This window comes from Pinus tabuliformis, chromosome 1_1 (assembly GCF_031772625.1).
Source record: "Pinus tabuliformis cultivar Carrire ecotype Pingquan chromosome 1_1, CPIR1, whole genome shotgun sequence".
Lineage (NCBI taxonomy): Eukaryota > Viridiplantae > Streptophyta > Pinopsida > Pinales > Pinaceae > Pinus > Pinus tabuliformis.
Genome location: NC_142297.1, coordinates 480,434,249 through 480,578,427, shown reverse-complemented (window position 1 = coordinate 480,578,427; position 144,179 = coordinate 480,434,249). Strand labels below are relative to the sequence as shown.

The window sequence follows — 144,179 nt, the reverse complement described above, 5'->3', positions numbered from 1 at the left end:
TTGGATAGGTACTTGTGGTACCAGATGTTTAGCCTCCTTTCCAATTTGAAGATAAGCCATGTCCAATCTAATATTTTATATCCCAAGGTGTTAGGTAGCGGATCCCCCGCGTAACGGTTTTGGGGCTTAAAGCCCACAAATTTGGGTATTGGTATTGCAAAAGGCTCAACGAAGTGCATGGAGCGTGAGTTTTAATGACTCAAGTCAAAGGGTAGTCCGCCCTAAAATATTGTAATTTAATCTAGAATGTGTCGACCTACCCATGGTCCGCTGACCATGGGAATGTATAAATAGAGGAAGGCTCTAAGTGTAGAAGGTAGCTTTGGTCAAGAACGAAAGTGTATAGGTTTCCGAAAGTAATATTTGATCTAAGTCTATAAGTTTGAGTCATGAGTTGTAGTAGTAGAAGAGGCTCTGCAACTCTGTGCGTAGAGGCCTAGTAAAGTCCGCAGCTGTGTGCGCAGACCCCTACAACTGTGTGCGCAGGGTAGGAAGTGGATTGTAAATGAAGAAAGCATTAATAAAGATAAGTTGGTTTTGGAATATTGCATATCTATTTCTATATTCTAGTCTATGCATCTGTTTATGGTTTATGATTGTGTGCATGTCTGTTTATGTTAAATGATAACTGAAATTATTCGGCCTATTTAAGTTAATTCTAGATCTATAATAATACTAAGTGCAGAAAGGGTAAAGAAAATTCGCTCTCATTATCTTAGTCGTGCAAAGGCAGTTTCACTAGATAGACGACTGTGCGGAAGTAGCGTAGTGAGTAGGATCATTTCGCGAGCTTTCCAAACCTCATTAAGACATCCCTAGGGTGTGTAAACCTAATCCAGCACCCTCCTATACTACCTCGGGTGAGACCTCAGTCCGTGCTTCGCGGACTATTGTCGAAAGGGTCAGTAGTTTCGGGATTTGTTTGGCTAAAACACTTTGAACATGGGTCAAGCCCCATCAAGCCAACAAATGGTTCCATTGCCGGGACCGAGATTTGCCTAGGGGATGTTTGATGTCGGAACGCTGGAACTCTATGAAGAAGGAAATTAAAGATTGGTTGGATCAAAAGCTTCATGAGTTTGTGGTATAGGAAAACAAAACCCTAAGAGAAGAGTTGGCAGGATCGCTATGTATATAAGGAAATCCACGAGATCTTCTTTGCATCTTTCTCTTCGGAGCTGTATGATTGGAATGTGAGGCTAGCAGAAAGCCACGGAAGGTGCAAGCTTGATCAACCCATAGTGTGTACTCCGGAGTTGGTGCACAGGCTAGAGGCATTTGAAGATAAGATCGCACGGGCTCTAGACCATTGGCTGGATCGAATAATAGGAGGGTTTATCACTGAATTTGTGTTAGACACTACTATCAGCTACAGCGAAGTAGAAAGACATTTTCTCAAGGGACTGCGAGGTAAGTACATAAAATATTTGAATACCTTGATTAAGATGTTGTTATGTGAAAAATGGGTGATGTGAACCCATTAATGAGTGGAACAAAGTGGAGCGGAAAAGTCTACAAAGGCATCGAAGGGTTAGGAAACAATCCTTTAATTTCACCTCTGCTAGTGAGTGAGGAAGAGCGTGCGTGGGTTTCTCCGAGGAGTGCAGTTAGTTTGATAAAGCAACACATTTCGTAGTTACCATCCCCACGTACGCTGCCAACCACGTCACCGCATTCGCCTCTATCTTCGCCCACACCACCTCCACCAGACCAACAGTTCAACATGGCGAGCGCAATCAAGCTGCCTATATTCAGAGGAGTAGGGAATGAAGATCCAGATCAATTTTGGTTTGTAGTAAGAGTAGTATGGGAAGCACACGGGGTTACAAATGATAACATTAAGAAAGCCACATTGGTAAGCGCGATGCAGGACCGCGCGTTGACTTGGTATATCAAGCACTCGAATGATCACCCAAATGTAGGAATAGCGGAGATCCAGATCATGTTGAATAGAGAGTTTAGTCGGCCGAAATCTGAAACGCATTCAATCATTAGATTTAAGGAGATCGTGATGCTTCCAGGTGAAACCCCTTGTGATCTAGATTAGAGGCTGAAGAGTATGATCCGCGAGGCTAATATGACACTGACAGATGTGCATCACTGCGCGTGGTTTGTGGTGTCTTTGACATGACACTTGAGGATGACGTTGTCACAACAGAAGCTCTCAACCTAGGTAGAAGCATTAGAAATGGCGATGAGGTTGCATGAGACACCGATACAGGATCTAGGGTTGGGAGTCCAACAAATCCACGCGTAGCTACAAAACCTATGTCTGGAGATGCAAAGTTTGAAGCAGGATAGGGCACCCTGGCTAGAAGCACGCGAAGAAGTGTGGTGCATAAAATGTAAAGGCCAGGGTCATGATAAGGATCATTGTCTAATATTTGCAAACTATTTGGTGGGAGGAGGACTGATGCCATTGAGGCCAGAGGCACAGGTAGGCCCAAGCGCGACACCCGCGCTCTGGTGTGCAATCTATCAGGTGGGAGGAAAGCACACTATGGACAATTGTCACCTATTGCCGAAGTATACGTAGACTCTGCAACAACTAATTGTAATTTTTGTAGATAGGTAGGCCAAGATGAGCGAAACTATCAAAGCTATGAATTATTGATGGATCGAACGTCTGCCTACAAGATGCCAGTCGAGGCGTGAGGTCAGGATCCAATCGCAGCCATAGTGCGCGGTGGATTCCAAGGGCACAGACAAGGACGAGGAGGAATGGGACCCAGACGAGGGCACAGATAGTTAATCTACTACAATTGTGGAGGCCCTGGGCACTACGCGCGTGATTGTACAAATCCAACTAGAACATGTTGTCCGTATTGCTATCAGTTTGACCATGAAGTAGTAGATTTCCCAACGTTGATCACACAGATGCATGAGAAAGGGGTACTATAGCCTCCTTTGACACAGAATATCCAAATGATGAGGTCAGAACCGCGTGAAGAAGACCCTAATGTGAACATGGTACTCAAAAGCAGCACGACTATAGGGGACGATAAGGGAAAGCAACCCGAGGGCGATACATGGGTTCGCAAGGCTCCTACGAAAGAACCTGAGTTTGACATGGAGCGCGCAAGGGACACATTTATGGAAGCTAAGAAGAGCTTCACGGAGGCCTCTACTTCAGGTAGTAAGGATCAACCAGAGCTGGGAATGGATCCTTCTATGCTTACTACCTTTTTAGAGACATGCATGAAGCTGCTACGTGACAATAAGGCAGTTAAAGGACTACAAGAGTTGATCACTAGGTGCACAGGGTCAGGGGAATTGCACGTAGTTTGAAAGTTGGGGAAGCATGCCTTGCGCACTAGAAGGGAAATGCGATTGACGGTGCAAATTGGTGAATATGAGATGGATTAGGTCATTCTAGACCTGGGCTCAGATGTGAATGTGTTACCAAAGTAGACATGGCAACGCATGGGTAGGCCCGCGCTACAGTGGTCTCCTATTCAATTACGAATGGCGAACCAACAAAAGATCGTGCCCATGGGAAGATTTCAAGGGGTAACAATGGATATTGAAGGTGCAAGCACATAGACTGATTTTAAAGTAATAGAGATTATGGATGATAGTAACCCTTACCCCATGCTGTTAGGGATAGATTGGGCCACGAATATGAATGGGGTCATCAACCTGAAGAAGCGAAAAAAGATTTTCGAGAAAAATTCCCTACACATAATAGTTCCACTTGATCCGGCCGAAGGGGCACACTACATAGAACCTTTGCGTGAGGATGATAGCGACGATGAGCTAGATTGCATTTATCAGATAACGACGCAATACCAGGATCGGGTGAACCCGACGGAAGATGGAAGAATCTCATGGGAGCGCGATAGTTCATGTACTTCGGATTCAGATGAGGAAATAGAACACTGGCAAAACCAGTTGCACGAAGTAACAACGCTAAGTTGCAACATGATGATTCCTAGACAGGCATGGATGAATTCCTAGACAAATTCGAATGGTCAGTACCAAAACAACAGAGGTACGGTGCGATGGAATGGGCGTTGAGCGCGACACTAGCATGATGGTGGCAGACACACTAGAGAAATATTGGGAACTGGCATGAATGCAGAAGATGGATGCACTTATGATTTGGAAGTCCCTAACATCGAAAGCAAGCTGGGTAGCCAGGGAAAAGCAGTTTGCACGGCCACCTATGTCGATGGGTACAGATGAATGTTGGGCAAGCACATCAGGCTAAGGATTAACCTGATGCAGCAACAATAAAAGTGATGCACCCCACAAATGCCCCGTGAAGAAGCAGTCACAAGGCTACGCGAAATAATGGATAAAGTTTACCAGGCGGGACAAACGGGTTGGGACCTGCGTGTACCAGCAGTTCGATGGGCCTATAGGACCATAAGCAAAAATCGGAGTGCAACAATATCAAGAAGAAAGGAAACCAGGAAGATAGAGAAGAGGCCTCAGACCACAGTAGGGACAAGACGTGAGGACCTGGGTAAAGGAATTAGGCAGTTGCAAGAATACCTTTAGAGAAGGGTCATGAGACTTCGTGAACCCGATGACGAGTGGGCATGGATAAGGAAGGGAAGTGTGACAATGGATGAAGAAATCGACGAACTGAACACCAAAGTCATGCAAGCAGGCCGCGAGAAACTAAGCATGCTAGGATCGAGGCTAGCCAACCCTACTACTGCATTAGAAAGAATAGCGACCTTACTATCATGGCTGCAACCGCACCTTACTGAACTAGGGAGCATACCACATAAAGACGAGCGCGACACACCACTAGACGTAAGAGTATCTGAAGGGTGCCCGTAGCCCGGGCTAGTAGGAAATCGAAGCCTCGCACCAGGGGTGCGACCACCTGACTATCTATAGGAAGCACAATCTCAATTCCCCACGTAGTTGAAAGAAGGCACGGGACTATAAACAAGTCTATATAAGAGATGTGTGAAAAGGAGGTTCCGCGCAGGGTCAGTCTATCATAAGGATCACGGTCGTGCCTAAGAATCTGCGCTGTTGCATGGGTAGGCTGGGCAGTGACTGTTGATGACACTGTTCATGAAAAGAGGTCTAATTTAAGGCAAAAAGGAGAAGGCGGCGAGCAATTAAGAAAGAAACTAAGAGCTAGATTCGGGAGGATCTGCTGCCAAATAGGTACTGCTGACTCAGATATGGAGGGAACGACCGAGTTCAAATTCAAAAGTTACTATAAAAGTTCGTGGGTTAGCTATGAAACAACTCTTGGTGGGTTGAGATTTAACCCAGTACAGAACGGCGAGCACCAAGCTACCTCGCCGCCTGTAAGGATGCGGCTGAACGAACTCACTATAGACAAAATATTCAGAACCAGAGTGCGATTCGCAGAAGTTAACTCAGAATCTCGGGTGACCCAGGGAGAGCCTGGAGAGGCAGAAAGTGCACAAGAGATACTGCAGTCCCCATGCACGCCACGACCACAGAAAAACAAACAGCCAATGGGGGCAGTCCGGGTATCACCACACAACCCAAGAGTTAGTAAAATGTCATTGACAGAGAAGGGGAAAGTTGTCACCACTAAAACATAGGAATAGGAAGAATATTTGAAAGCCCTAATAACCCAAATTGAGGCACAAGACGATGAGCCAAAGAATGTCTCCCAACTACTATCAGTGATAGAGTTACCCCCCTACATTTCCCCGTGGAAAGGGACAACCAAAATACCGAAGGACCTGGAAGCCACGAAGAGTGCGCTCTAGACCCCGCTTCTTTCGGATGAGATAAGATTTAACGGTCTGCCATTGGGACATGTACCGAACATCAAATATGAAGATTGGGACCTTGTGGATAATGAGAAGTTCCCACAATTGGCTGTGGAGAAATTACTGCAGCAGAAATGGTTGCGTGGTGTGGAGATGGTTGGGTTACTCCATCTACGATGGATACCCCACTACCACCGTGCGCCCATCACAATTTTTATCATCCGACAGCTATTGTGTCTAGTAAATGATGGGTATTTGTGGCTAGAAGCACCAATTCCCATAATGGCTAACTTAATTCACCGAATAACACGACTGCCTATTAAAGGAAGTAATCTCGCAGACATCATAGGAAAGAGCAGTGCTTGGGCCTCGCAGAAGCTATGAAGGCCAAATATAAGCTAGAGAAGAGGAAGCGGGGGTATGTAATAGCAAGCATCAAGGACCGAGGGGTGTGCGTTGCCACCCAGCTGTTGGTTGGAAAGGTCATGAGGAAATTTCATGCAGATGAAGTGCCAACATCTGTAATTGCGTTGGCGAAGCAGTGTGCAGAAGGGGTCCAGTTCAACTGGGCATAGTTTCTCTACGAGGAATTTTTGACTAATTGTAGGGAAGCCGAGGACCAAGGCAAGACCTTTCACTACGCGTGGTTGCTATTATCCATCTTGCTGGTTACCAGTGAGCTACCAGCAGCTAGCCAGTTTCCCACCATTGATAGGAACCAGGTACACCTCGCTCTGGGAAACAAAAGACGCGGCGCGGATTTGAGAGATAAAAGTGTTTTGGGCATTCATATAGGCGAGTTTATGAACATGGATCCACTGCAGGCCACACTTGTCCCCGACAGTATATAACAGTTTACAAAGTGTAGCAGAATTCAAGACGGATATGCATAACTTGTATATATGGGCCTGCAAGGATCCAGCCTGAGAATGGGTAAAACTGTCGTTCATTGCCACAGATGATGCTATCTTCAAAGTCATGGCCTCATGTTCCCTAGAGTGGTGCACCCTAGACTTGGCAGAAATGGAAAAGATTGCAGCACAACAGAGGAAGAGGGAGACCAAACTACACATCATGAAGCTAGTGGAGACAAAGAGTCAGGAACAAGATGTGTCCACACAGAAGAAGATGGCTGAGGCAGCAACAATTGAGCATATGGTACGAACGATAGCCGCACCACTGAGGAAACTGAGGAAGGTTTGGAAATGTCCATGGAACATGACATACAGCGGGAGGAGGAGACACCGGAATGCACGGATCTTACAACAAAATTGACCCAAACCAAGAGGTCGTGCATCCAGGAGTAGCCACCTATGCACAAAAATACAAAGACAACAAAGACTGCAGAGGGAAACCTCATTAACAGTAGCGAACCAGTTCGTGAAGTCACTAAGGATGCTCTGAAGGAGTTGATGACGGAGCATACCACTGTGTTGGGGGTGCTCAGAGTGCAGTTGCAGGCATTATAGGTGCGACCCCCAGGAGAGATGACACCGCACCTTGCGGAAGGTATAGCTGAAGCTAAGAAGATGGTGTGTAACTGCAAAATGAACACTTTGGTGTTACCAGAAGGCACCGTCTTCACAAAAGCTGAAGGAGACATGAGGGGCTGGGGATTGAATTTGGCCACCCTTCCCAGAGAAACCCTATACCAGCTGCACGATGGGGTAACTACAGAGCTTCGCGCTAGGGAGGGCCACGCTCTCCAAATCTTAAGTGAGTAGAAGGACAAGTTAGAACAGCTCAGCCTGCAGTGCGATCGCATGGTCACCCAAAACCAGGGATTAGAACAGGTAGTGGAAGAGGCCTGTAGCAGCATCCCAGTGCTGGCCATGCCAGCGACACTCCCCACCATGGAAAAAATTCATCAACTGGCAGTAGGAGTCTGTAGGACCCAAGAGGAGGCCGTGAAGGTTCAGTTGGAGCTGAACTTGTAGATCGCGGAGCTGCGAATGAAGGTGTTGTCCTCTATGCCCTCAGAAGTCAGAGAGTAGTGCTACCCTACCATTTAATTGGGGTTGGAAGAAATAGAGCATGTTGTCCAGGACTGCACAGGGTTGTTGGACCAGTCACTCATCACCCTCACTTCATTACAAGAGGACCCAACGCTACAACAGTTAGAAACAAAAGCGCAGGAATTATAGCAGGCCTATGACAATGTTTGGGGGACCACGCAGATGGTCGTCCTTACCTAGCGACTAGCCAATATGAGGGAGGCCTAGGCTCTAAAAGAATAGGTGAACGCCGCACAACAGAAAGCAGCAAGGCTTAAAGAACGCATCCAGCCTTGGTTCGAATAAGCGTTCACGGTCACCGCCACGATCGAGGAGAAGCTGTCCCAGACTCAAGACACATATGCGAAAAGGAAAGAGGGGGCCTCTGACAACGATGCATCGAAGAGTCGCGCACACTTGATATAGCAGACATTAAAGGAATGTGTGGCAGACATAAGTGAAGTGTAGATATCGCTGGATGAACTTCGCGCAAAGATCACTGCACCAGCCAAGTGACTCGAGATGAGTCATGATGTTTGTGTTGGGGGCCTGTTGGGTAGTGGATCCCCCACGTAACGATTTTGGGGCTTAAAGCCCACAAATTTGGATACTGGTATTGTGAAGGCTCCGCGAAGTGCATGGAGCGTGAGTTTTAATGAGTCAAGTCAAAGGGTAGTCCGCGCTAAAATATTGTAATTTAATCTAGAATGTGTCGGCCTACCCATGGTCTGTGGACCATGGGAATGTATAAATAGAGTGAGGCTCTAAGTGTAGAAGGTAGCTTTGGTGATGAACGGAAGTGTATGTGTTTCTGAAAGTAATATCTGATCTAAGTCTGTAAGTCTGAGTCGTGAGTCGTAGTAGTAGAAGAGGCTCTACAACTCTGTGTGCAGAGGCCTAGTAGAGTCTGCAGCTGTGTGCGCGGACCCCCGCAGCTGAGTGCGCAAGGTAGGAAGTGGCTTGTAACTGAAGAAAGCATTAATAAAGATAAGTTGGTTTTGGAATATTGCATATCTATTTCTATATTCTGGTCTATGCATCTGTTTATGGTTTATGATTGCACGCATGTCTGTTTATGTTAAATGATAACTAAAAGTATTGGGCCTACTTAAGTTAATTCTAGATCTATAATAATACTAAGTGCAGAAAGGGTAAAGAACATTCGCTCTCATTTTCTTAAACATGGAAAGGCAGTTGCACTGGGCAGACGATTGCGCGGAAGTAGCGCAGCGCGTAGGATCAGTTGGTGAGCTTTCGAGACCTCATCAAGACATCCCTAGGGTGCAGAAACCTGGTTCCAACACCCTCCCATACTACCTCGGGTGAGACCTTAGTCCATGATCCGTAGACTATTTCCGAAAGGGCCAGTAGTTTCGGGATTTGTTCGGCTAAAACACTCTGAATCTGGGTCAGGCCCCATCAAGCCAACATAGGGGTTTTAGCTTGTATCCCAGATATCTAAGACCATCCTCCATTCATAGAAGGGTAAAGGGGAATCTTTGGAGAGAAAATTATATCTCATGGGGAGAGCATCTAGGAGCTATCATGGTGGACTTGTTGTCGTTGACTACCATGCAAGTGGTAGTTTGAAATAAAGAGAAGGTGTTCTTATTATAGTCAAGTCCCCTATGCCTCCATTGAGGAATATCAGCACATCATCCATAAATAATAAGTGAGTAGGGATGCATCTGCTAGTGATTTTGATTCCTTGGAGCCTTCCCCTGTTATGTTCTTCTTTAATAAGTCTTCTAAGCCCTTCCATGATGAGTAGGAATAGCAGGGGAGATAGAGGGCATCCCTATCTGAGGCCTTTTTCTGAGTGAAAGAAAGGCGATGCTGCTCCATTTACAAGAACAATGGAGGATATATTTGTTACACAACACATGATCCATTTAATAAACTCATATGGGAAGCCAAGGTGTGTTAGGAGCATTCTTATATACATCCAACTTACTCTATCAAAATATTTTGAAAGATCTACCTTTTATTTTCTTTTACTGTAGAGAGTGCAGCTCCAACCGCCTCATGGATCTGACGATCTTGCAAGAAAGCAAATTGCTCAGGAGAGATATGGGTGGATAGGATGGGGTAGAGGCGATTAGCTATGATTTTGGCAATCATTTTATTAATGCAATTGCACATGGATATGGGCCGGAAATCATCATAAGAGGTTGGGTTATCGGATTTGGGAATGAGGGCTATGAAAGTGGTATTGAAAGCCTCATACATCTTTCCATTGATCCTACAATCTTCAACGATTTTGAGGAGATCTGCTCCACAAGTCTCAAAAAAACCCAAATAGAACTCCATTGACCATCCATCCAACCTTGGGCTTTTGTCTCGCTTGAACCATTTTAGTGTGGCTTCAAGTTCCCCTAGAGTGACTTCCTTGTTCAATTCCATGGCAGTCTCCTGATCCACAAATCGGGGAAATACTTATGCCACTTGAATGATTTCAGCAAGGGTGGCAGTTAGAGTAGCCCTGTATATCTGCTTAAAATGAGATGTGGCCAAGGTTTCTAGGTGCGGAAAGGTGTTGACAATATTCTCTTACTCATTTGTGAGTTGCCATATGGAATTGATAATTTTTCGGTCTTTTTGCAAATTTGTGATAAAATTTCATATTGTCGTCTCCCTCAAGCAGCCAGATTGACCTACTTCACAATCTCCAGGACCCTTCTCGATATTTTATGGTTTTTCATCTCTTAGATAACAAGGATGTGATATTTTCCTTTTGTTCATTCGGGGTGAAGACCCTTCCCTGATTGTTTTCGAAATCAACAATCTCTGCTTCGGTATCCCTTAGGGTTTAATCATCCTGCACTCTCTTTTTGTGAGCGCAGATTTTAGAGAGTATCTTCAACTCTTTTAGGTTATGTGCAAAGCCTTCTGCTATATGCCCTCCAGCATCAGGGGGTGGGACTTCCAGAAATCAGTAACCATGCAAGCATAAGATGCATCCTTTAACTAGGAAGAGTTGAATTTGAACGAGCCTTTAGGCTTATTAAACCCCCCTCTTATTTATAGGTACACTGGTAGATGATCTGAGACACCTCCCTATCCCACCCATTGTCGATAATTAAAACTCATGTTTAGTAGGTGCTCCTTAATAAGAAAACAGACAAGTCTTCTGGCAAGGTTGTCTTCACTAACTCTGTTGTTCCTCCAGGTGGCTTGCAATTTTCTTGATGGGATGTCCATAAGAATGTGGATTTCCAGGATGTTTTCAAAGTATGATGTTAGGGGATCAATTTGGGCATGATGTCCCCAATATTCAGAGAGACCTATGGAAAAATTTAGATCCCCTCGAAGGATTAAGTAATCCCTTTGCAAGATATCAGAGCTCAGTAAATGGTCCCAAAAATCTGGATGGTGATGGCATGGCCCGTACACATTAATTAGCCTAATCTCAATGCCCAGGTCAGATGAGAAAATATCCACCCCAATATGCCCACTGCCTCCCTAGTTGTTGCAAAGATTGATGGATCAAGTGTTATACCGCAGTTCTATGACACCCAAGTGTCCATTTGCATCAAGAGCTAGAAAGGACTAGCCCAGGAGCATAGATTCAAGCAAGTGGGTGATGGTTTCAGCTGAGCCCAAGGTTTCTTCAAGGAAGATGACATCAACTGATTCAGAGGTGATCAGTCTGCGAAGAACTAGTTTTTTATCAGGCCTAGATAACCCTCGGCAATTGAATGAGAATAACTTCATGGAGGGGGTTCGGCCAGGGTGTTCATAGTTGTAAGTACCCTGTCAATGGTGTTTTACTTCCCAAATGCAATCTCCTCTTCAACTTGCAGCTTTTCTTTGGTAAGGGAGGAAGGACGTCCTCAAGGAGGCTTCGAGGGGATGGGGGTAGTATCTAAGTTAATGCCAATACAATCAGGGGCCTGTGATTTCACCCGGGATCGAAGTGGGTATTTGAGGGATGGGGGCCCATGATCAGAGGCATAGGTTATGAGAGGGGATTCCTTCGGGAAGGATGGTGGAGTGCAAGAGAATGTGGGAGAGGGGTTGTGAAGGGGGCATGGTAGAGAAATGGGGGGCTAAGAGATGAAGGTCGAGGCTTGATTAATTATAGAAGACTATGTTATGCTTTCAGAAGGAGAAAAATTATGAACAGAGTAGGGTATAGAAATGCTCATACCTGAATATAACACAGCCCCAGTAGCCGCCCTTGCCCTGGTGAGAGGAGGAGAGGGAGGCCGATGTGGTGCCTTGTCGCGCTTCTTCGGAGCCTCCTTAGCTAGTGCTTCCTTTGCTGCTTTAGGGTCGATATGTGTCTCTGCATCATTAGAGGGGGGATGCTCCCCATGTGCTTGTGGATCTTTGGTAGGTATAGCCTTGCCGAATTCCCCTTCTCTTGCTTTTTTGTTGAGGGGACAGTCCTGAAAGAGATGACCCACCTTATGGCACCTCCTACATCGAAAAGGCACCCCTTCATAGTCAAGAATCTGCTGCCGAGAGAAATTCCTCCATTGGAGGGTAATGTGTTCCTGTAAGCCCTCCCTGGTATCTAAGTGAACCAGTATCCTTGCATATGCCATTATGCCAGTGGAGAGGAATGATTTGTCATGTTCCAGGTATGTGCCTAAGGAGTTCCCGATGTGCCGAAAGATGTCTTCGGACTAGAATTGCAGGGGAAGTCTTGGTAGATAGACCCATAGAGGGCCAGCCCCAAGTTGCTCTCTTTCTGGATCAAAAAGGGGGTTCCACCAATGCAGGAGGACGGGGGCCTGTTCAATGTGCCAAATTGATGATTGGACCCAATTTGTATGCTCGACTCTGGTGAACCTCAACATAAACCAGCCCTTGACGAAGGTTTGGACGAAAGGAAGCTCTACCAGATGTTGTCCCTAAACTTTAGCCGTCCACTGTTTCAACAGAGCCGTAGTGTAATTTCGTCCTCGAACCCTTCCAACCAGTACTCTGTCCACTATGTCCATGGTGTCTCCCCACTGAATATCTTCTCCCAAGTTGATGATGACATCCAGTGCCTTGGATTTTACACACCTCTATTTCTTGCTTGGTCAGTGCCCTGCATCAAAGGGATTTTGCTGAGTGTCGCTCAAAGGAGGGTTTGTAGAGTTTAAAATCATCCCAGAGGGGAAGGTGCCAGAGATGGGAGGGATGTCAGTGAAGCTGCCAGATGGGGGGTCCGAAATATTCACCGCAGGAGGATACCCAAGTGAAGAGGCCAAGGGCTCATTGGAGGGAGAAATTGAGGGATTGTAAGAACTGATAGATGGAGGGAAAGATGGGTAGCTCATGGAGCAAACGGCTAGGCTAGGGCCTGTGGAACGGGCCACAAACTTTTGGGTGGATAGTGACAGGGGCAGAGTTGCAAAAGCTGGCCAGGAGGGGGTAGCCTCTAGGAGGGTAACGACTGAGCACGAGGGCCCTGAGATCGAGGGCAATGTCGCAATGGTGTCAGTCAGTTCACTGTTGAAAGGGAACAGGCCTACTAGATTTTCATGGGGGGATGTCCAGATGGAGGCTCCCTCCAGTGGGTGTTCTGAATAGTTCACAAGGTCCTCCATAATTGCGCCCAAAGACTCGCACCAACTACCGTTGTGAAAAATGTGAAAGCTCGTCATTGTTGAGATCAAGAGAAGGTAGGCGAGGTCGCAGTGAAAATGATAAAGTTACAGAGAGGTAAAAACCAAAACCACAATGGAGAGACAGTGGAGGTGAACAACGTCAGGCAGGTATGGTTCAGAGAGGGCCAGAATGGATCAGGTGCAAGGGGGTAACCACTTCAGTCTGCAGCACACGAGACCTAACCCTAACCCTTGTTGAGTTAGGAAAACCGTGAGCGTCATTTTTTTCACTTATTTTATCATAGTCCAATTAATAATTACAATTATAATTGACAATTAAATCAATCTAGATTCATCTTAACTCTAGATATAGCAAGCGCCTAGAGGTAGGAATGAAATATCTTGAGGTATAAACCTCTTTTAAAGTGAAAAAAAATAAATTGATCCCTCTGAGAATTTGGTAAATTTGAATTTAAGATGGATCTAGATTACTCATATACAATGAAAAAAAAATGAAAAAACAAATGAGAAGAAAAATGGCTTGCAAACTCAACATGTTTCTACATTTCTTTTGAAAATATTAAAATATTTATAATATTGGAATAAATTTAAAATAAATTAAAGTATTTATTATATGCCAATAATTTTTTTTACATTATGATAAAATTTTGGACGCTTCCCATTAAAATGCTTTGACTTATGAATATCATTTTCCCACTCCATTTAAATTTCAAGAATGTATTGTCCATGGAGGATTGGCGCTAAAAACAAACATAGATTGCATTCAGTTACCAACACAGTAAGGCAGAGCCTTATTGTAGAGTGATTGTCAAAGCTAGCAGTGGCCCTAGATATGTTGTTGATTGCTGGAATAAGGTGGATAAAGAGAAACTCACTGCGGAGAAGTATCATGGGCTACAGGATACAGTTCTGTGAGAGTCACAAGCACGATACCTACTTCATGAAAAAATGGGAGCAACACACGAACAAAGACAAGCATAGCTTGTGTGGATTATCCAAATCCATCACAAACAAACTTTATTTAGCAGACAATCATAAATTACCTAGAATGATTCCTCTATGAAGGGTTAGATTTTCTTTAAATTTTACTTATAGTGTTATGATGTCGATCCGGCAACTACAATGCGTTTTGTTTCTCTATAATTTCGTGTAAACTTCCAATAAAAAGGTGCCATGGTTAGTGATTTGCTATCTTGGTAACTGAATTAAAAAGTTTGAACAAAAACAGCTGACCATCAGCTTGATAGGAGGGAGGTCAGGGAATCTGGTAGATAGTAGAAGCCCAGGGTAGGGCCGTTGAGCATGAGAGGATGCAGTAAGAAGACCCAAAGATTGATTTCTCCTTGAGCGACAAAGCCTGTTTTGGTGGTTTGCTACAAGGCCATGGTGACATCCAGGGAGTTTTACAGACCAAATATCATGATGTGAGCCAAGGAAACCATTGGAATATGCTTGATTTTCACAGTTCCCTCCTAGTATTGCACTAAAATCTTTATGTCTTTAAATAGTCAGAGGGTTATAATCCAGGTATGCCCCGCAAAGTAGAAGGTACTACATGACTATGGACTTTGAATCCAGTACAAATGAATGCTTGGAGATCACAAGAAAACGAGCTATCGGGATGCTCCCATTATGCTTGACAAATATTTGGTTTTAATGCAGAAAATAAAACACTGGATGTGGTAGCGATAGTAGGGTGAACATTACATTGCTTTAATATTTTAGTTTTAAGTAAAGTTTGCTCTTGGTCTAGAGCAAGGATTGTTAATGGAGAGTTCCTTATATGTAAGTTGATATGTGTGGAGGTTAATAAAAGATGGAGCATGGTTTCTGGGATGTTCTGCAAAGTAGAGGACACTACACTACTAGGGACTCATTAGAAGACACTACACTACTATGGACTCAGAAACATTTTTGGTGTTTTCATTCCCCATTAGCTTTCGTTGTGCTTGAGTAGCTCCTTAATGTATCTAATTTGTGTGTGCACTCCTTTTTAAGATGTTTCTTCTCCTATGATGTGAGGTAATCACCTCTGCACATGTTCAATGTGTGCATTATAGCTAGCTCCTACTATTTTGAACTCCTCCATGGTGAAAATAATGTGCAATCATGGGAAACTATTTGAGGTTCTAGATTGCATGCCAGAGAGGGGGGCTTGGGTTAGCAAGGAAAAAGTATAAAAATTTCTTGGAGGTCACAACTTTGGGATATGACATCATGAGCACTGGGAGTGATATACTAATTTCACCATTTTCTCAAATACAACTAAAATATGTAAAAGTGCAAATAAAATATTATATCTATTTTCTGAACATTGGAAAATTTAACACTTTTAAAAATTTAAACATTAATTTTGTTTTACAATACCCCTCCCAACCACAAACTTTTCACAGTGCAGGAAAATGACATCCCAACAAACTTTTCATAATGCCTGCGGGAAAATGACATCCCAACAAACTTTTCATAATGCCCAAAAATGACATCTGAGAGAATTGTGAATTATGGTTTTACTACTAGTAGACCCAATATGGAAAGCCACCATTGAATCTTCAGTGCATTGATGGCGGCAGACCCAATATCGAATGCTACAATCAAATCTTCAGTCCATTGGGGCAGATGCAATATCGAATACCACCATCAAATCTTCATGGACAAGAAGTGATTCTGGTGGAGGATATTGAGGGGATTTGTTCATACTGTACTTTAGCATCTGGACCTAGCTAGCCAGATATCTCTGTCTACTAGCTTCAGGTATCTCTCTTCTCCGCATCATGGTTGCAGGTAAACATTGTTCACCTTTTTTCTAAACTACCATCTGAGTCAAACTACCATCGGAACAAGCAATTACAATGAACCCTGTGTAGAGGAGCACGATTTTTGGCCTCGGAAATTGGTGATGGAGTTCGGTCCAAGAATGATATGGGTGTGTTTTTTGTATGCAGATTGATCCAAAGTTCATTTCACGTGATCGACTTTGAGAGAGTCTCAGTTCTATTGGCCAACTTACAGAGACCGTGTTTAGTTCCAAATAACTAAACTTCCAGAGCTCTGTAGAAAAATAAGGTAGCTCTACAGGATTTTCCAGAGCTAGGAACTGTTATCATTCAAAAAATCGGAGACATATTCTTGTTGTCATGGCAATATCAATCTTCCTGAAGCAGCTTTCCCCTTTTCGATATATTCATCTTTAAAAGCATGAGAGTACCATTCTAGTACATATTAGAGTTTGATTTATACTATAAAAACTATCCCATTCTCACTTCGAGACATGAAGCCGCAGATAAATACCAAAGATCACTTTTGTGCATTCCATTTTGAGCCCAATCTAACACTCCAAACTATTTTTCTATAGAAACCAAATCCAAAAAACTGAAATTGTCATCACATTGTGATCCCATATGGGTTGAATCCTCCTCTCTCCGATAAAATCCTCAAGCTTGTTGAATCCATTGCCAGCCTCTTCCTAGAAGAGTGAAAGTAGATTGGTCCCTTCCCGCAGGATAAGTTGAGGGTGCTTTGCATTCAGATGTTGCCAGTGGAGGTTGTTGTAGTGATCCCTTAGGCGAGTCTAGCCTTTGGTGCAGTGAAAGCTAAGGAAACACATGTGAGGATTTCCCTTTTGGTTGGGCTCCATTCCTCTTCATTTGGAAGGTCCTTCATGCCATTCCCAATCTTTCCAAAGATGATATGGAAGATTTTCTATCGATGCTAAGTGCATGTTGATTGGACAAACATACATATATATATAGTGCTCCATTACAGGTGTGATTTGATAATGTTCTCTCATGCAGTAAAAATATTTATTGCCTTCATCAACTAAATTTACATGGCTTCATGCAGATAAAACACTAAGGTCACATGATTCAGGTTCATCCCATAATGATTCATTTTTTCAAAGAGTTTTAGTGCCTCCTTTCCCTAGTCATGCATTGTGTATCCTACAATCATTGCATTCCATGAGAATATAATTCGTTGAGGCATTTTCTCAAATAATTCAACTTACTTATGAATGTACCCACATTTTGAATACATTTCTATCAAGGAATGCACCCCCGTGACATCAAACATGAATCAATTTCTACTTATTTTATCATGGATCTCCGTACCCTATTCTAAAGCTTATAAATTGACACATACTGGAAGAATAATGGAAAATATCTTTAAGTCTGGCTTCATACCTACCAATTGCATTTGTTGAAAAAGCTCCAAGGCTTCTGCACCATGCCCATTCTATGGAAATCCTATTATCAATGCATTCCATGAGACTACATTCAAATCAGGCAGTTCCTTAAAGAGTTCCAGGGCTCCCTGAACAAGTCCATTTTGTGTATAATCTATAATCATTGCATTTCATGACATGAGGTCTCTATGATGCATTTTTCAAAATAATTACCATGACTTGCCTATCATACATATCAATAAGTGCAATCATCACCACAACATCGAAATTTAAATCCAATTTGAATTATTTATTAATGGATTTCCATACCCTGCTCCAAGCTAGCACAAGCTCGAAGAAGACTAACAAATGTTTTTGAATTAGCTCTTATGCCCATCAATTTCACTTCAAAAAATAGCTTTAGGGCTTCCTTACATTGCCCATTCTGTGTAAATCTTGCAATCATGGCATTCCATGAGACCACATTCCGTTGAGGCATTTCCTTAAAGAACTTTAGGGCTTCATCAATGAGTCGATTCTATGCATATCCTACAAGCATGGTTGTTTGTGAGACAACATTTTGTTGATACATTTTGTTAAACAAATCACGTGCCTTCCATATACTTCCACATTTTTCATACATGTCTTTGAGGGAATTTTCTATAACCACATCATATAGAAACCCATTTATAATTATTTCTTCATGGATCTCCACACCTAGTTCTAGGGCTGCCATGTTACTGCAAGATGGAAGAATGCTGGCAAAGGAAATGGTCTCTCGCAATTGTCAATGCCATTGAGGTTGTCTTGGCCCCTAATGGGTTGAAACCAATGAGGGATCTGTCTATTCAGCCTCTTGTGGATGGCTATGCACTCTATGGCATAGCTTTGGAGACAGTCTATACGATTAATCTGGGAGGAACTAAGATTGATTCTAGGAATGATACTTTGTGAATAGTTTGGGAGATTGTTCAGAAGTATTTGAAGATAAAAACTACTGCTAAGAGTGCTTCTATTAATCTCGGGTTTATCAAATACAATTCTCTTGTCAATGATGTTATTTCTCCTAACATGGTCTATGCAACAGCACAGTAAATGGTTATGATTGCATTCAGTACTGTAAACCCAAAATTTCAACATTTCTTGGACTTTTAGTGTGGACTCTATTCTCACATATTTTGTTCGGATGCATTTCTGTGATATTGGTAGCTGAGCTATATATTTTTTGATTTGTAGTGCCTATATCAATGGCCAATCTGCATTAGTGGACTTTGATATGTCTAGCAAGGCAAGGGGGTTGGATGTGTCTTTCTATCGAGACTTTGTTGCCAACACTTTAGTTGGGGCGAAGCTAGTCCAAATCCAAGTTGGGTTGACAAGTCCTCTATATGATAATACCAGTGTTAATGCTATACTAAATGGGTTGGAAATAATGAAGATAAGCAGTCTTGCTAGAATTCTGGATGAGCCCTATCCTGTTCATGGCAATAGTCCTATGAACTCCAAAAGGAAAAATGGGAAGATGGGACCTATTATTGGATCAATTGTTGGAGCTTTTGCTACACTAAGACTACTAGCAATAGGGTATTGCATATATATCCACCCAAAATCGAAGTAAAAGAACTCCCCTCCAACCGGTTGTCTCTTTCTTTGCATGGTGGGAATTCAGAAACTATGACCAGCAAAGTTTCCCCAAGTTCCCACAAGAGTGGTACTGGTAGCTATGTTTCGTCTGCATCTTCAAGTATGGGCCATTTATTTATATTTGCAGAGATACAATAATCCACCAACAACTTTGATGAAAATTTTATACTTGAAATGAGAAGTTTTTGTGAAGTTTATAAAGGTGAACTAGAGGATGGGACAATGTTTTGCTAAGGGATTTTGTCAAACATATCACTTGCAATTGTTGGGTTGTGTTATATTCTTTCCACGTAGTTAATAGGGGGTTTGAAGGGCACTCGTAACCCCACTTTATGGGGTCCGGGGCAGCGCCCCGGAAAATTTTGGTTTTGGACCATATGTTAGGTTGGGCGGACCCATCTATGGTTTTGTGCATGGTTTTCGCACATGTTTTTTGGACGCGATGGTTTTCGGTCCATGGTATTGGATGCGATGGTTTTCGGTCCATGGTATTGGATGCTTCGGCATGTATAAATATCTATTGTAACATTGAAAGGAACATAATGAAAAATCAAGCTGGTAGTCCCGGTTTTGGGATCCAGGGAAAAATCTCTGTGCATATGTGTTTTATGGGTTATGCTCTCGCATTGTTTATTTTCTTTGTTTAAGAATTCGTATGCAGGTAATTTCTGTACAGGGTTAAAACCTACATTTGGTATCAAAGCTGTTTTGGCTTCAAGGGGACGCCTTTGTTGCTGAGGGGTTTCGCTCGGGCCTGTGGTAGACCCTGTTCAGTGGGAGATCTGTGAGATCGATTCTGGTGGTGAAAGAAGATGGCGAGCAGTGGAAAGATAGAGATTGAGAAGTTCAATGGTCAGAATTTTGAGTTGTGGAAACTCAAGATGGAGGATCTGTTGGTGGATAAAGATTAGTGGATCGCGGTAGATCCGGGTACTAAACCATCGGGAGTGACTGATGAAGAATGGAAGAAGTTGGATCGGAAGGCAAAGAGCACAATATGATTGTGTGTCTCAGATTCAGTATTGCTGAATGTATCAGGGGAAGCTACGGCAAATGCTTTGTGGGTCAAGTTAGGGACTTCGTACCAATCTAAGTCTGTGGTGAATAAATTGTTCCTGTGGAAAAAGCTGTATAACCTGAGGATGAAAGATGGAGACTCGGTGACAGAGCATCTGAATGCGTTTAATATTGTGGTAAGTCAGTTATTATCTGTTGATATCAAAATTTCAGATGAAGATAAGTGCATCAGTCTGTTGTGTTCTCTACCAGATTCGTGGGATAGTCTGGTTATTGCAATAGGTAGCAATGCAACTGCTTTGCAGTTTGATGAAATAGTCTTAGCCTTGCTGACGGAGGAGATGAGACAGAAAAATATGGACAACCAAAATGGTGATGCCTTGTCTGTACGAGGACAGTCCCAGAACAAAAACAAAAATAAGTCATCGAGTGGGAGATTTAAATCTAGAGGGAGATCTAAATCTCCAGGAAAACCTACAAAGGTGGTGTGCTGGAAATGCAGAAAGGAAGGGTACTTCAGAAGGGATTGTAAATCTAAAGCTCCTGATAAAGAAAATGGATCTGATGATGCTCCTTCTGCAGAGGCGAAAGCCACCTCAGATGAAGGTGGGGATGTGTACTTGGCTTCTTCAAGTACACATGTAGATCATGAGGCATGGTTGATTAACTCAGGTGCATCCTTTCACTTCACTCCCCATAGAGAGTGGTTCTGCAAGTATGAGAAATACGATGGTGGTGATGTCTTCTTAGGAGATGATAGGAAGGCTAGAATCATTGGTCAGGGAAAAGTAAAGTTGAAGTTGCAAGGTGGAAGGGTTAGAACACTTCCGGGTGTTCTACATATTCCTTCATTGGCCAGAAATCTGATTTCTGTAAGCAAGTTGGATGATGCAGGTGTAAAGACAGTGTTCGAGAAAGATACCTGCAAGATGGTTCGAGGAGCACTGATATTAATGCGGGGAGTTCGGATTGGAACTCTGTACAAGCTGCAAGGTAGCACTGTTGTTGATGAGTGCAATAGTTCTATGGTTCCTGAAAATGGAGTAGAGAATCTAGTGGTCTTTGGAGAGAAGACCATGTTGTGGCATCAAAGGCTTGGATATATTGGAGAGAAGGGCCTTCGAATACTTCATGGTAAAGGTATGGTAGAAGGTATGAATAATAGCTCTCTGGATTTTGATTTCTGTGAAAATTGTGTATATGGGAAGCAGAATCGGGTGAGTTTCCCCTCTGGTGGTAAGAGGACGAAACAGATATTAGAGCTTGTGCACAGTGATGTGTTTGGACCTATGAAGGTTCCATCACTGGGTAAGTCTGTGTACTATGTATCATTCATAGATGACTTCTCAAGGAATACATGGATATATTTTCTTAAGAAGAAATCTGAAGTCTTTGACAGGTTTAAAGAATTTAAGGCTCTAGTGGAAAATCAGACAGAGAAGAAGATAAAGGTGCTGAGGACAGATAATAGTGGAGAATTTTGCAGCAAGGAATTTGAAGAATTTTGTAAGAAGTGTGGTATAGCACGGCATAAGACTACTCCATATACACCTCAGCAAAATGGAGTCGTAGAAAGAATGAACAAGACGTTGATGGAAAGGGCAAGAAGCATGCTCAGTGGTGCTGGGTTAGGATAGGAATTCTGGGCAGAGGCAGTGGATACTGCATGTTACCTGATCAACAGATCACCTTCATCAGCATTGGAGGATAAGAATCCACAAGAAGTATGGACTGGTAAGAAACCCTCTCTTTCACATCTAAGGGTATTTGGATGTGATGCATATGTACATGTTCCAAAGGAGAAACGAACCAAGTTGGATAGTAAATCTGAAAAGTGCATCTTTATTGGGTATAAGGATGGTTTAAAGGGTTATAATCTTTGGAACCCAGTCACATGGAAGGTTTTGTACAGCCGAGATGTGTTGTTTAGAGAGGTAAAAGATGTTATTCAACATGAAGTCCAACCAAAGGAACTTGAGAAGATAGAGTTTGAGCCAAAGGAGGAAGAATCAGACTCTGCAGCAGAGGAGGAATCAGAAGTTGAAGAGCCACAAACTTCGGCTGTGAGAAGATCAGTTCGAGAAAGAAGGCAACCAGAAAGGTATAGTCCATCTGCTTTCAGTTCAAATTTTGCTTTGTTTGTTACTGATAATGATCCCAGAACTGTGAAGGAAGCAATGGATTCAGAGGATGGAAAACTCTGGAAAGAGGCCATGGTCGTTGAAATGGCATCTTTGCACAAAAATGAGGCTTTGGATCTGGTGGAGTTGTTGGCTGGAAGGAAACCCATTGGCAGCAAATGGGTGTTCAAGAAGAAGACAAATGCAGAAGGAAAGGTGGAGAAATACAAAGCTCGATTGGTAGCAAAAGGTTATTCCCAGGTGTCGGGAATTGATTTTGGTGATCTTTTTCCTCCTGTTGCCAAGGTAACTTCTATTAGATTACTTTTATCTGTTGCTGCTGCTTTTGATTTTGAGGTAGAACAGATTGATGTGAAGACAACATTTCTTCACGGGGATTTGGAAGAGGAAATCTACATGAAGCAACCTGAAGGCTTTGCGGTGAAGGGTAAGAAAGAACTGGTATGCAAGTTAAAGAAGTCTTTGTATGGGTTAAAACAGTCAACAAGGATGTGGTATCAGAAATTTGATACATTTATACGGGGACTTGGCTTCACCAAAAGCAAAGTAGATCATTGTGTGTATTTTAAAATTAATTGGTGACCGTATTATTTATCTGGTGTTGTATGTGGATGATATGTTGCTGGTTGGAAATGACAAAGAAATTATCCAGGATTTGAAGACCCAATTGTCCTCCAAATTCGACATGAAAGATCTTGGTGCTGCAAACTATATTTTGGGCATGGAAATTAAAAGAGATCGGTCAAAGAGGAAGCTCTGGTTAAACCAGAGGAAGTATGTCGAGACAATACTCCAGAGGTTTAATATGCAGGATAGTAAACCGGTGAAGGTTCCTATTCCTGTAGGTGTGAGGTTATCTGTTGAACAGTGTCCCAAGACACAAGAAGAGGAAGAGGACATGTCCCGTGTTCCATATGCAAGTGCAGTGGGTAGCCTGATGTATGCAATGGTCTGTACTAGACCAGACATTGCACATGCAGTGGGAGTATTGAGCAGGTTTATGTCAAAACCTGGGAAGGAGCACTGGATAGCAGTGAAGCGGGTTTTCAGGTATTTGCATGGCACTAGTGATTATGGTTTGTGCTACCAAGGAAGACTGGTATTGGACAGAGTGTTGGATATTCATGGCTTTGTTGATGCAGACTGGGCTAGAGATCTGGATCAGAGAAGATCTACAAATGGGTATGTGTTTAACCTATTTGGAGGTGCAGTCAGTTGGATGAGTAAGAAACAATCTGTAGTGGCACTATCAACTACAGAGGTAGAATACATGGCAGCCACTCATGCAAGCAAGGAAGCAGTTTGGTTGCAGAGATTGTGTTCAAGTATGGGGTTAGTACAGGGAGCTATAAGAATAGACTGTGACAGCCAAAGTGCAATTTTCTTGGCAAAGAACCCTGCTTATCATTCAAAGACAAAGCACATTTATGTTCAATATCACTTTGTGAGGGATATGATAGAAGACAGAAAGGTGTTGCTGGTAAAGGTGGACACTTTGAAGAATACTGCAGATGCATTGACAAAATCTGTGAGCTCTGAGAAGTTCTCTTGGTGTAGAGAAGCAATGGGAATCTTAGGGCTGAAAAATGACTAAGCTCTCCTGTGGCCCCCCTATGGAAAGAAAACAACAATTGGGAGATTGTTGGGTTGTGTTATATTCTTTCCACGTAGTTAATAGGGGGTTTGAAGGGCACCTGTAACCCCACTTTATGGGGTCCGGGGCAGCGCCTCGGAAAATTTTGGTTTTGGACCATATGTTAGGTTGGGCGGACCCACCTATGGTTTTGTGCATGATTTTCGCACATGTTTTTTGGACGCGATGGCTTTCGGTCCATGGTATTGGACGCGATGGTTTTCGGTCCATGGTATTGGATGCTTCGGCATGTATAAATATGTATTGTAACATTGAAAGGAACATAATGAAAAATCAAGCTAGTAGTCCCAGTTTTGGGATCCAGGGGAAAATCTCTGTGCATATGTGTTTTATGGGTTATGCTCTCGCATTGTTTATTTTCTTTGTTTAAGAATTCGTATGCAGGTAATTTCTGTACAGGGTTAAAACCTAAAACAATTTATATTCTTCCCCATTTCACATACATCCTTACAAACGGATTCCATACAAACATATTCATCTCAAAACCACTCCCTTGATTCACTCATGAATCTCCATGCCTTTTTCTAGAGTTGCCAAAGGGGCACACATGAAGAACTGTATAAAATCTTTTGAATTCTAGCCCAATACCTTTATGTTGTATCTTTTCAGAGTTTCAGGGCCTCAAGAGCATGTCAATTATGTGCATATCAAGCATTGATAGTGTTCCACTAGACCACGTTTTGTAAAACAATTACCATGCCTTCTCTATAGTTTCACATTTCACATGCATGTCTATGAGGACATTTTCCACAAAGCCATCCAACTAAAATCTAATTATAATTATCTTCACACCACCTTCTAAAGCTTTCAATTTGGCACACAATCAGAGAAATTAAATGCCCTTTTCCATTTTAATTATGTTTTATGCTAGTTATCAAAATTTTTTCTTAGTCATAGGGTATATGATATTAAGTTATAGTTGGTGGACTTGGTCAATGGTTGTTAGAGGTAGCTGGTGAATTTTCAGGCCCTAGTTCAATGAATGGTGTGGTCTCTTTTGTGATCCGACAATAGTCCAAGAGGTCTTAAAATCCCATACTTTAGTTCCTCCATAGAATCATTTGTCTTGGCAAATAATTGATTGCTACAACCTGCTCTATTTTTCTCCCCTTCATTGCCAAGGAAGGTATTAATTTTGCATCATTGACATTAACTTTTGTTGCAAGACTTGGAGTCTTCATGCCTTCACCAATTTTTCGGAGTTTGTTGCTAGTTTGCTCGAACAAGAAGAATGAACAAATATGTTTTTCCTATCACTGCACTCTACACCAATATGGAAAACATTCTTTCACAAAATCCTATCTCTAGTTAATAAAAATTTACCATTTTGAGATGCTTCTATATCATCAAATGTTGTTACCATGATCGTGTATTATGGTAGCAATCATTGAATAGGAGATCTAAATAAGAATATCTGCAAAAAAATGTACTTACAATGAATAGATGAAGGGCTTTTATACAGACATTGATGCTAGTGCCACCATTTCATTCAAATCTGGCAATGCTGACTGCATGGTGCATGCTGATGTACACTATGGAATGTTATTAAGAGGACTTGTGCATGAAGTCTTATGTTCCTGTTTAGTATTGTTGCACACTACTACTAAATGAACAAGTTCTTAACTTTCACTATCGTACAACAAATAGCTGCAACAAGGCATAAACAAATGACTCTACTAGTACCAAGTTTCTGGTCACAACTTGTAGATCCCTTGTTTGACTTCTTAACATTAATTGTATGAATTATTATCTTTTCACTAGGCACTGATTTAGTTTTAGCTCCATTCAAGCCAAAATTATAGTTCTAGAGTATTCATTTTGTATTAGTGATTGAAAATTTTTCTTAACAACATTTCCAATGTGAAATACAATAATCCTTGATTATTCAGCAGAATCCTCTTGTCCATCCTTACCGTTAAAAAATTATGAAGAAGCATTGAGAAACACTTTCAACATTTTAGAGCACACGAGCTGTGAACTGGGGTGTTAACTTCATCTTTACAATTCTGAAGATGACCTACATGTTCCTCATCACCTACTAATTCTACTTCTGTATAATTTTCAAGTTCATAACATCTTTTATGAGCTTCTTTGTAAAGCATTGTCAAATTCTAGAGCATTTGACTTGTGAACTAGGGTGTTCAACTCAATTTTACAGTCCTAAACAACACCTACATGTTCCTCATAAGCTGAATATTTCCTTTCTGTATAATATTCTAAGTTCTTAGAGTCATATCTTCTGATATTCTTTATAATGCTGAATATATTTTGAGAAACTTTGTTGAGTAGATTCTTTAATATAAGATTTAGATAAGCCTAATAATTCATTGATGAGGGCTAGCAAGCAGTCTTCCTCTCCTATTATAATTTCTTTGCATCTAGCAAAGCTACCATTAATGGTGTGCACCTATGAGCCAAGAATGGTTCGAAGGTTCTCAGGTGGAGAGTAAGCAACATCCATTCTCCTCAGATAATAATTAGGTAGACAATGGCCCCATTAACAAGTATTTTAATTCTAGCATCAATATAGCACTAGTTTTCTCCTTCTCCAAGAACTGCGGTGGAAGGATTGCCACTAAGTAGACTAGAAACAAAGTTGTTATCTAACTACATTCCATTGGTCAAGTATCTAAATGATACTAGCCTCTTTGCTATTTCTTAAGATCTAACAACATCAACTGACATTGATCCTTCTGCTACTTAATATTGTGGGCCCCTGTAGCAAGGGTAATGATCCATGAGAAGAGTGTACTACAATTGATACTAGTCTCATATGGACCTTTCCCAAATCTTTGCAACTCTAGGACTAAGGCACTACATTGCCCCGCCTCACCCTTGCAGGTTTAGTTGCATGCATGGCAAAAGCTATCTCTATCTTGTAGAAATTTTTAACTCGAACACATTTTTTTTACTTGTCCAATATAAACATGCTTCATATATGTCTTCCATCTACTAAACATCACATCATATCCATGATTTTCAAGTACAACTACAAAATCTAAATTTTTCTTCAGACCAGGCACATACATTACATTCTTTAGGTGAAGATGAGAGTTTGACTCCCTCTTAAAGGTGACCATGTCAGTCCCTTTGGTACTATACTTGCCATCATCTCCAAGTTCTATGTATAATTGTAGGTCCTTCTCCTCTAGGCTCTTGAAGAACTCCTTATTATCATATTAAATGAAGTACCAGAATCTAAATACCATACACTACCTCGTATAGTACTTGTCATGCATGCAACGAGGGTGAATTCCAACTCGAATTGTGATGTGAGAACATCACCTCTTAATGCTCCTGCAGGCTTATTACGAGATTTCTTATGTGGACACTTGGTTGCATAGTGTCCATATTCATGGCAATGAAAACATTTAATTTTACTGAGGTCTTTCTTCTTGACATAGTTATGGATGGATTCTACCTTGCTTTGGGCCTTCTTTCCCTTGGCTTTCTTTCCTTTGCTTTCTAGACCAATTTTTTTCTTCCTCTTCAGTTTTGGATGTGACACCATATCTATTGTTTCTTCTAATCTCCTCTTACACTAAATCAGACCAAAGCCTCTCCCAATTTGGGAATTTGTCTCTTCCATTAACCGAATTTTGAAAGTTATGTCAGGACTGTTGAAGAATGTAACTAGGTGTGGTATTCATATTTTTACTTGAGTCATAATGAAATATATTTATCAAAAGAAAGCAAAAGAAATTTTATTATTAATTAAAATGACTTGCTAAAGCATGGGTTTCATGCTTGGGTCAATTTTCATAGGTCAATCCTCCATTCTATGATTTTAGGATTTTTATATAAGCCAAAGTAAAATTTATTTTGTCAAAAGTCTCCTCCATCAAGTCATCTTGCAAAGTCAGTCTCCAAACAAATCTTTCAAAACTCAGCTTCACAAAAATGATCAAGTCGACTTATTTTACTATGGTAAACAACTATATATAGGCGTGTAAACTTCACTCTAATTAAAGAGAGTAGAGATGAATTCGGTGTACCTCAGAGATACAAATTCGGAAATTTCAGAGAAGAGTTTAGTGAATCTCAGTGAGGAATTCGGTGAAGTTACAGTGGAGAATAAATCGAAGTTCCAAGATGTTGAAGTGTTAGTGCAAGTAGAAATATTTTAGGGCTATCACCACCACAGACCGAAGTCTAGGTTGTCACCACAGGACCAAAACTTGGGCTACTACCACATGACTGAGACATGAGTGTATTGCAGTGTTTGAAGTATCATTTTAGGACCAAAACTTGGGCTACCACCACAACATTGAAGCATGAGTGTATTATAGAACAATGTGTGCTATCATTATAGGATTGAAGTTCACTAAAGGACCGTATTATTATATGTGTGCTAACACTAAAATACCGAAGCGTATTATGTCATCATATGAGTAATACCATCATAGGATTGAAGCTCGTTTGGAATGCCACATAACTAAAGTATCAAAGCTTGTTTTGCACTGTTAAAGGACTGAAGCATAATAGAGATGCCATAGAACTGAAGCATGATGTGATAAGGTTGACTTGATAGATGGAAGTAGTCCTTAATCTAGGATGTAGGGTTTTTTCCTTGGTTGCATGCCTACATCTCATGTCATCCTCTATTTATTGATTGCCATTAGTATTGATGATAAGAAAAATTTAAATCAAAAGAATAAAACTAATAATGAAACATCACAAGATAATGTAATAATAAGATAAATCAATTAACTTTCCACCGTATTGGATTTCTCAACATGGTATCAGAGCTATGGTGGAAGAATGTTGAAGATCACCTTATTGGAAAGAAGGAAATGTAGTTACTCCCTGATCTATACATTGAAGGACCAAATGGTTAATTAAGGATCGAGTTTTCTGGAATAGAAAGCAAATGCGTAAGGCTCCTTTTAAGTAGTTCGAAATACAAATTTGTGAACAGAACACCATCAGAGAAGCTAGCTATATAGAAATCTATCAAGTAAGAGAAGATCCTTTGTTAAAAACCATGAACCTCGACAATAATATAGAAAGTTGACCTTGGACTGTCATATAAATTCAAAGGATGAAATCTAAATGAAATAAATTGATCCTTGTAACCAAAAGGAATAGAGATCCTAGGCACATTCATAATATGGACAATATTTGATCTGGAAGTCTCCTCAAACAAAGGGCATTCAACGAACTAGCTCAAAACAAACAAGTAAGTGTTGTCACTATTCCTTATCAAATGCATATGAAACAAGTCTAATGGACTATCAAATCAAAGGTATGTAAACAGAAGGTACTTATATTTATTTAAATGAGCTCCTAGATTTAAAATATTATTAAAATCTTAGATGGTCCATATAATCCTTGTTTATAGTTAGTCTAGGGTAAAGATTGTAATCCCTAAATGACCTATGAAATACTCATACAAGAACCTTAATCCTTATCTTCTAGGGTTTATAGGTAATATAGGATGTCAAGTAAAATCCTAGTAGCCTAGGATTCTATCCTCCATTATTAATCTAGATTGAAAATTAACATCATGTTCTTGATATCACATGTTTTGCTTGAAAGTATTTGTTATAGGTATAAAATATCATGGCTTAATTCAAAGAAATCACTTCAAGTAATCCCTACAAGGTTTGTTAAGGAACATCTCCAAGTATGTTTTAGACTATACACTTTATGAAATTCTCTTATTATAGAAGTTATGTTCATTATCTTTTGAAATTTGTGTTACATTATCAACATCATTATGTCTATCTCCCTGAATCATAAAGATTCTTATTTGGGTGATTAATCATTAGATAAATCTACCCTATTTATACATGTGATCATTCTTATGGAACCCTAAAAAGGTTCTTTGTAAATCCCTAACCTAAGGTTAAGTCAATGCTAATGTGAAAACCCTACTCTTCTTAGGTTTACTAATGAAATCTAGAAAATTATACTCTTTTGATGTTTGGAGTTTTGATGATGTCATGTTTAGAGTTTTGGTATCATTAAGGAAACCCTAATCCTTTAGCGTTGGATATTTGTGACCTTTAGAGTCTTTGGAAGATTAGGGTTTAATGTATTTTGTACCCTAGATCTTTAAGGTTTGGTAGAGTTGAAAAGCAAGACCCTTATTTAGCCAAAGATGATGTCCTAGGAATGAATCCCTATGTGTGTGTTTGTGCTTCTGATCAAAACCCTAGCCTAATTGGAATTGTTATATGTTTAACTTTAATGTTTGATATCTGTGTCTTGGGTTCACTCGATATATGTTGTTATGATATACTTGTGCATGAATATGAAATCATAGATGTTTACATGTGCTAACCTAATTGTTGATGCTCAGTGTTCTAGGATTTGTAGCTAATCCCTAGTAGAATTCAGATGTTCCACCATATAATTATGATGATAAAATATAGGGTTTACAAAAGGTTAGTCATATTGTTGAAACCTTATATTGTTTTGTGAATGGTTTTTTATTTTTGATATCTAAGTCTTAGTATTTAATGGAATCTCGGGTTTGCATTAAATCCTAGTAGAAGTCTAACATTTGAAATCTAAAGCTGTTAGAAGCATTTTACTTGTTTGAAATGCTTCTAGGGTTTGCAATATGTCATAGAAGTTTCTGTGATATCTCTGAAAGAAATATTGAAGCCCTAGACTTAATGAGACTAGTATATTGATTGAGTTACTTTAATTGATGTGATATAGGGTTTGTAACAAAACCTGAACAATAAGTTGAAGTATAGAAGTATGTGTCTCTTGTTGATTATGAACCTAACTATGTTTAGCCAGTATTTGATGTTAAATTCTAATTCTTACATTATTGAATGATTCTAATATAGTAATGCTTATCTATATATATATATATATATATATATATATATATATATATATATATATATATATATATATATATATATATATATATATATATATATATATATATATATATATATATATATATATATATATATATCTATATATATATATATATATACATATATATATATATATGTATATATATATATTCAAGAATTTGAAGATATTAGTAAGTGCATTTGACTTGATTGACAAGCATGATGAAGTAAGTTATATGAACAAGATGACTCTGATAAGAAGGATGGAAGCCATGAAAGATTCTATGATGATATAGAAAGAAGTTGATCTCCCTAAGTTAAGAGGGAGTTTGGATAAAATATAGGGTATATCTCCCAAGTTGAGAGGGAGGGCATATTATAGTCATAATGGATGGATACCTTGAGGAATAACTAGGAGAATTAATATTGAGGTGTCGCTGAAAGAAGGAAAGAAAGATTTGGTTGTTGCATGTGAAGCAGGAAATGAAGTTGAATGATTGAGGAAACATTTGTCAATATTTGTTTGAGAAACCTCAAAGTCCTACTATTGTGATGCAGCATCAAGAAGTTAGAAGACCCTTAAGGTTTGTGTTTACTCATGAGTATTTGAAAAGTTGTTACTAATTGGGGTTGCGACTGTTTAGGTATGTATAATTGCTTGTAGATTCACAAGCTCATGTAATATACTAAAGAAAAAGACAAGAATCTACTTCTACTTTCAACTAGCGGAATCCAATAGATTGATGAAAACAATATGAACAATAAGAAGATAAATCAATGACACATTACACAATAAGTATTCGTGGAAAGTCTCAGTTGAAAACCCCACTATTTGTATTGCATTAAATCAGAAATTCAAGATGAGAATACAATGCTTGTTCTCACAAGAACAATCCCAACACAAGTATAATAAACTCTCAACTCACAAGCTAGCTCAAGCCAAATCCTTAGCCTATTCTGCAACTCTCCAAGCCCCTATTTCCTTGCAAAATTCCTATGGATGAATAACCCATATAAATGGGAATCCAGTGCTTCTGAAATTGTACAATCCAATCTAGGTTGACTTCCTGAATGCATATGTGATCTATACAACTCAGTAAATCATACAATTGATAGTACATTGTTCCTACACTCTAGTCTCAATTGGGCCTTTCTCATAATCAACATGCATGAGTTTCTGATGAGGGAATCTTCAATTAACTAGAGTGACACTTATGGATGCACTAGTGCACCAACTGGTTGTTAACTCTCTATTAGTTCCACATATAGTTTGGAGCTAATTTAGCTAAACATAACTTAGTAAACCGAGTTATCTAATTACAACTCACAATTAAACTCATCATGGACCCCTAAAACTTAGGGAGAAGATATACATGACTTCCAAAATACATTCAACTAGAAATTCCTAAGTTAACTAAATCCACTTAACTTAGTTAACTATTACAAGTTGCTATGAGAAAAGAATTACAATTTTAATTCGCAATCTAATTCAAGGAAAAATTAAATTGGAATTTCTAGATTCTATTTTTAACATTTCTTGTTGTTATTTTCAACACTCCATCTCAACAAGAAAGGAATTCAACCCAATCCCGATCCTGAACCTTTGGAAAGTTTTGCATGTAACACTTCTCTCTATTATTGTTGCTACAACAACTCCACAAACAAAAAATACATTCAACCTAAATCAGTATGATGCATCTGCCATCAAAGTCTCTAAATGCTATTGCCTCTGTTAACTAAAAACTTTGCGCTTCTTCTGACTCTGCCTTTTTGCATCATTGTGAACCCTTCTCTACGCTCTTCCATATATGACTGTTCTAGCCTCTGTCACTCCGATATCTGAATGCATCAATCGCGACTGGTTCCTCTCACTACTATGTACTTTTGGCTCCGTAGCAAGGTACAATCCATGAGATAATACCTCTCAATGGACCCTATAAAATTTCAGCCCTCTTGGGACTATCACTTCACATCGCCCCACCTCACATCTTGAGGTATGGCTGCATATGCTCCCTCTCCCCACTTGGCTCAAAATTTCCCCTGACTAGAGGTATCTTCTTGTGTGGATGCCTCCACTTGGTCTCCTCTCTGCTTATCCAATTGTGACTACTCCACAATTGTCTGATACTGCTTTTGAGGCTTCTTCTAGGGCTACATGTTGAGAGGTAATTCACTTTCCCTCTCAACCACCAAGTCTCTAAAATTTTCCTTTCTCCTCAAGGCTTTTCATGCATCTTGTACCTAGTGATCATACAGGTGCTTGTCTCACATGCCGATCTGTTTCATTTGTCTCATGGCGTTGTGTTTATGGAAAACTTTTCCCTTACTAAAAATCACATCATAGCCATAGTCTTCCAATACTGCGACTGAAACAAGATTCTTCTTTAGTCCTGGAACATACATCACACCTATGATCATGAGAGGGGAGCCAAACTCCCTCTAAAAGGTAATTGTGCCCAATCCAGTAGCATTTTACCTCCCATCATCTCCAAACTCTATGTTTTGCTTGAGGTATTTCTCCTAAAAATCACTAAACAGATCTCTATTCCCCGTCATATGGAATGAGGCACCACTGTCAAGATACCACATGCCTCCCATGACAGTGTTTTCCATGCATGCAATGAGAGTGAAATCAAGTTTTAAATGTGAAGCTAGAGCTTCACCTACTACCGCTATTGTTGACTCCTTCTTTCTTGCTTTCTTCTGTGGGCATTTCTTGGCACAGTGCCTATGCTCGTGAGAGTGAAAACACGTGCCTTTCATCAAGTCCATCTTCTCTCCACCCTCCACGCCTTGGGAATTATTTCCCTTGGCCTTCTTTGTCTTACTCACTAAGGAAATATCCTCTTCCACTTCCTTGGAAGAGGTCCGATCTCTGGTGTTCCGACGAAACTCCTCTTGTACCAAATCTGACCACAGTCATTCCAAATATGGTAGCTTCTCCCTCCCATTGATAGAGTCCTGATAACTATGTCATCTATTGGGAAGTTTTAGAAGAGATAGGCTCACCATCTTAGCCTTAGAAGTAGTGATTCCAACACTTCCAAGATCATCTCGACAATGAGAGAACTTGGTCAAGTGATTTGGAATTGAGTCACCCACCTCCATTTTCATTTTTCGAAGTTTATCTTTCAATGCCAACTTCCTATGGTCACTGTTGTTCTGGAAAAGGTCTGTCAATTCTTTCCACATAGCATATAGAGTCTCCTTCTCATGAAGACTCGAGACAATGTGGTCTTGAACTCCCTCAAGGATTATCCGCCTTGCCCTTGCCACACACTTCTTCCATTAGGCGAGATCTTTTGCATCCGATGATGGTGGCTTAGGAATGTCTTGATCAATAAATTCCTTCAAACCATTATCCTCCAACACGACCTCCATCATGTCCTTCCAGGCTATATAATTCGAGCTGCCATCTAAGTCATACTCAAGCCACAAACCGTAGAATGCCACTTGTCGATCTCAAAGTATGAAATGAAAATTCAAATTTCACCTACAACCTAAAACTCAAAAATTTGAAATATCCTCTACTATATTGTATTAAGCTCTGATAGCATGTAGAATTTCCTCTAGATTCACAAGCTCATGCAATGTATTAAAGCAAAATACAAGACCACTTCTACTTTCAACCAACAGAATCCAATAGATCAATCAAAACAATATGAACAAGAAGAAGATAAATCAATTGCACATAACACAATAAGTATTCGGGGAAAGCCTCAGTTGAAAACCCCACTATCTGTATTGCATCAAATTAGAAATCCAAGATGAGAATACAATGCTTGTTCTCACAAGAAAAATCCTAGCACAAGTATAATCAACTCTCAGCTCACAAGCTAGCTCAAGCCAAATCCTTAGCCTATTCTACAACTCTCCAAGCCCCTATTTCCTTACGCAATTCCTATGGTTGCATAGCCCATATTAATGGGAATCCAGTGCTTCCAAAACTATGCAATCCAATTTAGGTTGACTTCCTGATTCCATGCATGATCTATACAACTCAATAAATCATACAACCGTTAGTACATTGTCCCTACACTCTAGTCTCAACTAGGTCTTTCTTAGAATCGACATGTGATGAACCCTAAAATTGGGTAACTTATTGGGCTCATTTTGCCTATTATTCTCGATTAATCCACCATTATTCATAGTTTATGCATGCTTTTGAGTATATTTATGTTAATTGAATGAATGAGAATAGTCACTTGACCATGAAGTCTAATACGTGCTTATTGTAGGTTTTTGGACATCTTTTGGACCAAGGTCAAGCATTTATGAGCCAGTTGACACCCAAACGCGAGCGAACAAGGTTGAGGATTAGTAGGAAGGGTGTATCCTACACTAAATGGCCCCTTCCTCGAGTTCTCCACCATCAGCTCGGAGTTCAACAGCCCACCAAAGATGATTTCCAAGGGTAGCCGAGCAACTTTTGTGAAGTGGCTGATTACTTGCAGTTTTGAGCAGCCAAGCCCCTCAAGTTAAGGAGGGCTGTTGGAGGTCCTCATGGTGCATAAGTAGGAAGGCTTCAAGCATTGGTATTTTAGCTCTTGAATAGTTGTTTTTCGCACTTTAGTGCTGCTCTGCATTTTAGCTCATTTTCGAGCTTTTGTTGTAAACATTTTTGTGACATGGTTATTTTTTGAGTAATGGATATAAATTTCACTTTGCACCAGCTTTGAGATTTTCTTAGGAGGCTGTAGCTCTTGGGGTTGGGCCCAACCTAAGTGCCAGTACCTCCTTTTTGTACTATTATGTGTTTTCTTTACATTCATAGAATAGTTTATGTTATTTAGGTTAAAATCTTGCTTTGTTACTTAGGTTGCTTTCGATGATTAAAATAGTTTTTCATACTTCAGGTTGATTTGGCAGTTTGATAACAGAAAATATCTGCAAAAATGTCACGAAGAAATCCTTGATCTCATCTCTCCCTCCTTGGGACCATGAGCTGAGACCAAGGCATACTTGCTGCCACAAAAAAATTGTTTTGCCTTTCAATGCAATTGTAAGTGTTGGATTTTTAGTTGGAAAAGTTGATACTAGTTGTGCTTGCATATTTAGATCTATTCTTGCTTAGGTTTCCATAGTTAATTTGCATGATTTCCTGTTCACAACTTGTTGTTCATCATGTTTCTGGTTTTTTTAGGTCAGATTAGGTCAAAGTAGATAGATCTCTGATTTTTCTAGTCTTTCTTTGAATAGTTTTGAGAGATAGTGTGCAGATCACCTGTAATACATCCCTGTCTATCCTTCCTTCATCACACAACTTGCTCCAAACCCCTAATTCCAGATTCCTTCCCTTCATTCGTCACCCTTTTCCAACTTGCCCTAATTTCTACATTCTTGTGCAGCATTGCTCCCTCCATCCTTGAACAAATCCAACCGTCTACATCACTCCTTAGCCTCATTTACCAGGTCCTAGACCTATTCACATCCTTATCATCCTCCATTTCCAATTTCCCACCGTTTTTCCTCCATCAACCCTCAAAAATCCTCTCTTGGCTCTTCCTGTAGAACATCCTGTAGAACCCCTGTAGACTTCCTGCAGAAGATCACGTGAGCAGTTTCTCGAGATCTGATCACTGTGAAACTCTCTAGAAGGGTGATAGGGACCCCTTAGGCCCTCTTCTCACCTTCCCAACCTCCTTCAAATTCCCACTCTATTTCCTTTCATCGATAAACCCCTGCACATTTAAAAATAGTTAAAGCACATGCTTAATAATTTTGCAAAATTACTCAAAAATACAAAAAGATGTGTTTTCCATATTTTCCTTCAGAAGTAGCTTAGTCACATGCATTTCACCTTTCCAAGAGTCAGTGGCATCCATTTCTGCAACTTTCATCTCTTTTCTTGCACCAGTAGGGTTAGTCGGTAAAACTAGGGTTTTCTAGGGTTTTCATTTCCTTTCAGCTTTCAGCTTTTTCCTGTGAGTAGATTAGCCTCCTTTGAGTTAGCTTTCATCCATCACAACTAAAAGCTTCTTCTATGATCTCATAGAAGTTGGCTTAAGCTCCTAGTGGACTTGTGCCAGCTGATCAAGTGATAGCCTGCGGCAAGAGCTAGTACTTGTGCATACGACACCATTGCTTCCAAGTTTGTTACGAACTACTGGGTTGATAAAAGTAAAGAAGGGAGTCCCAGGAGTTGTAGCATCATTGCTGCAATACTGGAGCCCACCATATTTTTAGCGCTGTTGCTGGGGAAGCGTCAGAGTATTTGTAATTGCTGCTTTTCTTCTATTTTCTACTACAACCTTCTGCTAAGTAGTTTATTTCAGCAAGAGTAGAGTAGTTGTTTCATTTCAATTTTGCAATTTCAATTCCACAAGAGTAAATTAGACATTTCCTGCTTTCCTAGACTAGCATTTCAATTCTGCAAGCGTAGATTAGCATTTCCATTCTGCAATTTCAATTCCGCAAGCGTAAATTAGCATTTCAATTTAGCAATTTCAATTCTGCAAGCGTAGCTTAGCATTTCATTTCAGCAGCATAGATTAGTCATTTCCTGCTTTCATTTCAATTCCGCATTTTCATTTCAGCAAGATAGATTTTAGTTAGTTGCAGTTCAATCTATTTCAGTTTTGCAGGTACAAGCAGAAAAGACACAAAAATCAACCAAAAATATTTCATTTCATGCCTCGTAGAAACAAAGACAATACAAGAAAATTCTTACCCAACACTCCCACAACATCACTGTGTCACCCTTTTCTCTTCTTTGGTGGCAGTGATCCAAAAGAACCTATAGGTGAACCTTCATAGGTATACGAAGATCCTATAACAGAAGAAGAGCAAGAAAACGTTCCTCCTGAGACCATGGCTAAACACAGGAACGATATAGGGAATGAGGAGAGAATAGAAGGTGCCTTTCCCATCTGAGAGACAAATGGGGACACAAAAACGAAAAACATAAGTCCCTCACCCTTACCTCACTTCCATGGATTGACCACTGAAGACCTTGATACCTTCTTGTTTGAGTTTGTTGTCCTTTGTCAAACTTATGACTATGCAGAAGAAGAGCAAAAGTTGAAACTCTTTCCCTCTACCCTCAAGGATACAACACTACGTTGGTTCATGGGGTTACCTAGAAACAGTATCACAACTTGGGCTCAAATGAAGCAAGCCTTTAACAACAAATACCGGGATTATTGTAGGTCAAAGGAGATGAAGGGAGAAATCTTTTGAAGGACCATGGGAAGTGATGAGTCTTTGGAAGACTATGAAGAAAGGTTCCAACTCAGTTATAAAAGGGTCAGGTGCACACTTGACCCTGAATCTCTGAAGCTGGTTCTGCTCCGAGGAGTCCCTGAAGACCTTCTATGTACCCTCCATTTGCTAGCTGGAGGAGAAATCTACCAACTACTTTATGATGACATAAAAGACTGTGTTTAGAAACCATTCTAGGGTAGCTCGGAAAAGAGGTAGGGGGAATGCACTTTCATCTAGTGCCTGTTATGAAACCAGCTCACAAAAAGATAGAAAAGAGAGATCCACGCCTTAGAATTCAGCCTCTTCGAGGGGGCAACCTCCTTTACATTACATAAATGAACAATTCTTGGATGATACAAATGACAAAACCTCCTTTCTATATATAGGAGTCTAAGGAGTCACAATATAATCCAGCCGACCTAACAATAATAATATAAAGCCACAAAAATAAAAATAGAGGGATTCTATGGGGCACAGAAATAACAATATGGGGGTAATAGGGGCACAACAATATAAATAGGGGGTATAACTACAATAGTAATGGGGTAATCACTAGTATTATAGGGACCCAACATGCCCCTCTCCTTCAAAAAAGTGTTGTCCTCAACGCTTGAGCAGTTCTGGATACTTCTGCATAAAATTCTCATCCTCCCATGTGGAATCTTCAGCGGATAAGTTCTTCCACTTGATAAGATACTCTGAAATTGATCGATTTCGTAGCTGTCGAGTTCTTGTTTCTGTGACTGCTTCCGGTTCCAATATAATTTTTCCTTCCTCGTCAAGTTCTGGCAATATTGTTTGAATTGGGAGCTTGTCACCTATAACCTTCTTTAAACATGAAACATGGAAAACTGGGTGCAATCGAGAAGCTGCAGGAAGCTCCAATTTGTATGCCATAGTACCAATCTTTTCCAACACCTTGTACGGACCATAATACTTTGGTGATAATTTATTATCCTTCTTAGCTTGCTTTAGGGACATTTGCTTATATGGTTGTAGCCGTAGGAATACCCAATCACCTACATCAAAACTTCTTTCACTGCGATGTTGATCTGCCTGTTGTTTCATTCTATTTTGTGCCAACACGAGGTTATCCTTTAAGAGTTGGAGGACTTGTTGTTGATGTTCGATGTGATGTTCCACTGCCTGAACCTTAGAATTTTCTCTTAAATATGATGTGATGGATGGTGGTTGATACCCATAAAGTGCCATAAATGGGGTCATTTTTGTTGCTGTATGGAAGGAAGTGTTATACCACCATTCAGCCAGAGGCAACCATTTGACCCATTGTGTCTGTTTATCAGATACAAAGCAACGAAGATATCCTTCCAAACATTTGTTTACTATCTCAGTTTGCCCATCAGATTGAGGATGATAAGATGAGCTATGAGCTAACTGAGTACCAAGACAAGAAAATAATTCTGTCCAAAAATTTCCAGTGAAAATGGGATCTCTGTCACTTACAATAATCTTTGGGTTTCCATGTAGCTTTTGAACTGTTTCCATAAATGCAGTAGAAACTGTACTGGCTTTAAATGGATGTGATAATGCACAAAAGTGTGCATACTTGGTAAGTCTGTCAACTACCACCATGATGACACTCTTTCCCTCAGACTTGGGTAAACCTGTGATAAAATCCATTGAAACCTCCTCCCAACGTTGGCTTGGAATGGATAAAGGTTGTAATAGACCCGGTGTCTTAATTGTTTCAACTTTATTTTGCTGGCAAACCAAACATTCCGCCACAAACTTTTGAATATCTGATTTAAGGCCATCCCAAAAAAATTCCTTCTTAACCCTGTGGTAAGTTTTTAAAAATCCTGAGTGCCCTCCTAAGGGAGAAGTGTGCAATTCCATAAGAATCTTTTGTTTTAGCTGGGAATTCTTACAGAGGTATAAGCGATCTTTGTACCATAACGAATCATTTTTCCAGCTAAATGTATCAGAAGTACTGGAATCTTGTTGTAGCTTTCGAATAAGTGCCCACACTTCTTCGTCATTCTTCCATTCCTCCCTTGCTTCGTTTATCCAATCTGGTTGGATAATAGAAATGGCACACAACAATGCTTCCACATCCTCATCCTTTCTTGAGAGTGCATCTGCCACCACATTTTGCTTCCCTTTTTTGTAGATGATTTCAAAGTCATAACCCAACATCTTTGTGACCCACTTTTGTTGCTCTTCAGAGGATAATCTTTGTTCTAAAAAGTATTTAAGGCTATCATGATCCGTTTTTACCTTGAAGTGTCTTCCCATTAGGTAGGGTCGCCATTTCTTAAGTGCATGGAGTATTGCCAACATTTCCTTCTCATAAATAGCTTTGCTTAAAAACTTTCCCTTGATTGGACGACTTTCAAAAGCAATGGGTCTTTCATCTTGCATTAGAACAGCACCAATTCCATTTCCTGAAGCATCACATTCCACAATAAAGGTTTTTGTGAAGTCCGGTGTAGCTAAGACCGGTGCTTGGCACATTGCCTCTTTAAGATGTTCAAAGGCCTTTGTTGCTTCCGAAGTCCATGAAAATGAATCTTTCTTCAATAATGTTGTTAGAGGTGCTGCTATTCTCCCATAATTCTTAACAAACTTGCGATAATACCCTGTCAACCCAAGAAATCCTCGCAGATGCTTTATGGATGTGGGGATTTTCCATTCCTTAATGGCTTTAATTTTGCTAGGGTCTACCTTAACTCCTTCATGAGATACAATATGACCCAAATATTCCACCTCCTGGACTCCAAAGAAACATTTGGATCTTTTTGCATATAATTGTTTCTCCTCCAATAGTTGTAGCACCCTGTCAACATGTTCAACATGATCCTTCCAAGACTTGCTGTAGATTAGTATATCATCAAAAAATACTAACACAAATTTTCTAAGGAATGGTTTGAAAATTGAATTCATCAAACCTTGAAATGTTGAAGGTGCATTGGTAAGGCCAAAAGGCATGACCAAAAATTCATAATGACCCTCATGAGTTCTAAATGCTGTTTTCGGAATGTCTTCAATCTTCATTCTGATTTGATGATATCCCGAACGAAGATCCAACTTGGTGAAGTAAATTGATCCATGCAATTCATCCAGTAATTCATCAATAACAGGAATGGGGAACTTATCTTTAATAGTGAGCTTGTTGAGCTCCCTATAATCTGGACACATGCGCCATGATCCATCCTTCTTGTGCACCAATACTACTGGAGCTGAGAAAGAACTTTGACTCGGTTGAATTATACCAGCCTCTAGCATTTCTGCAACCATACGTTCAATTTCACTTTTTTGGACATATGGATATCTGTACGGCCTGATGTTTGGAGGAACACTTCCTGGAATCAGATGAATAGCATGATCATGATCACGCATAGGTGGGAGACCTTTGGGAGTCTCAAATACCTTGGAATGATTGTCCAGGACTTTTTGGAGATCTGGAGAAATAGATGATTCCAATGTGGAAACATCTAGCGAACATAATTGTGCAATTACACCTCTTTGCTCCTTTTTTAGAAGCTTTGTCATTCCATTAGAGCTGATTATCTTTCCTGGTTTCCCTGCAATACCCCTTAATTCAACTTCCTTTCCTTCCACAGAAAATTTCATGAAAAGTTCTTGAAAATTAAAAGCTATTGTACCCAAGGATTGTAGCCATTGGACTCCTAGTACAACATCAGCACCTCCCATTGGAATGGAAAGCATTGGGCTAGTCAATACATATTCTCCCATGGATAGCTTGATATTATGGCACTTTCCAGAACAATTTATTGTTCCTCCATTTGCAATCATCACTTGACACTCTGGTGCTGGATATAGGAAGCAATTCAATTCTTTTGCTACCCTACAATGAATAAAATTGTGGGTGCTTCCTGAATCAATCAACACTATTACCTTTTTCTTCTTGATTTGTCCTTCTATCTTGATGGTTTGAGGAGTGGTAATTCCCGCCAATGCATTACAAGATATGGTCGGATTTATTTGTTCTTCATCTAGGCTTTGTTCCTGGAATATATCCTCTTCTTTTGACCTTTCTTGCTCCTTTTCTTCTTCCTCTTCACAATCTATGTAGAATAATTTCTTCTCAGCACACTTATGACCTTTTGTGTATTTGCTATCACAATTGTAACAAAGCCCTTTTGCTCTTTTTTCTTCCAATTGTTGTGGTGTCAACCTTGTAGGTTGTGGAAGACTATGGGCAACAACACTTCCGTCTTTATAGTTGTGAATGGTATGCTTCCTAGTTGCCATAATTTTGCTTTCCATTTTTCTTGCTAACCTGAATGCCTTCTCTAATGAATCAGGTTCCCAAAGGCGCACATCATGTTGGATATTATCCTTTAAAGACCCTATGAACACATCAATCCTATGCTCCTCTGGAATATCTTTTACCCTTATGTTCAATTTTTGGAACTCCTCAATGTGCTCCATTATTGAACCCTTTTGTTTGAGACTTATCAATTGGCTAAAAAAAGTGTTGCTTTTTGTATCCTCATAATGTGCTATCAATTCTTCCGTAAAAATTGCCCAAGTGATAAATTGTTTACGAGAACAAAGCCATTGATACCATACAAACTGATTTGGTTCCAAATATAAAGTTGCCATACGTACCTTTTGTGTGTTTTGCACATTATTGAGATCGAAGAATTGCTCCATCTGTAATATCCATGTGGCGGGATCCTTGCCATCAAACTTCCTCATATCGATTTTTGGAACATGGTGAGTCTTTGATCCAACATTAGAGTCTATGGAATCATGATTAACATTTCTTTTGTTCTCATCATGAGTTTCCTTTACTACCTTTTCACCATTAGTGACCCTTTCTTGTAGCAACTTCTTCAATTCTTCCATGTTTGTATTCAAATCTATCTTCAAATTTGCCATCGAATCCTCCATCTTAGCTTCCATGCCCTTTATCTTAGATTCCACGCCATTTACCTTAGATTCCATGCCACTTATTAGCTTCTGTTAGCTTTTGTGAGCGTGACATTTGTTGCACTTGTTCTTGTAATTTTGATATATCATGTAGCATTTCTTCCTCTTCTTCATGAGTCATGCTAGAGCTTTCAGGTTCCTTACTAGGTGTTTTCATTTTCTTTCCTCGGGGCATCAGTTACCGATAATAATGCTTTACTATGCCCTTTGAATTCCGTTAAACCAAGCTTACACAAAAATTAAAAAAAAACTACACACCTTTTTTCACTTTATAGAAGCCTGATATTGAATCTGATGTATCTCTGTAATTTCAGATCATCCAATTCTGAAATTGCTACCTGTAGTAGCCTTCTACGTCCTCTTTCCAATGCCACAAGTCTGAGCCAAATTGGATTCTCCAAGGAAGAGTTATGTGAAATCTCCCACAGTGACTTTCTTTTAGACTGGTTCAGTAGAGCGAACTTGTACGACGTGCCACGAGTCCCTGTTTCAACCTTTGAATCTGAAACACACATACAAGAAACTACAGTCCGTCCTCTTTCTGTACCTTCTTACGAAATTTCAATCCGATCCTCAGAGAGAAAGTTATGACGATTTTCCCCAGGTCACCTGTTTTGAATGTAATTCAGGAGTCTGCAAAAAGACCAACTTCCTCAGATCATATCTCCGCAAATATCGCGCGAAAAGCTCTGAAATTCGGACCCAAGGTTCAGCGCGATTTCTTCTCAAATGGGTTTTTTTTGCGACTTCTGAAACATCACAGAAAAAAAGTTATAGCGAAAATTCCACGATGACCTGTTTGGAGCAGCGAAACCCTAGAATCCAAAGCTCTGATACCAAATGTTATGAAACCAGCTCACAAAAAGATAGAAAAGAGAGATCCACGCCTTAGAATTCAGCCTCTTCGAGGGGGCAACCTCCTTTACATTACATAAATGAACAATTCTTGGATGATACAAATGACAAAACCTCCTTTCTATATATAGGAGTCTAAGGAGTCACAATATAATCCAGCCGACCTAACAATAATAATATAAAGCCACAAAAATAACAATAGAGGGATTCTAAGGGGCACAGAAATAACAATATGGGGGTAATAGGGGCACAACAATATAAATAGGGGGTATAACTACAATAGTAATGGGGTAATCACTAGTATTATAGGGACCCAACAGTGCCACCTTCTCCAAACATGAGTTTACAAATCAGATGGAAGACTTTAAAGGTGAGGTGAGGCAGACCATTGCCATGCAACTGGATACTTTTCGAATCCAACAGAAGAAAGAGGAAGTTGAGAGGGCTTTGGCCATCTTTTGTCCTAGATGCACAAGGAAGCATCCTAAGAATGAGTGCCCATTGCACTCAGTATAGGTATGTTTCGTTTGTGAGGAATACCACCCTACAAACTAGTGCCCAACCTTACCCGAACTTAAAGTTGTGTACCAAGGGACTGAAGGAGCCACTGAACCACTCTACTTCCTCAACCAAAGGATGCCACATGGATCTAGACCTTACCAGCAGAGGATGCAAGGGACATCCCAAACTTATTACAACCCTAACCAATCCACTCACATAGCTTCTTGGGGTCCCCCTGCTCATCCTTCATGGTCCACACCCCCTCCTTGGTCATATCCATCTCAATACCATACTCAACCTGCTGCTCATTTGTTTCATTCTCGTGTTCAACTGCAACCTCACTGGAATGCACCGCAACAGGGGTGGAGGCCCCAGTACAACTCTCCTCCTGCCATTTTTCCTCCACCACTTGCTCAACCACAACCATTACCTCCTGCTCCTCTAAGACAAGCCCAAATGCCTACTCAATCGAACCTGAACCCTAATAACAAATAGGCCCAACAGGTATATACTGGAGAGAAGACATGCCCTACCTATGCTATGGAGATTCAGGAGATCAACCTATGATCTGGGAAGGTCCTCTCAAATAACCAACGCCCTCCTAAGGAGGATGAAGCAGAGGAACAAGAAATTGAACCCAAAGCCATTCCACCCTTTCCTGAGAGACTAACTAGAAACACGCAACCAAACCCAGAAGAGACTGAACTTCTGGGAGAACTTAAACAGCTGTGTGTAAACTTACCACTTCTCCAGGCCATCAAAGATGTACCAATCTACAACAAATTGATCAAAGAGAAGTGTTTCAGGCACCCAGGCAGGCGCAGGACAGATGCCCCAACTATAAATGTCATAGGACAACTGTCCCACCTAATGTTGGGACAAGTAATCTGTCCAAAATATTTGGACCCTGGGAGTCCTGTAATCGATGCCCACATCAATGGCACCATAATCCCCCACACCCTGATTGATCTAGGGGCTGCCATGAATGTGATGACTAGGGACACTATGCTCAAACTTAACCTTCAGGGTTCCCTAAGAAAGACCTCGACAATACTGCAGTTAGCAGACCACTCCACAGTGACTCTCGAAGGGATTGTGGAAGATGTCATGGTCTCTATTGATTCTTGGGAGTACCCTGCAGACTTTTTGGTCCTTTAGACAAAGGCAAAACTCATTGGATACCCCCTCATTTTGGGAAGGCCTTGGTTAGCTACGGCAGATGCTTACTTCAGTTGTCGAGCTGGGAGCATGACCATCTAGAATGGGCCAATGTCCAAATAGCTAGTCCTATATTCTCCTGCCCAACCTTTGCTCGAACACGACTTACCTCTCTGGTTGGAGGAGGAAGATGAGGATGAAGTCTACTCTGCACCAATGTGCACCGTGGAAGCCACCACGGGAGGTCCACAAACTGAGGATGACCTTATTGAGAATTTAATTCAAAATCCACCTCCCAGTGTGCTACCATTAGAAGAGTTGGTAGGAGACACCCAAGCCAGTGCTTTAGTGGATCTCTGTGTAGCTGATCCGACCTCTTCCCGAGTTAAGAATGTGGAATTTGGCCCTGAAAGAACCTTGAAGATCAACTCATCCCTATCTCCCTCTCAAGAGAAGGAGCTGTGTAGCTTATTGAACCGCCATTTGGATGCTTTTTCTTGGAGTTATAAGGAGATGAAAGGAATCCACCCTTCAGTTTGTACCCATCACATTTACATTAAAGAGGATTGTAAACCAGTCAGGCAATCTCAGAGGAGAATGAATCTAGCCCTTAAGGACATTGTCAAGGAAGAATTGCAAAAGTTGTTGGATGCAGGATTCATCTACCCCATCTCTGACAGCGAGTGGGTTTCTCTTCTGGTACTTGTGCCCAAGAAAAACGGGAAGTGGAGAATCTACGTAGATTTTCGAGAACTTAACAAAGCTACCAAGAAGGACCATTTCCCTTTGCCTTTCATAGATAAAGTGTTAGATGGCCTGGCAGGGAAGAAGTTCTTTTCCTTCCTAGATGGCTTTAGCGGGTATAATCAGATCCAAATCAGCCCAGAAGACCAAGATAAGACCACTTTCACTTGTCCATGGGGTACCTTTGCCTACCGGGTCCTTCCCTTTGGGTTATGCAACGCTCCTGCCACTTTCCAGAGAGCAGTACTGAGCATATTTGTTGAGCTGCTTTATGATTCGATGGAAATCTAAATGGATGACTTTACTCCTTATGGGTCCAACTTCCAAGAAGCAGTGACTAACCTGGGAAAATTTTTAACCAAGTGTGTTGAAATGAACCTGTCCCTTAGTCCTGAAAATTGTGAATTCCTGATGACTCAAGGGACCGTGCTAGGTCATACAATTTCTCAGCAAGGATTACAGGTGGATCCCAACAAGATTGTTATCATCCAAAGGGTTCCACCTCCTCAAAAGGTAAGGGATGTCCGGAGTTTTTTAGGCTTAGCGGGATATTATAGAAGGTTCATTAAAGATTTCAGTAAGCTAGCCTCTCCATTGTTTGGTCTTTTGGGGAAAGATGTTGAGTTTATATGGACTGACAACTGTCAAGAGGCTCTAGATGTGTTGAAGGATAAGCTGGTAACTGCCCCAATCTTGAGAGGTCCAAACTGGGCCCTACCTTTCCACATTCACACAGATGCCTCGAACAAAGCCATAGGAGCAGCCTTAGGACAAGTTGAAGAGAAGCTACCATATGCCATATATTTTGTCAGTAAAAACCTGTCCAAGGCAGAATTAAACTATACTATAACCGAGAAAGAGCTCCTAGCTGTAGTCCATTCCCTAAACAAGTTCAGGCACTACATCACTAGTTATCAAACATTCATACACACTGATCATGCTGCAATTAGGTATTTGATGAATAAACTTGATGTAAATGCTCGTATCTTAGATGGTTACTTTTATTGTAGCAATTTTATTTGACCATTGTTGATAAGCCAAGTAAGGAAAATGTTGTTACTGATTTTCTGTCTATACTAGATTTTCCTGCAGGTGAAGAAGGGGTGGTGGATGATCAACTGCCAGATGAACACCTATTTTCTATTTCAGTACTCTCTCCATGGTTTGTCGATATAGCAAATTACTTGATTTCAGCACAATTCCCGCCACACCTATCCTCAAAAGATAAGAGCAAGATCGTGAGGAAAAACGCCCCATTCACTTGGATTGGGGGCAACCTGTTTAAACTTGGCCCAGATCAAATTTTGAGGCATTGTGTCAGGGAGGAGGAAGTTTTTGACATCCTCCTAACATGTCATGATGGACCCTATGAAGGCCACTTTGCAGCAAAAAGAACCGCTTTCAAAATTCTACAGGCAGGCTACTATTTGCCCACTCTTCATCAATATGTCAGAAGATACATCATCCAATGTGACTGATGTCAAAGGATGGGGAAATTGACTCTAAGGGATGAAATGCCACTCCAACCTCAGGTGGCTTTCGAGCCATTTGAGAAGTGGGGCATGGACTTTGTGGTTCCTATCAACCCTCCTTCAAAACAAAAGTCTTACATCATTGTGTGCACGGACTACCTGACAAAGTGGGCAGAAACAAAGGCAATCAAGGCAGAAATAGAAGAAAACGTGGTTGAGTTTTTGAGGGAAAATATCTTCTATAAATTTGGCTACCTAAGAGAATTAGTCACAGATCAAGGAAGCCAGTTTACCTCTAACTTGATTGAAGACATTCTTGCTCATCACAAGATTAAGCACAGAACTTCCACCACTTATCATCCGCAAGCAAATGGGTAGGTGGAAGTCACTAACAAGGCTTTGGAAGAGATCTTGACTAAAGTGGTGAGCAGCAACAGAAAAGATTGGGAAGATCGCTTGTTTGAGGCCACCTGGGCCTACAACACTACTTGGAAAACTACAACAAGTTTCACACCTTATGAGCTGGTCTACGGGAAGAAGGCTTTGTTGTCCGTAGAATTTGAATACAACACATTGAGGTTGGCAGCTCAGCTGGACCTAGATCTCAGCCATGCACAACAGGAACGACTACTTCAACTGAATGGACTAGATGAACAAAGAATGCAGGCCCTCCTCCACTCAGAGGTGGTCCAACTTCAAAGAAAAATATGGCATGACCGGCACCTTAAAGAGAAGCAATTTTAGCCAGGAGATTGGGCACTATTATATGATTCAAGATACAAGGATTTCAAAGGGAAGCTGAGGACAAGATGGCTGGGACCATATACAGTGGAGAAATGTAATGATAATGGTTTAGTCCTTATCAGGACCATTGATGAAGAAGCCATCCCCATGCTCGTCAATGGGCATCGGTTGAAGATCTACAGAAAGCCCCTTTCTAAGCAGGAGTTCATTGAAACTCTAGATAAATCAGTGCTGGTAGTGGAGCAGGCCCCTGTCTCCACTCCAACCACATTCTGAGCACCAAAAAAAAAGGAAAAGAATAAAAGATCCTTGGGTGAAAACCTCTTGGAGGTGCCTAGGGTAGGCAGTGAGGCTGAAAACCTCCTGGAGGTGCCCTGGCTATCTAAATAAAAAATAAAAAAAATAAAAAGAAAAAAAACACAAAATAAACCTGACTTCTGTTGAACAAATTGTAGGTTGCAGGAAGGACATTGCAGGTTAGGAGGATCGCACAAGACAAAGACAAAGGTCAACACCAGGCTGCATGCATCCCTCACAATCAATTCCTCCATGACCACTACCCTCCCCTGAGATTTGATCTCATTCGGGCCAAGATTTCACCTTCTACAGGAAGTTCTGTGTCTTCTACAGGAAGATCCTATAGAACCCACAGACGAGCAAAATTGATTTCAGAAGGGAATCTGAAGTTGGGAATCTACCTATGAGACCTACAAACATCCCTATTTCTGTCCATCACCATATGTCACCCTCTTCCATCTCTTTACACCTCCGTTGCACTCATCCTTTTATTTGTTCCCGCATAGTCACACACAGAAAACCATGTTTTCTTCATACTGCCAGCAAAAACTTTTATTGACAAATCAAGCAGCAGTTTCTCACTCACCATACATGTCAATCTCCATCTCAACTCCTCATCAGCCGAAATCCTCGTTAGCAGTATAGCCCTGCTCATTCTAGCTTGCATTCTAGGAGGAGAAGCAGCTATAGGACATCCTACAGGAATCCTGTAGCAGCTGATCCCTCTAGAAGACATACTCTGGAGACAGGGACAACCAAGAATGGAAAAGGAGAGATGCAAAGAGCTCTTTGTGAATGTAAGAATATCAGCAGCAGCCGAAGCCAAGCATGCAGTGTGCATAAAGCAATAACAAATGAAGGAATGGGTTCCAAAACTTGTCCATGCAACAACATCAAACGAAGGAATGGGTTCCAAAACCCGAAATCTGCATAACGCGGCCATGACCACGTAGGTAAGTGCCTAAACTCATTTGTCAATTGCATAAATCATATTTTAAAAGCTGCATGCCTATGGGAATGGTTCGGATTGAGTGGAATCGGTGGCCAATCAACTGGCCACCCTCGACTAGTTACATATCCTCGTGGGATCCAAATGAGCCCCGTTACATTCAAAATTCCTGATGAGATGTGCAGCCAGCATGTGTGGAGTGTCCATTCAGGGAGAAATCGCTGGGACTGGTAGTGGTGGTGGTGGATAACGACATAGAGGAGGTGATGGAGGTCAAAAACACACAGAAACATTATGGCTGTGACGTCGAACCAACAGTCTGGTCCAGCCACCTCATCCCCTCACCATGATTCACACCGCAGTTAAAAGATGCTCGGCTAAAACATGCACCACCTTCTGTTCACTCTTCACTCACAATGTCCTCAACTAGAGTACGCGTCCACCACTTCCAAAAATAGTTAACTAGTCACCCTCCACCAGTTTTTCTGCCTGTGTTCGAAAATCTCTCGCATATTGGGCTCACTCAGAAGCACAGTGTCATTCTACAAGAACCGGGGGCCTTCTATATGAAGGGTTCTACAGGAAAGGCAGAACAGCTTTACAGAGCAGGAAAACTTGGGATTTTCATTGAATTTGGAGCTCCAAACGAGGTAGGCTCGAAAAAACTCCTCTATGCATGATGTGTTTGTGCAAGGTGGTGAATTGAACGACATCATATTGAAAAATCAGAGGAAAAGTCTGCCTGTGTATTGGAAGTAAAACGTTTTCCTGCATATTGCACTAAGTTTCCCTAGTTTCTCTACATCAAAAATCTCCTCCACATTTTCTTTTTAAATTCTCTTGTAAGGAAGATATATACAGCCGTAGAGGCCAGCCTATGTGTGAAAAAATTTGAATTTGCATATCTATGTGTGTGCTGAGAAGGGAACCTGATCCTTATGCTCTGTCTGTAAAAACAAAATTCTTCCTTTCATAAACAGATAGTCGAGTTCTGGGTGACATCGGTCTTAAAACAAGGGAATTGTTGCTAGTTGATGTTGAACACGTGATAAATTCCTTCTTGAGTTCAAGGGAAACCAAATTAAGCTATCCTCTGTTTCAGATTGACTGTTTAGTTGCCTGAGCATTTCCTTTTCTAATTAAAACATAAAAAGAGCACTCTCACCATGCCAGGAGGATTCATAAGGAAAGGACCCTCAAACTCTAGCAAACTACACGAGTATCCTGAGGTGGTGGACCTTTTCACACGAGAAAATTGGATATCCTTCTTTGACAAAATTCAGGGTCATGATGAGGAGATAACTGAGGAGTTTTTAATGTCCCTGAGACCACAGTCAAAAACACATGCGACAATTAGTTTTAGGGGTTTGACCCTAGAACTCACCCCTGAGCTCATCAGTTGAGTTACTTGTCTACCATTGGGGCTCCCTTGGAGCAAAGAAGAAAGGTCATTGGGTAAAGTTGCTAAGAAAACATTCTTTCTGCCCGAGGAGCATCCTGTAGAAGACAAAAACAGGGTTAGAAGAACCATCTTGCCTCCTCTCTGGAGTGAATTCAGTTTCCAAATTATGAAGTTCATCACATGTAAAGGGAGGTTTAGCATCATCTATGGTTATCATTTCAGGTTGCTGTGTGAACTAAGGCATGGGATTGACTTGCCTCAAGCCAAGAAACTGAGCATCCCCTATTTCCTTCTTCAGTCACTAATTGAATGTGGTACAAAGTTAAGGGATCCCAGATCAGTTGGCCCATAATGGGCTCATCAAACTATTGGTGGAAGATGCTATGCACACCTACACTGTCCCCATATCTTGGGAAATCTTCAGAAACATGTCCAGGGATGACAATATTAGAATTTTGGCCGAAAACATCACCCCATCCAGCAGTGAGGAGGGAGAACACACTGAAGAAGGTGAGAAAACCAATGATGAAGGAACACAGGACATTCAAGCACAAAAAGAATAGAAAGAAAAAGGGGAAATGGGCCAGATTCCTGAGCCTAAAACAGAGGAAGAAACCACAACAAAAACACCAAGGGAAAAGAGGATGCAGAGTAGAACAAAGAAGGCCGAAAAAGCCTAAATGAAGGCTGCCACAGCCAAAGCGGGCACACAGAAACAAATGGAAAAGACACACCCTGAGATCTCAGCAACACAGACAAAAACAGCTGACATAGGGATTTCTACAGGAAGCAAAGAAAAAGGACAACAATAGGAGAAATCACCTGAGATATTGGCAAGGGAGGTAGCAGTTATGCTTGTTGCCTTAAGCACACCTCAAAAACAAAAAGGGAAGAGAAAGAGGTAAACCTCCATGTAATTTAAAGCAAGGATAAGCACGAGGATGAAAGTGGGCAGACCCCAGCCACAATCAAAGGAGCCAATTGTCATTGACAACACAACAACTAAACCAAAAGAAGAGTCTCCTTCCAAGATATCCATCACCTATGAAAGAGGAAGCCCAAAAACCTCTACATGGAAAGAGAAAATTAAGTCGATGGACTCAAAGGCAGTTCTATAGGAAGCTGCAACATCTCTACAAAAAACTCTAGCCAAGTTAAAAGAGACTAAGAAATTGGAGGAGAAAGTAGCTAAACAATCACAAGGGGAGAGAAAAACTGAAGAAATACCTGAACCTACCCCTCAGCCTAGCTTGGGCTCATATTACAATCTGTTAGAGGGTGGGAAAATCATCCCACAAAAATTTGTTGTGCCACTCTTCTTTGCATTGGAACAAGAGAGGATCATAACACACACATGGATGAAAATTGCCAAATCTAAGGGAATTTAGGACATAGGCCACATGGAGGAGAAGTTAAAAGAATTAAGAGGAGAACTAGCCATGGTAAGGCATGTAGAAAGTTGCAAAAGAGCCCAGCTGCAAGAGGAGAATGAGCTGCTGAAAAAATAGTTGCAGCTACAGGAAGTCCACAAGGAAGGTAGGCTTCCCATTTTGGGCGGGCAATAGCAACAAGAAGGACCTCCAGCAGACAAAGACACAACTAAGAAACAGCAGAAGGAGGCAGAGCTACAAGCTAATGTGGAGATGCTCACAAAACTTCTGTAAGAACAGGAGTCTCAGGCAGTGGAAAATATACAGGGTTTAAAACAAGAGTTGCAAGAAAAAGACGCCCAGATGACCTGCATGGACAACTGGGCAATAGAAGCCTTACAATGTAGGAAACCTGCTAAGTCATATACCTTATATCTTAAAGATCAATGGTTGCAATTTCAAATTAACACCTTGGCCCAAAGGGGCACCATTCCATTTCAACATTACCATCAGTTTATGGACTTATGTGACAGTAGCTCAGCAGAAGATAAGGCCAAGTTATCGGAATTCTATTTACACAACTTGGCCCTTCCAAACATGAATCTTTGGGACCCCAATGCTACATTGGGAGATGTGCAACTCATGGCCATGGCCTCTTGGTTAAACCATGAGGAAAAGAGGGCAACAGAAATTTGGAATGTTATGGACAGGGAGCTAAGGGAGCCACTCATGATCAGAGCAGAACCAGAGGATCCCTCAGCTTTAGTGTATGCCCATCAGCACCTCGCCAACAACCCCCAGGTTCTCCCAGACTACATTGAAAGACAAGCTCAGGCCATTGCTCACTTTGAGGACATGGAAAGACTGTTGGGGGATAACTGCATTCATGCTTGCACAAGGAGATGGAACACACTGTCCCACAGTCTGAAAATAAGAGAATACCACTCCCCAACAAGGATGAGGGAGGCCTTGGCAAGAATACCACTCTATAAATAGTCAATGCAAAATCTGCAGGCCAACTAGATCGGCCTAAAGTTCAGCCCTCCATTGCTTTTAGGACTGCTGGAAGGGGTCAAAGAAGAAGAAGAGCACAGGAAATGGGAGGAAGTAGAGAAAAGTAGGGTTTCATGACCGATAAGAGGACATCACCTCGAAAGTCTGAGATGTTAGAGAGGTAGTCAAAGCAATCAAATATGATGAGCTGGATTAGTTGCTCAGAGGATGAGCAATACATTTAGTAGGGGGGTGATGATGAGCCCCAAAAATGGGTAACTTATTGGGCTCATTTTGCCTATTATTCTCGATTAATCCACCATTCTTCATATTTTATGCATGCTTTTGAGTATATTTATGTTAATTGAATGAATGAGAATAGTCACTTGACCATGAAGGCTAATACGTGCTTATTGAGATTTTTGGAAATCTTTTGGACCAAGGTCAAGCATTTATGAGCCAGTTGACAGCCAAATATGAGGGAACAAAGCTGAGGATTGGTAGGAAGGGTGTCTCCTACACTAAATGGTCCCTTCCTCGAGTTCTCCACCATCAGCTCAGAGTTCAGCAGCCCACCAAAGATGATTTCCAAGGGTAGCTGAGCAGCTTTTGTGAAGTGGCTGATTACTTGCAGTTTTGAGCAGCCAAGCCCCTCAAGTTAAGGAGGGTTTTTGGAGGTTCTTGTGGTGCATAAGTAGGAAGGCTTCAATCCTTGGTAGTTTAGCTCTTGAACAGTTGTTTTTTGCACTTTGGTGCTGCTCTGCCTTTCAGCTCATTTTCGAGCTTTTTCTGTAAACATTTTTGTGAAATGGTTATTTTTTTAGTAATGGAGATAAATTTCACTTTGCACCAGCTCTGAGATTTTCTTAGGAGGCTATAGCTCTTGGGGTTGGGCCTAACCCAAGTGCCAATACCTCCTTTGTGTACTATTATGTGTTTTCTTTGCATTCATAGAATAATTTCTGTTATTTAGGTTAAAATATTTCTTTGTTACTTAGGTTGCTTTTGATGATTAAAATATTTTTTCATGCTTCAGGTTGATTTGATAGTTTGATAACAGAAAATATCTACAAAAAGGTCACCAAGCAATCCTTGATCTCATCTCTCCCTCCTTGGGACCATGAGCTGAGACCAAGGCATACTTGCTGCCACAAAAACACTGTTTTGCCTTTCAATGCAATTGCAAGTGTTGGATTTTTAGTTGGAAAAGTTGATACCTGTTGTGTTTGCATATTTAGATCTTTTCTTGCTTAGGTTTCCATAGTTATGTTGCACAATTTCCTATTCACAACTTGTTGTTCATCATGTTTCTGGTTTTTTTAGGTCAGATTAGGTCAAAGTAGATAGATCTCTAATTTTTCTAGTCTTTCTTTGAATAGTTTTGAGAGATTGTATGCAGATCACCTATAATACATCCTTGTCTATCCTTCCTTCGTCACACAACCTGCTCCAAACACCTAATTCCAGATTCTTTCCCTTCCTTCGTCCCACAACCTGCTCCAAACCCCTAATTCCAGATTCTTTCCCTTCATTCGCCACCCTTTTCCAACTTGCCCTAATTTCTACATTCTTGTGCAACATTGCTCCCTCCATCCTTGAACAAATCCAACCATCTTCATCACTCCTTAGCCTCATTTACCAGGTCCTAGACCTCTTCACATCCTCATCCATCCTCCATTTCCACTTTCCCACTGTTTTTCCTCCATCAACCCTCAAAAATCCTCTCTCGACTCTTCCTGTAAAACATCATGTAGAACCCCTGCAAACTTCCTATAGAAGATCACATGAGAAGTTTTTCGAGATCTGATCACTGTGAAACTCTCTGGAAGGGTGCTAGGGACCCCTTAGGTCCTCTTCTCACCTTCCCAACATCCGGAAAATACCCACTCCATTTCCTTTTGCCGATAAACCCCTGCATAGTTAAAAATAGTTAAAGCACATGCTTAATAATTCTGCAAAATTACTCAAAAATACAAAAAGATGTGTTTTCCATATTTTCCTTTAGAAGTAGCTTACTCACATGAATTTCACCTTTCCAAGAGTCAATGGCATGCATTTCTGCAACTTTCATCTCTTTTCTTGCACCAATAGGGTTAGTCGGTAAAACTAGGGTTTGCTAGGGTTTGCATTTCCTTTCAGCTTTCAGCTTCTTTCTACGAGTAGATTAGCCTCCTTTGAGTTAGCATTCATCCATCACAGTTAAAAGCTTCTTCTAAGAGCTCATAGAAGTTGGCTTCAGCTCCTAATGGACGTGTGCCAGCTGATAAAGTGACAGCCTACGACAAGAGCTAGTACTTGTGCATACAACACCGTCGCTTCCAAATTTGTTACGAACTACCGGGTTGATAAAAGCAAAGAAGGGAGTCCCAGGAGTTGCAGCATCATTGCTGCAATACTAGAGCCCACCAACATGCATGAGTTTTTTATGAGGGAATCTTCAGTTAACTAGAGTGACACTTGTGGATGCACTAGTGCACCAACTGAATATTAATTTAACGGAACATAACTCGGTAAACTGAGTTATCTAATTACAACTCACAATTAAACTCATCTTGGACCCCTACAACTTAGGGAGAAGATATACATGATTTCCAAAATACTTCCAAGTCGAAATTCCTAAGTTGACTAAGTCAACTTAACTTAGTTAACTATTACAAGTTTCTATGAGAAAATAATTACAATTTTAATTCACAATCTAATTCAAGGACAAATTAAATTGGAATTTTTGGATTCTATTTTTAACATTTCTTGTTTCTATTTTCAACAAGGCAAATATCTCAGTTTTTTTGAAAAGCATGCTTGAGGTTAAAAATTTGATGTGTTGAGGCATTGTATGTGTAAAATTCCTGGGAAAACATCTGGCCGACATATGTATTGATGTCTAGATCCTAAAGAGGGAGGCTGACATTGGTCATGGAGTTCTAGCCTTGGATACACACCTAGATTCCTGGGTTGATGGTTATCAAGTAATCCTAATGGTACCTAGACTAGTTGAAATCTTTAGTCACAGTTAATCCCACCCAAATAGATTTCCCTAGTTAGGAATCTAGTCTGTGGCATTGATTTTGCCAAAACTCTTCATAGATCATGTGTTTTGAGATATTCCTTGTACCTATATAGATATATATAAGTATGCATACCTCCCTAGTTAAGAGGGGGAGTTGAAGAATGGAACTAGCTTTGGTCTTCATAAATGTACTTGAGTCACAATGAAATATATTTATGAAAAGAAAGAAAAATAAATTTTATTATTAATTAAATTGACTTGTTAAAGCATGAGTTTCAGGGTTGGCTCAATTGTCATAGTTCAAGCATCCATTGTCGGCTTTTAGGATTTTTTAAATAATCCAAAGTCAAATTTATTTTGTCAAAATTATCCTCCATCAAGTCACCTTGCAAGGTCAGCCTCCAAAAAAATCCTCCAAAGCTCGACTTCACAAAAAGGATAAAATCGTCTTATTTTAGTATGGGAAACAACTATATATATGTGTGTAAACTTCACTCTAATTGCAAAGAGCGGAGATGAATTCAATGTACCTTAGAGATACAAGTTTGGAAATTTCAGAGAAGAGTTCGGTGAATCTTAGTGAGGAATATGATGAAGTTACAGTGGAGAATAACTCAAAGTTCCAAGGATTTGAAGGTTCAATGCAAGCTAAAACATTTTAAGGTTATCACCACCATATATTGAAGTCTAGGCTGCCACCATAGGACCGAAACTTGGGCTGCTACCATAGGACTGAGACATGATTGTATTGCAGTGTTCGACATATCATTTTAGGATCGAAACTTGGCCTACCACCACATAGTCGAAGCATGAGTGTATTACATAATACTGTGTGCTATGATTAGTGGACTGAAGTTTACAGAGGGACTGTATTATTATATGTGTGCTAACGCTATAAGACCGAAGCTTATTATTTCATCATATGAGTACTACCATCATAGGAATGAAGCACATTTGGAATGCCACATAACTAAAGTATCGAAGCTTGTTTGGGACTGTCACGAGACTGCAGCATATTTGAGATGCCATAGAACTGAAGCATGATGTGACAAGGTTGACTTGATGGATGGAAGTAGTCCTTTGTCTAGGTTATAAGAGTCTTGGTCATCTCAGTCTTTGTCTTTGAAACTACCGAAGGAAGAATTATTGACTGGATTTTCCCCAATGTAGGGGTTTTTACCTGGCTACATGCCTACATCTCATGTCCTCCTCTATTTATTGATTGAAATTAGTCTTGATGATAAGAACAAGATAAACCAAAAGAAGAAAACTAATAAGGAAACATCACAAGATAATGTCATAATAAGAGAAATAAATTAACTTTCCACCCTATTGGATTTCTCAGCAAGGACTTTAGAAGACCAAGGAGCGCTAAGCTCATAAGTTTAAATGATGGCACATTTTATCCTTCTCCTCTAATTTCATCTCTAACTTGAATTAATCTAGATAGGTATTGAACAATGGTTTCTTTTTTCTCCATTCAAATGCTCCTCAGTTCATCTCTTAATGCCAATTTCTTGGAATTAATGCTTCTTTGGAATAGATCTGTGAGATTTTTCCAATTTGAAAATAGAGTATCCTTTCCATGAAAATTCAAAACCATGTGATCTCTAACTCCCTTTAAGATAATCCTCCTGGCTTTTTTTGTGTCTTTCTTCTACTGGGCTCATTGTTGTGCATCTCATATCGTTGGTTTTGAAATATCAATTTGTGTGTACTCCCATACTCCATTTTCATCCAACACAACTTCTATCTTGTCTTTCCAAGCACAAAAATTAAAGATGCCCTCCAGTGCATACTCAAGCCTCAATCCATTGAAAGACAATGTTCCTACAGTGAAGAAAATCTGCTCCAAAAACTCTGCTATTTGAAATTTTTTTCTGAGAGAATATATGAAACTTGGTTTCTATGTAGTCTTCAATAGCTATGATACTATGTAGAAATAGCTTGAAATTTGTCGTTATTAATGAATTCAGAATGAAAAGAATAGACACAAATTTCTTCTACTCAATCTGCAGAAAGTAAAACATACATTAGAAACACCTGCAATCATTCAATCACAAGGAACACAATTTTTACTGGGGAACCCAACTGGGAAAAACCCCTCCTCTATTTGTATTTTATAAAATGAGAAAATTGATCTATTACAATTACAAATTCAATCCTTAAAGCTCAACCTTCACTGTGGTATTGATCTCTTCCTCCTGAGGCTACTCTAGAAAATACTTCACCAAATCTAGGCTCCCTGCTCCTCCTATTTCCTTGCACAATTCTTGAGGAAGTTAGTGCCTAAAGAATAGTAAAAGATCTTATTTTCCTGCACAATCCCAAGAGAAATGCCTCACTTGCTACATGCAAATTGTGTACACTCTCTAGTATAAAACAATAAATACAATTATGCTTTTTCCCTCCAATCAACTAGGAAATTGGAATTTCATGCATGACTAGGGTTATTTTTAGTAAATTGACTAGTTCGCTCATAGACCAGTGAGCTAACCAAAGTTACAACTACTCAACTAAACTCCTACTGACTCTATTCATGACTAGAGCTCAGATAACTAAGTTTCACTAACTATAACTCCACTAGATTGCTAGATATTAGCAATCAATGCTAGCTTCTGTAGCATCACATGTGTTCTAGCCACAAATTTGGTGGAGAGGCTAGAATACATGAGATCTCCAAAACCTAGAAATCATTTCTGGAAATTCCACCTAGAAGTGTCTCAATTAGATTATTAACCATTTTTTAAATATTTCCTAAGTCTAAACTTAGGGAATATGGTTACTTAATCAATATTAATTTTGATAAGGTGAGAATAGTCTAGAAACTCATACAGATCAATCTAGAGATGATCCTAGCCATCAATTAAGTTTTATTATTTATTGTTGGTGCATCGAGTAGAAGAGAGAGAAGCACACACAGTTGAAGGAAGATTTTCCACAGGGAACTTCTAGTCTTAGAAGTTCATTTTTCCTTGCAGTTTGGCATTAGTTGTGAGCATATATTTCACTCCATAAGGGAGTGCAAATAGCAGAGCATCAGCCAAGCAGAAGGAGTGGGGTATTTTTCAACAGTTCATTGATATGGACACTGCAGGGCTTCATGATCATGATAGGTTGGATGGAGCTTCCAACTATGTCATCTGGAAGGCTAGGATGTTCTTCCTTCTAGATGAATATGGAGACATTGAAAATGTAGTTGAAGTTCCCTAGTATGTGAATCAACAGAAATAATACAAGAAAGAGATGGTGTGGGTGAAGTAGTTGATCTTGGATGGTGTATGAGATCATATAGTCTCACATATAGCTGGAAAAGATACTACCAAACATATGTGGGATGCTCTCTCCATGTTACACCAGGGAACTTCCGACCAACCGAAGATGTTTCTTGAGGAGAAGTTAAGATGCATATGGATTTATAAGGGGGAAGGCATAGATCCCTTCCTTACCAGGATTCAGGAGGTTCGTGACCAACTGTCAGTTGTTGGGGCTACACCTCAACCCACGGAGCTAGTGTGATTGGAACTCAACGGTATCTCAGAGGATTGACAGGTCTTTGTCCAAAGCATATTGGACAAAGATAGCCTACAAGAGTGGGACATGATATTGTGGGATGATTTGCAGTAGGAGGAGTTGAGACAAGTTTTGTTAAATAGCTCCATTAGTGGTAGTAGTAGCAAAAGATCAAAGGTGGTTAAGGAGGAGGAGAATGTTGCCCTCGCATCTAAGGGTCCCAGTCAAGGGTAGGGGGAGAAGAGGAAGAAGAAAAATGACTTGTCAAAGGTCAAATGCTTCAGGTGTGGTGAGCTTGGTCACTACAGTACCCAGTGTCCTCTCAGGAAAAAGGAAAAGGAGGAGAAGTATGACCAGCAAGAAACTTCTGTAGAGATCGATAGATTCTCCTCTAGATTGGAGGAAGACTTCGCAATGTTCACAGATATACCTCCAGGAGTAAGGTGGGGAGATTTGGTATTGTAGTCCCAGAGAACTATAGATATTTGGCAGGATCCTTGAGGAGTCCACCTCATGGATCAGTACCTTGTTACAGGGGCCCACAATATTTGGTAGCATGATGGATCAGTCGAAGTTGATGCAGTCGGAACAATAGTTACAGTTGCAAACCAGTTGCAGTCAGATGTTGGAGAGCACAATGCAGAGTTAGAAATAGTGTAGAGTGGCATAGTGCATAGTCAGTAGAAATGCAGATTCTTCAGAGGCAATGTAAAGGTTAGTAGCAGTCATGACTCAGGAGACAAATGCATCATACCGAACACAATTGATTTAGTACCTTGGATGTTTTTTAGTTACAGATGTTGCAAGTGCAGCAAAAATAGATGAGACAGAGTTGCAATGTAGATGTAATGTTGGCAGAAGTATGGCAGTGTCAGAAACAACACAGATAAAATGTATATCAAATTTGTGTAGTGATTGGTGGGCAGAAACAACCAGACATCAAGAACGTGATAAGAGATGATACAAAGATAGAGTGTTGTGGCAAGGTGTGCAACACTAGAACACATTCCTCACTAAGAGGGAGTGTTATTTTGTGTAGCATTAGATGTTTTCTGGCCACAAAATTTGGTGGAGAGGCTAGAATACATGAGATGTCCAATACCCAGAAATTGTTTCTATAAATTTTGCCTAGAAGTGTCTTAATTAGATTATTAACCGTTTTTTAAATATTTCCTAAGTCTAAACTTAGGGAATATGGTTAATTAATCATTATTAATTGATATAAGGCAAGAATAGTCTAGAAACTCACACGGATTGATCCAAAGATGATCCCAACCATTGATTAATTTTTAATTTTGGTTGTTGGTGCTCCAATTGTGGATTATAAGAGGAGGTCGATGTGGTGATGGAGAACACACTTGAGCAATTCGATTTCTTGGCCGATCAATTTCCAAAGTAGTAGCAATCAATTGCGGGAGAGATCCAGAGATCGAAGTAGTGAGTGAGGGACAGGGAAAGTGACCTAGAGGAAGTTTTTCAGATCTAGAGAGGTAGTAGCAAGAGGGTTGAGTCATCCCAGTGAGGCAACGCAGATCTCTACACAGTAGCTTTAGAGAGGGAAATTCGATTTATTGGAGAGAAAATCGTTCTCAGATCTAGAGGTCAGGCAGAGGTTCTAGAGGGTTGGAGAGATGAATTTCTCAATAGTAGAAGGCAGAACGATTTCATTAGAGACCAGTCAGACGCTAGATGTCATAGTGACTACGCGATCCAATGTGGAGGGTGACACAAAAGCTTTAAAGCTTTAGGGGTTGAGTTTTCTGTAGGTAGGTTGTTTCGAGATTTGTTGTGGAGGAAGGGTAACTCCCTTCAATAATTTTTTGTAGATTTTCTTGTTTGGATTGCCAGTTTCATGTATAAAATCTTATAAATTCACAAGCTCATGCAATGTACTAAACCACATCACAAGAATCTACTTCTAGTTTAAACCAGCGAAAGCTAATACATCGATGAAAATAATATGAATAAGAAGAAGATAAATCAGTGGCACATAACACAAGATGTATCTAGGGAAAGAAACTACTCAAAACCTCGCTATTTTTATTGCATATATTATAAATCTGAGTGAAGATACTAAGCTTGTTCTCACTAGAACAATTCCACACAAGTATGCTCAACTCTCTCAGCTCACACGCAAGATCTTGGCCAACACTTAGCCAATTTTGTATCTCTTCAAGCCCCTGGCCAACACTTAGCCAATTTTGTATCTCTTCAAGCCCCTATTTCCTTGCCTAATTCCTAGGATGAATAACATATATTTAAAGGGAATTCATGCTTCCAAAACTGTGCAATCCAAAAATAGGTCCTTCTCTGATTGCATGCATGATATTTACAACTCAGCAAATCATACAACTGATAGTACACTATCCCTACACTCTAGTCTCAAATGGGTCTTTCTCATAACTAACATGCATGAGTCTCTCATGAGGGAATCCTTAGTTAACTGGAGTAACACTTGTGGATGCACCAATGCACCAACTGAATTTTAGTCCTCTATTAGTTCCACAAATAGTTAGAACTAATTTAACTGACCATAAATCAGTAAACTGAGTTAATCTAATTACAACTCAATTTAAACTCATACCGGACCCCTAAAATTTATGGAGAACATATAAATGACTATAAAAATACTTCCAACTCAAAATTCCTAAGCTAATTAAGTTAATTAAACTTAATTAACTATTTACAAGTTTCTATGAGAATAGAATTTGATTATAATTCTCATTTTAGTTCAAGGAGAAATTAAACTGGAATTTCTTGTTGCCATTTCTCAACACTCCCTCTCAACAAGAAAGGGATTATTTTCTACCCCGATCCTATCTCTATGAAACTCGAATTTACATATTGATAATGCACTTGTCAAAATTTCAGCATGTTTCTCCTCCGTGGGAATGTACTATAACAATATGATCTACCTTAATACACAATCTCTAAGATGATGATATCGGATATCAATGTGCTTGAACTGATCATGAAAAACTGGGTTTTCAGAGAATTTTATACAACTCTAATTATCGAAGTAAATCACAGTTGGATCCATCTACTAACCGAACAAACCAACCAGGATATTCCTCATCTAGATACCCTCACATGTTTTCTAACTTGTGTTGAAAATGCAACAAGATGATGGAGCTTAGTGAAAAGAAGTCGTCTTCACTAAGTGGGCCCGCAGGCTATTTTTGGCGCAAAGTCTATTTTTAGACTATGTCTATTTTTAGACATATGGATCATGGTCTATGAGTTGTAGGATGCTATTTATGGATGATTGGTCATGTTAGTAAAAATAGATGGACCTCTATTTTTAGACATATGGGCGGAGTCTATTTTTAGACTGCCAGTCAAAAAAATAGAACAGTTGAATATTATTAGCTCTTAATAATATTTGGACTATAAACATTATCTTATCCTCTTGCAGCACTTCAGTTCGAGGTACGGATGTGGCACATGCAACTGCCAGAAGGAAATATGTTTTTCCTATGGGTTAGTTGAGCTATTGCATGATGGACTTTAGTTAGAACTCAAGTGATTGAGTTTGGTGGAGTTGATTGAGGAGTTGATGGAGTTGTGTTCAGTTTGACTTAGTTGAACTAGTTGTATTTAGTCTAACTGACAAATACACTAGTGATGAGTGATGTGAATTAATTATTAATTAATTCACTAATTATTAACTCATAAATCAACTAAAGAATACATCAGTTAACTCAGTGCATGGATAGTTCAGTGGAGACAAGTGTTAGAGGTGGGTGAAAGGGTGAGACTACTATCAGTTATGACTATAGCTGTGCATGAGATTTGCACAATCATTGATTGAGATTGCCAATGAGGATTGTGCAGTACAAGCCAAGGGGAATTCGAACTTGGATCTCATCTATTCTCAAGTTGGATTGCACAGCAGAGGCAGGCAAACAGTGGAGGAGATTTGAACCCGTGACTTGTTCAGATATGAGCTAGTTTGTGTGTAGCATGTGGAGATAGTACTGAGTACTTGTGAGGAGTATTGTACTATGTATTGTTACATGTTCTCTATCATTATAATATACAGATAGTTGGGGGTTTTCAGCTGTATGCTTTCCCCATTACACACTGTGTTGATATGTGTGCTTGATGTTTCAATGTGCGCATGTGATTGTTTTTTAGTTCCGCAAATTGATGATCAATGGTAGAGGAGGTTATGTATTATGCATGCATTCCGCAAATAGTGTATAATCAGGATAATCTCTGTGAATAAGTGTTATATTATTCAAATTTCTACATGGTATCAGAGGTAAGTTGATAATCAGATCTATTTTTTAGAAAGTGATTACATTTTATTTCTTCAGGCAGAGTCTGTAATCGGGCCAGGTAACCTCCGGATTCATCCTTCTTTTGGAAGGTGAGATATCCGGTAAATGCCCATACAGTCAATCTCTGTACGAGAAATACTTTGTTCTCATGAATTTTAGATCAGAAGCGGTTGAGTTTGGAGCTGGTGGAATTCAAATTTGCAGCAGTGTTTTCTTGGTGTCGAAGTTGAAATGTCTTTCAACAGATTGTGATTGGAGTATGCCCTTGAAGGCATCTCGAATTATATTGCATGGAAAGACAGGATGGAGGCGGTATTAGATGAAAATGGGTTGAAGGAGTTCATAGATGCTAAAGTCCCAAAGCCTACTGATGCTGCTCAAGTTGAGGCTTGGCAAAAGAAGACAACAAAGTGTCGAAGGATTTTGTTGGAGGGCGTGAAGGATCACATTGTATCCAACATGCATGGAAAGGCTTCTCCATACTTGATGTGGAAAGCGTTGACAGATTTATTCCAAAGCAAGAGCAACCAGAGAAAGTTGGAACTCAAGGATAAACTCAAAAACATTAAGTGTGAGAAAGGAGACAGTATGCCCAAGTATCTCACAAAGTTCACCCAATGCCGAGATGAGCTGGGAAGTGTGGGGGTGACTGTCGATGATGAGGACTTGGTGAGCTTGGCTCTCCTTGGTCTTCCGAAGAGTTGGCATTCCTATTAGGACTATGTCAATGGTTGTGAGAATTGCCAGGATGGGAGAGACTTTGGTATGATCTTGTGCAAGAGGAGATCAGGCAGAATACCAGGGACGGATCTTCATCAAAGGCATCTAATGAAGAAAATTGCGCTTTGGCTGCCAAAGCAAAGAAGGGGAAGAACAAGAAAGCTTCTCATTCTTGTTAAGTTATGGTATGTTCTATGCTTATAACAGTTTACTTCTTTTTCTTATTATATTCCACCGATTAGCAATCACATGTACATAAAGTAAAGTGCAGATAGAACATTAGACGATCGACAGAAAACAAGCCAAGACAAGAGACACAAGATGTGGCGGCTAGCCAGGGACAAACCCCATAATGTGTGGGGAAACCCTTTGATCAAATCTTCTTTTATCTTCAATAATCCAGCAGAGAGAAATAGTACAATAAATCTGATTCATATCAGCAGTAGCAAACCCTAGATCAGTAGCATCAGCATTAGCGGCTTGATTATGAAACTAGGGCAGACCATATCTCACAAACCGACAGTCGGATTGACTTCATTCCACCACCAAAAGTTTCGGCTTCCAGAGGAGGTTCAGATGAACCTACAGTGTAGTTCAGATGAGGAGATCTTCTAGGCCACGCAAGTCAATCTTTACTTTTGCAGTTGCAGCGTCAGTTTCAGCAGTTTCCGGCTTCAAACTAGGGTAGTCGATATCTTGCAAACCGTTCGTCGGATTGACTTCATTCCACCACCAAAAGTTGTGGCTTTCAAAGGAGGTTTAGAAGAACCTACAAAGCAGTTACAAAGAGGAGATCTTCTAGGCCACGCAAGTCAATCTTTACTTCTGCAGTTGCAACGTCAAATTCAACAGCTTCCGGCTTCACATGTGTGAGAGGGAGAGACCCATTTCAGCGCAGTAGAGAAGAGACTCATATCTGCGCAGTAGAGAGAGAGAGATGTGATGAGATGAGTGAGTCCAAATGAGGAAAAGTCCTCTTATATTTATACACAACGTTGGTGGGTGAATAGATGCGACTGTTGGGCTTCTGAGCCTACATGAGTTGTAGGTCGGCTTGATAATAATTCCATAATGAAAATAAATTCATATCTCCATGAATACTTATCGGAATTGGATGATCTTTATATCAATCCTACACCTCTTGACGAGAGGAATCTAATAAAAATATTATTAGCCATGAATAAGATGACCCACATGAAGTTTTGCCATGGTTGCCAATTTTAACACTCCCTCTCAACCATGGAGAACTTCATCTACAATCTATCTATCGGTCGTTACTATTCATCCATCAAATGCACTACCCTGTATAGCCTGACCCTTGCCCTACTCTGCTCTATTATGCCTGTTATGATTTGTCTTGTTCTGCCCTGCACTGATTTGTACTGTTTTGCTATGTTCTGCTCTGCTCTTGCATTGTTCTGTTCTGCTATGCTTTTGTCCGAATTATGAAGAAGAAGAAATGATCGAGGATGTATCATGCTGACTCAAATTCAGTCTCAGAGTATGTACCATTGGTCCCAGACCAGTCTCAACCAACCCAAAGTCAGCATCATAGTGAGCACAACTCCAATGGTCCCAAACCAATATCATCCTCCACTGACTCAAAGTCAGTCTCAGAGTATGTACCACTGATCCCAGACCAGTCTCAACTGACCCGAAGTCAGCGTCATAGTATGGTACAACTCCTACCACTGGTCCCAGACCAGTATCATTGATCCCAGATCAATGGAGGTCATCCTAGCATAGGGAGTATGGTAGTTACAACGATGCGTCCATCGGTACTACTATGGTCCCTAACTTAATTTCCCTGCTCATTGATTAGATGAGAGGTACTTCCCATGAGCCCCAGACTGCATGGGTAGGATGCCTCGACAAGAGAACTAATCAATCCTGTCCTCACAGGAGAACACATCAATCCTGCTATAGTTTCCATGGAGAACACATCAAACCAGGCCTCACAGGAGAACACATCAATCCTGCTACAATTGCCATGGAGAACACATCAATCCAGGCTGCCATGGAGAACACATCAATCCAGGCCTCACAGGAGAACTAGTCATCCTGCTACACAGGAGAGCGAATCATCCTGTTCCACAAGAGAGTGAATCATCTTGTCCCACAAGAGAGCGAATCATCTTGTTCCAGTGTGCACCACCAAGGGAGGGTGAGTCACCCTGTGGTCATATGTTGCTCCAGTAGGAACCGCAAGCCCTCAGAGCTCCCAGAGCTCAATGTCTGCAACATGCAGGACCCTTATACAAGGGTTTATTTTCGACTCCAAGTCGTTTGGGAAAATCACAGATTAGATCTTTCCTCGGGGCTTTGACAAGGTGTATCAACCTGTACACCATCTTAATTTGATGGAGATTCCTTGCTCATCGACTTACCATATTCGAGATGATGTCTATCTGCTGGAGCAATTGACGAATACGGGATTCCTCAATAATTGAATCCCACCTCTGGTTGTTACAGAGAATCACAGCGGTATCTAATGTAAATCCAAACAGCTCACTGAAGAGCTTTCGCAACCAGACTGCCTCACACGAGGTTATGCTAGCAACAATATATCCTGCTTCGGCGGTGCTCAAAGCCACCGATTTCTGCTTCCTGCTCATCTAGGATATCGAAGCAGATCCCAAGGTGAAACAGTGCCCGGAAGTGCTCTTACGGTCCACCACACTGCCTACCCAATCAACATCAGTATATCCAAGTAGTCTCACATCTCCGGCAGTGTATCTTAATCCATGAGAGATTGTGTCCTGAAGACATCTCAGAAGATTCTTGGCATCAATCCAGTGAGTCTCAACGAAATATGAGCTCACAATGCTAACTGCAAAACATATGTTCGGATAGAGGTTCACCAAGAACATCAATGCGAATGAGTTTTTGAAACTCAGAGGCATTTCCCAAGTCTGGTCTGACATCACTACCATAAAACTTCTAAAAGTTAAGATCCTCAAGGTAGTCACAAGCTTGCAGTCCATCATACCGAATCTTTCCAATATATTTACCACATATTTTCCTTGAGATAGGAAAATTTCCCTTGGCTTCTGCCACACTTCAAGTCCTTGGTCCTTCATTTCAAATTCAAAATCCATCTCCCTCTTACATTTGTGCATGAGAGGGTTTGCACCTATTAGAAAGAGGTCATCCACATACAACACCAGTATGAGAGGCTTGTCATCTTCAACCTTAAAGGAAAGGTTAGGATCAGCTTCACTCCTAGTGAATCCCAGCTTCATCAAGTAGCTATGGATCCTCTCATACCATGCTCGGGGTGCTTTCTTCAGCCCATAGAGAGCCTTCTTCAACCTGCATACATGAGATTTTCAATCATAAATCTCAAATCCTTCAGGTTGCTCCACATAGACCTCTTCTTTGATAGAACCATGCAAGAACGCGGTCTTAACATCCATCTGATGTAGGTTCGATCCTTGTGAAGCCACAAGGGCTATGATCAAGCGGATGGTCGTATATCTGGCAACAAGTGCAAATATCATAGTCTATACCTCCCTACTGGGATAAACCACGAGCAACAAAATGAACCTTATACTTTTCCATACTTCCATTTGTTGCATGCTTTATCTTGTAAAGCCATTTTGAAGTAACAATTGTCTTGTCCAGGGTCTGGGAACTACTTCTCGGACATCATTCTCCATAATAGACTCGTATTCTATGGTCATAGCATCCTTCCATAGTTAATGCTTGATGACATCTGAGAATGATGAAGGTTCATTTTCTATGATCGTGCTCATGATGGTCAGGTATCCCTGATACCTGTTAAGTTTCTTACTTTGATGGAAAGTTCCTCAGGGTGCAACATGTCCTTTAGCATCATCAAGTATCCCCCTAAGCCATGAATGCCTCTTCCTAGAAGAGGAAGGCTCATGTGGATCAATCGGATCCATGGGTTCTTCTACATCAGGCATTGATTCATCATCCTTTTCTTTCGGTTCCCTGGTGTCGACTTCTTGAGAGCTACTCAAAGTCAGCAGATTATTCACCTTGCTGAGAGCCATATCTTTGTCAAAGGTGACATCATGACTAATCACGACTTCCCTTTGACCGGTGGTGAACATTTCTTCAGGAGTTTAGGAATCCAATGCTTGATGAGGGCATCGATTTTGTACATATACGGAGGTGATTGTAGTTTCATCCCATAGAAACTTCGGAAGTCTTTGATCATGTAGCATGGCCTGGACAGCTTCCATCATCGTGTGGTTCTTCCTTCCCACCACACCATTCTGCTCAGGAGTATGTGGTGTAGTAGTCTCCCTCTTAATGCCAGCCTCAAGTATGCCTGAGTAAACCAATTGTAATATATCGGAGGTCTTGCTTTGGCTTGAGGGGAATGGTCCCCTTTTGAGCTTTCCTTTGGCACATCTCGGACATACACCTTCTTTCTCTACTTGGAATTCGGGCATCCCTGTTACCATCTGTCTTACATCAGGTAGAGCTTTGTAATGAAGGTGGGAAAACCTCCGATGCCAAAGTTCGGACTAAAGAGTTGTGTCCCAAGACATGACACCTAGCGGACTTCCATCGACCTGATATAATGAATCAACACTAAACCTAAGAGTAAAGGCATCTTTAACATTATTTTGCCATATACATACCTTGCCATTGCTGAAGGTTACCTTGTAGCCTCTGTCTTCCATTGCCAAGATGGACACTAGGGTCCTTTTGAGGTCAGGTGCATTTAATACATCCTGGACTTTCTAGCCTTCTTGAATGGTTGTCCTCTTCCTCGGTCTCCAGGTCTCCTCTTACCTTTGCTGTTGAATTTGTCATTCCTTTGATTTGCCATCAGAGGGATTTTGATCATCGTCCTGGTGTGAGTCCTTTCTTCTCTTTGCATGAGAAGAAAAGGCAATAGGAGGACCTTTAGGCATGGGCATTTCTTGCACTTCTTCCCTTGTTTCTTCTTGAATGCATCTAGCCATTAATTCCTTGAAACCAGGAATTACATTATAGTTCAGAAGAGTAGTCTTGAACACATACCATTCAGATGGTAATCCTCCAAGAGTTGTGAGTGCCATTTGTCTGTCAGTAATAGTTTCCCCAATAGATAGGAGATCGTTCTTGATCTCGGTGATTCTTAAGAAGTATGCTTGCATACATACTTTCATCCTTACCCTTCTTGATTTCCCTCAACTTATTTCTAAGAAACAAAACTTGATTTGCATCATTAACTTTAAATAAACTCACCAGTCTGTCGTAGATTTCCTTGGAGGTTTCTAGATCAGAGATGTAGGCCACCAAGCGCTTGTCGATAGAGTCTTGGATGATCTTCTTTGTTTTGACTTCTCCATTTTTCCATTTGTTCCAGGCAGCAGCAGATGCATTTGATGAAGGCTCAACAATATTGCCTCTCACATGATCCAACACTCCTTGATTCTCAAGGGTTAGATCGATAGACATCTTCCATCCGTGATAGTCAGCTTTCTCACGGAGCTTGTCTTCAGCAGGAAAGAGTGTTAAGGACCCCATAGTTCTTTTAGTATAGCCTTGCCAATATTCTCTTCGATGATTGCTCTTGCTCTTGCTCGAGCTTTGTCTTCACCTCAGCTCTGATACCATGTTAAGTTATGGTATGTTCTATGCTTATAACAGTTTACTTCTTTTTCTTATTATATTCCACTGATTAGCAATCACATGTACATAAAGTAAAGTGCAGATAGAACATTAGACGATCGACAGAAAACAAGCCAAGACAAGAGACACAAGATGTGGCGGCTAGTTAGGGACAAACCCCACAATGTGTGGGGAAACCCTTTGATCAAATCTTCTTTTATCTTCAATAATTCAGCAGAGAGAAATAGTACAATAAATCTGATTCATATCAGCAGTAGCAAACCCTAGATCAGTAGCATCAGCATTAGCGGCTTGATTATGAAACTAGGGCAGACCATATCTCACAAACCGACAGTCGGATTGACTTCATTCCACCACAAAAAGTTTCGGCTTCCAGAGGAGGTTCAGATGAACCTACAACACAGTTCAGCTGAGGAGATCTTCTAGGCCACACAAGTCAATCTTTACTTCTACAGTTGCAGCTTCAGTTTCAGCAGTTTCCGGCTTCAAACTAGGGTAGTCGATATCTTGCAAATCGTTCGTTGGATTGACTTAATTCCACCACCAAAATTTGCGACTTTCAAAGGAGGTTCAGATGAACCTACAACGCAGTTCCAAAGAGGAGATCTTCTAGGCCACGCAAGTCAATCTTTACTTTTGCAGTTGCAGCTTCAAATTCAACAACTTCCAGCTTCACATGTGTGAGAGAGAGACCCATTTCAGCACAGTAGAGAAGAGACTCATATCTGCGCAGTAGAGAGAGAGAGAGATGTGATGAGATGAGTGAGTCCAAATGAGGAAAAGTCCTCTTATATTTATACACAACGTTGGTGGGTGAATAGATGTGACTGTTGGGCTTCTGAGCCTACATGAGTTGTAGGTCGGCTTGATAATAATTCCATAATCAAAATAAATTCATATCTCCATGAATACTTATCGGAATTGGATGATCTTTATATCAATCCTACACCTCTCGACGAGAGGAATCTAATAAAAATATTATTAGCCATGAATAAGATGACCCACATGAAGTTTTGCCCTGGTTGCCAATTTTAACAATTCTGGTGCGAAAGGCAAGAAGCAGGACATGTCCAAGGTGAAGTGCTTTCACTATCACCAGCATCGACATTATGCCACAAATTTTCCACAAAAGAAGAAAAATAAGCAAGCTGCTGGATCTGCAGTGGGTGAGGCCTTAGCCTCGTAGTTTGAGCTAGATTTTTCATTGATCGCATGCTTGGTATCAAGTGTGATTAGATCAATATGGTTCTTGGAGAGTGGTGTGTCTTTTCACATGACAGGAGATTGAGATTTGTTTTCTGATCTGGATGAGAAAGATCTTGGAGTGCACATCGAGATGGGCGATGATGGTAGATACAGTGTGACCAGTATCGGTACCATTTCCTTTGAGAGGGAATCTGGTAAACCCTTCGTATTGAAGGAAGTGATGCATGTTCCAGGTTTGAAGAAGAATCTTATCTCTTTGGCGATGTTAGAAGATAAGGGATATGATTTTGTCTTTAGCGAGGGAAAGGCTTTCCTACGTAGTAAGACAACTGGAGAAGACCGAAAGATAGGGGTTCGAGTCAAGAACCTTTATCAATTGTATGTAGATGGCTACGCAGCAATGGCATGCAAGGTAGAAGGAGTGGTGAGCCAGGATGATGGCGAGCTGTGGCACAGGAGATTGGGCCACCTTCACCATGGAGCTTTGAAGATACTACAGCAGATTTCTACTGGGCTTCCTAAAGGCACTCTTGCACAGTCAGATCAGTGCAAGGGGTGTACTTTGGGAAAATTTGTGAAAGCCACCTTTCATGAGAAGGATAGTCGCGCCACGACGATCCTTGAGAGAATTCACACAGACGTGTGTGGACCTTTCTTAGTAGCTTTGACAGCAAAGCACAAGTACTATGTGATCTTTGTTGATGATTTCTCTCGAAAGTGCTGGATCTTCTTCATGCAGAAGAAGAGCGAGACATACTCAAAGTTCTGTGAGTTCAAAGCACTGGTCGAGAAGGAATAGGGGAAGAAGGTGAAGGCTCTTAGGAGCGACAATGGTGGTGAATTCATCTCTGGCGAGTTCAAGGACTTCTGCAGCGCAGAAGGGATTGGAAGAGAGCTCATAGCTCCCCATAACCCACAGCAAAACGGGGCTGCTGAGCAGAAGAACAGAACGATCGTGGGTGTTGCACGGGCGATGTTGCATGATCAGGGCCTACCCCTTCACTTGTGGGTGGAGGCATGCAATACTGCAGTATATGTGCAGAACCGTTGTCCTCACAAGATACTTGGCATGAGTACACCCCAAGAGGCTTATTCTGGTAAGAGGCCTGATATTTCCCATTTGAGGATTTTTGGTTCTCCTATTTACATGCATGTGACGAAGGATGCCAGGAAGAAGCTGGAGCTAACCGCAGAGGTTGGGATATTTGTGGGGTACAATAATATGCCCCACAACTATCATGTGTATTTGCCAGACAGTCGCAAGACTGTTGTGCGACGGGATATCAAATTTCAGGAGGAGAAAGCCATGAAGTGTTCACTTGAGAGGGAGCCACACTTGCATGCAGATGAGGAGCTATTAGTTCCTAAGGATGAGCTTCAGGATGTGGATCAACCACAAGATGAAGTTCATGGAGTGGAAGAGACCACTCATGCAGCGCCAACCATCAGAGGGTGAAATCGCACTACAGAAGTTGAGCGACTGGCTCAAGATGCAGAGAAGGTTGTAGGACCACCTACAGCACAGCGCAGACAGAGACAGTCACCTGATCGGTACACTGGATACATGGCTCTTGTGAGCAAATGTGTCGTGACTGAGCCATCCTCTTTCAAGGAAGCTGTGGAGGATCCCACATGGGTAAATGCCATGGTGGAAGAGTATGATTTGATTGTCAGAAACAGTGCATGGGAGATTGTCCCAAGACTGGAGGGGAAATCAGTGGTGGGTTAGAGATGGATCTACAAAGTGAAGCAGGTAGCTGATGGGAGTGTGGAGAAGTACAAGGCAAGATTTGTTGCTCGAGGCTTCTCACAGATAGAGGGGATCGATTATGAGGAGACCTTTGCACCTGTCGCAAGGTATTCTTCCATACGGACGATTCTTACTCTCTTAGTGCAGATGGGGTGGCACATCCATCAGATGGATGTAAAGACTGCGTTCCTTAATGAAGTCATTGAGGAGGAGGTGTACATAGAGCAGCCCGAAGGTTTCGAGATCTTCAGCAGTGAGTCGCATGTGTGCAGGCTCAAGAGAGCGTTGTATGCGTTGAAACAAGCACCTCGTGCTTGGTACACATGGATAGACAGTTATTTCACCGGACTTGGATTCTCCAAGAGTGAGGTGGATCCTAACCTATACCAGATTGTGGTGGAGGGTAAGTTGTTGATCATTGTACTTTATGTAGATGATTTGATTTTGATGGGATATGAGCTGTTGATACTTTCATGCAAGGAGGATCTTGCTAGAGAGTTTGAGATGAAGGACTTGGGCCTCCTTCATTATTTCCTGGGATTGGAAATTTGGCAGCACAGTGATGGACTATTTGTTTCTCAGGGTAAGTATACCCGGGAGATACTGGAGAAGTTCAACATGCATGGTTGCAAGCCTGTTGATACTCCTCTTCTTGGAGTTTGGAGAAAGGAGGATGCCACTTTAGCGGAGGTAGTGGATGCCACTATTTATCGACAGTTGGTGGGGTCTCTTATGTATCTGGTCAATACACGACCCGCTATATGCTATGCTGTTAACCAGCTTTCACAAGCTATGGTTAAGCCAACCAAGCTCTTCTCGAAGGCAGGCAAGCATGTATTGCGTTATCTCAGAGGCACATTGGGATATGGATTGTGGTACAGACAGGAGGATGAGGTGAAGTTATGTAGCTTCACGGATGCAGATTGAGCAGGGAGCCCAACGGACAGAAAGATCACATCTGGAGGGATCTTCAGTATCGGGTCAACAACAGTTTCTCAGTACAACGGGAAGCAGAGATTCATGGCACTCAATTCAGCAGAGGCCGAGTATATGGCAACAAGTTTGGCTGCATGCGAGGCTATATGGATGAGGAAGATCTTGGTCGGGTTGTTCGGGTCACACTTGGAGCCTACTGTGATTTATTGTGATAACTAGAGTTGCATTAAAATCTCGACTAATCTAGTATTTCATGATAGATCCAAGCACATCGACATCAGGTACCATCATATCAGAGATTGTGTGCAGCGGAGAATCATGTTACCTTCATACATTCCCACGGAGGATCAGGATGTTGATATCTTGACGAAGGCACTCACCAGGAGCAAATTCGAATGCCACAAAGGCATGATAGGGGTTGCAGATAATCCATATCTTGTTGAGAGGTAGTGTTGAAAATGCAATAAGGTGATGGAGCTTAGTGAAAAGAACTCGCCTTCACTAAGTGGGCCCGCAGGCTATTTTTGGCGTAAAGTCTATTTTTAGACATATGGATCATGGTCTATGAGTTGTAGGATGCTATTTATGGATGATTGGTCATGTTGGTAAAAATAGATGGACCTCTATTTTTAAACATATGGGCGGAGTCTATTTTTAGACTGCTAGTCAAAAAAATAGAACAGTCGAATATTATTAGCTCTTAATAATATTTGGACTATAAACATTATCTTATCCTCTTGCAACACTTCAGTTCGAGCTACGGATGTGGCACATGCAACTTCCAGAAGGAAATACGCTTTTCCTATGGGTTAGTTGAGCTATTGCATGATGGACTTCAGTTAGAACTTAAGTGATTGAGTTTGGTGGAGTTGATGAAGTTGTGTTCAGTTTGACTTAGTTGAACTAGTTGCATTTTAGTCTAACTGAAAAATACACTAGTGATGATTGATGTGAATTAATTATTAATTAATTCACTAATTATTAACTCATAAATCAACTAAAGAATACATCAGTTAACTCAGTGCATGGACAGTTCAGTGGAGACAAGTGTTAGAGGTGGGTGAAAGGGTGAGACTACTATCAGTTGTGACTATAGATGTGCATGAGATTTTCACAATCATTGATTGAGATTTCCAATGAGGATTGCGCAGTACAAGCCAAGGGGAATTTGAACTTGGATCTCATCTATTCTCAACTTGGATTGCGCAATAGAGGCAGGCAAACAGTGGAGGAGATTTGAACCCGCGACTTGTTCAGATATGAGCTAGTTTGTGTGTAGCATGTGGAGATAGTATTGAGTACTTGTGAGGAGTATTGTACTATGTATTGTTACATGTTCTCTATCATTATAATATACAGATAGTTGGGGGTTTTTAGCTGTATGTTTTTCCCATTACATACTGTGTTGATATGTGCGATTGATGTTTCAATGTGCGCATGCGAATGTTTTTTAATTCCGCAAATTGATGATCAATGGTAGAGGAGGTTATGTATTATGCATGCATTCAACAAATAGTGTATCATCAGGATAATATCTATGAATAAGTGTTATATTATTCAAATTTATACAACTTGCAGCCATGTACTATGCCTCTGTCGAACTGAGTGCAACGAATCATTGTTTCCTATTGTACCAAGAAATTGTCATTGACCCCAATACTCAAGATCCTTCCTGATGTGCTCTCCCGGTCAGATGGACTCCTTGCCCAATCTACATCAGTGAAGCCTTGAAGCTTCACTCCCTCTTTCCGTTTGTACCATAATCCATACTAAGAAGTTCCCTTGAGGTATCTCAATACATGCTTTGTCACCTTCCAATATAGCTTGGTAGGCCTAACCATCACTTGTCTAAGTTTGTTAACTCCATAGCATAAATCCAGTAATGTGTTCACCAAGTACATGTGTGAACCCACAAGATGCATGTAAGCAATAGCTTCCACTACTTCACTTGAAGTAGCATCCTCCTTCCTCTAGTTACCCGCTAGAGGAGTCTCCATAGATTTTCTGCTCTCCATGCAAAATCTCTTAAGTATCTCATTGGCATACTTGCCTTGACACACAAACAAATCCCCATCTCCCTGCCATACCTCCATGCCAAGAAAGTAATGCATGAGCCCCATTTCCTTCATCTCAAACTCTCTTGCAAGGTCCTCCTTGCAAGACTTGATCTGTTGATCATCACTTGTCAATATGAGATCATCAACATAAAGTACAATGATCAATAGTTTACCTTCCACCACTATGTGGTACATGTTTGCATCCACTTCACTCCTCGTGAAGCCAAACTCGGTGAAGTAGCTATCTATTATGGTGTACCAAGCACAAGGTGCTTGCTTCAACCCATAAAACACTCTCTTGAGCTGGCACACATACGACTCACGATCGAAGGTTTCAAAACCTTCAAGCTGCTCTATGTACACGTCTTCCTCAATTGTGCCATTAAGGAAGGTTGTCTTTACATCCATATGATGTATGTTCCACCCCATCTGTGTTGATAGTGACAATATAGATATGATCGACGAGTACCTTGCAACAGGAGCAAAGGTCTCATCATATTCAATCCCCTCTACCTGTGGAAAGTCCCGGGCCACAAATCTAGTCTTATGCTTCTCCACACTACCATATGCAACTTTCTTTACCTTGTAAAGCCACCGGGAGCTCACCATGGACTCATCCTCCAGTCTCGGGACCACATCCCAAACACTGTTACGAACTATAGGGTCATACTCCTCCACCATGGGATCAACCCAAACCGGCTGTTGCACTGTTTGCTTAGAGGAAGATGGATAAGTCTCAACATCCACTCATAAGAGCCATGTATCCAGTGTACGTGCCAGGTGACCTCCTCTGTCTGCGCTGTGATGTGGGTGATCCCACATTCTCTCTAGCATCTGACAACGATTTATCCGCTTCTCTAGTGGACTTTCTCCCATCTCTGGAAGACTCTGCCCTGAGTGGGTGTCTCCACTCTTGGATCCTCTACATGTGGCTGCTCCACATCAATCTGAGGCTCCTCAACCTTAAGAGATAAAATTTCTTCAACTGCATGTAGTTGAAACTCCCTCTCAAGGTAAACTCGCATGGCCTTCTCCTCATCGAATTTGACATCCATGAGAAACATTGTCATCCTGTTGGTTGTCAAGTACACTTGATAGTTGTGAGGTGTATCATTGTACCCCACAATTATCCCCAACTTTGTTGTTGGCTCAAGCTTAATTCCTGCATCTTTGGTCACATGGAAATATACTGATGACCCAAAAATCTAAAAGTGACCAACATTTGGCCTCTTTTTGAAATAAGCCTCCTCTAGTGTCTTCATCCCAAGTATCTGATGCGGGCTATGGTTTTGAACATAAATATATGTGTTGCATGACTCATCCCACAAGTGTAATGGGAGACCCTAATCATGCAACATTTCCCTCACTGCCCCTACTATGCTTTTATTCTTCCTCTTGGCCACCACATTCTGTTGAGGGTTATGGGGTGTCATCAACTCCCATTTAATCCCTTCCGCTGCACAGAAGTTCTTAAACTAATTTGAGACATACTCACCACCATTATCACTTCATAGATCTTTAACCTTCTTTCCCGACTCTTTCTCCACCAATACTTTAAACTCACAAAAATTTCTGAAGGTTTGATCCTTTTTCTGCATGAAAAATATCGAACATTTTCGAGAAAATTCATCAACAAATATAACATAATACCTGTGTTTGGCCATGGATGTTGTCCACACACATCTGAATGGGCTCACTATAGAATAGCCACTGCTCGAATGTCTCTATCATGAAAGGAATCCTTGGTGTATTTTCCTAAAGTACACCCCTTGCATGTATCAAATTTCTCTAGTGTACCTTTGGGAAAACGGATGGAGATCTGTCGCATCATCTTCAAAGCCCAAGTGGCCTAATTTCCTTTGCCACAACTCGCCAATGTCTCGACTCTGCACCATATCTAATTTCATGCTCAAAGCAACACAATCCTCTACCTCCATCTTATAGAGATTCTTCACCTGAATCCCTATCTTCTTTACCTGACCTGTGGCTATGTGTCTAAGGAACGCCCTTCCTTTCGAGAAGATCACATCATAGCCTCTATCCTCAAGCATGGAAACGAATACCAAGTTCTTCTTCAGCCCGGGTACATACATAACATTCTTCAAGGTGAGTGGAACCCCATGCTCCCTCTGAAAAGTAACCGTGCCCAATCCAGTAGCACGATACCTCCCATTTCCACCCATCTCGATATTCATCTAGAGATCTTTCTCCTCCAGGTCACTAAATAACTCCTTGTCGCCAGTCATGTGGAATAAAGCTCCATTGTCTAAGTACCATACACTTCCCATAATTGATGACACCATGCATGCAATGAGGGAAAATTCCAATTCGAATTGAGATGCCAAAGCCTCATCCACCGCTCCTCCTGAGGACTTCTTGAGTGGACAAGTTGTGGCAAAATGGCAAAACTCATGAAAATGAAAGAATTTCACTTTCGTCATGTCTTTCTTCTTACCTCCATGACAAGAATTTGATTTGGAATGGGAATCTTTCCCTTTCCCCTTCTCTGCCTTAATCGCTAAGGCACAATTCTCTTCATCATGAGTCTTTGATAAAGATCCATCTCTGGCGTTCCTCCTGATCTCCTCTTGCATCAAATCTGACCACAGCCGTTCCCAATCTGGCAGCTTCTCCCGATCATTGACAGAGTCATGTTAACTATGCCAACTCTTTGGGAGTCCTATAAGAGAAGGACTCACCATATCATCCTCAACAACCGTGATTCCAACACTTCCAAGTTCATCACGACACTGAGTGAACTTGGTCAATTATTTTGGAATCGTCTTGCCTTTCTCCATTTTGATTTTTTGAAGTTTGTCCTTCAGTGCCAATTTCCTTTGGTCACTATTGTTTTGATACAAATTTGTCAATGGTTTCCACATAGCATATAGAGATTCCTTGCCATGGAGACTAGAGACAATGTGGTCTCAAACTCTCTCAAGGATTATCCACCTCGCCTTCACCACACACTTGTTCCATTCAACCAAATTATGTGCATCCGATGTTGTTAGCTTAGGAATTTCTTGATCAATGAATTCCTTCAAGCCATTATCCTCTAGCACAACCTCCATTATGTCCCTCCAGGCTATATAATTCGAGTTGTCTTCCAAGGCATACTCGAGTAGCAAACCGGAGAATGCCATCTATTGATCTTGAAGTATGTATTGCAAATTCGAATTTCACCTGTAACCCAAAACTCAAAACTTCAAAATCTTTTCTAGTATATTGAATTTAGCTTTGATACCATGTAGAAATTCCTATAGATTCACAAGATCATGCAGTGTACTAAAGCATAGGACAAGAATCTACTTCGACTTTCAACCAGTGGAAGCCAACAGATTGATGGAACAATATGAACAAAAAAAAGATAAATCAATGGGACATAACACAAGATGTATATGGCGAAATCTACTGCACAAAACCCCACTATTTGTATTGCATATATCAAAAATATGAGTGAAGATACAAAGCTTGTTCTCACTAGAACAATTATGCACAAGTATGCTCAACTCTCTCAACTCACAAGCAAGCTCTTGGCCAACACGAATTTTGCAGCTCTCCAAGCCCCTATTCCCCCTCCCAATTCCTAGGATGAATAACCCATATTCAAAGGTAATTCATGCTTCCAAAACCGCGCAATCCAAACATAGGTCCTTCTCTGATTGCATGCATGATATTTACAACTCAGTAAATCATACAAATGATAGTACACTACCCCTGAACTCTAGTCTCAACTGGATCTTTCTCAGAACTGAAGTGCATGAGTTTCTCATGAGGGAATCTTTAGTTAACTGGAGTAACACTTGTGGATGCACCAGTGCATAAACTGACTGTTAGTCTTCTATTAGTTCCAAAAATAGTTAGAACTAATTTAACTGATCATAACTCAGTAAACTGAGTTAATCTAATTACAACTCAATTTAAACTCATACTGGACCACTAAAATTTAGGGAGAACATATACATGACTACATAAAGACTTCCAACTCGAAATTCCTAAGCTAATTAATTTAATTAAACTTAATTAACTGTTTACAAGTGTCTATGAGAATATAATTCAATTTTAATTCTCAGTTTAATTCAAGGACAAATTAAACTAGAATTTCTTGTTGCCATTTTTCAACATTTCAGGCATCCATATTGTACTCAAATTTTCACTATTGGACCACTTTTCCCAAGTTGGGTTTTTTTGGGGACTTTTGTCCAGAAAAATTGTCTCATATTTTATATGTGTGTGCTAGCATTTTTCAGTTTCCAGCATATTATTTTTCCGCAGTATTTTATTTATGAAGGTTGCAGTGTGTTTATTTTAGTATTTTTTGTAGCAGATAAATTGTTAAATTGATTAACAATTAGGAGAAATAATACTAGTTGTTGCAATAGGATTCCACATTGGAATTTTCACAATCAACTCATCCACAACTCTACTTATTTCCCACAAAATTGAATTCACTGACTTAACTATGTGACTTTTCCATGTCACTCCTGCTAACTGCAACTCAAGTCATCCTGCTGATGTGGAAATTCGAATTTCTCCATTTGACTAAGGTATAAGTCAAATGAATCATTTTCTTGCTACAATTTAACATTTTCTTGTAATTTTGTAAAATCATCATTTATTTCTAGATTTGGTCATGAATGTCAAGGAATCTCTGCTAATTAATCACTCAGATATTTGTTATTATAAATCAATTTAACAGTCATTAAAAACATAAGAACTATTTCTATGCTAGAGTGGCTTATTACTTATTATTTTCAGTCTTTGAATAGATCATTCATAGCATTAAATAATATTGATTATCATAAATACTTTTGTAACTTGATATTAATCATAAACCACATGTTAAAATCCCCATTGTTTTTTAAAACTATTGCACCTGTTTGATAGCAATCACTTTCTCTATACTAAGTTAGGACAACCTTTTATTTATTTTCTGCATTGTTACAAATGGCCGCATTTAGATTTGGTTTTCATTTTAAACAAAAGTCTCCTTTTGCAAGAGCAAGATTTTGGTGGCCTAGCTAAGCCCACATTTCAGCCAATATAATAGATTGCCTTCTTCAAGCAACTGAAATTAGCCAAGTATTTCCTTTTTCCTGTTAATACCAACAAACAATATTGTACACCAACATGTAAAATCTAGATCTAGAGATAGTTTATGCATTTAGGTTAGTTTATATTAATTTAGGTATTTAGTTTAGGTTAGTTTTAGGTAGAGGAAACTAGGCCACAAACCAATCGAAATTACCACACCAAACATAAAAGGATCTAATTGGGACCCTGCCTAGGTGATTTCCTTAATGTTGGACATGGTCAATTTTTTCCATCAACACCATCATATATTTAACTTTTACAACCTAGAGAATTATATATAAAAAATAATCATGTAGGAAAACTTTTCAAAAATAAAATACATATTGTGCACCAAAGGGAATTAAGTCTTGATCTCAGGTTCATTGATCCTTGGGCTTCTTGATGTTATCTATGTACATGGGTGGATAATTTTGTGTCCCAATCAAACATTTCTAGCTCATCAGTTGACCTTCGAGCATAATCCTTGCATACTCTTCTTCCCCACGGACCCTCGAGCTATAATGGGACTATAAGGTAGAGGAAGAACACTAGAAAGTGGAGGAGAGCACTCTAGCTGAAGAGTTCCCACTTTCATGACCTCCATTGCACCAAAATCACTATAGAACTCAATATTCACTATCCCAATATATCATTATGAAATTCATCAAACAATAGGGAAAAAATTAGTTCCTCTCCCATAACTTGCTCATTCTTTTATAGGAGGCTTCATAGGTGACACATGTCACTTCATGAAAAGATAACTAGTTTTATTAAATAAATAACTTGATTATTCAACTGTACATGTATCAAACTCTCAACAAGGCTCTCCTAAAAATATTTTACTTCATTTCTGATTAAAAACCATATTTTCCCTCACCCCAACATGACTCCCTACTTCTTCTCCTAGTTGTCTCTTGGCCCCCCTTTTATACTCCTTATGTTGTGTTCATTACCGAAGTCAACTGGTAGGTCTCATATTTCGTCCCCCAAATACACCCTAGTTTATCTCAAGTTGAACTCTTGAACGAAGATCTTTGTGTTATGCTCTTTCCACATGAAGTTTCTCTCATGAAACTAAATTTCTCTATTTTTATATTATTATTCTTTAATTTCATACACTACCCTCTTTGCTTAATGATATTAAAGTATCCTTGAAATAATATGTCTAATTAACTCTATGTCCCCTTCCCCTTTTTACTATCAAAACACTTATATAATTTGTAGTTATTTAATGCATATTATCTACCTTATATTTTCCAAATGTGGGAAGGGTAGAGTTACTTAATTGGACCAATTTTTATAATTCTTCCTATTCATCCTTTATCCCAAGTTTTTTTCTTGTTTTAGATAATTTGATGATAATATCTCACTTACTACATGGTGTTAATTATTTCTCATCATTGTATGATTATCATATCTTAATTATCTTTCAGTTTTTTCTTTTTAATGCCAAGGATGTCATGTCGGTCACGCACTTCAATAACTCACCTTAGACATTCCAAGGGTGCCATGTCCCTTACCATTTAGGAATATTGTGACTACGAAGAAAAAAATTAGGTGCAATGACAGAGACCATTGTCCTCTCCCGTGTCACCCTATATTGTGAGACTAATGGTTTTGGGTATTAAGGAATCCACTTTGATGTACGACACCCAATGAATCCTTGTGAGCGACTGAGTATGGGGTCCACCCTCATGGCATCGTGATCTTCAAGGTGAAGGTATCCCAACACCTTCTAGTTGAATTCACAATGGGAGTGGGAGCGGGTGAAATTAAGGACGTTGTCCCACCCCTCGCATGAAGTTCCATTTATCTGTACAACCCCATAACCCATGTGTGATTCGTTTAGTCAAAAAGCTAACTTATGTTTGTAGTCACCATCATGTGATTAGTAATCATAGCAGAATATTATTTTGGACTTTAAATTTTAGCATTGATAGGATGCAATCAATCAAACCAGAGGTCATTGACTCATCACATATAGGTGCATCCAAGTGGTATCCTGCCACACTCAATAATCATTAGTAATATTTGTTCATAATGTTAGTCATTGATATAATTGTGTACACTAAATTATTATCATGACATAGTCATCAACATAATCTCTAACTTCAAGTAGGAAACTACTCCTTAGAATATGTAAATAAGATATCATAATGAATTCATCACAGTCATTAGCATCATAACATCATACTAGCATATCACAATTATTATAACATCCACTAATAGTGAAATTTAAATAACCAGGTCCTCGACTTAAGGTCCTCAAAGAATAATGTATGAGCCTTGAGGTTATATCAAGACTAATATAATTTCAATGTCAATCAACTATAGAAAATATGGATTTATTTCCTCAAGAAGAAATCTAAAGTCTTTAACAAATTCAAAAAATTTAAGGCTCTTGTGATAATTTTGTACAGAAGAAAATTAAGGTGATGAGGATAGATAATGGTGGAGAATTATGCTGGAAAGAATTCAAATAATTCTATAAGAAGTGTGATATAACAAGGCATAAGACTATCCAATACACACCTCAACAGAATGGAGTTGTAGAAAGAATTAATAGGATGTTGATGAAAAAAGCAGAGAGCATGCTAAGTGGTATTGGGTTAGGCCAGTAATTCTAGGCAGAGGCAATGGAAATTACATGTTACATGATAAATATATCAACATATTTAGCATTGGATGATAAGACTCCACATGAGGTTATATGAACTAATAACAAACCTCTCTTAAACATCTCAGTGTATTTGGTTGTGATGTTTATGTACATGTTCCAAAGAAGAATAGAAGTAAGCTAGATAAGAAAGTTGAAAAGTGTATCTTTATTTAATATAAAGATGACATTAAAGGTTATAAGCTTTGGAACCTAGAAACTAAGAAGGTAGAGTATAGTTGAGATGTAGTATTTAGAGAAGTGAAAATATTGTCAAACAAGAAGTCCTACTAAGGGAAAAGGAACTAGAAAATATGGAGTTTGAATTAAAGGAAGATGAATGAAACTCAAAAGAATGACAACAAGAATAAGAAGATCCACACACTCTGATGTTCAAGATTTCAATTCAAGAAACAAGATAACTAGAAAGGTATGTTCCACCTAATTTCCATTCAATTATTATTATTATTATTATTATTATTGATGATGATCCTAGAATTATTAGAGAGGTAGTGGATTTAAAAAATGGAAAAATATGGAAAAAAACCATGGTTGAATAAATGGCATTATTGAAGAAGAATGAGGCTTGAGATCTAGTAGAGTTGTCAGACCACAAGAAACCTCATTAGCAACAAATTAATGTTTAAGAAGAATTTGAATGTAGAAGGCGGATTGGAGAAATACAGAGCTTGGTTAGTAGAGAAAGGTTATTCCTAAGTTGAGGGAATTAAATTTGGTGAAATTTTTTCTCCTATTGCCAAGTTAGCTTCTATCAGATTTCATTTCTATGTTGTTATTGCCTTTTATTTTGATGGACGTAAAACAACATTCCTACATGAGGATTTGGATGAATAAATTTTGTATGAAGCAACCAGAAGCATTTGCAATGAAGAGAAATAAAGAGTTGGTGTGCAAGTTAAAACTGCCCCTCTATTGGTTAAAGCAATCACCAAAGATGTATAAAGAAATTGATACTTATATATTAGGACGTGGCTTCACAAGGAGAAAAGTGGATCATTATGTATATTTCAAATTATTTGGTAATCATCTTATTTATTTGGGCTTATATGTGGATGTTCTATTGTTGATTGAAAATGACAAGGAAATCATCCACGAAGTGAAAACTTAGTTGTCCTCTAGATTTGACATTAAGGATATTCGTGCTGCAAATTTCATTTTGGACATGGAAATTAGAAGAAATCAAACAAACAAGTAACTCTAGTTAAATCAAAGGAAGTATCTCGAAGCAATATTGCAACAGTTTAATATATAGAAATGTAAACCGATAAAGGTGCCTATTTTTGTAGGTATAAAGTTATCTCTAGATGATGTCCCAAGACACGTGAAAAGGAAGAGGACATTTCTCGTGTTCCATATGCCAATGGAGTTGGAAGTTTGATGTGTGGAATGGTTTGTACTAGTCCAAAGATTGGTGGGAGCATTGAGCAGATATATGTCGAAAATAGGGAATGAACATTGGACAATAGTAAAAAAGGTTTTCAAGTATTTATGTGAGAATATTAGCTATGGGTTTTGCTACCAAAGAATACCAAAATTGGGTATAGTGTTGGACGTACATGGCTTCGTTGATGTAGATAGGGCTAGAGATCTAGATCGTAGATGATCTACAAGTGGCTATGTGTTTAACCTCTTTGGAAGAACTATCAGTTGGGTAGACAAGAAACAATCTATAGCACTTAACTACATAAGTTGAATACATGACAACCACTCATGCAAGCAAGGAAGCAATATGGTTATAAAGATTGTGTTCAAGTATTAAGTTAGTACAACCAATTTTAAGGATAGATTATGACAGACAAATTGAAATCTTCTTAGAAAAAAACCCAGTGTATCATTCTAAGACAACATACTAATGCTCAATATCACTTTGTGAAAGATATGATTGAAGAAGAAAAAAGTGTTGTTGGTGAAGACTAACACTTTGAATTTTTACGGATTCATTAACAAACTTTGTGGGCACTGGAAAGTTCTCTTGATGTAGAAAATAATGGGCATTATTTTACCAATTCCATTGGTAAAATAAGATCAGTTGGTAGAAGAATTGTATTAAAGACAAGGGAAAGAAATCTCTTAATTTAGAGAATTATATTAAAGTATTAAAGATATGGGAAAAAATATGTTAATTTTTTCAATTATTGTTGTTTATTGTGTAAGACTTTCTTTCACCAATTTCATTGGTAAAGTAAGATAAATAAACATATTTTTTGAGAACCCAACAAGTAATAGGATTTTACTATAGATCCAAAATGTTTTCCATGTTTCTTGTAGGATTCAAAATTCTATGATTGAGATGTAAATTTTTATTAACCCAACACACACTCAAGTAGTAAGATTTCTATGTGCATTAAAAAAACTTTTCCATGTTCTATATACGATTCAAAATTCTCCAAAATTCAATGATCAAAATGTAAATATTTATGAACCCATAATCAAGTGATAAGATTTTCATGCACATAAAAATAAAATAAAATAAAAACAAAAGCTTAAAAATTTCCGTTCCATATTCTATATAATGTGGGATCCAAAATTCTATAGTTGGAATGTAAATTTTTATGAGTCTAATACAAAACTGGGTAATAATTGCCATATAGATTTAAAAAAGAAATGTTGTAAAATCCAAAATGCTAATTCCATAGTTAAGACATAAACTTGACTTGACTTTAAACATACATACCAAATATGTAAAGGGAGAAGAATACTACTCTATAATAAATTAGAGCATAAAACATATATCTATGAGAAAAACTTCTACTCAATTCAAATACATCTCAACATACTAAAGGACACTGAGTATACAAATATTGACTCTATTAATCTCTATATATACTTTTATAAGTATGATTCATTGTTCATGTAACACATTTATTACAGATTTAATACTATATGCCTATATTGAAGACTGTACACTTTGACATTTTGCCAGTGTATCAGTCATCTCCAGTCCTCTCCCTGAAAAAATATATTTATTATTCATAAGCACCTGTTTTTAGTTTAGCACCTTAAGAAGCCCTTTAAATCTTTTGCTAAGTAATATTTTTTGAACCTAAAAATATTGAAATCTATGTCGATATATTGGATATAAATTCGATAATAATTGGGATGACAATTGTGTGACACTGTCGAAGTCACAAAGAATAATTCCTCGTTCATCTGTTGTAATATCAGTTCCAGCAGCAACTTCAAGCACTTTGGCTAGTCAATCCATGGTGCACCGACCACTTTGGCCATGAATGCATATTTGTCCGCCTCTTCGTCAATCTGCAGTTGGAAAAAGTGTTATATTCAGTATGAAACGGACATTTCTGCAACGTACAATACGCATGCACAGAGTAAGTCGAGTTCTAATCCTTGTCCAGAACACAATGTGATTGTCAGGTGTAGAATAGAAAATAAGCTTTGAAAATCAGAACCATGCACAGAGTAAGTCGAGTTCTAATCCGTGTCCGGAACACAATGTGATTGTCAGGTGTAGAATAGAAAATAAGCTTTGAAAATCGGAACTTTACAAACAATTAGACACACTCAGCTAGCTGTCTACAGATTTTATTTCTTACAAGAATATCAGCGAAATCACAGGAACCTGCATATAAAGAAAAAGCATATTAGGGAAAAATAATATCTCACCACTTTTTGGGTTGGCTTTCCTGCACCATGGCCAGATTTGGTATCAATTCGGCCAATAATGGGGTTGGTCTGTGGGCTATTCTCCAGGCTTTTACATAGAACATATTGCATCGTCTATATAAAGAAGTTCAAAATCGATATAAACAAATTAGCAATGATTTTAAAATAATTTATCGATATAAACAAATCAGCAATGAATTTAAACTTTTAAATTATAATAAACTACATAGTCAGCTCAACCACATGAAACTTCTTAGTAACAAAAGTTCTTTAACTAAGAAATTAAAACAATTGAACTAACTCTCAAAAGCTAATAAAACACGCATTATGTTAAGTCTATTTGTGAAAATAAAGGCGCAAAAGAGCAACCAATGATTTGTGCATCAATAGTTGCCTATAAGCTTGAACATTCAAATATCAAATATTTGTTAACATTTAATGCAGAGACAGAACCATATGAAGTACTCACTGCTAGGAGTTTCAAAGAGTGGAGTGGCACAACACGGTCATCATGATCTGCTGTCAATAACATTGTAGCAGGATACTGTAAATTCTGTCGGAGTTTGTGCCAGGGTCTCTTTACATTATGCAATGGTGAGTATCTGTAGCAATGAAGAATGTGTTATACGAACAGTTGATCATGTCTTTGGCAAAAAGAGGGAACTTCATATAAGCTAACGTAGCACATTTTGATAGAGTGAATAGAAAAAAAACAAGCAATTTATCTTCATTTCAGATTACTAACAGTTTGAAAATTATTTAAATTTTAGACACTCTGTTACGTATTACTTTGAGAGACAGGCTCCATTTGTCTTCTTAGTTAATCAGCCAATGAAATTCTTCTTCCTTTTCTGAAGAACCATAATCAATAGTCCATGCATGGCCTGCAGATTTCAGCACAACTTCCTTCATCAGTTGCCCTGCAGGTGCCTACATCTAGAGATTGCCCTAACCAGAGGGAGATAAGTGGTTGAATATTATCATAGTAAAACTTACCAATAGTAAACTTATGAAAACGCAACATGTCCATGACACCCACATCAGCCAGTGTGCAACCAAATAGGTCAGGTCTATGTTTAAATGCAGAATTAACAATCAAAAGCTCTTTTCACCGAAAAATGATCTGCTAAATCCTCTACATATTTCTTTTTTGATGAGTTTTGCGAAAAACAATAGAGTCATAAGCATTTTCTTCGGGAGAATATAAACAACTTTTTCGATCGGATTCTACTTTGAAACGAAAGGAGAGGAAGAATTGAAGCAAGCAACTGGTTTATACATGACCTTTATTTAACCATGCATCTTATTATCCAATATATGGAGATACCTGATTTGTGCAAGCTGCAACAAGAAGTCCACCGTTACTGCATCCTTCAATACATAACTTTTTAGGTTGTGTATACCCCTCTGACACAAGGAACTCGGCGGCAGATATGAAATCATCAAAGCAATTTTGTTTTTTAGCAAGAGAACCTGCTTTATGCCATTCTTCTCCGTATTCACCACCACCACGAATATTTGCAATTGCAAAAACTGCTCCTAGATGTCTTGAAATGACAACGCGAGCAATGTTGAAGCGTAGGGTAACGCTATAGTTAAAGCCCCCATAACCATATAATAGAGCAGGATGAGAACCATCAAGAGCAATGTCTTTCTTGGATACAATGAACATTGGTATCTGAGTTCGATCTTTGCTGGTTATGAAAACCTGACATTGACATATCAGTAACAATATTATATTAGAAATCAGTCACATCAGTAGTCAATCCAGATGTACTGAATAATATTGCCCATTAGCATTAAGTATTCCAATTGAATAATACCATCATTATCATTTCAACTGAGTGAGGAGAATAGAAACATATATCTTGTAGCAGAGAAATAATTTGAAATTTTTTATTTATTGGAATGCACTTTTAGTAATGTAAATTCTAATGTGAAACGCCTTTGATTTTACAATCAGATTACTTGTTCAAAACATTCAATAGAGAAGATTTTCTGCCTAAAGATAGCCAGGCAAAAATTTGTAGAAGCAAAAAATAGTAAAAAAACCTTTACCTGTTTAGCTTCAAACTCTGTCTGATCAAAGCCTGGGATAACAGTCTCTCTAAAAACTACTAACTCTGGTTTTTCGACATCTAGGTTGCATCGATAGATAATTGCAGGGGTAAGAAAGCTTGTAAAACCAATAAATACCTCCTTGTCTTTACGCCTTCCTGATATTCTATAAACTGACCCAATATCTATTGGCAAATTATGAAGCAAATTTCCTGATTGCAAGTCTCGTATTTGCAAAACAGACTTGACATCGCTTAAATAGCTTAATAAGAGTTTATTTCCATTGACACAACAAGCTGATTCAAGCACTTCCTTGTCAGATTCTCCTATAACGTCACCCCAAGCTTCTGGCTGCATAAGGTCTACACGAACCAATTTAACCTAGGGGCATTTTTATTTGTTCGAAAAGTGAACAAAGCACCATCATTTGCAACAAGATCATACTGTGCTTCAAAGTTGTCAACAAGTTTTTGGAAAGGGAGCATCTCTCGGCTGCCTTTGAAACCTTCCAGACCTTGAGGAAGAGCGTCAAGATCACAGTAAAAGAGCCTCTTTCCAAAGGCTTCTCGAATAAATAAAAGAATATACTGCCACAAAGAAAACACTTAACTGTATAAGACCAGATGAAAAACCTGCCATGGCACTATAGATGTTTCATACAAAAAGAAAAATTATCATTTTGTTCTTCTGGAACATATAATTATAGACGTTTCATACAAGAAAATTAACATTCTGTTTTAGTGTTTTAAAACCAGATGGCATAAAACAAAAATTCAACACAAATGTTTGACATGCTATATTTTTCAAATAAGATAAATCCACCAAAGCCACATAAAGTTATTTTGGCAATCATGAGTTGTAGATGAATTGGATTGAGTGCAAAGCTTATGGAATGTGCGATGGATCAAAGTATATTGTAAGGTGGATTAAAAGGTTTCATGTAGGAATATTGTTGATTATGTCCCATTATCAGCCAAATATTCTTCCTCACAAAGTTTGAAAAATTGTTTATTAAATTTTTTATAAATTCATCAACCAATTTTAAATAGATATCCAAAATTCCAAAGTGATTTTTGGGCAATAACTTTTTAAATTAGCTAAAATAATATTGAATATAAGCACTACTTATACCCATAAACTGGGGGCCAAAACAATGGTTGTCAACAAAGTTTTGACTATTAAGGCTATACATAGGGAAACAAAATAAAAGCATAGAAAAGGTTTTATTTAAGTCAAAATTTGTGAAATATTAGCTACTAACCATCTACAAAAATGTCTCATTTATGTTGGGTATGTGTTATATTCTTTGCACAACTAGCTTCAGGTGTTGTTACATTGCACCAACTGGAGTAGGGGGTTCCAAGGGGGTGGCAGCCCCCCCTATTGGGGGGTTTGCAGGGGGGCTATGATCAATCAATTTGGTGGTTAGTCTCAATGTGTAGTCTACGAAATCCAACTCTGAACTATCCCAAGTGATCCAAAGGGCATGCGTCCAATCGAAAAGCATGTAATGAGATCAGATAATAAGTCCATCAGTCATCACCATGAAGTGCTCAACATAGAAGGTTGCCTTTGGACGTAACCCTCTCTAAAGTGTTATCCAAGTGACTTGTATATAATATATATCTTATGTAGATATCTTCTTGAATGATTGTATTCATCTCTTGTTTAGTTGGTAAAAGGTGACCGCATGCACACAGGGAATATTGAAATGAAGGAAGCTAGTCTACCATAACACAAATGGAGGCAAAGAGATTTGAGACTCCAACGTACCTATTAGAACTCCAAGAAGCTCTCCTAGGTTGTAGCTCGGAGATGCCTAGTAACATATAAACCTTCAATATCGTTCTCAGAACTATTGGAATGGATGATGGTTTGGATCAAGTCAGATGACTGTTTCAACTTTGTTTTCACTCCAGACATGCATGAACACCCTCAGCTTGACAAGGCTTTAGACCACTAATGCTCAATAATTTATAGATTCAATGGATAGATGGAGAATACTAATCGTACCAGCAGATGCATACATAAACACATATGAATGGCTAGTTACAGAAAGTAAATGAAGCTTGCAAATCTAATTTATCAACGCAGAGATAAGATGAAAGTTATCTAGCATTAGACACAGAAGAAAACATGAATAACCTATTCAAGTGCAATCTCAGAACATAGGAGGAAATGGAAATTGAACATGTAACAACAAAAGAAGCTTGTATTACTGGAATGAAGATGAGACGCTGTGAGAAACAGAGTATCCACAATCCGCAAAAGTTGAACCTCTATTCCCTCCAACTTTCAGCCATTTATAGGCTTTTTACAATACTTCTCAAACTCTCTGAGGCTCGGGATGTCTTAGTCTATCCCCTTTGTCTTCTAACTACCTTGATGCCATAATCAAACAAACATGAGTCAGATGGCTCTTTTCTAACAACATAGTAACCGAATTTTGGTAATTTTGTCGCGCTGTCAGGTGGCTCGCTTGTACCAGCGACATTCCATGACCATTTCTGTTGGTTTGGCTACACCATGCTATTGTTTTTTCCCCTTTTCGGCTTTCTGTCTCCTGGCCTCTGTCCACTCGAATCCCTCTTTTAGCATTAAATAATCATTTCATAACGCATAAAGGGAAGTTGGCCACCTATTCTGCAATGTAAGAGTGCATCGGGGCTTAAGATTCCTTTAGAAACAGTCATTCTCTGTTTACACAAACAACGCTGTAAAACATGGGAAAATCCACAAAGAACACTGTTCACCAGATTTGAAATTTTCATAACTACGCTTCATATCCTATCAGTTCCACCTGGCATCGCTATCGCAAGTTGCTTCGGCCCTGTTCCTTTGTATTTCGTTAAATAACGAAAATATGCAGAATATATAGGAAAATGCCTTTCGGCAGATCTCAAATATTATACAATAATGGTTATATTCCCATCAGGTCTGGTCAATCACATCGCATATATGTATATGCATATAGCCCTGCTCCATTATGTTTGTCGATTGTGATTCTGCGATGCAATGTGGGTCGTCGATCTGCGTGCTTTCTTGATGGTCCACGTTGACTCCGCTGATCGCCATCGCAAGTTCCATGTAGTCTGCGCTGATATCCGCCGACTGCCACAGGCAATTGCGATCCACCGATCAGATCTAGAGCATTGATCGGCCAGATCTGACGGCTACTCTGCGTTTCATTGTTCAGACCTTCGATACTCTATTTTTCACGTGTTTTTGCTTCCCGATAGTGTTTTTCCGCCATTCTAAGGGCTCTTCTCATGCGATTGTGTTGATCTTTTGAACGACTTTTAAAGACCTAGAGAGTTCTTCGATCCATTTCGATCAGCACCTCATGGCTAACACGGCTTATGGCCAAAGATGAGTGAGAGGAGACATGGACGTCGGAGCTAAAAAAGGGGACATTTCTGCTAAAATAGCAGCACTGCACCTTAGGGGCTAACACTGGCTCCTTTTGGGGATGAAAGCCTCCCTGTGAGGTTTCAAGAATTGCAGACTACTACCTTTCTAGTAACAACCAAAACAAACTTATTCCCTAGTGTTCCATTGGGCATGGAGTTTATTTGCATGGAAAACAAAAACTGAAAAAACCTATTACAATATTACGACCTTAAAACCTCACATGAAGTAAAGTTTCAAAAACCGCCCATTGATTGGGCCATCAAAAACACCTTCCCCCTCCAAATTGTGTAGAATGAAAGTATTGTTCATCTAAACTTGAGCAATGACAAATGGTCCCGTCCATAAGGCATCAAATTTACCATGGTTTCCCTTCTTTTCCTTCAATGCATCCCATTTGAGAACCCAGTCACCAACCTGAAAACTGCCCATTTTTGCCTTCCTATCAAAGGTTTCTTTGATCTTCTTCTGATGAATTCTTGAATTCTCAACCAGTTGTTCTCTAATCTGCAGTAATTCAACCAAGTTACTCATTCTCCTTGCCATGTCAGTCTCTTCATCTTGTTCTTCTTGAAGGAATTTGGCCACAGGGAGAATCAACTAGATAGGAAAAACAACATCAATGCCATAAGCCAGCTTAAATGGAAAATTTCCTATGGACTTCTTGTTGGTAACTATGTCAGCCCATAGTGCAAACTTCAACTTGGAATCCCAACTCTTTTTGTTGTCCTCCAACAATTTTTTTATTTACTTTTCAATTAAAGGCAATAAGAGAGGGCTAATAGGTCTTAATTTCTTCTTAAAAGGGAGGGTTTTCTTCTCCAGTGGACTCTTATGTTGAATGATGTTGGTTTCATAGGTCTTAAGATCACTGTACTCCCAAGCAAAAATATCAGCAAATTGTTTCATCAGGGTGCAATACTTGGAATTTTGGGCAGAAGACAAATGTGTGGACAAATTTATGTACTTTGGATGGGCTGGACTCCCTACATTATGTCTATGAACAACAGACTCATTTCCTTTTTTATCAGGCTTATAAAGTACATCATTATGATCAAACAACTTCTCTAAGGGCACCAATCCTTTGGCTATATGGTTACTAGGTAGCTGAACAATGCTATCCTGACCGATCTCGTCCTTTAGCTTGGACTGGTTGTATTCTTCAATGGTTTCGTTTTCTTGGTCAATGTGCATTTCAAAAAAGTCATCAAAGACTTGTAAAAACCTATTAATTTCATCATCAACTTCAAAAACTTCCCAGTATTTGACATTTTCAGGCAGAGATGGTCTATATTTCACCTGAACTTCATAACCCAATTTAGGAGGCAAAGGAGGAATAAACGTGCTAGTAGACACAACAAGGGAATTAACAAGCTGGTTCTTCATTCTAGGGATGTAAGAAATGCTGAAACTATTAAAAGAACCCTTGAGCTTCCATACCTCGTCTCTGTATTCTTTCAACCTTGGATGATTTGCTTGGAAAGTTTTGTTGACCTGTTGAATGATAAGGTCTGCATCTCCAAACACCTTCAAACCTTTGATGCCCATCTTTTTAGCATCATTTAAGCCCAATATCAAGGCTTCATACTCTGCTATGTTATTTGTGACCTGAAAAGTTAACTTGAAAGATAAATGAATGCATTCTTGTGTGGGGGACACAAGGACTACCCTTGCCCCTGCAGCTTCTTTAGAGCAAGCTCCATCAAAGAACATGTCCCTTTGTGGGCCTTCTTCCTTTGTGATCTGGCAAACCAGTTTCTTAAGCTGCGTGGAGGCCAACTAGGATTCTTCAATCTGAAGAATATAGGCTCCAAAATCAGTGTCGACAGCATAGATGGGATGATTAGTGGGATTCCTTTCATCACTGATGATATAAGCCAACTGAGCTTCTTTGTATAATATCCTACTTTCACCTCCAAAAACTGGGACAATAGCATAGGATAGATCATTTTGAAATGTTCCACATAATCTCTTGATCCAACCTCTGGAAAGAAACATGTCAAACTTGGGGGGTACATCTGTTACCACAATATCTATCATCATGCTCTTCATAGGCAGCTTAGACAAGGTGATGGCTAGGTCTTTGATTAATTCCAAACATTTCACTTTTCTAGAGTCAAAAGAAGACAGGTCATGATAAGACTTGGTAATGTCAAGACCCAACTCATCCATAAGAGCCTTGGGCATTAGATTATGGTTGGCTCCTATGTCCAGAAGGCAGTTGTGAAGGATTTTGTCATGAATAATCAAAGAGACATAGAATGACGGGGAGCCGTCATCACAATTTTCAATCATTGGGCTGAGAACAACAGCTGGTTTGTCGTCTTGCAGATTTACATAGTCGATGGAGGCTTGGATGGATTTAGGCTCAAGGCCCTCGAGGATAGATCTCATGAAGGAATCATTCTTCACTAGTTCAATCAGTGGTATAGATATGTTTAGCTTCTGAATTTCTGATTTAAAACTGAAAGGAGAAGGAGACTTGTCAAGGCCTCTTACCTCGTGAGCTGGAGCTTTGAGGATGATGGGATCAATTTCCAGTCGTTTCTGCTTTTTAGCTTGTTGTATAACAGGGACAACAACTCTCTGAACAGGATTTTCCTTGGCATTATTCATCTTCGACCTCAGATCATATATGTGTTGATCATTAGTTTGCAGAACAGCTTCACCATCCCACTCTTGGCTGATCTGGTCATTGAATAATGACTTTTCATAGGCAGCTAAGGTCAAAAAGGAGGCACTGCCTTTGTCTTCCATACAATGGATCTCATCATCTTCTTCAAACTGCTCTTCTTCCATGACTATGTTCTGGAAAGGGGTCTTCACCCTTTGGTCTTCATTGGCATCTTTGCTTCTTTGTAGAATTTGCAACTGCTCATTAGTTCTTCTATATGGATTTGGATTTCTAGGAGCAAAGGTGTTAGGAACTCTTCCTTTCCTAGGGTGCTGCTCAACCTTCAATTTGGAGATTTCAAAGGCTAATGACTCTATCATCTTTGGTCATTTTATTTATCTTGGGATCTGAGGATGATGAGGATTCACCCCTCTGTCTCCTTCTATCAACATTCCCCTTGAGCTTCTCTACAGCCATGATGTTTGATTCTACTTCCAAGGTTGCATCCTGCATATCAGCCAAGGTAGCACATCGTCTCTCCTTCAACAGTAGACAAAATTCAGAATCAAAAGCATTGGCATAGGTGAGTTTAGCAGAGGTAGTGGTGGGTTTTACTTCAGCTGGTATCTTGTTGTACATGCGGTTAAACCTTTTATTAAAATCGGACAACAACTCACCATTTTCCCTCTTTAAGTCGCCAAAATCGATATGGTAGTAGAGTAGATCCTTATTATCCCTCCAATGCTTTAGGAATACATCATCTAAAGCCTCAATATCTGATATAGACCTTGGGGTCAGTTCTCTGAACCATTTTCTAGCCTCTCCATCTAGGATTTGGACAAAGACTCCCATCCACACATCATCTTCACTAATATCCAGGTTATCAGCATAGCTATAGAATGATTCAAGATGTTCTTCAGTTGTAACACCTTTAGTCCCAGTGAACTTAGGCATATACTTCTGATATTCTCCAGTAGGCATGGCATTCAAAGGAGTGGACAGTACTAGGGGTCTATACCTAGCAGCTATGATTCTTTCCATTTTGGTAGGTGTTGCCATAGTTGTGGTGGCTATAAAGGAACTAGAAGTCTGAATGACAGAGGGTTGAGGAGTGATTGATAGGACTAAAGGAGTATGATGGATAGGAGGAGAGGTTTCCTTTAGGCTTGCAACAAAAGGAGAACCTAAAGAATAAGGAGCTCTATGAATCTTTGAGATTTTTTCTTCACTGCTAGTATTAGATGTTATACTCTCAATGTGTATTTGTTCTATTACAGGATTTTCTTGAAGAGATATAGAATATTGTTTAGAACTACCTGAACCTGATGCTCCATTCTGCAATGCCTTTCTTTCTTTGATGATTCTTTTAGGGTCAGGTACTGGGACCACTTGTGGCTTCTATGAATTTCTTCGAGTATGCCTTACAAACTGAGCCAACACTATCGAGTGGAGTCACCAAGAGGTTCGTCCTCCAGTAGAGTCATCAGATAGATTATTACAACTGAAAAAGTGTCCAGACTTTCTCTATCATCAAAGCTGGATCTGTGTCATCCCCCAGGGAAGCTGCGCTTCAGTCTCCTCTCCCTGGAAATGGCGCCAATTTTTTTAGCACTCCAGGAAGCTCCCCTAGTTTGTAGCTCCGAGATGCCTCGTAACATATAAATCTTCAATATCGTTCTCAGAACTATTGGAATGGATGATGGTTTGGATCAAGTCAGATGACTATTTCAACTCTGTTTTCACTCCAGACATGCATGAACACCCTCAGCTTAACAATGCTTTAGACCACTAATGCTCAATAGTTTATAGATTCAATGGATAGATGGAGAATACTAAACATACCAGTAGATGCATACATAAACACATATGAATGGCTAGCTATAGAAAGTAAATGAAGCTTGCAAATCTAATTTATCAACACAGAGATAAGATGACAGTTATCTCGCATTAGACACAGAAGAAAACATGAATAACCTATTCAAGTGCATGCTTAGAACATAGTAGGAAATGGCAATTGAACATGTAACAACAAAAGAAGCTTGTATTACTAGAATGAAGATGAGACACTGCGAGGAATAGAGTATCCATAGTCCCCAAAAGTTGAACCTCTATTCCCTCCAGCTTTCAGCCATTTATAGGCTTTTTACAATACTTCTCGAACTCTCTGAGGCTCGAGATGTCTTAATCTATCCCCTCTGTCTTCTAACTACTTTGATGCCATAATCAGACAAACATGAGTCATAGGGCTCTTTTATAACAACATAGTAACCGAATTCTGGTAATTTTGTCGTGTTGTCAGGTGGCTCGCTTGTGCCAGTGACGTTCCATGACCATTTTTGTTAGTTTGGCTGCACCGTATTGTTGTTTTTCCCCTTTTCAGCTTTCTATCTCCTGGCCTCTGTCCGCTTGAATCCCTCTTTTAGCATTAAATAATGATTGCATAATGCATAAATGGGAGGTGTCCACCTATTCTACAACATAAGAGTGCATCGGGGCTCAAGATTCCTTCAGAAACAGTCGTTCTCTATTTACACAGAGAACGCTGTAAAACATGGGAAAATCCGAAGAGAACATTGTTCACTGGATTTTAAATTTTCATAACTATGCTTCATATCCTATTGGGTCCACCTAGAATCACTATCACAAGTTTCTTCGGCCCTGTTCCTTTGTATTTCGTTAAATAATGAAAATATGCAGAATACATAGGAAAATGCATTTTGGCGAATCTCAAATCTGATAAAATAATGGTTATATTCCCATCGGGTCTGGTCAATCGCATCGCATATATGTATATGCATATAGCCCCGCTCCATTGTGTTTGCTGATTGTGATTCTGCGATGCAACGTGGGCCATCGGTCTGCATGCATAATTGACGGTCCACGTTGACTTCGTTGATCGCCATCGCAAGTTCCATATAGTCTGCACCGATGTCTGCCGATTGTTATCCACTGATTAGATCTAGACCATTGACCGGCCAGATCTAATGGTTACTGTGCATTTCATTGTTCAGACCTCCGATACTCTGTTTTTCACGTGTTTTTGCCTCCCGATAGTGTTTTTCCACCATTCTAAGGGCTCTTCTCATGCGATTGTTTTGATCTTTTTAACGAATTTTAAAGACTTAGAGAGTTCTTAGATCCATGCGGATCAGCACCTTAGGGCTAACACGACTTATGGCCAAAGCAGAGCGAGAGGAGACATGGACGCGGAGCTAAAACATGGGACATTTCTGCTAAAAACAGCAGCACTGCACCTCAGGGGCTAACAGTACCAACACAAAAATCAAGCTTAAGGATTAGCTACTGGAATAGACTCTAATAAAAAATAGACCAGGTTTGGATACCAATCACACCCCTTTGTTGTATCTACAAAGCTCTAAAGATGATTTAGAAGTGAGAGAAGGCCAAACATTGTCTCAAGCCAAAAGGAGCAGGCACCAAACTCTACAAGGATGATGGGTCGAGGAACTATCTACCTGCACCTAATAATGCAGCAAAGGAGGAAAAGCTATACCCTTTTTACTAAAGACCAATCATACTCTAATAAACTAGGTCCCGAAAGCTTAGAGCCATATAAATTGTGGGCCACACAGGAGTCTCCATGACTGACATCTTGGAAGATATGTCCTAAAACTGGTTTTAGAAACACTACCTCTCTAGGAGGGCCAGGGAACCATAAATATTGTTGACTCGAGGTTGAAGGGTAGGGTGCAAAGCAAACTGTATCAAGGTCCCATGAATAGAACTCCCAAGTAATTATATGAGCAAGTGATCTCAATTTCCTCCCCTCTAAAAAAAGAAATGGTGATCAAAGAGGGTCTTCTTCGACCCAATGATGATCATGACCTTGGTTTTACCTAGGTTTACCATTAATCATTGAAGGCTAGACAAGAGAGAAAAGGCATCCAATTGTCTCTGCAACCCATTGAGGGATGAGGCTAAAAGGACGACATCATTATTGAAAAGCAAGATAGAAATTAGGACATGATGGAGGAGACACCCATCTCCCTCCTAGATGTGCTCATGCAAAAAGGATTCCAAGTCATCAATGTAAATCTCAAACAATGTGAGGGATAAGGGGCAACCTTGTTTGATCCCAGTGGTACTCTTGATAAAACCTAAAATCCCCTATGACATGCATAAATGACCAAGAACTAACTCATATAGGTGCATTGTGGCAGTCAATAATTCATTGGAGATACCAATATCTCTAAGTCTCTAGAATGAAGCCTCACAAGGGGACATAATCAAATGTTTTTTGAAATTCCACAACGCAACAACATACTTTTGAGGAGTGATGTCATGCCTCCTCAATAATAGCTCCGAGTTGCATCCTCTCAAGCCCCCGAGAAAGATGCAAATGGAAGGTCATAGCATAGAGTTTGGAAAACGTGTGGCCAACCATGAATGACAATTAATTATTGGGATCTATACTAGGGCTTGATCTTGAATTAGGTGAATGATGTGATGTAACCAAGATTGCGGAAAGCTCATGCAAACCACGTGGTTGAACAAGTCCACAAGGTGGATATCTATAACATAAAGACCCATGAATATCTATATCATGAAGATCCCGAGCTATGCTTAGAACCCTTTCCAATCTGCTACTTTACAAGTATTCGTCCTCTGAATGGCCTCTCAAATATCTTGGTATGGGAATAGAAGACAAGAAGGGGAAGTAATAAAATAAATATTTTAAGGACAAGATAATGGTGGAGAGTTTGCAAAAATGAATTCAAAGATTTCTATAAGAAGTGTGGAATATAAAGACAAAAGACTACTCTAAACACATCTCGATAGAATGGAGTTACGAAAAGAATGAATAGGATTTTTATGGAAAAGGAAAGAAGAATGCTCATTGTTGTCAGATTAGGACAATAATTGTGGGTAGGGAGTGGATATTACATGTTATTTGGTAAATTGATCATCCTCACCAACATTTGTTGACAAATATCCTAATGAGGCATGGACTGGTAAGAAACCATTTCTTAAACATCTCAAGGTTTTTGGTTGTGATGCTAATGTACATGTTCCAAAGGAAAATAGAAGTTAGATAATAAAGCTAATAAATTTCTCTTTATTAGATACAAAGATGGCATAGAAGGTCATGTTGTAGCGGCTACAACCACCCTCCAAAATTTTTCCTTAGCCTCATTTTGGAGCCTCCCTTCCAACCTTCATAGCAGCTTGCCTTGCTTCGTCAAGTTCAAAAGCTTCAGTGTCTTTCTTGCACAAATGTAGCCTGTCGTTCACATCTTGATCCATTCCCCTCACAGGTTGTTCACCCGGACTTGGTCCAGCTGTAAGCTGAGTAGCTTCCCCTTGAAAATTAAGCATTTCTAGAGGGAAACCAACCTTCCCTCCATAAATTGCGCAATCCTCTCTAGCAGCCTACGGGGCTCTAGGATTGTGAAATTCTCCCTGCCAACACTCCCAACAAGATTTGCGCAAATCTCCCCAGCAAGGTTGCTCACCCTAGAATTTGTGCAAATTTAGGCAGTAGTCAGCTGCTCTGTCCAGAAATTGCACAAATCTCCTAGGCAGTTAACCTAGCTCCCAGCCATAAATGCGCATTTCCTTCAAGCAGTTGAACAACCTCTTGCATGTGCAGCTGAGTTGACCGGTTCCCTTCGGGACCGAGCCAGACATACTTGCATGAATAGGCTGCTTCTACTAAGGCAACATGCAAATACATCCCTTTTCTCGGGGATCTATGTTTAGTAGTTGGAGGTTACATGCATGGAGCAATTCAGAAACCCCCCACCAAGTTTCGCTTCCCCTAGATTGGTGGCATGCACGTCACAACCCCGATGTTATCAAAACTCATCAACTGAACATTGCAAAGCTCATTCCTCACATCAACCTTACAGCTCTGACATCCCACATCACATCTAGGAGCAGTCGACACATTCAGATCAGTTTTTTTGGGGTAAGCCCGCTTCCCATGCCTTGTGCTGCATTTCTGTCGCTTTTTGTGTTTTCTCTTGTGTGAGTATTGTTTTCTTGATTTCTTTGAATGCTTGTTGTTGTTTACATGTATTCTAGCTTTTCCTAGCTCTATTTCAATTTTCATTGCTATCTCATTGTTGTCGCATGCATGAAACTGTTTTGCAAGGACGTTCGCCCGACTGGAAAAATGCCTCACCCACATGCATGTTGATTTGTTTGTTGAATCTTTCATTCATGTTTTTCATGCACTGTCAATCACTTCTGCAATCACTTTGAAAAATTAGTTTGGCCATGCATTCACTATCTTATTTTCTTTCAGTTGCCAGTCGGCAAGTCGAACCAACCTTGGCCCGAACTTTGCCTCCACGAAGGCTACATTGCGCAAGCTGGGGAAGGAAGGCTGACCTTCCTCTCTAGAAATGTGCATTCCTACATAGCACTAGCCTCTAGGACTATTTTGCACATTTCTGGAGGATAGTGGTTGCTTGGCCCTAGAAATTGCGCAAATCTGTCCTTGGGCCAGCAGTCCTTCCTAGCTGGAATTGCGCATTGTGCAATCCCAGCTGTCAGTAGCCAAACTGGATTGTGCATTCCGTAGTTCTAGTAGTCATTCAATCTCCCAACAGCCCAGACTGTGCCTTATGTATTCTTGGCAGTCGGTCTCTCGACCTCTCGGCCGAAATTGCGCAACCTTCATGATCATTCACCCAAGTATGTTGCAAGTCAGTTCTCATGTTCATTTTCATTTTCGACTGAAAGATTGCTTGCCATGAGTGTTACCATGTCTCCAAGTATCGCAAGTGTTCATATGCCTCCTAGAAGTACATGTACAATGGTTTCTAGGAGAGTAGAGGTGAAGACATCGTTTAGAGCACACTTGGGGACGCAGTCAATCAAGTGTCTATGGACTTGCCTACCCACAAAGACATCAAGTTGTTCATAGACAAGGACATCAAGATATGAAAACAGTAGCATCACAGTGAGCAACATTATGAACAACAGCTTAAGACAACATACCAAATGCAATTAATGCAAGAGGAGGGTTGTTCACAACATGGAGGCAGAACAAGGTTGCAAGCTCAAGCAAATCCATTGATGATGAAAGAAATTTTGGAGACTCCAGCTATGAGGTGACGGTGTGACATGAAGATTGCGTGAAGACAAAGAATGGAACAAAGAAGGAGTTGCATGTGCTAAAGCAACAACTCAAGAAGAACATGAAGTTGCATAGACAAATGAATGAGTTGTAGCATGAACAGGAATAGTAGTGAGCGCAACATGCACTCACAGATGAAACTGCGCTCGTACAAGTTAAAGATCCATCCCAGTAATTGACACAAAGCAGACATGGTGAGAAGTGTTGTTGATCGAATGCAAGGGATTCAGCATCATGCATGTCATTGATCACTATATGGATTCTATATAACGGAATTTGGTATTGTTTTCTCAGACTTTGGAAAGAATTGTTGGGTGTTTTTCACCATGGAATACAACACAATTTTTGTAATCAATTTATTCATTTTCCTGAGTAAAGAACCTATTCCTTTTGCAACAAGCTAGAAATTTAGCACAATTTGACCTAAAACTTGATTCCACACTGACAAACCAAACAAAACCATCAAACATTTCTATTATTGATGAAATTACTATGATAAATAAAAGAATCTCTAGCACATTATGCTACATAGTTCCTTCTTGCACAAAAATGTTGGTTGATAGAGTCAGATATTTATATGCTCTTATTTCTTTCAATGCAGACCAAAATCTTACACCTTAACCTAGCAACAACCAAAACGTCAATTTTACCACTCAATTACCACATAACAACTAAGAGTCTTGTAGACTCCATTGCAACAAATAAACAATGATGAAATTCACAATGCGAGAGATTGGAGACAAATATTCCACATTGTCCATGCTTTGATCCCACTGTTGGATAATTCAAACCTCCACAGAATAATTAAGCTTGATTCTCGTAGCAATTATTTCCCCTTATTGGACCAATTCATCCCTCCACAATTTTTCTCAGTTCTGCAATCTAGAGGAGAATTCAGTTCTCTTTTAATGGTCATAACAATTATATGAAGATGACAATGTAGCCACCAGATCGCCTGTACTTCCCCACAACCACTACATAACTACTCAACAATAGTATGTCGACTATGCAAACTCATTATTTTATTGAACAATGATTTAAGTATTTAGTCCCTTCCTCAAACATGATTCAGCCCAACAGTCATGGATCTTGACCTCTATTATCATTGTGACAATGTTGCTCAACCAGCAGAGATGACTTCACCTTACAACAATTCAATTTGCAGCTATACTCTCGGCCTTCAATTATTATTGATTTAATGTGGGCCAGCCCCACAAAGTAGGCTCATCTTACAATCAATTTGACCCATGGCTATGAATCTTAGCCTCCGTTATCACTATGGCTATGTGGCTTAGCTGGCAAAGATGACTTCACTTTATGTCGATTCAACCCACAACTATACTTCTCGGACTCATGTTGTCATTGTGCTAACATAGATTGACCCTATAGATTGGCACACAGTACAATATGACCTTCACAACTATAGGATGACTTATTGATCACACAAAGTGAGATATACCTATGTGCACTGATGTAACCCTACTATCTTGGTTGTGCACTTTCTTTCACATCCCTAGATAATTCACATGGTCTCCTTGCATATTATTGGCCTTTGTAAATCTCAGCCCCAAAACTATATTGATTCAACCTCTAATTATGTCCCTTAAACGCACATTATTTTGTCCTCTCCTGCAAAACTATTTAGTCCCCTAATGTGGAATTACTTCGAGCCCTATCTAGGGTTTCATCTACCACTAAAACAAATTGAGTGCCACACAAGAATTTGGTTTCCATGAACACTTATGAATCCAAGCACTAATAAAATTACCATTTAAACCCTAAGGCTAGCAACAAAACCAGCTTTCATACCATTGTAATGTGCCACACTAGATTTCACAATCATTTTTCACAATTACCATTGAGATATTTTTAACTAGCACTTTGGAAAAATCACATTTCCAATGATTTTCTGCTAATTATTAATGTAAGGACATATCACATAAAATTTAACACGAAACTCTCATTTGACAGTAAGAACAAGCAACAAAAGCAACCTTATTATATTAAAGATGAATGTGAGTATACATGAGAACCTGCTGAGACACCAACAAGATGACACAAATGGTTGAAGATATAAATGGCAGACAATGACCTCTCTAATGAATTTGTTGAAATCCAATGAGAAACCTAGATGGTTCCTCCTTTAATACTAGTTAGGGTGGAGTCTTTCACCAACGAAAGGCTAGTTATTTTAATCAACTAGAGTGGGTAATTGCTCCACTGAAGAAGATCATGCTCAAGGTTATAAACCTTCAAGAAATCTCCAATAGCCATACACAATCCATCAAATATCTAGATATGCTTAAAGAATGATCTTGAGCCCCCCCTTTTATAATCTTTGGCCATCCAATACCATGGATAAGCATTCCATGGTTACTTATACCATGGGTAAGTATTCCATGGGCGGCAATACCATGGACAAGTAAATACATAATAATGTGACTTGATAAAGTTCCCCCTTATTCTCCTGACCACATTTAAAGCTAATTAAATCAATTGTTTCCCTTATAGTCATCTCTTAGACAAGGGACATGACAGTGTCATCCAAAGTTTGATACTTATATATTGGGACTTGGTTTCCTAAAAAGCAAAGTTGATCATTGTGTGAATTTTAAGCTAGTTGGTAATCATTTTATTTATGTGGTCATGTATGTTGATGATATGTTGCATATTAGAAACGACAAGAAAATCATCAAGGATGTTAAAACTCAATTGTCTTTTGAATTTGAGATGAAATTCAGGTGTTGCAAATTTAATTTTGGACATGGAAATTAAGAGAGATTGAGAAAACAAGAAACTATGGTTGAATCAAAGGAAATATGTTACAACAACGTTACTGAAGTTTAATGTGTAGGAATGTAAATTGATCAAGGTTCCTATTCATATATGTGCAAAGATATTTGTAGATCATTGTTCTAAGACATAGGAAGAGGAAAATGACATGTCTCATGTCCCCTATGCTAGTGTTGTTGGTAGTTTGATGTATGCATTGGTTTGTATTAGACTAAAAATTGTCTATGCAATAGGAGCATTGAGAAAGTACATGTCAAAACTAGGGAAGTTTAATTAGATAGTTGTAAAGAGGGTTTTCATTTATTTGCATGACACTACAACTTATGGAAATTGTTGCCAAGGATTACCTAGACCAAAGAAAGTGTTCAATGTACATGCCTTTGTTGACACAAACTAGGTTGTGGATAAAAAAATATTTACAAGTGATTGTGTGTGTAACCTATTTGGAGGATCAATCAATTGGATGAGAAAGAGATAGGTTGTAGATGCACTTTCAACTAAAAAAGTTGAATACATGGTAGCTACCCATGCAAGTAAGGAAGCAATCTGGTTACAAAGATTGCGTTTAGGTATTGGATTTGAACAACAAATTTACATTGTGATAGTTAGAGTACATTATTTCTAGCAAAGAACCCTACTTATAATTCTAAAGCATATCCATGTTCAGTACCATTTTATGGGAGACATGGTTGAAGACAAGGAGGTTTGTTGATGAATGTTGACACTTTGAAGAATGTTGCAAACTCATTGATGAAATCTATTAGTAACTGAATTGAGGCCTCTGTGAGTAGAAATATTTAGAAAGAAGTCTTCTGGATGCATTATGTGATGCATCTCGAAGACTTCTTTCTTAAAAAAATCTATTAGTACTGAGAAATTCTCTTGGTGTAGAGAAGCAATGGGCATTGATAACTTGAATTGCAAATCTTATAAATCTCAAGCCTATTGTTTGAAAAAAAAAACAAGTGGGAGAATGTTGGGAATGTGTTGCATGTCTTCAAATGATGCATGGCTATATTCTTTGCATGGTGCATGGATAAATTATTTGCATGGATACCTCCACACCATGCATGTCTTGTTGTAATCTCACTCCAATAAAGGAAGTAGGGTTGTAATATAATCCAAGTAAATAGGGTTGTAATCTAATCCAAGTTAATATGATTGTAATCTAATCCAAGATAACATATTAGAGTTTTGGATGTTGTGGAATCTTATATATTTTATTGTACATGGTGAAGTTAATACAATGAGAAATAGAGGTGCAACTCTAAGGCCCGTTGGTTTTCCCAATTAAAGGTTTCCAAGATAAATCTCTAAGTATTGTGTATGAATGTTATTGTTTTTCTTTCTATTTTTATATAGAGTCTATGTGTATTGCTTCAATGTAAATGTTTCAATATTACAAAATAAGATGAATAATGTCATAAAAAAACATGTACAAGTTTCAAAAATCATTATATTTCTTTCAAGGGGAACTCAGGAATGTGGCTAGGCTAACAATCTTGTAGAGTTGTTGGCCTCAAAAACACTTAATGAGAAAAACATTTAATAGAGGAATAAGAGAAATTCAGGTCCTTGGAGATTCTTCCTTGGTAGTGAAATGGATACAAGGTTCTCAAAAATGTACAATATCAACTTATTAGCAACTAAAAATCACTTCACTGAGATTTCCCTTTGTTTTCACTAGGTTTACTATAAATCATGTTTTCTAAGAGCTGAACAGGAAGGCCAATAAACTCTCTAGTCTCCTCTCAGCGCCTCGCAAGCTGATGAGGACACTTTCAACTGAAACTTGATCATCTAGACGATTTCTTTGTTATTATATTTTCATATGTATAGGTCACTTAGTTTGTAGAGCAGATGTATAGATATGAACAGTCAATATTTTTTGTTTTTTGAGTAGTTTTTCTTCACCAACCATGGACTTGAAAAGTCAAAATATTTTTTCAAGTATGATAAGTTGGCAGTTAGTATGAGGACTGGGGTACATTTGGTTGAAAAAGGCAAGATGTTTTTGCTCCAATACTGTTGCACATGAAGAATGCATTTTTGTTTCAAGCTCAACAATAGAAATGCAATTTTTTCCATGGAAAAAAACAAAAAAACACATATGGGTGTTGGAGAACAAAAGAAAAATAAAGAGATTGTGCAAAAATTTCAAGCAAATATGATGCTAAAAATTTGCAATCCAAAGGAAAGATATGAAGTATAGAAGGCCACAAAAGTGGATGGACCAACAATAACAAAAGGGCAAAAGGGAAACATGGATTGAGGGGTTGTAAAAAATTTGCACTAGGTGAAATTTCAAAAACATATGATTATTGATTGTAGAAGAATAAGATCATTTTGGGGATTAAAAAAACTGACAGGCTACACTTCTTCTTTTGAATCTTTGAATAACATCAAAGCCAAATCAAATCTTATCAACATACATGACCCAAAATTGCAATATCTCATCACTCAGCAAGCCTTTTTAATAACTAGTTGGATTTGAAGGCAATATTCTATGTTATGACCGGTCCACAAAAGCATGCAAGAATACAAAATATTAAAAGTATGAGCAAAAATATATGAGTGCAAGCAACAAAAAAAAACGATATTGTACAACCATACAATTGAAATAGCCATCTAAAAATACCTAAAATACCATATTTTATCTGGAACAGGTCACATAATATTCTACCAACCTTTCCATCTTCAGTTATTTTAGAGATAACTTTCCACTTGGGATGTTTTGAATCTTTCCAGCAGAGAATATCTTCAGATTGATTAGTGCCCAAGAAATGGTAAAACAGTTGATGATCAAGATTCATATTTATTTTTGTTCCTGCATCTAGTCCTTCTTCTCTGTCAAGGAAAAACTAAAACTAGTGAATATTTGGAAAAATAATAACCAATTGTGATAAAGTACATAAGCAGCTATGGTAAAGTACAGAGGTAAATAGTAGAAAGTTAATAAGAAACTGTGATAAAGTACATAAGTAGCAGTATCATCCAAAGAATAGAACAGACTTGGGAGCTGGATAACGGCTGTAAAAGAAACCTTTGTTGTCATGAGTCCAAGTAACGGATGAAAATTTCACCTGTTGACAATTGCAAAATCCTAATCTGAGGAACATAATTTGAAAACATTTCTACATATTTAATAATCAATAGTGAAAGCAACTTATAACCACATAGTCAACAAATATTTTCAACAAATAAGCCTGATATCCCATTTTCTCTCTACTAGAAGCTACGTGACAAATTTCTTTGTCAGTTGTTAATTACAATATTGAAGTGGAGAAATGTGTGCCACCAATAATAAAAACATGGCTTAAAAAAAATTATACTTAGGTTGCAGCCTAAGATTACGTAAGACTCGTATTGTAACTTATCAAGTGTTTTTTTTTGGTCTACTAGAACTTTCATTGGTACCACCTTGGATGTCTTATTCGAAAATACTTTGCTGGTTGAGTCTTTTCTAATGCCTACTCGTGGAATGAATGACATGATGTTTAACAAGAGGTCAGAAAACTTACCCATGAAAGAGAATCGGGTTCTGTACTTTTATTTGCCACCCGGATAACCTTAATGTTCACCCAATCACTGCTACTGGCACTTAAGCCAACTGCCCGGAATTCTACATTTTCACTGATGGCATAAGAGTATAATGCCGTTGTTCCATCTTCACTCAGAGTGTTAGGGTCAAGCAAGACCTCTGCTTCTGCTTCCAGATTTTCCTGTATATAATAAGTTAAGAAAACAGAAAGCAAATCAGATTTAACCATTTCCCCAACACTCAAAAAGGAAGAAGAAGAAAGAAACAAAAGAAAAAACTGCCCTACAAAAGTATTAACAAATGAATAAAAATATGCTCAGGTAACAAATCAAATTTTCACAAATGACTTATTCATATTCAGAAAGAAGTTGTTTATGTTCCTTTAAATTATAGCTTTACAAAATATCCCTATCAATCTCTTCTCAGAAGTATACCTGGATATACAGAACACTCTGAGCTTGGAGCCCAGTGTTGAAGGTATAGAAGTACTTATCACCGCGTTTGCGTGGACAACCATATTTAGGATGGTCAAAAAGAGTTGTGATACGCTCTCTCAGTTTCCCTCTTGTCTCACAAGTCTGTAGTAGGGATTCAGTTAAGGAAACTTGTTTCTCAACAAAATCCTTGACCTCCTTTGCACCAGGGTCTTCTAGCCTGACAGAATAATAATCGTCAAGACAATTTTGAATTATATTCATTTCTTCAAAGGGTAAAACATGAATTCCTGGCAATTTCTAATCTTCCATTTGTGTAAAAACTAATATTGTAAGTCTGTAGCCTGTCCCCAAAAAAGGGTTTTACCCATAAGAAAACAATATCTAAAATGAAGTGATAAGCCTTTCTCCAGGTTCCATTCTCAACATGGTCTGCCCCTCCAGATTGGCATGAGTTTGAGTGATGAGATGGTGCAAATATTGGGTGATTTTGCTTTCTGTCAAACAGTAAACAGCTAAGAATTTTCCTAAATTAAACTAAAAAAAATCTTACCATCTGTAAGGATCATGTACAAGCACCCCGTGATAGTTGTCTACTACAGTCTCATCTCTCCTCGCTTCTGGATAATCCAAGCGTTCTTCAGCTGGAAACGAACCCATGATATAAATTTAGCAGCTTGGCACAACCTAACCGAATGGTTAATAAATGAGGGAAAACTGTTCTTTGTACTCAGCCTGTTGCCCTTCCAAACCAAACCTGCATTGTGTACAGACAGAGATGCAGAATATGTTCATACTTCATAAGATGGCCAATTGGTTGGGAAATAAAACTCAATTTATTTCCCAAAACGATAGGAAAAATCAGAACACGAGGGAAGGAGGTATCCAGTACTATTGAAAATGGCCAAACAACAGAATCTAGTAATGGCTCTGGGATTCATACCAAAAAAAAAAAAGGAAAATGGTTTACCTTTATAGATATGGGTAAAACAATGCCTGTTCAATGTAGAAAAAGCAGGCCTGACCAAAAGGCTGATTAAACAGACTGAGATTCATGAGGCTTTGAGAGATTGGTCTGGCGCGTGTATATATATACATTTCAGTAATAGAACAGACCAAGTCCAAGGGAAAAGAATTGCAATGTCTGGTTCATGAAATTTGCCACGCAGCTTGGAATTGACGTCCTACGTAAAGCTCTTTTAACATTTTAATCGTAGTAAATTTGATGACTCAGTATTTAAGTTGAAAGTCATAAATTTCATTGAGTAATTTTATGGGATTTGAGTAATTTATGGGAATAGAGAGAACGATTGGAGTATTGGTATTTTCTGGTTGAAAATGAGATATTGTGTTACTAACATTTTCATTTTAAATATAAATATTTGCAAACCCTTGTTTTGTACGTATAGATTTATGATTTATATAAAGTAAAAAATGAAAAACAAATAACCATTATCAAATTTCATAAAAATAAAAGCAAGAAAAACAAATAACTATTATCAAAATTTGAATTTCCTAAATCATAAAGCAAGGAAAATAAATAACTATCATGAAATTTTCACTTAACAGATAAGATAAATTTGAAATTCCATTTAACACGTAATTAATTTCAATGAATCAACCATCCAATAATAAAAACTGAAAATTCAGCTTAATGTTATAAATCCCAACTTATTATCAATTTTAATAAATTTTGAATTTCCTTCCCAGTGCCAAAATAAATAAAAAGCAAATACTTGAGGAACCTAATAAAATATAAATAAATACAATATAAAGTTTGACTTCATCAAATTTAAACTAGACATGTGTAATTCGATAACTCATCAGCACCCAATTTGACAACAAATCCATAACTCATCAGCACCCAATTTAACAACAAAAAAATAAAAGAAAAGAGAAAACATAAATGGTTCATTTGCAAATTAGTTCACAGAAATAGCAGAATACAGCAAATTAGTTCGCAGAAATAGCAGCAATGAAAAGAGAAATTGGTTTAAAATTTCTATTGACACTTGTTTTAAGTTTATTAGGTTTATTATGAAATCAGGGGAAATTGAAAGAGGTGTATAATAGAAAAAAATTAAATAAAAACAATAAAATCTTAAAGGCTAAAACTCATTAGTTTAAAAAAAAAATATTTCAGATTGTATGCACTTAAATAATAATGTCTTTGAATGTCAAACTTGACAACGAGGGGAAAACTAATATTGATTAAGATATTGAATTTTTTTTAATATTTTTAATTTCTATTTTAATAATATTTTTTCATTTATATTGGTTTATATTTATTTTGACAATTTCGATATGTTAATTTTTTATCTGTACTATACACAATTAAATTATATAAATCTATATATTTAAAAATAGCCATAATAAAAATGTTATATTTAAATAAAATTATATTAAGATTCTAGCCGACAGTGTGTTCTTCTTTGAAAAATTCTTCCTCATTAGTATTTATTTTGACTTATTTGCTCTTCTTTTATCATCATTCTTCAAGCCCTGATGATGGATCCCACTTGGATTTGAAACGTTGGTATAAAAATGTTCATACTGTGGATTCTCCGGTCACTGATTCAAAAAAAAAAAAATTTGTTATATTTAAATTAAATAAAACATTTTGATTTTTTTATTATATATATATATATACACACAAAAGCATAATTACATTAATAAATACGGTTGGTTGATAAATGCGAATATGTCCATATCAAGTACATATATCAATTATCAATAACATTAAAAATTAATATTATTAATGCTATTATTTTATTATTGTTATAATAAAATAATTTTAAAGTCTAAACTTTATAAATGTAATTCAGCAATGATATATTAAATTGAATATTTTTTAATTCATAAAATTAAAGTTTATTTTTTATTATTATTCTTCATTTCTAGTAGAAATTTCCTTAAAATAAACTATAATATGTAATTGTAATAAATTAAAAGTTATATTTTTTTTTAATGAATTTATTATATTTAAAATTATATGATGGGAATAATGATTAATGATCATTTAAATTATAATTGATTTATCACTAATAAAAAAGAAGTAAAAATTACATAGATTTCTTTAAAATCTTATTTATATGTCCAAAAAGTATAGAGAAAAGTGTCTTAAGTTTATCATAACTCACACGATTTCAGAAGTTAGGAAAGTAAGTAATGTAACAAATATTTTGAAATTATGATTTGATTTAGATGTACACAAGAAATCTACAAGAAATTGTATTTTGCCTTTAACCCTTTTAATGTCACAAAAATATAGATTTTTGCATCATACATTGTTTGAGAGTGGTCCAATACCCAACTTCATTATTATGGTTGGTGAGAGTAGGTGCATAGGTTCATATGTCGTTGGGGAGTTGGTTCATATTTTAGCGATGTTATGAAATAATTTTACTAAACTATGAACTAAAACTTGAAAAATAACCATTTAAAAGATAAAAACTTGAAAAAAAAATTAAAGAGAAAATTTAAAAATAGTGATAATAATTTATAAATATTTTTCTAAAATTTTAAAAAGGTGCGAGAGAAAATTTTAAAAATACTAAAAATAATTTATTATAATCACAATGACGATGATGTAAATATCCATCAATGTAAACTTTGAAACGGGAACTGATACTGTTACCTGTTTCGTAGAGATAGCAAAAAAGTGACCTGATTTCGAAAAGGGGTGATGCAGAACGAACATGTTTTTTTTAGATCATAGTTTTTGGCACTTTAATTTTTTTATGTACATTACGTTTTAGAATCGTTTTAGAATGGTAGTGATTTTTATGCTGATTTAAAAAGTGAGTATTCTGCATCACCCCCTTTTTTTAAAAGACCTGTTTTTTGGCTTTAAATTTTCTAGTGAGTATTCTGCATCACCCCCTTTTTTTAAAAGACCTGTATTTTGGCTTTAAATTTTCTAATGTATAAAATGTAAATAATTATTTTGTAAATTTGATCATTTTTGAAGTGGTCGTTTTCTTCACATTTTCTTGTTTTTTATTTTAATTTTAACTTTTTTTTAGTGAGGTTTTTATTGTTTTGCATTTTTTAATTAGGAAGTCGATATTTAGAATTTTTGATATTCTACATATTTATACATCCTTAATTAATTTTTCAATCCACATGAAATAATTGTTTCGAAAAAAACAATATTTTTTAACAATGGACATAAAAATAACCATTTTTAACATAAATATAACTAAAAAACTACACGTTTTGATAATTTTTTGCTAGAACTGACATGACAAAATCATAATTTTTATACGATAATTTTAGCTAAAAATGGTTAAATAATAGCTTTTTTTTAATGAATTTTTCATGTATTGGGCGGGCGGGCGGGTGAGGTCGCCATGCGCGTGAGGACGCTGGGCGAGCGAGCGGGTGAGGGCGCCCTCACCCGCCTGCCCGCCCGACGCCCTCACCCGCCTCACCCAGCCGGCCTGGTGAGGCTGGTGAGGGCGTCGAGTGGGTGAGGGCGCGCTCACCTGCCCGCCCGCCTGGCGCTCTCACCCACCTCACCCGGCTTGGTGAGGGCGCCGGGCGGGCGGGTGGGTTAGGGCGCTCGGGCGGGCGATGGGTTGGGTTGGTAGGGATAAAGGGGGTAGGGGCGCGAGGTGTGGGTGAAGGTAGTGAGGGTGTTGGGAGTGGGGTTGGAGGTAGGGGACAAGTCGGGTTGTGGCACCCACCCTAGTAGCTCTCCCGCCCGCCGGCGGGATTGGGTGATTCTGAGAATTGCCCTACCCCATGACAGGCGGGCGAGCCGCTGGGCCGCCCCCACACCCCCTATCGCCCTGCACGCCCTCACACCCCGACCGCTCGCCCGACCTCCCCATCCACCCTGTGACACTACGGCGGTCCACCCACGGGTATTGGGCGATTGAGTTTGATCTGGCCCACTGTGCTTACGATGGATGTAATTGTTATTTTGGCTCAGAAAAATTATTAATTTAAAAAAAAAAATTCTTTAAAGAAAAAAGTTTAACTTACCTTTCAATTGCGAGAATTCTTCGTTGAATATGTTGTTGATAGCAATGTAGCTACTCCACAAATTCACGATTCTTTCAACATTTTTCAGAAAGCTTAGATGTGATGTGAGTAATAGTGATAATGAAATTTTAATATATAAGTGAAATTACGGAGATGTTTTACCATATGGTTAATGTGGGATAATTTGTTTTAAAATATTATAAAATGAATATTGTAGAATTGTTTTACAATGGGTTGAATGTGGGATAATTTGTTTTAGAATATATTATAAAAATCTAAAAAATAAAAATTCAATTGTTTGGTAAATATTATATACTCTAACTATTAAAATAATTAATGTAGAAGTTGTAGTTTACAATTTTAATTTTAATGATTTATTTCATAAAAAAATTTAGTTTACATTTTTCAATAAATTGTAGAACAAAATAATGAAGGTAAATAAATCTAACAAACTTTTTGGAGGGAAATATTTTCGCGAAACTTTTGGGAGGCAAAATTTTTGGAGGCAAAATTTCATTCTTTAAGCTATATAATATCTTCAGGAGACTCTCCATTTGTATCATTCAACATCTTCTATTTGAAAGGGATGGATTGTTCTGATAATGAAGTTTCGATTTATACACCATCAACATCTTCGTCGCGTAACAACTCTATTCATATTGATGAATATAGCAGGAATTCTTCCACTATGAATAGAAAGTCAATTCTTCCACTTAATCCTGATTCTAAGGACTATGAGAGAAACACTGATGAAAGAGGGGATGAAGAATTTCAAATAAATAAAGAGTCACGGATTCCACTTAGTCCTACTTCTAAGGATTATGAAAGCCGCAGTGATGAAGAGCATGATGGTGAAGTTCAAAAGAACGGAGTGTCACAATGTCCACTTAGTCCTAATTCTGAGGACTATGAGAGCAGTAGTTTTGAATCTGAGCATGATGGTGAAGTTCAAAAGAATGGAGTGTCACGGTGTCCACTTAGTCCTAATTCTGAGGACTATGACAACAACAGTTTTGAAGAGCATTATGGCAAATTTGAAAAGAATGGAGTGTCACAGTGTCCACTTAGTCCTAATTCTAAGGACTATGAGAGCAATGGTGATGAAGAGCGTGATAACGATTTTCAAAAGAATGGAGTGTCAAAGTGTCCACTTAGTCCTAATTCTAAGGACTATGAGAGCAGTAGTGATTAAAAGCATGATGTTGAATTTCAAAAGTATGGAGTGTCACGATGTCCAGTTACTCCTAATTCTAAGGACTATGAGAGCAGCAACGATGAAGAGTGGGATGATGAATTTCAAAATATTGGAGTGTCACAGTGTCCACTTAGTCCTAATTCTGCGGACTATGAGAGCAATAGTTATGAAGAGCGTGATGTTGAATTTCAAAAGAATAGAGTGTCACTGTGTCCTCTTAGTCCTAATTCTAAGGACTATGAGAGCAGGAGTGATGAAGGACAGGATGATGCACTTAGTCCTAATTCTAATGAGTATAAAGGTAGTAGTGACAAAGGACAGGATGTAGCATGTTCAATAAGTAAACAGTCACATTTTTGACATAGTCCTAAATTCTATGGACTATGAGAGTAGCACTGACAATGCACATGAGGAAGAATATCCATTAAACATCGAGTCAGATTTTCCATTCAGTCCGAATTCTAAGGACTACGACAGTAGCACTGAAGAAGCAGATGATGAAGAATATCCTCCAAGTCAATATTTGAAAAGCAGAGCTGATCATAGTGTGGATAAAATTCCTCTTAATGATGATGAAAAGCCTTATACAAATGATGATCCAATGATGGAGATGTTGCCAAGAAATATTGTATCGAGGAGTAGGAGAAGACCTTTTCGTATCAATGCAAGTTGTTCTAGTTATACAAGGGGTAGATCATAATATCTGACAAGAAGAAGTTCTATCAATGCTCTCATTTCAAGTGAATGTTGCCAAAAAGATTGCTTGAAACATATGGATTTCAAATTTGCATTAGAAAGCAGGAAGAGATATTTGTCAATGAATAAAAAAGCATGCAAAATTCATATTTAGTTGGGTGCATGCAATCTACATTGTCAGGTTATGATTATCATATTGGGACTTTATTTATCTGTAGAAAAGATTTCAAAATGTTTCATTCGATTGGGAATTTTCATCTCTCGAGAATTCAAGAAAATTTGGAAAAGGATCCCACATTTTATTCAAAATTACGTCATAAAAGACAATTTTGGCCATTATCAAATACTGCAATGTCATGGATGAAATATTTCTTTTCAAAGCATGGAGAGTGTATGCCAAATAGAGAGACAATACATATTCCAGATAATTTTTTAAGACGAGAAATCTACAACTTATACAAAGAATACGCAGAAGGTGTTGAGGGACATGGCTAGTTTATTACATATCAATATTTTCTAAAAGTATGGAAGAAAGAATTCAACAATGTCCATATTCCTAGGAAGACAAGGATGGGGATTTGCATTACATGTGCTTCTCTAAAATAAAAAAGGGACAAATGTGAAGGGTTAGAAAGAGGTAAGCATTCATAACTTTAACTTTTAAAATTTTATAGTCATCAACTATGAAAACATATTTCTTAGTGAATTTCTTTTATGTTGTGTAGATTTAATTGCCAAAGGACTTCAGGATCATCATGAATAACAAACAAATGAAAGGAAGAAGTTGTACAAGCATCTAAAGAAGTGTTATGATAATCCAAATAAATATTTGGGTTTGATAATTGATGGTATGGACCAGAAGAAAACACTTTTACCACATTTTGTTCGCACACCCAAAAATTTACAGGAGGAAAATTTTATTCAGTTTCACTTGGTTGGTTGTATGGTCTTCAACGAGAAAATGTTGCCAAGGGTGTACTTCACGGCTCCAAATATTCATAATGATGCAAATATTACCATAACCATAATTCATGATGTGATTTCTCATTGGTCTGGTGCTCTTCCTGAAGTTTTGTATCTACAATTGGACAACACTTTCTGTGAAAACAAAAATCAAGTTGTTTTTGGATATCTAAACATGCTTGTTGAATTGAGAATTTTTCAAAAGGTAAAGGTTGGTTTCCTTCTTGTTGGGCACACTCATGACCATATTGATCAGATGTTCAGTCGTTTTTCAGTCATATTCAGGAGGAAGCAAATTGGGAGCTTGCCATCACTAATTGAATGTCTTAAGAAATCATACATGCCAGAGCCTACTTTTGATGTGTTGGAAGAAACTGTTGACATGTGAAGGTTTATTCTGGGATCATATGGTGATCCAGGTGGATATTGGTGGCCACCTGCCAAGTCCACCTAGACCCCCACCATTGTTCTTCTCAGCATTTTCAGTTTCCTTAATTGTAGCACAACTTACTATTTTTAGCAGTTTTTCGGGTCCTGAACTTTCGGAGCCGTTTTGAGGCCCTAAACGACGTTTTTTGGGGAATCCGGGGGCAACATGGGTCGATGGAATGGACCGATGTTGCCCGTTCCAACAATGATAGTGCTCAGATAGATCTTTCTAACGAGCTATTGTATGCGTCAAACGGAGATCGTATGCCAAAGTTACGACCCCGGGAAGTTGATGTACCAACTTACCCCAAATGGGGCCCATAGTTTGGCGTTTCATCTTCTAGGGTTAGGTTCTGGAATGTTAAGGGTTTTTCCACTGTTTCTCAACAATAAATAGGCCTTCAAGCCTCATTGTAAGACAGTTCAGAGGCATGTAGCCATCACATCTCTTCTCAGAGATAAGCTACCATCGCCCTAGCTAGTTTATTTCCATTTCTGGTTGTAAGCATATTTCAGTATTTTCCGTTAATGAAATGAAGTATTATTTCCGCTGCATCTTTGTGTATATGGTTATCTCTGTAATTTTTTGCGTTCCTGTTTAAATCCGGATCAGTGGTATCAGAGCGGTCTGCTTTTTCTCTGTTTTTCTTTGCATGTCCCCAACAAGGTCGGGATATAAGGAGTTAGGGCTTGAACTGGTTGAACCTTTGCAAGACTAGCCTCGCAAAACCCGATGGCCTCCCATGGCGGATGAGAAGAAAGATGAGGGGGCAGGAGATCCCATCAAAATCTTGCTCGAAGAAGCCCTCGAGCGACAACGGATCGCGATGATGGACAGCTTTGCCCAGATCCTTCAGCGGCTACCCAGAAGCAACGCATCGGCTTCCAGCAGCTACTCTGGAAACGCCACACCCTTTAAGGTACAAGTTAATTTTGAAATTCCCATATTCAAGGGTCAAATAAACGCAGATGCCGTAGATAAATGGTTAAATCTGCTAGAGGGTTATTTTTCTGTTCATGAATTTTTGAGTCGGGAAAAGATTGTTTTTGCTCTTCTCAAAGCAGCGCCCCACGTCAAGGACTAGTGGGAAACCTACTGCGAGCAGAAGGATGAAAGTACTGGCTCACTATTTTCAGCCGCACCCACCTGGGATTCGTTCCAGGACGCCATCAAGGAGTAGTACTACCCTCTTGGAAGCTATGAGGATGAATACATAAAGTGGACCACGTTGCGACAAGGAAGGGACCAAGACGTGCCGGAGTTCACCAATCTTTTCCATACCCTTCGCACAAAGTTGGGTATCAAGGATTCAGAGCAATATTTGATACTCAAATACCATGGCTTCCTGCACAAGTACATCCAGGAAGAAATACAATTCCTAAACATCTCCTCGCTTGGCGCAGCATACCGATATGCCGTCAAGGTCGAGCAGAAGTTTAAACAAAAGAAGCGAGACTTTGGATTTGCTATCCAAAGCAGGGGAAAGGTGCCCCTAAACCACAGAACAAAGGACAAAGCCAAGGCAGGACAGCCCAAGACAACCAGCCGAAGCTGCAAGCAAAGAACAGCGCCGCGAAGCCGAGAAAGGACACTAGAAAATGGTGCGAGTTCCATAAGAGCTCCACTCACAACACAAGTGAGTTTCGAGCCAAGCAGTCACTAGTGGCTGAGCTAAAGGTTTCAGAATCAGATGCATGTTCCGACTCTGAGTCAGAACCCGATAAGGGGAATGAAAAAGGGAAGCAGATCATTGATGCGGATCCCAGCGCCACTGTTGCTACCGCAAAGATCCAGAAAAATGAACCCGAAGATCCAGAGGAGGAGGAGCGTCTCTTCCACTCCCAGATGTGGGTAAAGGGCTCCCCGATACAGTTCATTATTGATAGTGGGAGTCAAAAGAACCTCATTTCGGCAGAGGTCGTGAAGCGGTTGGGCTTACCAACCACAACACATCCACAACCATACACCATTGGGTGGCTTCACCAAGGATGAGATCTTCGCGTGAGCCAGCAGTGTCGCCTTCCATACAACATCAAGCCCTTCACGGATGAGGTATTGTGTGACATTGCTCCCCTTGAAGTTTGTGATGTATTACTAGGACAACCATACTTGTGGAAACGACATGCTGTGTATGAATCAAGGCCCCGTGCTGTTATTATTACATTGGGAAATAAGTTGTACAGGATACCAGAGGTAGCACCACCTACCGCCATCTCTTTGATTGCTGCAAAACAATGCAGTAAGATCATTTCCAAAACTAGGAAATTTGTTTTCCCGATGACACGCCCTCAAGGAAAGAAGAAGACAGTGGCCGCGGCCTCCAGACGGGGTCCCTCTGCACGACAACTACAGATGGACAAGGTTCTCGAGGAGTACGAGGACATCTTCACCTCCCCAGCAGGGGTTCCTCTGCACTGTCAAGTCAAGCACTCCATCGATCTGACCCCAAGTGCGCCGCTACCTAATGGACCAATTTATCGGAGCTCCGTTCTGGAGAACGATGAAATCAAGAGGCAGATTCAGGAGCTGTTGCAGAAAGGTCACATCCGTCCGAGTTCATCGCCCTGTGGGAGCCCGATCGTGTTGGTAAAGAAGAAGGATGGGACGTGGAGACTCTATATTGACTATCGGGCGCTGAACAAGATCACTGTCCGTAATAGGTACCCGATCCCGTGGATTGATGACCTCCTAGACCAACTAAAGGGGGGGAAATATTTCAGCAAGATCGATCTGAAGTCAGGATATCACCAGGTACCAATCAAACCCTATAATGTGTGGAAGACTGCCTTCAAATCCAAGGAGGGCCTCTTCGAATGGTTGGTTATGCCTTTCGGATTGACGAATGCTCCTGCAACCTTCATGAGGCTAATGGATGACATCTTGTGGCCATTCACCAACTCCTTTGTAGTAGTATACTTGGATGACATTCTGATCTTCAGCCAAAGTTGGGAAGAGCACCTCCACCACATCCGACAGGTTCTCCAAACACTGCGGCAACACAAGCTATGTGCCAATTTGGAGAAATGCACTTTTGGCATGACCCAGGTTCAGTATCTGGGATACATCATTGATGAACAGGGGGTGCATGTCGATCCAGCCAAGATCCAAGTCATTCGGGATTGGCCCTCTCCAACCACTCTAACAGAGCTCCGCAGCTTTCTAGGTCTTGCCAACTTCTACCGCAGGTTTGTGTTGGGGTTTTCTCATATTTCTTGGCCCTTGAGTCAAGTCACCAAGGGAGGGGCGAAAGCAAAATTCTTTTGGTCTGAATCTCAACAGAAGGCATTCATGGAGTTGAAGGATCGCCTCTGCACGGCACCAGTGCTCGCGTTACTAGATTTACAACAACCATTTGAGGTCGAGACAGATGCCTCTGACTATGCTATTGGGGCAGTCCTTACTCAATATGGACATCCAGTGGCATATCATAGTGAAACACTTTCAGACACAGTCCAGAAGTACCCCACTTATGATAAAGAGATGTATTCCATTGTACAGGCCTGCCGACAATGGAAGCATTACATTTTGGGGAAGGAAACGGTCATCCACACAGACCACCGACCCCTGCAGTTCATACAGACCCAAGGGAAATTGCAGAATGATCGCCATCAGAAGTGGTCTACATACCTGCAACAGTTCCACTTGAATATCAAGTATAAGAAGGGTAGCACCAATAATATTGCAGATTGCCTCAGTCGACCACCGATCATGGCGTTAACCACCGTGCTCAACTCTTGTGGGCACGAGACTTCTGATTGGCCACTTCTCTTCAAAAGCGACCCAGAATTCGGCCACACATACCAGACACTCTTGGAGGGTCGGCATGTTCCAGATTTTCACCTTCAAGATGCCCTATTATGCCACCTCGGTCACCTTTGTGTTCCTTCAAGCGAGCGTGCCAAGATGATTTGGGAAGCCCACTACAGTCGGGCTGCTGGGCATTTCGGGGTCGAGAAAACAGTGGCAGTTCTGCAAAATTATTTCTATTGGCCGAATCTTCGACAGGATGTTGGAAAGTACATCAAATCATGTACTGCCTGTGCCATTGCCAAACCGACCATTAAGAAGCATGGCCTCTATACCCCGTTGCCTACCCCAAGTCGACCTTGGGAATCCATCTCCATGGATTACATGTCAGGCCTCCCTTCCACTAAGCATGGAAATGACTGTGTTTTTGTGGTCGTCGACAGGTTCTCGAAGATGGCCATTATGGTGGCCTGCAAGAAGAATATCACAGCAGAAGCCACTGCTAAACTCTTCTTTGAACAAGTGTGGGTGCACTTTGGGATCCCACAGTCTATCATCTCAGATCGGGACAGTCGGTTTCTCAGCACATTTTGGTCCAGTCTCTAGTCAATGCTGGACACCAAACTCACGAAGTCCATAGCCTTCCATCCTCAAACTGATGGCCAGACAGAGGTTGTCAATAGGATGACTGTGCACATTCTGCGCATGTATAACTCAAAGCATCCACGCACATGGGACGAGAGCCTCCCCTATGTTCAGCACAGCTACAACCGAGCTCTTCACAGCTCCACTGGCCATAGCCCTTTTCAGGTGGGTTTGGGATTCCAGCCACTATGCCCCATTGATGTAGCCATGCCACTTGCAGCTACTCACATAAATTCAGCTCATGTCCAGTCCAAAACAGATAAGGCCACCAGCTTCATTGAGTGCATCCAGCACATTCGCCAGCAGGTCCATGACATTCTTGAGAAATCAAATGCCAAGTACAAGCAGCGACATGATCAACATCGGGTGCCACACAAGTTTCAGGTGGGCGACAAAGTCTGGTTGCATTTGCAAAAGGAACGCCTTACTGGAGCCTATCGGAAATTGAGACCACTCCGATATGGTCCTTACACCATTACTAAGGCTATGGGAGACAATGCATTTGAGCTCAGCATTCCCCCATTCCTTGGCCTGCACCCAGTGTTCAATGTGGACTGCCTTCGGCCATACTTTCCACCATTGCTAGACACATCCGACGTTGCATAACAGCTCAAACCCACAGAATTAAATCCAGATTGCATGGAACAAGCGGCAACTGATCGGATCATGGACACACAGATCAAGAACACTCGCCAACAGAATATCCAATTGTATCGAGTTGTCAAAGCAGGCCAACTCCTTCAGCAGGGCAAGTGGCTCACCAGGGAACAAGTTCAGCAAAAGTTTCCTCATCTCATGGAGGAGCTCAACGCAATGGGGACCATTGCTTCCTAAGGGGGGAGGAATGATCCAGGTGGATATTGGTGGCCACTTGCCAAGTCCACCTGGACCCCCACCATTGTTCTTCTCAGCATTTTCAGTTTCCTCAATTGTAGCACAACTTACTATTTTTAGCAGTTTTTCAGGTCCTAAACTTCCGGAGCCGTTTTGAGGCCCTAAACGACGTTTTTTGGGGAATCCGGGGGCAACATTCGATGTTGCCTGTTACAACAATGATAGTGCTCGGATAGATCTTTCTAACTAGCTATTGTATGCGTCAAACAGAGATTGTATGCCAAAGTTACGACCCCGGGAAGTTGATGTACCAACTTACCCCAAACGGGGCCCATAGTTTGGCGTTTCATCTTCTAGGGTTAGGTTCTGGAATGTTAAGGGTTTTTCCACTGTTTCTCAACAATAAATAGGCCTTCGAGCCTCATTGTAAGACAGTTTAGAGGCATGTAGCCATCACATCTCTTCTCAGAGATAAGCTACCATCGCCCTAGCTGGTTTATTTCCATTTCTGGTTGTAAGCATATTTCAGTATTTTCCGTTAATGAAATGAAGTATTATTTCCGCTGCATCTTTGTGTATATGGTTATCTCTGTAATTTGTTGCGTTCCTGTTTAAATCCGGATCATATGGTGAGGGGAAATGCATTGAACAACTTAATGACATTAGCTTCCAACATCAATTTCGTATCAAAAAAATTGATGGGAAAACACTAATATGGGGCAAGAAGTATTCAACTACTACAAAATGAGCACCATCATTAGGTTTTCAATTTTTGAAGTTCATTCCAGATCATCCAATATTTGCATCAAAAATATTGTTATTACCATCAGTTGGTGAAGTTCAGAATGCACGCAAACAAAATAGAGATATAAATTATTCTGATTGCCTGGAAGAAATTAAAAAATGTATTAGATATACATATGAGTACTTTGAAATTGCTGATTCAGTTTGGTGGGAGTCATTTTTCAATAATCTTTTCAACAACAACAAATGAAGATATACCTTTGAAAAATCCATTTATTTGGCCACAAAATGTGTCAAATGAACATGACGAAAGAAAAATTGTTGAATAGCAACAATCTCAAGGTATTATTAATTCTTCACAGGTAGAGGAAAGAGAGATGTATATTGGTTCCAGAAGATCTCTTGCACAACGTGAAGCCATGGAAGACCTTTACAAGGTTTCAGTACATGATATTAAGGACGGTTGCATGATTGTAGTGCTAACAGATGGAGATCTCAATGGCTATCCATTCTGGGTTGCTAAAGTTATAAAGGTCTTTACAGAAAATGAGGATGTTACAAGTGTTGAAGTACATTGGTATGCCACAAATACACACCCATTCAATGGTGTGTATAAGCCAAAGATGGTAGTTGACAAAAAAATGGCAGAAAGAGAAAAAGAAAGGGTACAAATATAAATCACCACCGCACAGACATATTAAAATTGGAGGATGTTGACATACTTGTTTATGACTTCAATTTAACAAAGAGATGAACTCTTTGCTTCAAGACGATAGAGATTCTGAAAAGGTTTTTACCAGAAGGAACAGTGTTGAGATGGGAGTCTACTGAAACTAGTCGTAGATCTAGAAGAATTTTGAAACCTGAAATGTTGGGCATGCATGTGGACTCATATGGGGCACTAGTTGATGAAAAAGAAGAATATGGAACATCTTTGTCAGCATCCAGTCACTCATCTAACGATGTGAATTCTGATGGTGTGCAAGAAAATATGAGTGATTTTTGAATAATTGTTTAAGACAATTTATATAATGGATGTATGCATCGTATCTTGAAATAAAATTGATTATTTCCATATGGTGTTAAATGAGAAGTTGCGAGGCATTTTTATGTTTTTGGATTATATATCTTAATTATGGTAATTTCTATTGTTTAAAATATCCACAACGCAATATTAAATTAGAGATATAATGTATATTTTATTCAATATACAAATAATGACTTTTAAATTCATTTGGTGATGTAATTCGTTCATAATATCACGGTTTTTTAATTTTATAGTTGAAAAATTCAATTTCTTTTGTATCTAACATGTTATGGTTGAAAACATGTTGAATTTATACTTAGGAAAGAAAAATGATATTCTACCAAAAACATTAATGTGTTTTTTTCCTCATAAACAACTTTGTTTGGCACATAAAAATTTGGTTTTACTAACATTTTTTAAAAGGTTTGAAAATTGACCCTAAAAAAAAAATCATCGTTCCAGTATCATCACTTTTGTTTTGAAGCTATATTTTGCACAAAAATTTCATAGTAAATTTCGTAGTCACTACCATTTTTAAAACATGTTCAAAATTGACCCCTAAAAAATAAAATCATCGTTCCATAATACACACTTTTCGTTTTTAGCACTGTTTTTGATGTTTTTTCGGGTTTTTTGGCTAGAGTTCCCATTTTGAGTTTATAGTTCCCGTTTCAAAGTTTACATAGTTATCCACTAAGATCACATATGGTATATTGGACCTTTAAAAGAAATAGACTACTCAAATTCTTTAGAATTTTCTTTTTATGCCCGACAAGCATTAAGATAAGCATTTCAATGTCACCATAGTTTTGTTGAATAAAAGGTTGGGAAGGTTGATAGTGTGACAAATATTTTTAAATTTAGATGTAATTTGAATATAAGTTGGACAATCTAGGAGAAATTGTTTTTTATTTTCAACCCTCTTAGTGTCACAAAAGATATAAACTCTTTCATCCCATGGCATTGTGAATTGACCAATGTCCTATTTCACTATAGAGCTCATAAGAATTTGTTCTCATTTCAACAATTTTTATTTTATGTTTTACATTGTTTAAGATAGAGAGATACTTTTGATATTCAATATTTTTATTGATTACCATATCTTAGTTTCCTTTTTCCTTCTAACTCTTTATCACATAATTTCTTCTTAAATTTTGATGCAAAAATATTTTTAATATTGTCTTTATTTGCACAATGATCCGACTCATTATTTATCCCCAAATTATATAGCCAAGAATGGGCAGTCTTATGCCATCCTTGTGTAGTGTTGTTTTATCAACCTTAATTGACTCAGACTACAACATTAATTATCAACCCAGGGTAAGTCTTGTTGTTTCACTGTAGTTTGCACTATCTGTGTCGATACACTTTAGCCAAGCATAAGAAATTGCGGAAAAACTGTAAAAGGTGTTGTTGATCTAAATTATTGAATCAATCATGTATGGAGATATAAAAAACCATCCATAGATTTAAATCACAAGTCACAACTATTAAAATAAAGGCGTGCCACACCTAGAGCTAACATCTATTCCAGCTGGTTACTATTCCTTTGTTGTTCAACTCTGTGTAACGACATAAAATAAATAGAAACAATAGTGAATGCAATCTACGATATGTATAGTAACAACGAGAAATTATAAATCAATAAATTGAATTGAAATGTACACTACTTAATCACTGCAATCCTTGCCAAAGAGGAGGGCCCTTCCTCCTCTGCAGGGTGTAGGAAGACACAAAAAGTGATTAACGAATCAATTGAGGAGCAATAACAACATCACCGTACCAATTGATATTAAAATAAGTTCAGGAGTTACAAAAACAGAGTAATAGTACTCTTCTATATGCGCATGTTTGATACATAAAAAGTCGAGTCTTTTATAACTATTACATCCCGAAAATTAGAAAACAGATCAGCCATGAGAATCTTTGATTCTCACACTGATCAAAAATAAAGAAGTTGCAACCTACTGTTAAATAAATATATAGTAGTTACAACTGCTTGAGTCTTGTTTCCTCAAAAATAAACAATCTACTGCCAACAACTGTTATATGTAATAGTACCCACATTTCCAGCTTCGGTGCAACAATATTGAGCAAATGATGGTTCGGGCTGACATGACATAACTGAAGAAAGCACTGTTGGTGTAACAACGGATCCACGCAAGGTGTAACAACACCCGATGTGTAACAACACTAATGTGTAGCAGCAACCTGTAACAACAACGACCTATAACAGCGATATAACAACATTCAGGGTGTAAAAGCGAACTGTTCTACCCTTTCCTGTAGCTAAGTCCTACTGCTTGTCTGCTTCTGCGAGCCAACACCTGAAAAAGATAAACTTCCCGACATGTTCCTTCAATGCTCGTCTAGTTATCCTAAAAAAGAAATAAAGCCTCGCATTTATTCGATAAAATACAGTAAAGTAACATGACAGTAAAATGGATGAAAAAGGTAAGAAAATGGGGAATTTGGTCATATAAGGGCATAGTTCTAAAGGACATAAAGTTCAAAACAAGAGAAAGAAGGTATGAAAAATGAGTGAAAAACCACACCCAACATCTCCCCTCGGCTGAAGCCACTACATGTCCCCATGCAGAATCTCAGACCCTTCTACTGTGCCCCTGATGGAAATTTGTAAAATTGTATGCAGCAGCAGTGTCATCGCCTGGAGCTTTGAATCCTTGATCGGCCATTAACTCACGTGGCCAGGATTCTTCTTCGTAATCACATAACTGATAATCGGGTTGATATTCCTCCAATGGCAGCTAGATCAGAGGGAATCTGAACTTGAGGCCAATCCAGAATGCCCCTAGTGTTAGCACAATCTGGGCATATTCCAGCACCTGTGAAACAACAGCCACAAAGTTCTTATACTCAAATGGGTCCCCTTCTTGCAATTTTTCACTGCAAGCCTCAGTGCACTTGAGACATCCGACCAGTGCTTGGCTTCTCATGGTTGCAAATAAGTTAAGGCTAACCCTCATGATCTTTCTCCTGTAGATGATTGACTGGTCTATCCTTTCTAGAGTGCTCAAGAACTGCCTGAAATCTTGACGGAGTTCATAGGCCATTCCTGGTTCATCCCAGACCCATAGTGTTGTCCTATACTCGTTGGTCTCTATTGTCTTCTTAGCTAGTTTCCACTCAATCTGGTTCCTCATAAATGAGAGGAATGCCCGCAACTGTAAATCTCCCATGAAAGAGAGGATAGTTGCTACCATCTTCATGCTCACGTATTTGCACATCATGTTGTGCAGGAACAACTCGCACAACAAATTCTGATCATCAAAATCACAGGACTGAAAAATTTCCAAAAAGGTGCAGGTAAAAGAACCCAAATAGGACCTTTCCTCATAAAATTCTCTTAACTAAAATAAATAGTAACATTCCCACAGGAACACAAGGTATGACAGGGATGGCCACCTACATGCTATCAGGTTTAGAGCGAGGTCGCGGATTTTGATCTTATCAACTGTTAGGTAAGAGACCTCTCGATGCAACTGATACAATTGTTCATCCTTTTCCTTTATCATTCTTTTATGCCTCCTCTTTTCTTTCCCATTCTTCCTTCAACCATTTCTCTTGCAAGTAATCCATCATATTCTTATGAACATTGAGTGGAATCACTCCCTCCTGTAGAGAGTACCAACTGCTTCCACTTTTGCAGCTCTACCAATAACAAAAATTTCTCAGGATGCCATCCTTCAATAGGACTCGGCATTCTCCCACATGCATCATCAAATGATGGTGTAGCATCCTCCTGAGGACAAAACTATCCCACCTCGGCTGCTGGATCTTGTGTAACAATAGCTTTGTAAGTGGGTTTGACCACAGTTTATTTATTTTCCTAGTCAGCCCTCATTCTTACTGTTGGTTCTTATGTGACAGTAGTAGTATCCATAGGTTTTTTCTCATCATTTACCTTCGGACCAGCTTCGATCTCTGTTGTTGGTTCTTTTGTAATAGAAGTAGTGACCATTGGCTCATGGATACTCTATTTTCCTTCCTCCACTTGGCTGATTTCCTCCTCCACTATTGTTCCTGGTGAAACAACAATGTCAACAAAGGGTTCTTGTGTATCCATTACTTGATCAATTTCTGTGGATTGCGCTATCTCGGTTGCTGGTTCTTATGTATCAGTAATGTCCTCGACAAGTTCGGGTGTAACAACTTCCCAGTTTTCGGTTTGAGTCTCCCTCGAGGTAGCATCTGCTACACAAACTTTGAATCCGCTTCCACCAACTTCCCAGCACAGGCTATACACAGAGTTCCTGGGATTTCTCCCCTTCTATCCCTATCCACAGCCTCCACCAAAGTATCCAGCCTTGGAGCTCTTGGCTCTACCTTCCCTACTACTAACTGTTCCCTTAATTTCTCAATCTCTTTTTCTAAAATTTCAATTTTTGACAGCAAGGACTGGGTTTCGCTCTTACTAGGTGAAGGAGGTTTCTTTGGCTGAGCTTGCTCCTCATCCTTCTGTTTGACTGCTTCCTTGTTCTTCTTCGACGTAGATGGGGACTCTGGGTGTCCGCTGACCCTTATCCTCTGCTTCGGCCTTCTGTCGCCAATTGGTTTGTCAACCAACTTCTTGTTGATCCTCACTGTCGAGGGCTGCGGTTGCTCCTTTGTTACCTCTGGAGTTTCCCCAGCCGTCTCTCTCTGCGTTCTACGAGTAGTCCAGGGCCTTTTTCGCATGAACTCTTCCCAATTTTTTACCTGTTGACTTAAGGCATCCAACACAATGAGTTTAAGAAGGTTGTTATCTTATACGGATGTGAGGTTTGGGGTTGTAGCATTCCTAGAGAATCCTGGGGAAAGATTGAGCAAATCCATAAGTTTTTTATAACGTATAACCTAAAATTAAAAGCAACACACCCTATCCTATTCTCCTTATAGAAGTGGGTCTTTCCCCTATTAAGAGCCTAGCTATGACTAGGCTTTTTTTGTACAAGCACAAACTCAATAACATAGGAGACCATAGACTTCTAAGCTAGCTTTACATTCCAGCCAAAACCACCTAAGGCTCAAATGAGGTTGGTATAAAGACACCAGGGCCTGGTTAAACCGTTGGCAGATCGGCGAGAATGTTGCATTGAAAAACATTAAAAACTTTAAAAATATTGTTACTTTTAAGTTCAAAGAAAAATGTGGTGTGAGAAAGATTTAGCAGATAAAAGAAAATTAAGATATTATAAGGAGGTCATCAACCCTACCCTAGAAGATCAAAAGTCTCTCTCTGTTTTAATTGGCTCAAAGAAGAAAATTAATATAGCCAAGATTAGAATGAACTCTCATGAGCTCCATAGTGAAACGGGTCGTTGGACTGTTCCTAAAACACCTTGGATGGAAAGTTTCTGCCATCTCTGTGAGAATACGAATATCGAGCATGAAAATCACTTCCTCTTAGAGTGCCCTGCATACAACCACATTATATCTCAGTTTCAAAATCTTTATTGCAATATTGACCTTCCTAGCCTTTTATGTTGTCAAAATTATAATGAGCTCGGGAGGCCTCTCTCCAAGCTTTTTGAGCATAGGAATAAAATCTTAAATCAAACTAAATGATTCATATCTTTAGGTCCGATAGACCAAAGTTTGGTCTCAGTGGACGTTAACCACCACCATCATCATCATCATATTAAATAATAATAATTAATAATGATGATAATAATAAATTAATAAATAAAGATAATAACAACAATTATATTAATAATCATTTAATAAATAATAATGAAGTAATTATGTAATAAACATTTAATAAAAATCAAACAACAATTTAAATCTGGTTGATAGGAAATTCAACTTTAAACACTCTACCAAAACACAATTATTAAACACTAGCCTCTTTCAAAACAAATTGAGACTGATGACAAAAGCTGCACCAATTCAAATCAACAAGATAATGATCACGACCATTCATGCTTTCAAACCAATCCCTTGTTTCATTGTCTTGCATTTTTGCATAATGTTGAAAATAAAAAGGCGGTGAAATTTGCAAACTAGCTATTGATTTCACTCTTGATATAGTTGTAAATGTAAGAGGAATAATATTAAACCCATGGAATAAATATTTTAAACCCAAGGTATAAAACCCCTAAAATAAATAATATAAACCCTAAAATAAACATGCTTGACCATGATTTACCATCATTGATTTTCATACCATGACAATGTTTGTCGCAATGTGATGTTGGACCATGGTTGACCACGGTTGATTTTTAGATTGAGACAATCTTTGGTACATTGTGACATGGACCATCGTTGACCATGGATGACCATGATTGTAAACCCAAGAAATTTATATTAACCCCTAGGATTAATATTGTAAACCCTATGAATAATGTTATACCCTAGGAGTATGAACCAAATAAACCCAGGGGATTGATATTATAAACCGAAGGAAATAATAAACCCAATGGATTAGTTTTAAAACTCAAAGGTATTATAAACCCAAGGGAATAATATTAAACCCAAGAGATTAATATTATAAATACAAGGTATATAAACCCTAAAGGGGTTTATGTTATAAACCCAGGGTAATAATAAACCCAAGGGATTAAAAACCCAACGAATTGATAATATAAACCCAAAGGAATAATAGTAAACCCAAGGGATTTATATTATAAACCCAAGGTATATAAACCCTAAGATAAATAGTATTAAACCCAAGGGAATAGTATTAAACCTAAGGGATAAATATTATAAACCCAAGGAATATAAACCCTAAGATAAATATTTGTCACAATGTGACGTTGGAATATGGTTGACCATGATTTATTTTCATATTGAGACAATGTTTGTCAAATGCGGCATTGGAATATGGTTGACCATGATTTATTTTTATATTGAAACAACGTTTCTCAAATGCGGCATTGGACAGTGGCTTACCATCGTTGACCATGGTTGATCTCCATATTGAGACAATCTTTGTCACAATGTGACATTGGACCATGGTTGACCATGGAGGACCATTGTTGTGACAATGTGACGTTGGACAAAGAGATAGTCTTTGTCACTGTGTGACCATGGTTGACCATGATTGAATCCAAAGGTATTGTAAACCCAAGGGAATAATATTATAAATGCAAGGTACATAAAACCTAAAGGGATTGATATTATAAACCCAAGGGATTAAAAACCAATGGATTGATAATATAAACACAAGAGAATAATAATAAACCCAAATGGATTAATAATTATAAACACAATGTATATAAACCCTACGATAAATATTATAAATGCAAGGGAATAATAAACCCAAGGGATAGGCGATGGAGGGATGGCGCTAGGGTTTCGGTGAGGCCCCTGATGCTCTCTGACGGCAGGGCAGGCTAGACCCCTGTCAAAGCACAGACGATCGCAGGCAAGGAGAAACCCAGGGGGGCAGGGGGACTTATTCAACGGGTTACCACTGCTAACACTCGTTAACCTGAAAGGAATCCGTGGAGAACCCACGGGAGGGAGTTTGGAGCAGAAATAATGGCAACGAAAAATGGGGGGGGAGAGATCCCCTCCTACAAAGAAGTAATAACAGGAGAAGCTCGTAAGGAACGACAGAACGGGGACGGACGGAAGCACGAAGGAGAATCCTCTGCTGCGGGAGCTCAAAGAAGAACTGGCATACCAAGTAAATGTCTCCCAAGGGCGACGACCAGACCCAGGTTTGTGATTCCATCAAACTCACTAGAGGATTATAGGAGCTATATGAAAGATTATGCTTTGATTTGTAAGTTCATAGGATACTGGCCGAATGAGAGAAACCTCATAAGATGGATACAGCAGAAATGGAAACCAAAAGGACATATAGATGTCAAGCTGGGGGCAAAAGGTTTCTTCACAGTCATCTTCTCAAATCTAGAGGACAAGAATAAGGTCTTCGAGGAGCAGCCTCACTTCATGAATAATGCGGGCCTGTTCATAAGAGAATGGGTAGAATGCTATAATCCAGATAAGGAAAAATTACTAGCGGCCCCGGTGTGGATCCGTCTTTTCGGCCTCCCGTCAGAGTTCTGGAAACCAGACATCCTTCAAGGGATTGGAAACTCCATAGGATCTTTTGTGAAAGTGGCGGAATCCACTAAGAGAGGAAAATATACCACATTCGCTAGAATCTGTGTGTATATGAATATCACTGAACCCCTGCCAGATTCAATAGAACTGGAGTACCATGATGAAATATGGAACCAAACCCTAGATTATGAACACATCCCCTTCCGATGCAGACGATGCCATGAATATGGCCACCTGCACAGAGACTGCCCCATCACGATAGCTGAAAAGGAGCGAGAAGAGGAAAATGAACGGAAGCGGAAAGGGAGAAACGAAGACAAAGAAGAAGGGGCCTTCCAAACAGTCCATAGAAGGAACAGACAAGGAAACAACCAAGGGCAAAGGAGAACCCAGAGAGAAAATCAAAATAATGAAACCACAAACAAGTTTACAGTATTGCAAGAAGAAGGACAGGAAACAGAAGTAAGTGAAGAGGAAGAAATTGAGGAAATGGAAACAGGAGAGGAACAAGCCGATAAAGAAAAAGAGAAAAAGGGAGGAAAGCAAGGCGATGATACAGAAGAGGTATCGCAGGAAGAAATAGGGGAAATAGGGGAAATGGAGATGGATCCACCAAAGGAAATAGGGGATGAGGAGGAGCAAGTAATGGCAAAACTATTACAGGCATGGAAAAGAATTGATGAAAGATTCATACCAGACGAACAAAAGCAGAGGTATAAGGAGGCATTTCAAAGGTACAAGGAGAAAAGAAAAAGAAAAGGAGACAAAGCGGAGAAAGAGAACCAACAACCCGACAAACAGGGCCAACAGATACTAGGAGTGGGAGGCTCTGGCAAGCCCGGGAAAAAGAGAGGAAGGAAAACATTGGTTGAAATACTACAAGAAGTGGGAGAAGCACTGGTCAGCTCAGGAAAAGTGATACCCTTATCGGATGTATTCACTACCCACACAAAATTGTTAAGATGATAATTACAACCTGGAATATAAGAGGCCTCAATAGCAGAGGCAAACAAAGATACCTAAAGGAGAGACTTAAAAACGAAAAGCCGAGTATTATGATCTTACAGGAAACAAAAATTAGTACTGGAAAAATGCAGGAAATTCTGAATAGAAATAAAATTAGATACGAGATAATGGGACAGGATGCCACCGGCTGTGCAGGAGGACTAGTTATTTTATGGAACCCAGATGAGGTTCTGATCAGTAATTGGATAAGCTTCCATCGAATACTAACAGGAAAAGTAAATATTCTAGGAACGAAAGAGGAAGTCTTCATATCAGGGGTATATGGACCTCATATCCCAAATGAAAAAGATAAGTTTCTCCACAATTTAAAAGCACTTAGAAGCCTAATCTCAGGACAGCAATGGATCATCGGAGGAGATTTTAATCTTATCAAAGAGATAGGGGAAAAAAGAGGAGGGGTAAGAAGACTGGACAAAGAAGGAGAACAATTTAGAGATATGATAAAGGAACAAAAACTGATTGACATATCAACCAATAATGGAGTACACACGTGGAACAACAGAAGAGGCGGCGAGAAACAAATCGCATCTCGCCTAGATAGATTCTTAATCTCAGAACAAATAATGATGAAGGATGTCTTCATTGAAGCAACCATTCTCCCAGTAATCGGTTCGGATCATTGGCCGATCAAATTAGAAATAGATCTGAAACAAAGACCAAATAAAAAGCCCTTCAGATTCGAGGCCTTCTGGCTAAGAAGTGGAGATCTAAAGGAAAGATTAGAAGGCTGGTGGAAAGACAGCAGGGTGATCGGAAAGAACAAGACTCACAGATTTCAACTAAAGCTGAAGGAAATAAAAGCTCAGATCAAGAAGTGGAATAAAGAGGAATTTGGCAACATTATGGAAGAGAAAATCAAGCTAGAAGGAAAAATGACAGAATTGCAACAACTAGATATAACAGACGGCATACAAGAGGAAAGATCCAAAGAAGAAGGCAGAATATTATCCCAGTTAGAGGAAAGAAGAAAACAGGAAGAAATACTCTGGAAGCAAAAATCAAGAGTGCAATGGCTCAGGGAGGGAGAAAGGAACACGAAATTCTTCCACAAAGCAATGGTACAACACAGACAGCGGAACAGAATCTTCTCTCTGAGAAACTAGGAGGGGAACAGAATCATCCAACATGAAGATATTGAAAACGAATTGTTAAAGCATTTCAAAACAATTTTGAAAGAACCACAAGCAGATAGAACAGAAGACATAGCCAAGATACGAAGGGAAATACCGACTATAGTAACTAGAGATCAAAACTTGGCCTTAATGCGAAGGATAACTAAAGCTGAGGTGGAAGACATTGTCAAAAATATGAAAAAGAACAAAGCCCCAGGTCCGGACGGTTTTACTGTGGAGTTTTTTCATGTGGGATGGCATTTCTTAGCTGATGAAGTTGTGGAAGTGGTGGAAGAAGCCAGAATAAACCAGAAAGTCTGGCCAGGGATTAATGCAACCCTTCTGACCCTTATCCCTAAAACTCATCAGACAGAGCAGGCAGAGGGATTCCGTCCCATAGCACTCTGCAATGTCATATATAAAATCATATCCTCAGTTGTGGCTCAAAGGTTAAAATTGATATTGCCAAGCATCATCTCGCCAGAGCAAACGGGCTTTGTGGAAGGAAGGCAGATATTAGATGGGATAGTGGTGGCTCAGGAAGTGATTCACACAATGAAGACGAAAAAAGAGAGAGGGATGCTCATCAAACTCGACCTCTCCAAAGCTTATGACAGACTGAATTGGAAATATCTGGAAACGATCCTCAAAGCTTTCGGTTTCAGTGACAGATGGGTTAATTGGGTCATGAGTATGGTCTCATCGCCAAATTTTTCCATACTGTTGAATGGATCACCAACACCCACTTTTAACGCCTCAAGGGGTCTGAGATAAGGAGATCCATTATCTCCCTTCCTCTTTATCATAGCGGCTGAAGGATTAGGGCGACTCTTCAAAAAGGAACTGGAAGAGGGGAAAATTCAAGGCCTCAAGCTATGGGGAAATCAAACGACTGTAACACATCAGCAATTCGTTGATGATATAATGATCTACTGTAGAGCAATGTGGAAAGAGGTGAAAAGAATCAAAAAAATACTGGAAACATTTATGAAAGGCACAGGGATGGAAATCAACACTGAAAAATCTAGAACCTTCTTCTTCAACACCGCAGAACCGGTGAAAAAACACCTAACCCAGGTTTTAGGCTACAGGAAAGGAGACCTCCCAACCAAGTACTTGGGAACAATGTTAGATTCATCCTCAAGGAAACTTGGGAATTGGAAACATATACTGGAGAAAATATCAAAACAACTGGATAACTGGACCTTTCGTACCCTAAATCTGGCAGTGCGGGTGGTGCTCCTGAAAGCCACCATTCAGGCTATCCCCACATACTCGTTATCAATAATGGCAGCCCCGAAAGGAACTTGTAATAAACTGGTGGAGATATACAGAAAATTCTTATGGGGGGGACCGAAGCAACAGAGGAAATGGGCACTGTGCTCATGGAACAGCCTTACCCAACCAAAAGAGAAAGGAGGACTGGATCTCAAGGACCCTTGGATTTTAAATCAGGTGCTGGCGGACAAGCTTCGGTGGAGGTGGATTCAGGGCGGGTCAGATCTCTGGAAAGAAATCTGGTCATCCAAATACAATATGCCCCGCACTCCGGAAGGAATCCTTAGAAAGCAAGAGATGCCCCGTGGCTCGGATATCTGGAATTTAACCATTCAAAACAGAGACCTAATTGACCAGCATATATTTTGGGAAATTAGAGGGGGAAAGGTAGCGAAATTCTGGAACGAAGCCTGGCAACAGAGGGAAAAGCTCATACACAAGCAAAATCTGGGCAACATACAGAGAGACGGAGAAACACGTAACCTTATTACAGTGAAGGATTATTGGGCTGAAGAACAAGACGACCAAGAATGGAGAAGTTGGAAATCGACAGAAGTTTGGGCAGAGAACTCCACAAAGGAACAAAGAGCGAACTTCAACAAAGAAATGGATTCGAGACGGATAAAGAAAAGAGAAGGTAGAGATATCCTCCGGTGGGGTGCAGAAACAAAAGGAACCTTCAATATAAAAGAAGCTTATAAAATAAAAACCTCGATGGAGCAAGAGGAGGAAAACCTCAACTGGAAAAAGCTATGGAAATCAAAATGGTGGCCTAAAATAAAAATGTTTGTTTGGTTGATAGGGAGAAAACGGATACTAACCTGGGACAGAATTCAAAAACGAGGTTTCTACGGACCCTCAAGATGCTGTCTATGTAATGAAGAAGAGGAAGATCAAGAACACCTCCTAATAAGATGCCAGACCGCCCAACTCCAATGGGAAAACACTAGAAATCTCTTCTCGTCTACAGAAAGGAATCATCGGGATATCATCTCAACCCTGATTGAACGAGGAGAAGGAAACTTCAATAGTAAAATCGTAGGCCGGGCTTGGAGCCTAATGGCAGGGTTTAATGTATGGCATCTGTGGAAGGAGAGGAACAGCCGTATCTTCATGGACAAAGTATCTAAGCCTGAAGATATATGGGAGACAACATTAAAACAAGTTAGGGAAACAATCCTAGCAGAACACTGGAATGACGAAGATTGGACAACATCAGAAACAGAGATGACAGTGTTGAGGAGACTAAACTTAGAGCAAGGGATGACCTATCAGCAATCTAAGCAACCACAAAAACACATGGTGACTCAGAGCCCTGTCAGGTACCAAAAACCAGCGGAGGGATTTATGAAATTAAACTTCGATGGGGCTGCGAAAGGAAACCCTGGACCAGCGGGCTATGGAGGCATTTTTCGAAATAGACAGGGAGCAGCAGAATGGATATACGCAGACCATGGAGGTACAATGACCAACAACGAGGCTGAGTTCATGGCAGCCTACCAAGGTATTAAAATAGCCAAAAGACTTGGTTACAGAAAGCTGGAAATTGAAGGAGATTCCACCCTAGTGGCGGAAACGATTAACAAACTAAATAAAGGGAAGAAATGGGATAAGGTTGCCACAAGCTGGAGAAACGCAAGTATCATCCAGGATATTGCTGAACTTCTAAAGGATATAGACTACAAACTAGTGTCGCACATCAGAAGAGGTGGAAATCAACCTGCGGATTGCCTGGCGAACTGGGGATGTAAAGACAACACAGAGAGCATCGACGACAGCTGGCAGACCCAGGCAGCGCTGGCAAGATGGGAAGGACTTAAGCAACTGATTGATAATGACAAGAATCAGGACGAATAGAGGTAATTATACTCTTGAGTGGAGAAGAAACATGCGAGACAGGCTCGCAATGACGGCAAGTCAGAAAAGTCAGGAGACAGGGGATCGCAGTACCACATCAGGAGGAATTATGCGCTTGAAGGTATGGCAAGGACGGGACCCAAAGCGAAAACTGATTCCGCAATCACTTCGCAACAGGGGAAGGCGATGTGACAAGAAAGATGGTCAGGTACTCTGACATCTAACAACAAGAGACGATAGAAATAAAAATCGTAGCGGACACGGGATAATCAGAGTTACAAAAGAAGAGCAGGCAGAACAAGTACGACAAAATAACAGGAGGCAGAGAGACGAGAGGGAAAAAATGAAAGAAGGGCAGGATAACTCAGGCTCCCAGAAGGTAGATACAGCATTAGACGGCCGAGGGACTAACAGTAGAGAAGAAATAGTAGTGGAGAGCTCGGAGAAAATGAAAGGTGACCAGGGAAAAGGAAATAAAAGGAAATGCAGCGAACAAGGCCAGAGTAGCGTTAATCCCCCACAAGAAAAGGAAAATGTAACTCTGAAGAGCCGGACAAAGAGGGGCAGAGGAAGACCCAGAAAATCAGCAGGCATGGGGGAAGGAAATAGGAGACAGGCAAGGAGGAGACGAAGACAGCGTACAATAGATACAGCTCTGAATGAAGCAGAGCAAGCATATAATTATGACTCTCACCCGCATTTTCGAAATATAGTAGAGGCTATGGAAGAGCAGATCCTCGAAGAACCGTCGGACCCAGAAATGAATGAATGGTCGGTTCAACTTCATGACCCGGGGACTACAAGAGGAAGGCTCACCTTGTATCGCCGGGCTCTTCACATTTACTGGGTGATGAAACATCTCCTTGCCAAGGCGATGGAAAAGGTGGCGACAGAAATGGTAGAAATGGCCCAGGAAACTGCTGCGATGAAACAGGAGTCAGCCAAGCTCGAAGAGATAGTCAAGAAACAGAATACTCAGCTTAAAGAAATAAAGGACATGTTGGAAGCAATGCAGTCCAGCAAAGCTGACAACGATGGTTAAAAGCATGCTTAAGTTTAAAGGTCTTGGTTCCTTCTCCCATGTTGTTTTGAACTTGTTAGTCTTTTGTAAAACTTATCTTGATGCCCCCTAGGATCCATTACTCTAGGTTGTTATCTTTAGTACTGAGGAGAAGTAGAATAAGTGGAACAATTCAGGTAGCGCTAAACTGCAAAAGATGTCTAGTAATATCTTGAACTTCTGTTTATGAATGTGAACTTCTGGATCAGTGATGTCAACAGACCTGGTTTCCCTGCGGGGCAGGTTGAGACTCCTGAGTTTTGTACTTGTACTTTTTGGATGTAAATAAAAAGAACTACCACAGCTTACAAAAAAAAAAAAACCCAAGGGATTATAAACACAAGGAAATAATTTTAAACCCAAGCGATAAATATTATAAACCCAAGGAATATAAACCCTAAGATAAATATTATAAACTCAAACATAAATATTTGTCACAATGTGACGTTGGAATATGGTTGACCATGATTAATTTTCATATTGAGACAAATAAACCCTAAAATAAACATGGTTGACCATGATTTACCATCATCTATTTTCACATTGAAGAAAAAAACTAATAATATTAGCTTGCAATTTGAAAAAAATTTATTGAATGATTTCTAATAGTTCATTCATGCTACTTTACCTAATTCTACACTAATCCTACACCAAAAACCTAGGACAGACCAAATTCATAGTTGTGCTACTTTTATACATTTTTATTTGAAAAGTAAAGCAACCTTCGATAGAACACTCCTTCAAATCATTAACATCTAAACCACACTCAGTTACTAAATTTATAGCAGACACATAATTGATCTCATGGAGATTCGTGGCATAAGTTGGTCAAACCTTGTACTCCTCATTTGTGTGGTGACACATATTCCTCTCAACAGTAAAAGTCTCGTAAGTCGCCCTCGTGATCCAATATCAAATGCCCAAACTTTTCATATAGGTTGTCCATGTTAAATTTTCCACTATCAAACACCTATGGCAGCGTACAAATATATGTATCTTCAGATACTGGTAAAGCAGACAGGGAAGTAATTTTTGCCACGATTATAGGAAAATACCTTGTTATATATGATATGAAAAACTTTGTTATAATCGAAGAAGATGTAGCACTCACAACTTGTAGCTCACATTCTTTTAGCATGAGTAGAAGATTGGATTAGACAATTTGTTGGAGTAGACAATATGATCTTTGAACACGTTGAGGGGCATCTTAACGCCAGAATGGATGAAATAGTTAAGACATAGGAAATTAAGACATAGGAAATTACCTTGTTATATATTTTCTTATATAGAAATGAATTTTATAAATAATAATGTGAAACTTGTCATGGAGAAACTTATTAGAATTGGAATAATCTCAAATCCCTAGGAAATTGGTGGGTGGGGAGCCACATGGTCTATTTTTTTCAATTTATTAAAAGTAATGGACCATTTTGCTAAATAAAAATTTCTTATATATAAATGAATGTTATAAATAATAATGAGGAACTTAATAGAATTGGAACATTCTCAACATGGAGGAACTTATTAACATTGGAATAATCTCAAATCCCTAGGAAATTGGTGGGTGGGGAGCCATGTGGCAAGAATTTAATTTTTTAAATTTATTAAAAGTAATGGACAATTTTGCTAAATAAAATTTTCTTATATATAAATGAATGCTATAAATAATATTGAGGAACTCATTAAAATTATAATAATCTCAACATGGAGGAACTTATTAGAATTGGAATCATCTCAAATCCCTAGGAAATTGGTGGATGGGGAGCCAAGTGGCACAAATCTAATTTTTTTAATTTATTAAAAAGTAATGGACTATTTTGTTAAATTAAATTTTATTATATATAAATGAATGTTATAAATAATATTTAGGAACTTATTAGAATTGGAATAATCTCAAAATGGGGGAACTTATTAGAATTGGAATCATCTCAAATACCTAGGAAATTGGTGGATGGGGAGCCAGATGGCATGAATATAATTTTTAAAATTTATAAAAGTAATGGACCATTTTGCTAAATAAAAATTACTTATATAAAAATGAATGTTATAAATAATAATGAGGAACTTATTAGAATTGGAATAATCTCAAATCCCTAGAAAAGTGGTGGGTGGGCAGCCACTAGCACGAATATAACTTTTTAAATTTATTAAAAGTAATGGACCATTTTTCTAAATAAAATTTGCTTATATATAAATTAATGTTATAAATAATAATGAGGAACTTATTAGAATTGGAATAATCTCAACATGGAGGAACTTATTATAATTGGAATAATCTCAAATCCCTAGGAAATTGGTGGGTGGGGAGCCACATGGCATGAATCTAATTTTTTAAATTTATTAAAAGTAATGGACCATTTTGCTAAATAAAATTTTCTTATATATAAATTAATGTTATAAATAATAGTGAGGAACTTATTAGAATTACAATAATCTCAAATCCCTAGGAAATTGGTGGCATGAATCTAATTTTTAAATTTATTAAAATTAATAGGCCATTTTACTAAATAAATGTTATAAATAATAATGAGGATCTTATTAGAATTCAAATAATCTCAGCATGGAAGAACTTATTAGAATTTGAATAATCTCAACATGGAAGAACTTATTTGAATTGGAATAATCTCAAATTCCAAAGAAATTGGTGGGTGGGGAGCCAAGTGGCACGAATCTAATTTTTTAATTTATAAAATGTAATGGACCATTTTGCTAAATACATTTTTTTTGTATCTAAATGGATGTTATAAATAATAATGGGGAACTTATTAGAATTGGAATAATCTTAAAACCCTAGGAAATTGGTGGGTGGGGAGCCACATAGAGCACAAATATATATTTTTTAATTTATTAAAAGTCAATACAACCTAACAAACCTTGTAAGAAGCATATGCTTAGCATATTCCCTTGAGAATCAATCTACACCCTCTAAAAAAAGTCAACAAAATTCCTTCCATCTAAAGTTCATACATATAAGCCTGTCTGGGAATAAACAGAAAAACAATTATAATAGAAGTGTAATATTAAAAAAATAGTAATAAAAAAAAATAAAAAATAAAAAAATAAAATAAAATTAATATATACTATTAATATTACACTTCCATTATAAAATAAAAAATAAAAACACTTTGCTTTTTTCCTCCAAAGATTGACGAATTAAATGATATTTCCGTTCCAGTGCTTGTCTCTTCATCTCTCTCTGAATGAGACTCTTTCTCGCCATAATAGTTCAGTCGCTACTATTAAATATTTTTAATATGTATTTTTTAATTTATTAAAAGTCAATGCAACCTAACAAACTTGGTAAGAAGCATATTCTTAGCATATTCCCTTGAGAATCAATCTACACCCTCTAAAAAAAGTCAACAAAATTCCTTCCATCTAAAGTTCATATATATAAGCCTGTCTGGGAATAAACAGAAAAACAATTATAATAGAAGTGTAATATTTAAAATAAAATAAAAACAAATAAAAAAAATATTTTAATATATACTATTAATATTACACTTCTGTTATAAAATAAAAAAATAAAAAAATATTTTAATATATATTTTTAAATTTATTAAAAGTCAATGCAACCTAACAAATTTCGTAAGAAGCATGTGCTTAGCATATTCCCTTGAGAATCAATCTACACCCTCTAAAAAAAGTCAACAAAATTCCTTCCATCTAAAGTTCATATATATAAGCCTGTCTGGGAATAAACAAAAAAACAATGATAATAGAAGTGTAATATTTAAAATAAAAAATAAAAAATAAAAAAATATTTTAATATATACTATTAATATTACACTTCTATTATAAAATAAAAAATAAAAACACTTTGTTTTTTTCCTCCAAAAATTGACGAATTAAATGATATTTCTGTTCCAGTGCTTGGCTCTTCTTCCCTCTTTGAATGAGACTCTTTCTCGCCATACTAGTTCAGTCGGTACTATTAAATATTTTAATATGTATTTTTTAATTTATTAAAAGTCAATGCAACCTAACAAACTTTGTAAGAAGCATATGCTTAGCATATTCTCACCCTCTAAAAAAAGTCAACAAAATTCCTTCCATCTAAAGTTCATATATATAAGCCTCCCTGGGAATAAACAGAAAAACAATTATAATCGAAGTGTAATATTTAAAATAAAAAATAAAAAATAAAAAAATATTTTAATATATATTATTAATATTACACTTCTATTATAAAATAAAAAATAAAAAATAAAAATATTTTAATATACTTTTTAATTTATTAAATGTCAATGCAAGATAACAAACTTTGTAAGAAGCATATGCTTAGCATATTCCCTTGAGAATTAATCTACACCCTCTAAAAAAGTCAACAAAATTCCTTCCATCTAAAGTTCATATATATAAGCGTGTGGAATAAACAAAAAAACAATTATAATAGAAGTGTAATATTTAAAATAAAAAATAGAAAATAAAAAAATATTTTAATACATACTATTAATATTACACTTCTATTATAAAATAAAAGATAAAAAAATATTTTAATATATATTTTTTAATTTATTAAAAGTCCATGCAACTTAATAAACTTTGTAAGAAGCATATGCTTAGCATATTCCCTTGAGAATCAATCTACACCCTCTAAAAAAAGTCAACAAAATTCCTTCCATCTAAAGTTCATATATATAAGCCTGTCTGGGAATAAACAGAAAAACAATTATAATAGAAGTGTAATATTTAAAATAAAAAATAAAAAATAAAAAATATTTTAATATATACTATACAATTTAAATTATATAAATTTATATATTTATAAATAGTTATGGAAAAAGTTTAATATTTCAATAAAATACAAAAGTTAATAAAATTAATGATAAAAATATGCTTGTAGAATTGAGGCT

General features: G+C 39.0%; 1 protein-coding gene and 1 pseudogene across 2 annotated transcripts; one reads left to right on the top strand and one right to left on the bottom strand.

The window, feature by feature from the left end:
• Positions 1 to 87,209: 87,209 nt before the first annotated feature.
• LOC149213838 (uncharacterized) lies at positions 87,210 to 110,796 on the bottom strand (annotated as a pseudogene). Its single transcript, XR_016250361.1, has 13 exons — positions 110,678 to 110,796; positions 110,261 to 110,464; positions 109,708 to 109,927; positions 109,254 to 109,454; positions 108,745 to 108,815; positions 108,420 to 108,579; positions 89,813 to 90,399; positions 89,082 to 89,462; positions 88,751 to 88,826; positions 88,575 to 88,638; positions 88,224 to 88,356; positions 87,755 to 87,868; positions 87,210 to 87,388 (listed from the first exon to the last, which is right to left on the bottom strand). The product of XR_016250361.1 is annotated as an uncharacterized LOC149213838 (transcript).
• A 23,327-nt stretch (positions 110,797 to 134,123) lies between these two features.
• Positions 134,124 to 135,902, top strand: LOC149213837 (uncharacterized). The gene is made up of 2 exons (XM_089389176.1): positions 134,124 to 134,952; positions 135,193 to 135,902. Exons 1-2 carry the CDS (start codon positions 134,124 to 134,126, stop codon positions 135,900 to 135,902), a joined length of 1,539 nt encoding a protein of 512 aa, XP_089245302.1.
• Positions 135,903 to 144,179: the final 8,277 nt, after the last annotated feature.

What these genes read in the sequence shown, in the direction of transcription:
- LOC149213837 (XM_089389176.1), top strand. Translation starts at nt 134,124, where the DNA reads ATGGGACAGGATGCCACCGGCTGTGCAGGAGGACTAGTTATTTTATGG. An exon ending in GGAAAGATCCAAAGAAGAAG is followed by an intron (nt 134,953 to 135,192) that starts GCAGAATATTAT and finishes CAATTTTGAAAG; the next exon opens with AACCACAAGCAGATAGAACA.